Below are 144,179 nucleotides of genomic sequence, written 5' to 3' on the forward strand. Positions count from 1 at the left end.
GTTCAGGAACTGCTGTTTCCCAGTTGAAAGCTTTCAATTTGCAATCAATTATCACAGGAAACACACACATACATAGTAAGACATTATAGCAGAATACTGCTTTTTAATTTTAAAAAAAATAAGATTTCTGCATTTTCCTAGAAGAGAGGTGGAGAGAAGCAGTTTTAAAAGAATTGTTTTTAAAAGTTCATAGTGGACAGGAATCTAGGTAAGCCCTGTGATCCTTTGTACCAAAAAAAGATGAAACAAGAGAAAGGGGGGGGGGAGAGAGAAAAATTCTCCTCATCTGGAAGAGCCTTCTGTTCTGCTCTGTTGAATGCTTGGTATGGTCAAAGCAAACCACAGCAGCCATCCATTCCAGGCTAGGCTATTTATTATATAGACATATTTAGCCATTTTCATGGCATTGCCAAAACAGTTCAGTCTTTCTGTGTTCATGTCAGAAGCACCACAGTACAATTAAAAATATATATCTAATAATTTCCAGCTAATAAGAAGCAATATCCAGAGCACGTGGAACAGTTAGCGTCAAAACTTCCATAGTACATGTTGGGCAGGGGGCACAGAGTAGACTGGAACGGGTGTGAAAAAACTGTGTTACTGAAAAATCCAAATTTTCTTAGGTTTACTTTGGCTCCCTTTAAACCCCCTGCCCATTAGTTTAGTGGCATGCTTTAATTTATATTAAATAAATATAAAATATTCAATCATTTATTTAACAAATGCAATCCTGCTTGTATATACAGTACACTGGTACCAGCCCAACAGCACTCAAATGTCCGCAAAGCAGAGGAGAGTGGAAGCTGAGCCTGCAAGAGGTGTGCCACCAAGCATGCATACTGTAGTGGCATGTTCACAACGCATAGTTTAGGGAGGGACTCCCCACTATTTGCCAAAGGGAACATTGCTTTTCTCAAGGTTAAATAATGAAGAAAACCACCACTCATCATAACATTCAATTAATTTCACAGCTTTTGATTTGTTTCTTGTCTTACACTGTTGATGTATATGCCTTTCCCTGCCATTATTCCTTTTTCCCCCCTCATGTACATGTAAATATTCTGGTTCATACCCCAGGGAGTACACATATGCCAGATTGGGAATCACTTGCTTAGGAGACTGAGGGCAACACTGCACACATGGCTTTGACATTTCTCAAACACTGTCTGTCCCCTGACACCTTCTGCCTATGTGCGTCTTTCCACTGCCTAAGGTCAGGTCTGGTTGCCTCAGGGCCTTTTTCAATTTTGCCCCTTTGTTATGTAACCTGACTCCCAAACATGCCCATCAGGTCTAATGCTAGTGAGGTTCTTCAGAATGGTCATGATGTATGTAGTTTTTAAGCAGTTTTTTCTTAATCAGGCCGTACGTTTGGCTAAATCAGTCATGATTTTATTGTACATTTATGACCTCATTTTGTATACGCCACTTCAAGAGCCTTTGGGAGCTATAAATGGAGGTGTAGAGTCTTCAATGAATAAAGAATGTTATGTTTCAATTGTACTTACACAATTTAATTGTAAGCCATTTAAAATCCCATTTATGAGAGAAAGGTTGGGTAGAAATCAAATAAATGAATGGGGTGTTTTTTTAAAAAAAAAATTACAGTTATACTGTAAAAGGAATAAAGTTACTTCTTGTTAAATGCAGTCATAATATAAAATGCTTTCATTGTTGGGGAAAGGAACCAAGTACAAGTGACAAGTTCTTTATCACCAGCTAGTTTTATTGAGTTACTACAGTCTCCGTGCAAAAGAATCTATGGACAGACCTTTGTGATCAGAAATGGCAACACTGGAGAAACCAGTGAAAGAACATTTTAGTGACTAAAATGACTTTAGCAACACACGTGCTGCTTATATACAAAAATATATACTTCAGTAGAACTTTATTTCATAAAATTGCTAAACTGGAATGCATAGAGAATCATTGTTCTGTTCACTTATGTTTGATTGAAGACCAATAGTTCTTGGTTCCCTCTAGTGAAAACATAGCCATACTAGGAGAGTTGTATTATCAGACATTCCTAGCATTACGAGTACAGTGGTACCTCGACTTACGGACTTAATCCATTTTGGAACGGCGTTTGAGACCTCAGAAGGCAAAAAGGCAGGGAGAAAGGGCTGGAAATTTGAATTTCCCACCCTTTCTCCCTGCCTTTTTGCCTTCAGAGGTCTCAAAAGACTTCCTCCGATGTTGGGGGGAAAGTCCTTTCAGACGTCCGAAGGCGACGAATGGCTGCGTTCGCAAAAAATGGCAGTGACTTGCGAACGAAGCACAACCTCGTTCATAAGTCGAGGCTCCGTTTGCAAGTTGATGCCAATTTTTGTGAATGGAGCCATTTGTAAATCGAAAAGTTTGTATGTAGGGCCATTCGTAAGTCTAGGGTTGACTGTATTATCTCAAGCTTTACATAGTAAGATTACAGGGTCTTTTTGAATTTCTTGGCTATTTGCATCTCACTGATTACATTTTTCTCCATGTATAAACCAATGCATAACCATCTCCTTACCCCACCCAATGGCCTGTGGTCTGAAGCAGGATCATGCATATTTTCTGGCAGAATCACAGACCACTAATGCTATGCGCTAACTTTGGCTAATGCTAATTGAATTCCGGACCACAAATGGTTATCCCATTTTTAAAAAAAAAAATGTTAATCTTTACGGTGCCATAAATCTCTTTAGATTCCCAACCCCCGAATGTGGAACATTGTTGCAAAACAAACAAAAATGCAGAGCATGTTGTCTATTCTGGTTCAGGTGCCATCACACCTATGAAAATATATGGACAACTGTATGCACATAAAATATTGCCTGGACTCTGTTCAATGGAGAATTTTTAAAATTATTTTCTTATTCCGTTTATTTGCACAATTCTCTCCAAATGTCCCTCTCTCTTACCGAACTGAAAAATTGGTATTTCAATAATGGAATTTGCTAGTAAAATCATGCCAATGGGAATATAAGATCAGCATTTTTGAAGAGTGATGCCTATTACAGAAATAATGTACTTTCTCCTAAGTTCCCTTGATCTCTGTTGGTAAATTGCCTGGCAGATAGCTCACATCAAAAGTTGGCCGTTCTTTGTGCCTTGTGTAAATAATATCTCTCAGTTCTGATCTCAAGAATCTTCTTTCCCTTTTATCTGAAGAATCAACTGTTTAAAGCAGAACTGGTGTCCTCTTTCCTTTTCCGACCTTGAAACAGCAGGAAGTTGTTTGGAAAAGCCAAAAAAATGTATACACTCTGAACAAAGATTTTTTTAAAAAAAATACATTTTCTACAAGGAAATCCTGTACATATGTACATCTGTGTGAGGGACATCTAATTCGAGCGATTCTTCCACAAAGCTTTTGTGCATCTTCTCTTCTTGTGGTCATCTCTGATGTTACAGGTACCAATATAAACATGAATTGCAGAAGGGTCCCAATTCATTAAGGATGTATCTACCATACCTAACTCAGCCACTCTTTAACAACAGCTACTATCATTGGAATCAATTAATGGGCAAATGGGCATCTCTATCAATGGGATTCTATCTGTTTCTACAGGAAACAATTACTTTTTTGTACATCCCTAAAGGTTGTATGGGGACGTGGTGGCGCTGTGAGTTAAACTGCAGAAGCCTCTGTGCTCAAGGTCAGAAGACCAGCCATCGTAAGATCGAATCCACACGACAGAGTGCGTTCCCGTCGCTTGTCCCAGCTCCTGCCAATCTAGCAGTTTGAAAGCATGTAAATGTGAGTAGATGAATAGGTACCACCATGGTGGGAAGGTAACAGCGTTCCATGTCTAGTCGCACTGGCCACGTGACCACGGAAACTGTCTACGGACCAATGCTGGCTCTACGGCTTGGAGACAGGGATGAGCACCGCACCCTAGAGTCAGACACGACTGTAATAAATGTCAAGTTAGTCCTTTACCTTTATCAAAAGGCTGTATAAAATAGACCTCGAACTGAAGCCTATTCAATTTATGCATTACAATAAAACCCACTTAGCACTCAGGACATTTTACATAAAATGGAGCACTAACTGAAACAATGCTAAACAGGGGCATTTTAACATTATGCATAACAGGAGTGCCCACATAAGAGTGGGTAGACTGGGCCGCAGGCCTCCAGGAGTGCCTGCTTCTTTTAGGTGAACTGGGACCCAGGTATCCCAGAGACCTGGTCTGCCTTCTTTGGGAAGACTGGGTTCCCATCAAGCACCACAAAATGGTCACTCGAGTGTAGACTGTAGCAAATCAGTACAGTCTTGCACAGTACTAAACAGGACAACACTGTGCAAGTTATTATGGTACATTTATAGTCCACCTCACAACAAACCTATGGCTGAAATCCTGTTGCTTTGTTTAACAACTAGCATAACATTAACTTGTTCCTAGCCAGCAATTTAAAAAAATTCCCTCCTGGGAGTCTCCAGCATGTACCAAACCAGTGTGCCTATGCATCGCTCAAGAATCACAAGTGTGATTCTTTAATTGCTGGCAAGGAACAAGTGAATGTTACATCCTTTGTTACTGAACTTACCCGATTTCAGAAGCAAAGTAAGGTTGGGCCTACTTATGACCTGGATGGGAAATTATCAAGGACTCTCAGGATTCTCCAGGTAGAGCTAAGAAAGAATCCCACCTGAAATTATGAAGTGCTGCTTCCAGTCAGACCTGACCATTCTGGACAGATGGACAAAGGGTGTTAAGCACCTTCTTATGGTATCTCTCCCTGGGACACAGGAAGAAAGGGCTTTGAGAGGCTGTGGCAGCAGAACGGCTAAAATGTAAAATATGAAAATATGCTCTATTCAAATATTGCCCATGCCATAAACTCTTTAGGATTATAAAGGTCCAGAGATCAGAAAAATCACTTTTTTCAAACCCATCACCCAGAATAAACTAACTAGCATAGCCACTGGCCATATTCAGTGAGATATTCTGGGGACTGTAGTTCAAAAAAAGTAACTTTTTCTCAAATAAATCAGTGTGGAGAGTCACATGGATGTTTTATAGCAGAGTGTAGATTCAGTGTTTAGTCACTAATTCTAGACAAGTTTTATTAAAAAGAGCACAGTGTTCCCATGTGCAGAGCAAGACTGGTATAGATCAGTGGTGTGAAATACAGTGGTGCCTAGCTTTACGATTGCGCCGCATTACGACGAAACCGCATTATGATAATCTTTTTGCAATCACAATTGCAATCGCAAAACGATGGTCTGAATAGGGTTTTTTCGCTTTGCGATGATCGGTTCCCTGCTTTGGGAACCGATTCTTTGCAAAACGATGATTTTTGGACATCTGATCGGCAGTTTCAAAATGGCTGCCGGGTGAATAAAATGACTCCCTGCTGTTTTCTGGGGCGGATTCCTCACAAGACAGCCACCAAAAATGGCCACCCTATGGAGGATCTTCGCTGGACGGTGAGTTTCCAGCCCATTGGAACGCATTGAAGGGGTTTCAATGCGTTTCAATGGGTTTTTTATTTTCGCATTACAACGGTTTCGTTCTACAGCGATTTCGCTGGAACGGATTAACGTCGTAATGCGAGGCACCACTGTACCTGGATATGGAGTAAAACCAGGAATTAAAATTCTCACCGTGCCTCCTAGCCACGCCAAGATCAGTCAAAGTATGTGTGGCGCATGGTGTCATATACCCTATCACTTGGCTGGCCTTGATCTGGTTGCACAGTCTCAGAAGGAGGATCCAGCAAACCACTTCTTATTAATTTGTACCTAGAAAACCCCAAGAGGGTCATCATTGTGATAGCACATTATTAAATATTCCAGTATATGTGTGCACGGGAATGAACCAATTATTTGAATAACAAAACAAAAAGAAAAAAGAAAAAACAACAACCATGGCAAAAAGATGTTGTCTATTTCATTTTATTTTCTTACAAAAATAAATCATTTAAGAACAAAAGTACAAAAGAATTCTTGAATGTACAAACTAGAAAACAGCATGACATTTGTCACTTTTAACATATTCTTGTCTGCTTTCACTGAAAGCACGTTATCTAGACACACTTGGCCTATAAAAAGATTTTGCCGTTTCTATTGCATTATTAAGGCTCAGGTTTATTTGCGGCCGCAAAAGCTATTTGTTCTTAAAGCCAATAAGCAGCACCTATAAAACTCCAATGTCTCAGTAGCAGAAATGCTACTTTTTGTCATAAGGTACTTCTGACAAATTGTGCTGCTCCTTATGGTTAGCTGCTTCATTGGTGCGTCAAGGATACACCTCTATGTGAATGCCGTCAAAGAAAAAAAAAGAGCCAGTCCCCTTATGACAATCACTCTAAAAGTTTTTTTTCAAGTTCATTGAACCCCAAAGTATGCAAATGTCAGTGATGTGAATTATCCACACTGCGTTCTTTAGGATAAGTCAACCAGTTAAGATCTAATAGCAACCCAGAATATCTTCCACAACAGCAGCCCGAGGAAAGTGACACGGGTAGCCCATCCCACAAATCTCTGAAACCTTTCAATTGACCCAAGCATCTCAGTCCATGCAGAACACTGAGAATACAATTTAGGCCTACATATTAAACCTTGATTAGTATGGTTAATTATATTGATAGATGGAGGGGGGAATATTTGGTCCTTCGGTCAGCTACAACTCTCAGCATAGCCAATGGTAAGGGACTAGTGAGTATAAAAGGGTCTCAAATTTGGAGGTAAAAACTTCCCACTTATGACTTAGTGGTTGAAATCCAGTTTTAAGCCACAACTAGAGTAGACCAATTAAATCAATGGACATTTTGTGAGTCAACATCTATGTAAGTTCCATTGGTTCAATAAGTCTACTCTAACAGCAACGTATTACATAAGCCACTGTTTCCTCTTCAAAAATGCACTGAAACTAAACAAGTAGGCCACATTGTGTCCAATAATAGTTGATTGAGTTATGATGAGCATCTAAAAGGCAGTTTCTAAGTTTGTTTGTTAAACTCTTTTGCCCCATTCTGTCATGATCATAAAAGGAAACCCGACAGAATCTGTGTAGATGGAGGTAGACTCAGATGACAATGGCTCCCGTTAGGTTTTAAGGGATAAAAGAGGCCAGTTATAATTGCAACAACCTGCTATGGTATGGAGACTTCCTTCTCTGTTTCCTACAAGGAGCTGTTGGGCTAGCTCACCCATCACTATTGTCATAAAGCTTTTTTTAATTCCTCCAAGTGCATGGTTTCCATTTACTCTAGAGCTGGGCATGAACTGGAAAACCAGTGATTCGTAATAGTTCATGGTTCAACATGAACCCCCAGAGAAACAAACCAGTTCGTGGTTTGTTTTTCTGGTTTGTGCCAGGGAGGCTACCTGCTGCTGCTGCCACTTCCGCCTCCATGGCATGGCTCCTGGCAGGGAAGCCAGGCCTGCTACCTCTGAGGATGGCACCTGTAGCGGTGGCAGTAGGAGCAGCTAGGCAGAGGCAACAGGGGCAGTGGGAAAGGAGCAGGCAGGCATCCCTTTTTGCCAAAGCAAATGGAACACCCCAGGGAAAAAAGTTGACTGTTTCATTTTGCTTCAGCAAAAGAGGATCTCTGAACTGGATTGTGAAATGAACCACAAACCAAGCTAGTTCATCAGAATTTTGGTTCATGGTTCATTTCTTTCCCATCTCTAATTTAGTCCTATGGGAAATGTAGAGTGGTGCCTTGCTTGACGATGTTAATTCGTTCCAGCGAAATCGCTGCAGAGCGATAACATCGTCAAACAAAATAAAAAAGCGCAATGAAATGCATTAAAACCCGGTTAATGCATTCCAATGGGCTGAAAACTCACCGTCCAGCGAAGATCCTCCATAGGGGCAGCCATCTTCCATGCCTGTGCAGCGAGGAATCCATCCCTAAGCACAGCGGGGGGGGGGCATTTTCTTCAGCCGGCGGCAATTTTGAAACCCGATGATCAGCTGGTTTTGATCATCGTAAAGCGAAAATCGGTTCCCGAAGCAGGGAACCGATCATCGCTAAGCGAAATTCCCCCATTGACCATCGTTTTGCAATCGCAATTGCAAAAACCTCATCGTAAAGCGATTTCCTCATTAAGCGAGGCAATCGTTGAGCGGGGCACGACAGTACATTGCTGCAGATAGGATTGGGACACTAATTGAAGGTGTGCCTGGGGACAGATGCAATGCATCTCTTGAGTTATCTGCAGGCACATGCTCACACTCTTGGACCTCTGCAGTGTATAGCTCCGTCTTCCTCCACTCACCTCAATGACAGCCATCATGACAGCCTGTTTTTTAAACTGAACATTAGTTACTAATGAACTAATGGATACTACAGTTGTAATATTTAGTTGATTAATCTGTTAGACGGATTAAAATCATTCTAAAGAACTGAAACGGCACCCCTGGCTAACTGGGCAGCCAATCTATTAAACAATTTCTTAAACCTATGTCTAAAAAACAACAGATGGCCACATAGAGATATCAGGATAGGACCTTGGGGCAGAGATCTAAGGCTCCACATAGCAGAGAAGGCCACCAAATGCAGCAGAGCGTGCTTACTCTATTTTGAAATGAGAAAAGGACTACACCTGACCATCTAAAAACATACCCCACCGTGTGACCTTTATGTCCAAAGTCTAAAAGAGAAGGAGACATTTCTTTTAAAATGAGAGACAAATAAACAGGATGATGATGAAGAAGAAGATGGTGTCTGCTGGATTGTCCGCTGTGCGTCTTCCAAAACCTTTGTATTTTCTTTTTTTAACCTTTTAATTTATCCTCAGAGGCAAACCTGTACAGAATTCCTCCAACTGATATGATTAACTGACTATTTTCAAAAGAAAAGGGTGGCCATTGTACTAGATATGGCAGTGATCCATTACACAAGGACCACCACCCTAATGTTTGGTATGGTATATTTTGGTACAATGAACAGAAGTATTGATTGTCTTCTAGGAGGTTTGGTCTTACATTTTAGACTCATGAGGTTTAACCAGAGCTTGAAAGAAAAATACTTTTTTAGACTATGACTCCCAGAATATCCTGGTTAATGAGTCTGGGAGTTGTATGCCCCCTAAAAAGTAACTTTTCCAGGCTTTGGGTTTAACAGTGCTGCGGTGATTGTACTTGCCCACATAAATATCTGAACAGGTGACCCCTGCCTTCCTGCAGAAAGGAAGAAATTCCCATCAAGGCCTACATTTTTTTTACACAGTATGCATAACCCTAGTAGGAAAAACACACCTAAGGGTGCCTATTGCTTTCCAGAAACCTATGGCTAGCCTCACAGTATCTCACATTTTGGATTTCATTTTGCTTCTTAAAACAAAGTCACATTTTAAAAATGTTACTTATTGCACATTTGTCCTGGTCATGCATGCCTCTTCTCTAATGTTTGGTTTCATACTCTTTAGATTAGAAGGAGTTTTAGTGCAATTCCCTCTCGTTCCTCAGCTTGCGTGTAAGCAACAGCAGTCCACATTTAGATACAAACTGCTATCATATCTTACGCAGTTGACCCCAAACCTATATGCACAGTTACTAGGGAGTAAATCCTATTGAACCTCATAGGAGTTACTTCTGAGTAAACCTGCATAGAATTCATTAGTCATGTTAGCTTTCAGTCAGCCACTTTCACGTATGTTGTCTTCTCAGGGTCAGACGCTAGAGAAGTGGATCCCATCTTGAAGTGGACCAGCTGACGACCTTGGAAGGCAACAAGGAAGAAATATCAATTTTTTTTTAAAAAAAAAGCAGAGAAGCAGAGTTTTTTCCTCTTAAAAATAAGCTCCAAGGTCTTCCAGATAAGCCCCCTTCCTTTAGAATACAGTGGTGCCTCGCTTAACGGGCGCCCCGTTTAACAACGAATCCGCATAGTGACAGATTTTTTGCGATCGTTTTTGCGATTGCATTGCCATGTTTCTAATGGGAAAAAATCGCTTTGCGATGATCGGTAAGCTGTTTCACTTACCAATTTTCGCATAACAATGATTTCCCAACAGCTGATCGGCAGTTCCAAAATGGCCACCGGGTTAAAAAAAATGGCCGCCTGCTGTGTTTTTGCCCGGATTCCTCACTTACCGGGCAGCGAAAATGGAGGATTTTCGCATAAAGGTGAGTTTTTTGCCCATAGGAACGTATTAAATGGGTTTTAATGCATTCCTATGGGCTTTTTTATTTCGCATAGCAACGAATCCGTATAGCAATGATTTTGGCTGCACAGATTATTGTCGTTATGCGGGGCACCACTGTATATGCACCAAATCAAGACCATAACAGCACACAAAAAGTTGCTCTCAGTGACTGCTTCTCAGACTTGAAATTTCATTCCCCTAAAGACTAACTGCAGTACAAAAACAGGTCATCTGTCAGAGGTGACATGAAATGTGTATCTGGATTTAATTTGGAGGGCTCCAGGTAGGAAGGGAAAGAATCTAGATTATTCCACCTAGGATATTGGGAATAACATAGTCTTATTCATCTCAATCCCTTTTGGATAGGCAAGGAAATAAATTGTTTAACAGTGCCATCCATTAATATTCACATTTGAGTTTCAGAATACTGCAGGTGGAGGCAAAAGTTAAAACTACTCCTCATTAGCCTTTACTATGTACCCACCAGTTAGAATATTCAACTTATTTTATAATGTATTCTCGAATTTTATAACGCTGCAACGAATTACATGTTTAGGGCAAAAGCCTGCTGAGAATCACAGAGAGTCACATAGTATGGGTTGGAAATTGCCCTATTCAAAGCAACAGTGCTTCCTTTTCTGCAAGTGGGTTGAGACCAGCCCCTTGTGTAAATATCAGAGAAAAAGGAACTATGTGCAACCTTTATTATGCATACAGTACAAACAAACAAACAGTACGTTGGCCTTAATAAATTACCAATATTCATTATAGTCCAGTCTTGCTTATACCAGATGTGGCTGCTGGTTACAATTGCTTACATCAGAAAGTAGGTATATTGGGAAGATACAGGGGCCAATTTTCTTCCCAGTATCCATCAGCCCTATACCAGCCCGTGGAAACATTTTTTTAAAATGCTGAGTTCTGGAATGTTATGCTTTTGTTTTCAATTTTGAGGGGTGGAGGTGGGCTGGGAGGTCCTGCCCTCAATTTCAAACTAAAATCACCACTCCTTGGGGCTTTCAGAAGAAGAAGACAAAATTTCAATTTTCTATATAGAGAGGCCTGCCTGGATGATTTAGTGCCAAACAAAACCTATCCCAGGTAGCCGGCTCAAGATTGACTCAGCCTTCCATTCTTCCAAGGTCAGTAAAATGAGTACCCAGCTTGCTGGGGGGGGGGCAATGTATAGCCTGCATAATTAACTTGTAAACCGCCCAGAGAGTGCTTTAAGTGCTATGGGGCCGTATATACGTAAGCAGCACACTTTGCTTTTTATCCTCTCAGCCATCTTAAGCTCCTGAATAACTATCGTTGCCTGGTTGTGCTTTACATCTGTCATTCCAAAATCTTTTGCCTCTCTGATGGTAATTACTGTATTTTTGCTGCCATGTTGTTGTTTCAGTCTTCATTTCAAAATTTTTAAATAATGTTTCGTGACTTTGCTTTCACATACCTGTAATTTTGGGGTGATCCATTTTCATGACCTTGTTTTCATTGTGAGCCTCACTGAGGGTCAGGTTAGACAATTCAGACAGCACCCCATTAATAGTGAAGAGAAGAAATATATCTCTCTTCTCATGAGTTTCCTCACTGCCCTATCTCACAGGTCAGCTTGCTTTGCTTTATGATTAGTCATGGGGTTGTAAACACAGGCCTTCATTTTAATAATACAGAATAAAGCATAGCTTACTCCTCAGAAAGTTATCCTTTCCAGTCCTGTTTTTTCCCCCTCTTCCTTATTTCTGTTAGCATCTTTCCCTGACAAAGAGACCAAGAGATGCTTTTTCAGTTGACCTAACAAAGGTAGAATTGATGTGGGTTTTTCAGGTTCTTTGGCTTTGTTCTGAAGGTTGTTCTTCCTAACGTTTCGCCAGTCTCTGTGGCCGGCATCTTCAGAGGACAGCACTCTGAAGATGCCGGCCACAGAGTGCTGTCCTCTGAAGATGCCGGCCACAGAGACTGGCGAAACGTTAGGAAGAACAACCTTCAGAACACGGCCAAAGAGCCCGAAAAACCCACAACAACCATTAGATCCCGGCTGTGAAAGCCTTCGCAAATACAAAGGTAGAACTACTAACATGAATTTTGGAATGTGCCTTATAGCTAACACCTTACCCTTGCATTTTACCCTGTGTGGTTTATTACCTGTCCATGTTGTTTGGTTGGTGAGAACGAAAGCTTTGCACTGTGAATGACTCTCACAAACCTCAATGGCCTCTCTCACATCAAACACGGAAAGAAGGCATCCCTTATGATGGTAAGAAGGCCAACACCTGTAATTCTCATTGAGGATAGCAGCTTCTGGAACTCTTCTGTAATCTGGAAGAAAGCAAAGGAAAACCATTGTTTCAAACACACAGTGTTGTTAGGTTTTTAGAGGGCTTTTTGTTTATACAAATGGGGCTTCAACGCATTCTCAGGAAGCATTTGCTCCACTTCCCCCAATATATTACCTCTGTGCATGTGCTCTTAATCTTGCATGAAATATCTGCCCCAGCGAATATTTTGTTCTGCTCACTTTGGTCGAGAAGTATGCTGTGAAGGGAAGGGTTTGCCAAGAAACTCCCCATGCCCTCAGACTTCATCCTTCTTTTCCTTCCTGTACTCTGTAAAACCTGATATTTGCGGGGGTCTTTCTAGACAGAATTTTCTACCGAGAGAGCAGCCATCCACCCGAATGAACAGAGAGGCCTTGACTGTCGCTGCCCTAGACAGTGAACTGAAGTGGTTGTTTTCCTCCCCACTTGGGTGGGGTTTCAATTGAGAAAACTTTTTAAAAACCCCTTCCTCTGATTTATACAGAAGGCCTGTTGCTTCATGGGGCCCAGAGAGGAAGACATGGAAGGGAGGGAGAGCATGGAGTTTGGATCTTGCCCAATGCCTCTGCACTGCCTGTGGATTAACTGCCCCTGGCTGCCTTTCAATGACCTCACTTTTTATCAACTCCCGTCTCTCTCCCTTATGCTGCTCAGGGTTTTATGCTGTTTCCCAGCTGCTTGTGGTCCCCTCTAATGAATGCATCAAACAAATTAAACTAATCATTTATAAATATTTCCACTTAGCTGCTGGGCTCACAAACTGGCAGAACCCCTCCACCCAAAACAAAAAACCCACATGCTTCTAATTGTACCGATTAAGGAAAATAGAGCTGAATTTCCAGTTTCACAGCCTATACTTCTTTGGAGTCATTTCAGTTCAAGAGTTTTTTTGCCTGCAGCTATGAAATTTCAGCCTGTTGATATTTTGGAAATGCTTTTGTTCCGGATGCTTCCAGCTCCAAAGCCATAGTGCTGGGTTTTGGCCACAATTACATACAGCCTTACCTGTGAGTAGGCCCCAGTGCAGATTGTGTTACTACTATCAAGAAAGCATACTGGAGCTACATACGATCTACTGTATGCAACAGATTAGTTTACATGAAAATTATTCCTTACACTGCTCAGTATGCATGCCACATGCCATCTCCTTGGAAAGTATGTGAAATATTTAGTAAACGTATACCGTATTCATTTATATTCGTCAGAATCCTTAATTTCTTCCCCTCTGACAACAAGAAAATAAAATGCAAATAAAATGCAAAATGTGCTGAGCAGTCCACCCAGTCATAATTCTACAGTGAAAATAAACCAAATTTGCACCAAAGCACATGAATTCCACAACCTGTTTTAGGGTACTTGTTCTCAACCTTTGGTTCTCTAGACATTTTCACCTACAAGCTGCAGAAGCCCCACCTGCTTATGGCCAATAGTAAGGGATTCTGAAGGACCAAAGATGGAGAATCACTATGTTAGGGTACAATCCTATATCCTTTTCAAGTCTAATTTCAAGCCTCATTAAAGTTAATGGGAGAAACCTCTGAGCGGACATTCATAGGACTCGGATGTAAATTAAGGGCACCCATTTACTTTGCAAATTTATTTCCTTCTACTTTTTTCTGGAGGGAAGGGCAGGGGCAAGAAGCCATGGAAAGAACAGAAATTTGATGCAAACAATTTGCAATTATATTCAAGCAACACACACACACACACACACACACACATCAGTACTTCACAAGGCATTGCCCACATAATTTGGTCCCAACACCAGATGTCAGAAAGATGAGAAGAGTCATTTAAGGGGAATTAACTGGAACCACAACAGTACTGAAGCTGCAATTTGGAACAAGAATGACTGCAACTGGAGGCCAGGGTTATACCAGTGCAATGACATCTCACTCTTCCCACCCTCAAAGACAGGTGTCATCTTCCCAGTCCCCTGGCCTTTTATAGCGAACCCTGGCTCAAAGCCTCAAGTGTGTAAAATGAGTCCTGTAATATGCAGCTCCATCCCCATCCACAGCACTCTCCAGCTGTTGATGCTTCAAAGTGTAGCTCAAAACTGGAAGAAGTTTATACCATGCCTATTACTTTGAGGAGTTCCCTTATCTCGGGAGGAGATGACTAGGGCACCCGCCCTGTTCCAAATAACATACAATGGACCCTTCTGTTCTTAGGTTTCAAGCCATGATCCTTATAATTTACAATCACACAGTCTTCAGCTGACTATGGAAAGGGGTACAGAATACAAGAAAAGCAGTCCGTGTCTCCGTTGGCCAGTTTAGAAGGGGAGAGGTGGAATTCAGCCTATCTCACACAAAGCAGGAATGAGAAAATGCACTCCATGGGACCAAAATCCATCCAGTTCACGAATCTCAGCAGGAAGTCTAGGGTCAGCCACTGTTTCATAACTTAATGTCTCACAGGGTTGTTAAAGGATAAGAAAGGCAAGCTGTCAACACCATTCAGGCCTTGTATTATTATGTATAATAAAGTATGGATTTGTTTGGCCAAAATTACTCAGGCATCCAGCATCTACAGTCATTATGGTGAGTGGACATGTTGGCTGTGAAATTCTGAGAGCCCCAAAAGATCAAAGTTTCCCACCTCTGCTAAAATATTGGAGTCATACTAGTACAGTACAAACCTAAACAAGCCTTCTCCTGTCTATTTCTCACACAACTGTCAGAGCATCTCTCTCTGAGAACTTCTGCTCATTCCACCCAGTCCTCCCAGGCCTTGTTGTTATGGGTGCCCATCCTAAGAGAGGCAAGGGGGGTTTCCACTAGGAATTAGGCCTTCTTGGTGGAGAATTGGGCCCCGTCACTGTGGAATGGTCTCCCTTTGTAGATTCGGCAGGCCTCCTCCCTCCAGAATTTCAAAAAGTTAGCAGAAACAGAATTGTTTAAAAAAGACTAAGCACATTCTTCCCCCTTAGGTAATGATTTGACCCATGGCTCAGTGTTTTTGTTTTCCTTCTCTTAGAAGATAGTCACCATCATTTAATCACTAGTTTGGATTGTCGTTAATTTTTTTCCTTTATCTGTTTCTGAGGTGGGGATGGGTATTAAGGGGTTGATTTCTGTTTGTTCAACTGCCCAGAGTAGCAGATTTTCACTAAATGGAGTGGTATAAGAATGCAATCAATCAGTCACAGTCAGTCAGTCAGTCAGTCAGTCAGTCAGTCAGTCAGTCAGTCAGTCAGTCAACAAACAAACAAACAAACAAACAAACAAACAAACAAACTGTTACCCCCTTAACCTACAACCTGAGAGCACTGGCAAACTTTTGTAATCTCCTTTTAAACCTATCCAAATTGATGACCATCACTTTTGCCATAGTGAAATGTATAGTTTTATTGTATTTATAGTATTTTGTTGCACATATTACATTGTCTCCTAGAATAAGGTGATACTGAACTGTGTTAAATTTTACAAATCATGGCCTCATTCATTATAATGAAACCAGCAACATTTTTTTTACAAATAATCAGCCTTAGTGCTACCTCACAGAATTGAGATGGTATTAGTTCTGTCTTTCTGTTTGCAAGAAACCACTGGCCTCTCCCTCCTGTTCAGAAATGTCACAATCAGACTGACCATGAGTCTCCACACAGGCCCTGTGAGTTCAGTGGTCTAAATAAAGCTCTTGTAACATTACCGAACATGTCCTGTTCTTGTGTAAAGGTTCTGGCAAAGTAAAGTAAATCTTTCCACTCTTGGCAGCTAGCGTAGGCATGCAGCACAGGTCCATCTGTGAAACTGCTAGAGGCCGGAAGCCACAGAGGTCTCCAAAGGTCTCTGGGCTGGTATAAATACGGTGTCATAACATATTTAGTAAATGGTAATGCAAGCCACACATAACAACATTAAAAGAGAAAAAAAAAGGGGGGGAAAGAAAACAACCAATTGGATCCCAAGACCAGATATTACTAAACAGAACTGCAGAAAGACAACTGGACAGGAGTGCCAGTCCTAAAAATGTCTGACTTGGCTATGGTGTCACATGCTTTAGCCGTATCTCATCTGGACTACTATAGCCGCCTAGAGTGGTCTTATAGGCCAGATGGGTGGGGTATAAATCAAATAAATAAATAAATAAATAAATAAATAAATAAATAAATAAATAAATAAATAAATAAATATAACACAATCTACATGAGGCTGACTTTGAACACTACCCAGAAACTTCAGCTGGTTCAAAACATTACAGTCAGGCTGTTGACTGGGGCTACTTGCAAAGATCATATAATTCCCACATGACAATAGTTTCACTGATTACCAGATCCAATGCAAAGTGCTGGCTATGGCCTCTAAAGCTTCATATGACTTGGGCCCTGGGTATTTGGTGAAGACACAAGAGAGGGCATTTTTGGTGGCTGTGGAATTCCAGAGATGCTAGGCCACCCCCCCCCCTCCAAAATGTACTCTTCAATTCTGACTTGTGGCAATGCTTTTCAGGATATTCTAGGTAGAGAATACTTAGAAGTGGTTTACCATAGCCTTCTTCTGTAACTGTGAAGCTTGTCACGTGAGTTTAAGAACCTCATGCTGCAGTGGTTAAACTTCTGCACTGCAGCCAAAACTGTGCTCACGGCCTGGGGTTCAAATCCCAGGTAGCCGGCTCAAGTTGACTCAGCCTTTGATCCTTCCGAGGTCGGTAAAATGAGTAGCCTGTATAATTTACCTTGTAAACCGCCCAGAGAGTGCTTGAAGCACTATGGGGCGGTATATAAGCAGCATGCTTTTTTTTCTTTGCTTAAAGTCACACAAGAAGGCTCTTCTGAGATGCCCGGGAGGCAACTGAAGTCCTAAACTCTGGCTCCACAGCCAGATACCTACTGTAACTCGCTGTGCCCTTCTATTAAAACCTTGTTTCTCAAACAATGGAAACAAAATGCCCTAGTGAAAAATGGATTTTAGAGGCAGGTAGTGTGCAATGCACCTTATTTTATGACTTGGTTTTAACTGGTTCTTAATTATATTTAATAAGTGGCATTTTAATTAAATCTTAGACAGAGATGAGGGCTTTGTATTCATAGACAAATACAGAGCCCACCAGAACAGGTGGTCAGTCCAATTAACACCCACCCCCAGAACCTGTCAGGCCAGTTACTGCTCGTGACCAGCATCATCATCAGCGCCCCAATGACAGCCGTAGCCTGGTTGCTGCAGCCCCGCCTCTCTGCTTGCCCAGCCACTCCCGGAAGGGGGCGGGAGGACGAGTCTCCCTGCTCAGCCACAGAGTGACCGAGGGAGGAGGGAGGCTGGGTGGCATCAGCCAGGCTACGGCTGCCATTGGGGCGCTGATGATGATGTTGGACAGACGCGCTAAGCTATCCAGCAGTTCAATACATGTTTAATATTTTAATACTGCAATTTTACTGTGATTGTAGCTATAGATGTGTTTAAGTCATTTATAAGCTGCCTTTTGGGGAGAAGGGCAGGATAGAGAGAAAATCAATAGATGATTCGTTAAAATATCCGTGCAGGGATTCCTCTCTTACTAAGGTATTCTGACAACACTTTCTTAGTCTGGACTCACTCATGGAAATATTTTAGAATGTTGGCAATATCCATCCTAATGTAAACTTGAGCATTACTTATTCCACCACATGTGTAAATTTTCCTGATACCACTGTCATCCTGAAAGGTGCCTGCTTCCAGACCACCCTATGCAGGAAGCTAGCTCAGCACACATACTTCTCTGCCAATAGTCATCAGCTTGACCATATAAAGAAACCCATTGTGAACAGAGCCAAGCAATATGCTATAACTGGTCTGCAGCAGTGAAATGAACCATTAGAGACTATGACAGGCTTTCCTTTATCTGCATTGCAATTCATATCTAGTGATTAACCAGATTTCAGGAAACCGGTTCAATACTTTGGGCTCAGCTACTCCAGCAGAACATTTAACATAATGAAGAGTAAAAATAATCATATGTAATTCCTAATGAGTTGCATCAAAAGAAACAGATAAACAGTTCATGATTATGATCACATTTTTCTGGAATTCACAGACATAGGAACCATTTGTAAGCCACCCAGAGACCTTTGGGTAGTGTGGGCAGCATATAAGTTAAATAAATAAATAAATAAAATTTGTGGTTTTCTGGACTGCAAAACCCTCCACAGACAGCATGGAAACAAATAGTTCTCATCTCTGCGGATGCAACTGGAAGGACGCCTATGCTTGTATATGAACAATCACCTTTCCCTAAATGCCTACTTATTAAGGAAAAGATTCAAGGTTTGATCCAGAGTTGAGGAACAGGGCTCACAACAGATGTGAAAGGATCCCTTAGTAACAATATAATATGAGGTCCCAGTGGTGCAATCTATTGTGCCTCAAGTGCTTAATGCATGTCAGTTATTGTTGTGTGTCTCATATCATGTATTCAGTTTCCCCAGGAAGTTGAGGCAAGCTTTCTGTGCTTCTCGATAAAATTATCTCTTCAGGCTTCTGGAAGGGAGCATTTCTCCAGCTGAGAGGGGTGGCAGATGTGAGAGCATCTGAGAGGAAAAGTGACTGGCTGCTTGAGATGCGAAGGCAAAAAGTGCTGAGAGTTCGCAGCTGAACTGAGCAGAGGTTTTGGGGTGTAGCCTTGTGATGGGGAAGGGGGTGAGGCACCGTCTGTGGGATCTTCTGTCATTTGTGATCATCTGTCTCCCATTATGCTTTGCTAAATTACCATAATCAATACTGCCAAAATTTATTTCTTAATAAATATAAGAAATAAATATGGGCAGTATTTATTTCTAAACTGCTTTCCAGTGCTAAAAAGGAAAGCCAAAGGACTCTGCAGCTAATTTGAAACAAGTCAATAAAAATGTTCAGACCTTTTAAGCAAAGTTGAACAGATACATAGACGATAAATCTTCAGAACTTAATGGCCAAAATCCCACTGGTGATTTACACTTGCATATGGAAATGACATGTTGCAGCAGTAAACTGTGATTCATTGATGAATTCTATTTACACTTCTGGGTGAATGTCCAAGAATGCAACCAGCACTAATGAGTGGCAATTTGCCACCATGACTTAATGTTTCTCTTACACAAGCATAAATTGCCAACAGGATTCTGGCTATTAAAGTGAGAAGTTGAAGTTTTATCACCTCCTCCTTTTCTGATTTGTTTCATTTTTAAATCTCCTGTTTCTCTTGTTCTTATACGGCCTAACCCTGTTTTACTGACAATAATTATGTACCATCAAGTTAATTCCAACTTAGGGTGAACCTCGAAAATATTAAGTACATTTCTTGGCATAAAGCACTGGTCCCTCCTTCTTGTGGTACTCTGGGACTGTGCAGCTTGTGCAACACCACATAAATGGAATGATACCTAACACCATCAGCTCTGGGAACACCCTTCAGTGATTTCAGATCAAATTTGAACACCCTTTTAAAAGGCCAATAAAAAGAAAGTCAGGTGGCTGCTTTAAGCTGAATTCCTGTTGCACAGCTCCTCATGTGAAATGGGGATGACATCAATAGCTGATTAAACGTTATTTCAGGGGGCACCAGACTCATACACAATGTAACAAGCTGGGATGTACCCTCCAAATGCCCAAAATAAACCTTTAATCAGAGGTTATTTACCATTGCTGATGACATCATCGCCACTGTACATGCAGAGCTCCACAACAAGATTTCAGCAAACAGGCCTACTCTAGTTGGGACTACCAATAGGATTCTAGCCAAATACAGCTACCCTGTTTCCCCTAAAATACGACGTAACCCGAAAATAAGCCCTAGTATGATTTTTCAGGATGCTTGTAATATAAACCATACCACCAAAATAAGTCCCAGTTAAGTGAAACCATGCCCTCCACCACTGTGCAGCAACCAGAAGATATGACTGTATCTGAATAAATGTTGATGGTTGCACATGAAAAAAATAAAACATCCCCTGAAAATAAGCCCTAATGCATTTTTGGAGCAAAAATTAATATAAGACCCACTCTTATTTTTGGGGAAACAGGGTAGAATTCTAACTCAAAAAGAAAGTAAGCCCCTCCCCACAATGGCATTGCCCTTCAATGACTTGTTTGCCTTCTGTTCATCAAAGTGAACCGACATAACCAGTTAAGTAATCTGACTCAATCCACTCTATCACATTTTAAGATACAATTCAGAATTATGCATCGAAGCTGAGACATAAAAAAAAGAAGTACAGTGGTGCCCCGCATAGCGACGATAATCCGTTCCAAAAAAATCATCGCTATCCGGATTCGTCGCTATGCGGGGCAAAAAAGCCAATAGGAACGCATTAAAACACATTTAATGCGTTCCTATGGGCAAAAAACTCACCATTGTCCAGAAATCCTCCATGCGACCACCATTTTCGCTGCCCAGTAAGTGAGGAAAGGGTGCGAAAACACTGTGGGCAGCCATTTTCTTTACCCGGCAGCCATTTTGGAATCGCCGATCAGCTGTTAGAAAAAACATCGCTATGCAAATGATCATCGCAAAGTGATGTTTTACCATCTAAAATATCATTATGCGATCGCTTTTGCGATCGCAAAAAAATGAGTCACTATGCGGATTCGTCGTTAAACAAATTGCTCGTTATGCGGGCTATAACTGTACTGTAGTATGAGACACTGTAGGACCAATTTAATGTTATGCATGTGAGAGAGTGTACCTGTACCTTGCATTAGACAGATCTTTGGTCTATCTAGCACAATACTGTCAAATTTCAATAGCAGCAATGCTTCTGGTGGGTTTCAGGTAGAATTCTCTCCTTTCTATAGCTGGAGATCTTTGGTATTGTTGGCACATTCCCAATCAAATACTAACTAGCCCTAATCCTGCTTAGCTTCCAAAATCAGAAAAGATGAGGTATGCTCAGAATGGCATAATGCCTGTGTGTCTATGGAATATATTTATTACAACAATTTAAATGGAATGAAACCAAAACATCTAAATAATTCTACTGCTTAAACTTATGCTGGAACCTAAAGATAGTAATAATTTGGTAGGCTAGATCCATCCAGTAAAATAGTACTTGTACTTCCAGCACATCTGGACATTCCCTCCCTCCTACTCCACCTTTATTATTGTTGCTTATTATTACTCAAGGCCACCCACTGAGTTTTATGACTGCGCTAAGGCCTGAACTTGGGTTAAAGTCCAGTACTTTGTCAACTGGACCACACTAGCTGACAACTAGCAGCACACCCAGTAGACAAGAATGTTCTGATATTTCCACTATACTCTGTGTTACTTGCTTGGCTGGAAGAAAACTGGAAAAAGGAGAATAGGCCAGCCAATGCTAGAAACACATATATACGCCCTGAAACAGACCGGATGGAAGACAAGGCCCATGGGATCTATAAAGCCGTCAGCACATGCAGAAAGCCTTGACATCCATGCACACACAGAGAGCACAGATCAATGCAACTATCAAACCGAGAGAAAGGAGCTGCATGTTTTCTTGGCTTCTTATGAGTTACACTCATCTGAAACAAGCGCTTTGGTGCAAACATATAAATATAAAAAGCCTATGACAATAGTACCTCATTGGCTCCTTGTCTATTCACACTAGCCACTTATTTATACCGAAGAATTGAATTAAGACACTTGGAGAGTATATAAGCAAATAAAGTGGGGGAGGAGAGGGACAGGGATTCAGAACCAACTAATCAGCGTCCAGAATGACCCACAAACTAATAATGTTATTATAAGGGTCACCAAAGTCAGATTTGACTTGATAGAATATGTTATTATGATTAGGCAGCTTTTCAATAAGTTTTCTCCCATCACAGATTCAGTGGTCCTCCATCTAAAATACAATACTGATCTAGCTTATTGGGCTGCCATAAGAATCACTGAGAGGAAAGGAAGGGGAAAGAGAGAGAGAGAGAGAGAGAGAGAGAGAGAGAGGAGAAAGACTGATGCCTTTGGACGCTTGTCACTACATAAACCACATTTTACAATCTCTCTAGAATTGTATGTGTATCCAAAAACATACCTTTCCTTCTTTGAGTACAAAAATATTGAATTTATTAATTTAACAACATCACTACAGTTAAAAATATAGTAATAATGTTATGTATCCATCCCACATATTGGCTATCTCAGCTCACTCTTTCCTTGATAGAAGGACTATCCGCTCTGAGAAAAATCACAGATTTTCAAGATGTTATTATCTGTTGTTGTAACTGTTGCTATTTTTTCCACACTAACTCCTTTTTGACAATGTTTCCATTTGATGAGTCGTGCTTTATTCATTGGTCTTGAAGTAAAATCTTGGGAGAATCCCTGGATTACGGACAGATTCTGGTCCAAGTTTTTTGTTGTTGTTGTTGGGGGTTTTTTTGCCTTTTTTTCTTGGCAAAACCTGAGATCTGCTTAAACCATGGAATTTGAAGACTCCCTGAAGTAATTCACATCATTAAAAGGTCAAAGTTCTGCTCAATTTCCAGACTAATGGAGTTTAAAGCCTATATATAATTTGCCTAATAAGATAATGGCAGCAATAAATTTACACATTCACATAGAGACATGTGCACCTAAACAGAAAGTTTGGTATGGCATGTGTTAAAGACTACCATTGCAACATTGCAATAGGTATTGCACTGTTTTGCCCGAAATGTTATAACATCTGAATCCAAATAATCTTGTTTGAAACTATGCTATTAAAGATCAAAAGTCCATTAACAAAGCAATGCTTTTGCCGTCTATATTTTCTGACAATCCTGGGCAGATCTTCCAATAGCTAATGCCTGCTTGGCATCAGTGTCACACAACAATGGCCCAAATCCTGTTGCTTAGCACAGTAAATTGCACTAGAGTAGGCCCATTGAATCAATAGAGATTTTGTGAGTCAACTGTTCAATAAGCTCTAATGATTAAAATGTGTCTACTTTTAACTGCAACTTACCATGCTAACATAAATCACAGTTAAAGCAGGTCCATTTATATCAACAGAATTTACAAAGGATTAAACTCACCAAATCCACACCTCAGTGTACACACAAATCCTGATCTCTAGCCGCTCTTAGAGATGATGGGAACTGTGGTTAATGCCTCCATTACCACCACCTCACAGTGACATCCAGTGGGGCTGCTTTTTCTTCCATCACAAAATCAGCAGTTCCTGAAATGGGACCACTATGGCTGAAACAGGCCTTTGCCTCTCCCAGTTCACCACCACCATGACCCAGACTGATACTGTTGTCCCACCACTGCTATTCGCAACATATATGCCACAGTTTCACTAAGCTGCCACCAACCATTCCCTATAAGAAGTCACACAGACCAGGGATGGATTTTTAACAAATAAAAGAACAAGGTTTATTAAATAACACACAGGGAAAAATAAAAGGATCAAGTGAATAAGATACAGTAACGTGGCTTAATCTCAATCATACATACACACAGTTTGGTTCACACAGAACACTTAACTTGAAGCACAGACCCTGAACCTATCAGTTCTGGCTAACCATACAGACACCTGAACCTATCAGGTTGGTACTGACTGACACACAGTAGTACCCTGTCTGACACACAGACTCCCACTCAAGCTTCTTATCTCAGCTCTTCTCCAGCTTCTCCCAGCTTCTCCTCACACGATCCACATATATATACAGTACAGCCCCTCCTCCTGATGTCCCGCCTTCCACTCCCCATAGGATGGAACTTTCCCTCCAAACCCATGACAGACAGGTAACATCAGTGCTGTATGTAACACCTCCCCTCTTTATAAGTTGTTTTGTAGGGGGAAAGCTAAGGTGCTTTTCACCAAAAAACAACCTGGATCCAAAACAAACAAAAACAGTCATATAATAACATACAATACCATACTTACTTATACTTACACTCTATTAGGCATTTAAACATTTACCATTAACAATACATCAAGTTACCTTTATTCATACAAACCAACATGTTTAATAAACAGACACATTTGACTTTTTGTCATCAAAATATATACATAGTCCATGTTTCTTTCGCCGTCTTCATTCTTCAGGTCTTCTTGACAAGGCGTCAGCAACACAGTTCACTGACCCTCTGACCACCTTCACTTCAAAGTCATAGTCTTGCAGGTTTAAAGCCCACCTCATAAGTTTACTATTGTGGGTTTTCATTGTCTTTAACCATTGCAATGGTGATTGGTCAGTGCACAGAATAAAATGTCTTCCCCAGATGTAAGGCTTGGCCTTCTGGATCGCGTAGACTATGGCCAGGCACTCCTTTTCCACGGTTGCCAAATGTCTCTCACCTTTCTGGAGTTTCCTACTCAGGTAGGACACTGGATGCTGGTCACCATTCTCATCCTCCTGGCAAAGAACTGCTCCTACCCCGCTGTTAGACGCATCGGTGTAGATGATGAACTCCCGGTCGAAGTCTGGAGCACGCAGCACTGGATAGTTGATGAGCGCCTCCTTCAACCTCCGGAACGCCTCCTCACAGTCGCTGGTCCACGGGATGCGGTCATCAGTCTTCTTCCTCGTCAGATCGGTCAGCGGAGCCGCAATCTCGCTAAACCTCGGGATGAACTTTCTGTAGTAGCCCACCAACCCAAGAAATGATTTGACTTTTTTCTTGGTGTTGGGTCTAGGCCAATCACGAACGGCTTCTATTTTGGCCTCTAGGGGTTTTATCACTCCTCCCCCTACCATGTGACCCAAGTATTTTATTTCTGGGCTACCCAGCTGACACTTGCTCTCTTTACAGGGCCTAGGCCAAAGCACTTCCTCCCCTGGGCCAAAGTGCCTCTCCCTGGTTTCCCGGTCATCCCAAGCTTTCTTTCTGACCTTTTGAGCTTGCAGGGTCTCTGCTGCTAGCTCTAGGTTTCTCTTTAGGTTAATCCTTAAAGAGTCTATGTATGTCACAACGTCTTGTGGGTCATCCTGGGTGATCTGCTCCCAATTTTGTTTGATCAGATCAAGGGGCCCTTTCACCCTTCTCCCAAATAAAAGTTCAAACGGACTGAACCCGGTACTGGCTTGTGACACTGATCGATAAGCAAACAAAAGGGATTGCAGCTTCTGGTCCCAATTGTTTGGATTCTCTGCCAAGTAAGCCCTAATCATGCGCATTAGAGTCCCATTGAACTTCTCAGTTAACCCATTACTTTCAGGGTGATAGGCAGTGGTTTCCTTGTGCTTAATTCCACAGATTTGCCATAAGCGTTTCATGAGCTTCGATGTGAACGATGCGCCCAAATCTGTGATTATTTCTGAGGCAAATCCCATCCTGGACATATACCCCACCAAGGCATCTGCCACTGTGTTAGTTTCAATGTTAGACAAGGGTATGGCTTCAGGGTACCTCGTGGCATGGTCCACAATGGTGAGAATGAACCTGTTCCCCCTCTTTGTGGCCTTGGGCAAAGGTCCCACAATATCCACCCCTATGCATTTGAACGGAGTGTCAATCACAGGCAAAGGGCACAACTTTGCTTTGGTCCTGTCGCGGCTATTCCCCTGCCTTTGACACACATCACATTGTTTACAGAATTCTTTGATCTGCTTCCCTATTTCAGGCCAGTAAAAATTCTGTGTGATTCTCTGCTGTGTTTTGTTCACCCCTAAGTGTGCAGCAAACAGAGTGCCCCCTTTGTAAGATCATGGGGCGATACTTTTCAGGTACCACTAGCTGACTTCTGATTCCATCTCCCCCTTTTGAGATATTCCTCAGGGTCTCTCTATACAAAATCCCCTTTTTCTCTAGAAATCTCACTGGGGTTTCAGGTGTTAGCTGGGCGTCAGTCACCTGTTCAAAACACTTTTGGAGAGTGGCGTCTGCCTTTTGCTCTTGCCCAAATCGGCTGTCTGTGGTTAAGGTTTCCACCACAGCTTCTGAACTCCCCTCTGCTTCCGTCTCTGGCTCATCAGTACCCCCCTGAACTGTCCCCGTGGTGGCTTGTGAACGTGTAATCACTAGCACCCGTTTCACATGTTCAGCCAGGTCATTTCCCACGAGCACGGCTGCTGGCAGAGTCGATGAAATCGCTAGCCGCCAAACTCCCCTCCAGCCTTGAAAGTTCACAGGTACCTCCGCTACTGGCAGTGAGATCACCTGCCCCTCAATCCCTGCCACCTTCATGCTTTCATTTGGGATTATATATTCCCTAGGAATAATATCTGGATGGCACAGGGTCACCTGGGAACAAGTGTCCCTCAGCCCCCGATACTGATGGTCAAGTATTCCTACGTCCACCCCTGCTGTTTCAAACAACTGAGAATCTGTTCTCACGAGCAAGCAGCGGTTGACCTCCACAAGAGGACCATTTTCCTCAGCCTGATCAGCAGATGTAACTGTTCCAGATTGAGTAGCCATGGCAACAGGCTCCCTCAGTGACAAGGAGCTTTGCTCTTTCTGGACACAGAACACAGCTTTTGGCTTGGTTCCACTCGAATCCTGAGGCACAATTCCTTTTAGCTGCTTTAATTTCTCACACTCTGAGATTAGATGGCCCTTTCCCTGACAGAAATAACATTTTCTGCTATATTTTGAGTCTTTCTCATCTTGTTTTGGTTTTCCCTCCAAAATCTGAGGTCTTGGTTTCATGTCTGAGGGCTTCCCTTCACCATGGGCCCCTCCCCCTTGCTGGCTTTTCCCTGGTCCCTGAGAGTACTTGCTGTAGGTTTCTTTGGGTTTTCCTACAGATTTCTCCTCACCTAAGGGCTTTCTTATCTGGTAAATAAAATCTGCGATCTCGGCTGCTTCTGCCACAGATTTCGGTTTCCTTTCCCTCACCTGGAATTTCAGTTCCCCATGCAGGACTGAATAGAACTGTTCCAGCGCTATCAAGTCTTTGAGCTGCTGGAAGGTCTCTGTCCCCTCCTGAGATAGCCATTTCTCTAGCAGCCTCACCAATTGGGCCCCCACTTGGGTAAAAGTCTGCTCTGGTTTCTTTGTGAGGGACCTGAATCTTTGCCTCAGCTGTTCCGCATTTATCCCATGTCTGGCAAACACCAGTTTTTTAAACTCTGCAAAATCTTTCATCAGCTCCTCTGGCATCTCTGCATAGACTTCTGCAAGGCTGCCACTGATTAAAGATCGCATGATGGTCATCTTCTCAGTTTCCCTTACTGAGAAGTCCACAAACGCTCTTTCCACTAGGGAAAAGAACACCTCAGGACAATCTCCCTTGTGGTACACAGGGAATTTCTTCAGGTCAGCTTTAGACAATTGGCCTCCCTCAGAATCCCTATTGTTATTATTGTTCTGATTCATCAGTTCTAGTTTTCTTAACTCATACGCCATCCTTTCTTTTTCCAGAGCAATTTTCTCTCTCTCCAATCTTTCTTCCCTCTCCATTCTCTCTCTTTCTCTCTCTAATTCAAATTGCCGTTGTTTCTCTCTTTCCTTTTCCTCCATTGCCCTCACCCTCAGTTCATGCTGTTGGGCTATGAGCATTTTCCTGAGTTCTGGGTTCTGCTCTCCCGTGCTCTCATCTTGCACTGAGCCAAATTCCTCCTCAGAACCTTGGTCCACCTGTGGGTCTTTCACTTCACCCATTTCTGCCATTTGGCTTCGAGTCAAGGGCATAATCCCCCCCCCAGAACAGGCTGCTTTCAAAAGTCAAGCCTCAAAATAAAGCGACCACTTTTTTTTTTCTTTTGCCTCAGAACCAGCTTTCTATAGATTGCTGCTGTTCTTCAGCACTAACTTGCAACAGTTGCGAGCCAGAGTCTACCCCCCTCTGCTAGGCCTCGCAGCAGGCAGGCTAGATCACTGCTACTACACAGTTTTGCCTCAGCCTTTTTCCCGCCAAAACAGGCTGCCTCAGAGCTCCCTAATCTAGTCCCCAATCTGAGGTTACACGTTCTTCTACTAGCGCACCTCCCCGTGAGGTACACCTAGAAGATTACCTACGTGCTCTCAGATTGTCCCTGACTAGACCCCCCTTGCTCTGGGCACACTTACCAAGGCTTTGCTGGACCACTGGACAACTGGACCAGTCGTATCCCACACGCTGGACACCAATCAATGTGACAAACCCAGACCTACTGGGATATGCCACAGTTTCACTAAGCTGCCACCAACCATTCCCTATAAGAAGTCACACAGACCAGGGATGGATTTTTAACAAATAAAAGAACAAGGTTTATTAAATAACACACAGGGAAAAATAAAAGGATCAAGTGAATAAGATACAGTAACGTGGCTTAATCTCAATCATACATACACACAGTTTGGTTCACACAGAACACTTAACTTGAAGCACAGACCCTGAACCTATCAGTTCTGGCTAACCATACAGACACCTGAACCTATCAGGTTGGTACTGACTGACACACAGTAGTACCCTGTCTGACACACAGACTCCCACTCAAGCTTCTTATCTCAGCTCTTCTCCAGCTTCTCCCAGCTTCTCCTCACACGATCCACATATATATACAGTACAGCCCCTCCTCCTGATGTCCCGCCTTCCACTCCCCATAGGATGGAACTTTCCCTCCAAACCCATGACAGACAGGTAACATCAGTGCTGTATGTAACAAATGCCTCCATTACCACCACTTCACAGTGACATCCAGTGGGGCTGCTTTTTCTTCCATCACAAAATCAGCAGTTCCTGAAATGGGACCACTATGGCTGAAACAGGCCTTTGCCTCTCCCAGTTCACCACCACCATGACCCAGACTGATACCGTTGTCCCACCACTGCTATTCGCAACATGGTTGTGAATCTAAATCAGTGGTTCCCAACCTTGGGTCCCCAGATGTTCTTGGACTACAACTCCCAGAAGAGAACTGCTGGGTAGCTCAGTAGTTTAAGTATCTGGCTGTGGAAACAAAGGTTGGGAGTTTGATTGCCCAGTGTGCCTCTCTGAAAGCGGCTGGACTCAACAAGGTCCCTTTCAGTTCTGCAGTTGTATGATGAAGATGAAAAATCCTGGCCAGCACTGTTAGTGGTGAAGGCTTCTGGGAGTTTTAGTTGAAGAATGCCTGGGGACCCAGGGTTGGGAATAACGGTTACTCCTATTTCCACAGCTTTCTGTGGCCTTTCTTTCCTCTTTTTAAGGGCTATCCCCGGTAGCAAAATGACCCCCAATTCCTCCCATAAAATGTTGCACAAGATTCCTTATCAGAACCTCCTGTTCTATTTCAGACTCACGTTTCAAGCTTATTTAGTTTTAGTAGCCCAGAGGCCATACACGATGTCAAGTTTTAGAGTTTAAAAATACATTAAGACAAAAACTTGCCACATCTATAACACAGTTTTTGTAAAGACTGCTCAAGACTAGCTTTAGTCTTGAGGTATCTGAGAAGGTTGAATATTTTGATAGCCATTTTTTTGAGGAATAGCTCTCTTGCTGTGGCATATTTCGGACAGTAAAAGAAGGCATAGGATGGCGTATGAGGGTCTAACAATTTCATAATCGTACATTGACTAGTGCAACCCTTTGAAACCAGTGAAGCGTAAGAACCTCAAGTTGACAACAGAAGCCAAAACATTAAAAAAAATCTGGCAGACCAACATATTTCAGGCACAAGTAGTACAAGCGAAGCACAACTTTGCAAAAGAAATCACCAAAAAGGCAGTGGAGGCGGTGGAATGCTCAACTCCAGAGAATCTTTCATTCTTGATGGGGAAAAAGATGTAAAAAAAAATTGCTAAAGACTCCTTACATCTCTAATGAGCAGTTCCAGAGGAACAGTTTTCTGCCGATGCCCACCTCACCTTCTGGGCAGTGAGGACAGACAGTTGGAGGCCTTACATGGTGGTGTGGCCTGTAGGGAGAGCCTCAGGAAGAGGCCTTCTCCATATCCTGACACTTGATCCTTTAAAATGGACTTGCTACTTAACTTTCTGCTTTGTAACTGAGTCGTGACTTCTCTCCTGCTTACTGGAAAACCTTCTTTCCAAAAGCTGCCTCTGCTAGCTGAACCAGAAGGGCTGGCATACCTAACTCACTCTGTCCCACTCCAGACCCAGTCATCACATTAATAAACTCCTAGACAACAAAATAATATAATGTAAGTAAAACAGGCTGCGGTTTCCTCCTTTTAACTTGTCTGAGTCACTCTCAATCTGACTTTAATCAGTCCTAATGATCATTTAGTGCAGCCGCAGCTGCCTGTTATTTTGTCCAAAAAAGAAAAGAAAAAACACCTACTAATTGTAGCTGCCAGTTGGGAAAGTGCCCAGACTCTTTTTCTGGTTATCACCTGCCTATATACTCTGGCTCTGAGACACAGGTTGAATTATCTCTACCCTTACACTGTATTTTCCATTCGCATTTCATTTTCGGCAGTGGTTCCCAACCTTAGATCCCCAGAGGTTCTTGGACTACAACCCCCAGAATTCCTGGTCCACACAGCCATTGGTGAAAGCTTCTGAGAATTTTCGTCCAAGAACCTCTGGAGATACAAAGTCAGGAACCACTGGTCTAGGGGTTGAGGTGACACATTGCTTCTTTCTCTAACATCTTGTTGCCACCTCCCAACATCCACTGCATAAGGTGACTGCCTCACTCTGCCTAATGATATAGCCAGCAGAACACAATGCAAAATGCCTCTTTTGGGGGAGGCAGAGGGCTGTCTATATGGCTACTACTTGGCATTCAGAAATCAAGCTCAACTAATTTGTTTGATTCAACTTTGGGGACGGTTGTCTGACATGCCACTAACTGATTTCAAGGATTTGATGGCCACCTCATTTCACCAGTGTTAGCTGTTGCATTATGGCTATTTTTTAAAACACTTAAACTATTTTGTAAAGTGACTTTTAAGAAGTCATATGTAAACGAAGTACATAAGAAGAGAAGAAGGGGTATGAGATTCGTCTGTACAAATGCTGTTGCCCATAATTATATTTTGTTTTAATCTTTGGCTCAAGGAAAAGGCTTCAGGAGTTAACCTCGAGGCAAAATCTGGAGCTGGAGTCCTGAAGGCAGCATGTGTCGTTCTGCCAACTCCTGCGACGTTGCTGGAACCAGTTGTATTGGCTCTTGCCTTTCCATTGGACCATTTCAGCAACGTGGAGAGGGGGGATCTGCTGCTTGGGTAACAGCCTATCTTCCATATTACTTTACCCAGGCTTCATGCTCTGGAGAGGACACTCCTCGATTCAGAGCATGTTACCATAGTCTCTCGAGACTGAAGGATGCCTATGATGAAAGGCTCAATGCCGGCTGGATAGCTCAGTGGTTTAGGCATCTGCCTGCAGGGCCAGAGATTGGGAGTTTGATTCCCCACTGTGCCTCTTGCAAGCAGAGCCAGCCTGTGTGACCTTGGGCAAGCTGCACAGTCCTAGAAGAAGGGAATGGCAAACCACTCCTTAGTATTCCCTACCTGGGAAACCCTGAAAAGACAGAATTGACTTGACAGCACATGATTTTTATTCTGCTAAAAATGTAGCCGAAAATAGAAAGTACAACACCATCACCCCAATCTCTGTAGTAGGATCATCCCACTAGGGCAGACCTGGGCAAAGTGCGGCCCGAGGGCCACATACAGCCAACGAGCCGCTCCTGTTCGGCCCACAGACAGTTTTGAACATCAAAGCCATTTATAGTTTTTTGCCTAAAAAATCAGTTGCTTACCTTTAACATACCGCATAATTTGTGAAGATTAACAAGTTTGAAATGAAAACAACCATAAATCACTGTTTCATTTTATTTTTAAGTAAAGTTGGTTCAGCCCCCGAATACAGTTCAGATTTTTCATGTGGCCCCCCCTATAGAAATTAATTGCCCACCCCTGCACTAGGGGGCATAATCCTCTGATGTTATCAGAGAGTCTGTAATGATTTTTTTTTTTTTAAATGTAAATGTTTACAGTAAAAATACTGCAAATATTTACCTGTAGGGCACCCTTGCCAAAATGTCAAAAGGCCAATGAGAACAGTTGGGACTCGCCTTATGTGGTGGTTCAGGATTCCTCTGCTGTTCCAGGAAGCAGCAATCTCACCCTGCTAACTTTGGCAACTATTAGGGCATGGTATTAACTTGCACACTTGTTTTAATAAGTTAAATGCCAACAGAGGTTGAAGCCTTAAATACCCAAAGATGGAACCACATTAATAACAACAGCAATGAGGTAGAAAACACTTTATGAGCAATCCATAACTGGAACGATTGGCATACATCCAACGTAATGATAGTGGCAACATCAGGATTTCCTTGCATGCACAAATATTGCTGCCCTGTTTAGCACAGGCAATCCGTTCCAGAGTTTCCGAAACCTCTGGAGCAAGTCTGCAGGATTATTAGGACGAGAGAAAGGTGGCAGGAGGGAAGGAAGATGCTATCTCTCCCATTTGTGGGCGCAATGCTGGTGGGCATGAAAATCAGGGTGATGAGCTTTCCAACAAAACGCCCATGTTTATACGGAGAGGACTTCATAATGTAAATGTGAAATGACGACATCATCCAAGGAATGGAGCAGTAAATATGGCTGCCACAGCCTTCCACAATTCTGCCTCCCAGTTTCCTACCTCAGTCCGAAGGGAATGGGAAAAGCATCTGTTTTGCAGGAATGCTAGTGTCTGCCCTACTGCCATAAGGACACATATGGCTCTCTAAGCAGATTCATGTAACTACCAGGCACCCATCATACCATCTCCAAATCCATGGGGGAGGCAAGGCACATTATAGAAGCACACTAAAAATCTAATTAGAGTGACCATTAGTCATTTTGCTCCCATACGCAGAAGTGTCCAGAGAGAGACCAGGGAATCCAAGGTGGGCCTTTACAAGTAGTCATGACAACTACAAAGGTGACCAACAGCTCCTTTGGGGGGGAGGACCACAGTCAGTTGCAGCTCATAGACTATGCATACTTAAGATTTCAGGTCCATGCCATTCATGGCATCTCCAGTTACAGCAGGAAAATAATCCTGGTGGAAAGCCTGCATAGCATCTGCCCATCAGCCTCAATACAAAGTTAGAAGGACCAATATTCTCAGCTTCCTGGTATATATATATGTATTTATTTATATATTTATTTATTTATTTATTGCATTTATTGCATTTATTGCATTTATTGCATTTATTGCATTACATTTCTATATCACAAGCACTTATTAATAATCAGTACAGCTGGCACTTAGAAGTCACTAGATGTGCTTCAGAACAAAATAATACATCTGAGATTCATGCCGAAAGAGTTGGAGTGCTAGTAACCCACAGAAATATTTTTGTCAATTTGAATGACACAGGATTCAGATAATAAACTTCAATAACGGGATAATTTATGACTACATAAAAGCACACTTAACCCTTTAAAGTTGCACAGAGACACACACCTGCACATCTGCATGCCCCAGCCTCCAACCCCACCTATGTGCTTTGTTTGTCTGTCACTAACGCTAAGTCCAAAGTCAACTATAATTTATGGCACTATAAAAAGTTTTACAACCAAAGCACAGTGAAAGCTTAAGACCCCTCCGAGTCATTTTGTAACATGACCAAGGTTTATCTTGTTAACATTTATTTATGGGAAGGCTCAGATTGACATGAACTTCCACAGAACTGCTTTTCTACTGACGGTTGGTACCATTTTCTTTGTACATGAAAAGTGGCTCACCACCTCTCTCTTCTAGAAACTGCTTAGGCTTGATTTTAAGGCTCTTCTGTTGTGAGGCTGGGAATACCCTAAGGGGCACTCCTCAGGGTGTACCATCCGCCTGCTCAGCTGAAGATACTGAGGGACAGATGCCCACCCTGGAGGAGACCCTAAAGCAGAGGCCATCAACCCCCAGTCCGCAGCCTGGTACATGGCCTGAGCCGGACCGCGAAGACAGACCTCCCGACCCCCCACATGCACTCCCCTCCCCACAGCTGCTTTGCACACGTGCCAGCACTGGCATGAGAGCTCCACCACCCCTTCACACATGCACCCGAGTGCCCGCATGCAGGGGTGGGTGGGTGCACAGGCACCCCTGCACATGTGCAAAGGGGTGGGGGAGCACTCACACCGGTGCTGGTGGGCAGGCGCTCCCCCACCACTTCACGCATGTGCTCGAGAGCACACGCGCACCTGCGGGGGGGGCGCCTTCCTTGGAGGCTCTGCTGGTCCGTGGTCCCAAAAAGGTTGGGGACCTCTGCCCTAAAGGGACTATGTTTGGATGAGCAGGGGCAGAAAGACCAAAAGAAGAAGGAGCCGCCAGAGGGTATCATTCTGGCGGGAAAGGAGAAAAGAACAAAAGGAGGGGAGAAGGAGGGAAAGAGCAGTTGGAGATAGAAGGGAGAGATGCTTGTTGGGTGGAGGAAGAGGAAAAAGGTAAAGGTAAAGGTTCCCCTTGACAATTTTTGTCCAGTCGTGTTCGACTCTAGGGGGTGGTGCTCATCCCCGTTTCCAAGCCATAGAGCCAGCGTTTGTCCGAAGACAATCTTCCGTGGTCACATGGCCAGTGCGACTTAGACACGGAACGCTGTTACCTTCCCACCGAGGTGGTCCCTATTTATCTACTTGCATTTGCATGCTTTCGAACCACTAGGTTGGCGGGAGCTGGGACAAGCGACGGGTGCTCACTCCGTCACGTGGACTCAATCTTACGACTGCTTGGTCTTCTGACCCTGCAGCACAGGCTTCTGCAGTTTAGCTCGCAGCACCACCACGTCCCTAGCGGAGGAAGAGGAAGCCACACACAAAAAGGACTGGGCTGATATAATGCATGAGGACCCCTGGACAGGGGAGTGGAACAAGGTTTAAAGTTCCTAGGGAATATGCAGAAAAGGGGTGGAGGAGAAAGACATATAGAAAGCCACCTTACTGGGGTGAGACCAAAGAAAGCAAACAGAGGAAAAAGTTCCGAAAGTGGCAGCAATGAGAAGGTCAGAGACAGTAGAACAAGCCATGTCTGGAGCGTCCTGGAGAACCCCGTGGAACAAATCCTTTCAGACCAAGGCTAAGACCAAACCTGGGCAAGGGAGTGTGGGAGCCACAGATGGACTGGGTTTCTACCCTCCACAAGAAGGCCAGGTATCGATATAACCGAAGAATCGGGCGTTTCACATAGGTGGCGATTCAGAGATTTAAGTTCTACCCCCCTGCAACTGGAGAGGGATTTGTTATAGTTTGAAGAAAAGGGCAAAGGAGAATGGAATTACACCAGATCACACCTGTGCAAAGTTGGACCCTTTCAAAAATTCACTTCCCTATCATCACCATTGCATCTTATTGCATAGGTGGTTGTACAATATCCTATCACAGATACTTTATATGCTGCATTTTCTCAGAACACATGGAACAGTCCATCCATAATGGTCTACCCATTCTTTCCAACAGAAAAGGAAGATCTATATGTGTATTATTTTATACGGGAAAACTCCTTCTCACCAATGAAAAAAAGAGGGCAATTCGGGTGGACAAGAAAAGATAGACATTCTGGAAAGGGCTGAAGTGAGTTTTCAGAAACCTAAGTGAAGCAAGCCAAACCCACATATATACAGTACACTTTAAATTCTGTATTTACAATTATCCAGCTGTTTACTTGATACTTATGGTTCCACCTTAAAAAGTAGGAAAGGAAAAAAAGAAGTCTTCACCTATTTAAGGCTGCAATTTGATACTCATTTAGATGGAAATAAGCCCCTCTTAACTGGGATTTGCTTCTCAATGGGCATGTACAGGATTGCATATAGGGTTGCGCTGTTATACACTCTTACCCATGTATAAGTCCCATTTATCTGATTTTATTGACTGTACTTCACCCTAGCAACTGTTGATATACGGCAACTTGTAAATATTTGATAAATAAACCCAACAGAACTTCCTTCTGAATAAGCATTTGTAGAATTATACATACTTACCTTTTTATATATTATGTTATATTTTACCCTGTTGCCCTAAAAATAAGACCTAACCTGAAAATAAATCCTAGTATGATTTTTCTGGATGCTCATAATATAAGCCCTACTGCAAAAAATAAGCCCCAGTTAAGTGAAACCCTGCCCTCCACCCTTGTGCAGCATTGTGCAGCAACCAGAAGAAGATGACATGAGTGTATTCGAATAAATGTAGATTGTTGTACATGAAAAAAATAAAAAATAAAACATCCCCTAAAAATAAGCCTTAATGCGTTTTTGGAGCAAAAATTAATATAAGACACCGTCTTATTTTTGGGGAAACATGGTACTGGATCTATGTTATCTCACACATATAGGCATGCTTCAGTCTCGAGAAACTATGGTAACATGCTCTGAATCGAGGAGTGTCCTCTCCAGAGCATGAAGCCTGGGTAAAGTAATATGGAGAATAAGCTGTTACCCAGGCAGCAGATCCCCCCTCTCCACATTGCTGAAATGGTCCAATGGAAAGGCAAGAGCCAATACGACTGGTTCCAGCAATGTCGCAGGAGTTGGCAGAACGACACGAGCTGCCTTCGGGACTCCAGCTCCGGATTTTGCCTCTAGGTTAACTCCTGAAGTCTTTTCCATGAGTGGATAGAGCCACAAGGCAGTGGAGGTTTGAAATCGGAGTTTTCCTTCTCCTAGATGGGCTGCCTTCCATGGCTGACGAGCCCCACCTACCCGGCTATGTTATCTATGAATTTTATATTGCATAGTATCAGAGCGAAGAGGTATCTGAATGAAGGAATGGGGGGAAATTGTTCTCTCTTAATATTCACATGAACTTAACTAATTTGCATTACCCAACCCAACCAGGAACCTAAAATGTGCCCTGCACTTTTCCTGGAATGTTGCAACATAGTTCTCCAATCATGACATATGTACACAATGGTTGGGAAAAACGTGCACTAATACATGCACAGTGCAGGAAATCACAGACCAAAATGTCTGAATATATGAGGGAACAGTTTGCAAAAAATAAAAAGTACACCAGGCAAAATGCAGACATTCACAAGAAAAGCAGCCCGCCTTGACACATATACTGTACTAAAATACATATTAAGGTACATGATAGAGGCTACACATTTTCATATAGACTTTCTGGGCTGAAAAGGAAAGAAAAACTAGGAATTGACCAGAAGTTTATGTGGTTTTTTTTCCCTAAAGAAGTTTTGTCCTTTTGCAAATGTTGAAGTTGCTTGGAGTTTGCTGATACTTCCACTGAAATGTGAATGTTGCCATTTCAGCTGCTTAGCAATCTGCTTTCAGAGAACTGAACTTGCTATTTCCAGGCAGAATGATCAGAATGAAGTAAACAGAGCAATGGACAGGTAGCTCCCTCTCCTACCCATGCATATTCATGTTTACAGATAATGTTCCCATTCAGACTATGGGGTGGGTTATAATTTATATAGATATAACTAGCTCAGAGAGCTTTATTTAGTGCCCAGCTTCATTTGGCTCTTTGACGACAGCTATACCAGTTATTGGCTGGATAGCTGAGTGAGGTGGGTATTTGGCTATGGAGCCAGAGGCTGGGGAGGTCATTTCCCCATTGTGTATCCCAGAATAGCAAGCCTGCGCGGCCATGGGCAAGCTTGCACAGCCCCAGAATGCCCCAAGAAGAAGGGAATGATAGAGATAGGCACAAACCACCAGTTCAGTGCTTCATGATGGTTTGCCCTTTGGCTTCCCAGCCCCAGATGAGCAGGGAAGTCAGGGTGGGCACCCACCTGAGGAATTGGGGCTGGGAACCACCGAAAACCTGTTCATCCAAAACAGGGGTCACCAACTCCCGGTCCGCGACCCAGCAGTGCTCACCGGCCTAGGCAGGACCGGGCCGCAGACAGAGATCTCCTTCCACCCTGTGAGCACCCCCCAGTAGTGTCGCCGTGCGCATGCACATGAGTGCGGTCAGCCCCTGCAGGCACACTGTGTGCATGCGCATGAGCGGGGCACCCACAAGTGCCGTCACACGCATGCGCACAAGCACGCCACACACCCACAAGCATGCCACGCCCCCTGCTCATGTGCCATGTCCCCCCCAACCAGTCCGTGGTTGGGAAAAGGTTGGGGACCACTGGCCCAAAGGATGATCCTGCACAAACTGAAGTCTGCCTATGCATGCTATTTCAACCAAATAGAAATGTAGTCCTATTCTTACTTGGTAGTCCTGTAAATCAGCTGCTCACATGATAGCATCATATTTAGACAAGGAAAAAAAATTGAATCAATAATAGCTGAGCAGGCCAGCTCACTGGAGTCCACAAATCTCAGGGCTGGAGAAAACAGCAAAAGTAAAAAGTGTGTTGCTTATATACCGCCCGTTTATAGTTTAATTATGCAGGCTACCCATTGCTGCCTCCCCCTGCAAGCTGGATACCTAGTTTACCAGCCTTGGAAAGGTGAAAGAACTGAGTGAAGCTCAAGCCAGCTCCTTGGGAGCAGAAAGTGGGCTGTTCATAAGCAGAATGTTGGCTGCAGTACTGCAGTTTAACCACTGCACCAAGAAGCTCCACGGGCATGCACACACTATGATCTGTCAGAGAAATCTAGCGCTTCAAACCCAAATGCCACCTGCCACCTTGTAAACTCCAGTTTAGAATATTATTTTTTAATAAAATGTTAGTTGATACAGTACTTTTGAAAAAAAAGAGAGATATGATTACTGTTATTTGGTATTGTTGTTGTTTTTGTTGCTGTTAATGTTCGTATTATAGATTGCATTTCTGAAGAATAAGAAAACAACTTCTAACAGTGTTTTGAAAGTAACAAGTCAACACTCGAATGCTGTCATGTTCTCAAGGCTAGATAGAGACACCCTGCGCTTTTTGTAGTGCTGTCTTTACAACCAGGGAAGCTTCAACGGTTCCACCAGCGGATATTTTTCCCGGGGCGTCTGGATTTGACCCTGTTCCTACACCTTATTTAGCTATTTGTAATAGATCTGAATATGCACACTCTGCTCCTTTTTTTTCAAATTATTTATTATATGAATTTGCAACAGGAAAGGGACTATACCAGATTTGGGTGTGTGGGTAGTGTTCTGGAGGTACATGCCACTCTTGTATAAATGCAAAACTCTTTCAAGGCAAGCAGCTGTTTCATCTATTCCCCACTGAAGTTCTCCTGCAAGGAAGAAAGGGAAAGTATGTCTTAGAGACAAAAAAAAAACCCTGACTTTTAGGAAAAATTGGCAATATCTACGGGAGGTTCTAATGAAATAGCCAAGCCTCCTCCCACCCTAAATTATACTGCTGAAATACAAATTCATTTGCAGCTACAGTGGAGAACCCTATAGATTTTTTCTGGATTACTATCCATTCTGATCAATGGCTGTGCTGGATGGTATTCATGAATTCCAAAATATCTAATAGCCTCTAATACCCCATTTCCAGCTTTGAGTAACCAGGACTGACACCAAGAATAAGTAGGAATGGGTTGCTGTATAGAAGGAATATGAGCTATGTTCAGTTCTGACACACTAAACAAATTACTGGGCTCAGATGTCATCCATTTTAAGTGTGTTTCTTTTACAGCAGGCTCTGGTTCATGGAACTTAAAGTTCTAGTAAAATACGAGGAAGGAAATGTTCCAGAGCTGGGAGCAGCTTCTCTATGAAGAATGACTAAAGTATTTGGGGGAGGAGGCTTCTGGGGGCATGATTGATGTTTTATAAAATAACATATTATTGGAAAACAGTTGTTGGAAGGAAGTAGTTCTTCCCTCGCTCAGTATGAAAAATTCGAAGTCGACATGCAAGAAAGAAAGACAGTAGATTCGAGAATGGATCCATTCCTTAATTCAAAATACAATTACATTTATGGAATTAGCTGCCACAAAACAAGGTAAGGGCCACTGATTAAATGAAATCATGGAGGCGAGGTCTATCAACATCTGACTGCCATAATGACCATATGAAATATCAGAAGACATAAGGGACGGAGGAAGCTGTCTTGTCCTGGTCCATTTAGCCCACTGGTTCTTAACCTTTGTTACTCAGATGTTTTTGGACTGCAACCCCAGAAGCCTTCACCATCAGCTCTGCTGGCTGAGGCTTCTGGGAGTTGCAGTTCAAAAACACCTGAGTAACAAAGGTTAAGAACCACTGATTAGCCCAAGTGCTGTAAATCTGACTGGTAGTGACTCTCTAAGGGGAACTTTTCCTAGCCATATTTGAAGATCCCCAGTATTTCTTCTTTTTCTCCCATATAAGTACGAACCAGATCTGACCCTGCTTAGCGTCTGAATTCAGGTATGGAGGTACCGTATTTTTCAGTGTATAAGACGCCCCCATGTATAAGACACCCACACCCACTTTTCCAACCCAAAATTAAGAAATCAGTATTTTAAACATAAAACAGAATACATTTTTATTTAGTAATTAGGTGACATTTACATACCACTACTGTCATATTATGCATCACACTTCGCTTTGAGCATATCATTTTATTCAACCTCTGGGCTCAGAACACTCCCGACATTACCAGTCCCTGTTGCATCTGAGCACTGCCTACATGCTCCACCTCCAACAAGGTGTATTCTAATTGGTTTTTTCAGCATCAGCTGACGTTAGTTGCATAAGACTCATGATTGGAGGAAGCTAAGTCTCGTGACTGTAGGAAGCTAAGCCTCATGAAGGAAACCTGTTTGCAGAGGCAAGCTATGGGCAGTTTCACAATTGCACGGTTCTTTCCTCGGCTTACTTCCATGTATAAGACAACACTCAATTTTTTGTCTAAAGGTTTTAGACAAAAGTATCATCTTACACACGGAAAAATATGGGGTGTTCCAAAGCAGGGGATTAGCCACAGTGGGATACAGGATGTTGAAATAAAATGGAGTGGCCCTGAGTTATACATACAGAGCCATTTTAATTCTTCTTTAGAGACGGTCCCATTCCCCAGCTGCCAAATTTATTTTGCTATGGTTGCAAAATAAATATTTATTTCCCCTGCACAAAGCCTGACGGTCTTCTTTTTGGCTAATTACACAACCAGAAGCACTATTTTCACCACAGACAGGGCATATATGTTTGCAGCTTGGCTGCAAGGCTAACAATATTTCTGGGTGGCTTCCAGGAAGGGTCTTGGCCTTGAAGAGAAGCTACACATTCCCAACACGTTTTGTTTTCACAGAGAAAGTGTCAGTTTTTCCCACTGCAGCAAATGCGCGGGCAGCCAGGAATGTAGCCCACAACAGGTTCACTGGGGATTTGGGGCCTTGACCAAGAGAAGTTATTCCATGATTAATGAAACAGACCTTTGGGCTAATTCAGTATCAACTGTGTTTGTCCTTACCTGTAGCATTAACGATTGCATCCAGCAATGGTCTCAGAGATGAAGGAGCACTGTGAGGCAGGAGATACGTGAAGAAAAACCTAAAGAGATGTGAAACTTGTTAGATTTATTAGAGTTTTCTAACCGCTAAACAACATAAATGAATAATAAAATTCCAGTAATTTACAAGTCTCTGAGCTATGCAGGAAATAGAATCATATTCTATAATTAAATATATAGCTGCAGCTATATTCATACAGCTGCTTGGAGCAGCTTAGACAGAGCGAATTTGCACAAGGCCACCTTGTAACTACCTGTAAATATTTTATTAATGTAGAGATTTGCTATAAAAACCCCACGGATTTGGTGTGTTTGCAAAGCTGTCTGTCTCTGCTTGGATAAGATTTTTAGTAGTTGTCTTTTTTTTTTAAGGACTGTACATTCAAAACTTCTTTCACATTTTGAATCTGAAAAACAACCAACCAGATCTTTTTTCAGGAGAAGTCATAAACATTTCTAAGCTACCCAAGGAGAAATGAAACTTGGGTATACTGACTGTAGAAAGAGAGAGAGGAGGTAAGAAAACACCCAGATTTTGGAAGGAATGCAGCTGAAACTCTGAAACAAGAAACTCTAAATTTTACAATGTGAATGAATTATAAAGCAAAGAATCCCCATTACTTCCTTTACAGAGTGTACTGTGACATGCAAATGCAAAATCTTTGATAATTTTTAAGTCCTCTATTCGAGCTCATGAATTTAAAGTGTTTGAGTATAAATAAGAAAACCTTAAAATGTAGAAGTAGAGTCTTGCATATTAAAAAAAAGTCAGCAGCCTTTTGTATGGAGAACAGGTAAGAAAAATTAATGATCGGGAACTTTAAATGAAGGTGGCATGGTTCTATAAGGGACATGTCATTCCATTGCCTCTTTGAATTTCTCTGTGCTGATCTCATACTGTTATTTTAGTCTATCAACTTTCCTTCCAGAGTTCCTTTAACAAGGTGGACAACTCAATCTCAGTATAAACAGAAGCACAAGACATAAATATTAGGTCACGAACAGATTGGTAACATAAATAGGACACTTCAAGAGATATTGCCTGTTCTGTGTCTGTCTTGAAAAGTAATGAAAAATATTTTCCTTATGTACATAGATCACTCTGTCATATAAAAAAACAGTCATATAAAAAAGGTAGTTAATCACACCTGAGGGAATATATAAAAACTCTTGCTACGTATGCATGAATTGTATAAATGAAGTCATGAAAAATGAATAATATGAGATTCTTTGTCAACATTCATGTGGTTTTCTAACACGAACAGGCATCTAGACCAGTGGTCCCCAACCTTGGACCTCCAGATGTTCTTGAACTTCAACTCCCAGAAATCATGGCCAGCAGAGGTGGTGGTGAAGGCTTCTGGGAGTTGTAGTCCAAGAGCATCTGGAGGCCCAAGGTTGGGGACCACTGATCTAGACCACAAAGTAGGAGGCCCTGTGGGCTGGACAGACCCACAGTTCTCCACCTTTGGTCCTTCAGATCTCTTCAGCTAGTAGAAGCCCCAGCCAAAATCATTAGCAGTCAGAGATTTGGAGAGTTGGTAGTCCTACAATATCTGCAGAGTCGAGTCTGGCAACCAGTGATCTCATCTGACTTGCCGTTCAATCCAGTAAATTCAGAGCATGACTGACCGGTCTTTGTCTGAATATGTCTACTGAGCAAAGCCTCCAGCTCTTCAGCTCACAGGGTCACACAATGTCAACCTCATGGATTTAGTTCTATGTACATTCTAGAACAGTCTGAGGGAAGATAATATCCCATCCACAGGAATGAAGGTTAAAAACAATCTCTGGTAGTCTTTCAATGATTTTAATCACCCTCATGAGGTAAGATGGGGAGGTAACTAAGAACATGACCTTGTTTGTTGCAGTGGCTGTGGAATGCTCTTCCAAGGAAGTCTTATCTAGATCCTACTCTATCTGCTCTTTTGGCTATGTTTTTCTTCACTCAAGCTTCTTCTTGTCATCCTTCCAACTAGGTTCAACCTGGAACTGACTTTCTGTTGATTACGGAGTGTGCCGCTGCTGATGATACAGTTTTTGAAACTTTTTGTTAAAATGTTTTAATTATCACTTGCTCTGAAAGTCTTTGGACTTACAGAGTATGAATACTTATAAATAAAACTAGCCCATCCAGCCATTTGTCATATCAATCATCTCCTAAAATAACACTGTCTTTTTAAAAAGAAAGACAGGAATAATATTTTAAAGAGTGAGGCAGGTAGCTTGAGGACACCATTACTGACTCGCAAGATATGTGGATTTTTTTTCCTGCTGGAGTGAAAGCTTTAACTGACAAGAAAATCAGATTTCCATACCGTTGGCCTCTAACTCTGTCACATTTTCTAATCATTCTCTTTCTCCCCTTCACAGATCTTCTGACCAGTATTGGAACTGATGTTAACAGTGCTTTGTCCTTGTTGCTGCTACTGTTAGTGAAGAATGAACAATATGTGTGTATGCATATATGCCTCTTAAAAATGTGGACATAATAAAAAACTTGGACGTAATACCTTTGGAACAAAGTGAGAAGTAAAACAATATTACAAGTCTGTTCCCGCAGAAGACTTGCTAGTACATGCATTTGTATCACCTCTACGAAGGCTGGTGTCACACCACAGTGTGATGAACACCCTGCCCAACCACTCTGGAGATGTTGACTTCCACAGAATCTCAGAAATCATCTTGCTTAACTCCTTCTAACTGCATAATCTGCAGTGCAGCATGCAGAGAGAGCATCCTTGACAGATGACTGCCTGGTTTCCTTTTAAATATCTCCAGGGAAGAGAAACCTACAATTTCCCAAACCTGGTTGCTCCCCTGTTGGACTGCTTGAACCATTAAGACATTTCTCCCATCTAAGTATATATTTTCCATCTTTGATATAACTCTGTAGTCAAATGCGACTGTGGCAATGAATTGCCAACCACTTACGTACCTGTATGCATTGTAAAGATTCCTCTTCTCATTTATACTTTGGCATTTGCCTTCAACAGAACAAGGAAGAGTGAAGTTTCTTGCCGGGAACTCCATAAAACAGTCTCTGTTGCTACTGCAAGACGTTTCCTCTATGCTAGCATCATCTAGATCTGTCACTTTGAGTTCTCCATCCACAATCACAAACTGTCGAGGTCGGAAGTCCAAAAGTGTCACTGAGCCAAGGGGAGAGTGGGCCAGGTAATGCAGAAGCCGAACTAAGCTGTAACATATCTAAAATAACAAAAGACAGAATGGTCACCCATGGCTTGCTTAATAGAGCAAACTTAATAGTATCTGTTTGCTGTTGCAGAGCAGGGAAAACAGCAAGGGACCCTCAGCCAGCTTCATTATTAGAGACAGATTCATTGGGCAGGAGTGCCAAATATGTGTATAAGAAGTTCTCTCCAGAACTGCCTGTGACTTTTGACATAAAAATTTGGTCCTATGAGGTCCTGTAAGCCTAAAACCTTGGATACATATGTAAATATCTTGTAGGCAGTGTCACGTACCATGTGCAATTTTGTAAGATGTATTTCAAAGCACAGCTATTGTGTCTGCCTTGATAGCTTTCAAAGACCCCAAGATGCACTTTCATTCAGAATGAAATTATATCATTCTTTACAGAGCTGCTCCCCTGCATGGTGAAAGATATGTTTGCCATAATATGTGACTTTCTTCACCTTGGTATTTTGCATTTAGAGTACTTTCTTTTGCAATGGCTCCTTGGAAAGTAAACATGGGCTTAATTCGCAAGTCTTGTTGCAGAGGCTGAGATCTCTGAGGAAATCCAGTTGTGAGAGGGATAATTCTAGGATAATTGTAGGAAATGCACATTTCCTTTAACATCTGGTTTTCACTGAGTTCAAGGAGGTTTAATGCTACAATGAACAAAGAGAAACTCCATCTGATATACCTCTTTGAGGTATTTCTTTCCACAGCTAAAAAATGATTGCACAAGCACAGAAAGTTCTAGCATGCCTTTATGCCAGACATATGTTAGTTGTGGAAGCCACTAAGCAGCACCACACACACTGAGGCAGACATTAGCACACAGGGCAGTGCTAGGACTTGTACACCCCAACAGTAACCAAAAAGCAGTTCTGATTTTGGCCAAGGCCCCTTCATACAAAAGGCATTGAAGTTCCCTACGTTTCCACTCTCAATACTTTCACTCTGAGCATACTGTATTGGGAGCTAAGACCTTAGAATTCTCATTCTGCCAGTACTACTCTGGCCTTAAGCTCTAAGGACTAGATTGTTTAAGATACTGCCTTCTTCCATATAGACTGTCCCAGTCTTGGATGCTCTACTGTCAAGTGATAATCCTCTGGTTGCCATCCACTGTGTTTGAAGTGATGTTTATTACCCGCTAAGAATCAAGGTGAAACAAAGAATTTTTTTCATTATACTAGCATAACTTAACTGGATTTGGGCCACTGATAAATGATGGAACACCTAATATACTGAGTTATCTCCCCATATGAAATCAGTGGATTTCAAACATGAGGCATTTCCCCTGCCCATCGAAACTTTCCTTAACTCAGATATTTTCCTGATCATTTGCTTGGCCAGTTACCTGTGAAATGAGAGAGATTTCATAAAGCCTTCACCACCTGCTGTGCTGACTGGGGTTTCTGGGAGTTGCAGTTCAAAAGCATCTGAGTAACAAAGGTTAAGAACCACTGTCATAAACTATTTTATTATTTTATCATTATTTTGTTGTTTCATTAACTGCTCTTATCATATCTTGTTGGCTTCCGACTACAGGTATACTGTAAAATGCCTGGTGTTCTTTTGTAAACGTAAAGCAGCACTCAACATTCTAAAATAAAATAAACAAGTGCTTACACGAAATCTGTCCTCCCAAGAAGTCTGTAAAAGTTGTATCATCTCCAGTGGTGACCCCAGTTCCGTGATGGCAGTCAGCGTATCTGAAATGTCATTGCTGTCTTGGTAACAATATCCATAAAGCTGCAAAGTCAACCAATGGAATGGAGTCATGTCAACTCATAATTACAGGCATGCTCCCCAAATTAACACCACCCGATCAAGGTTCTAACCTCAGTTTTTCTTGCTTATTTAGTTGTTTAATATTCTGACTTTCTCCCAATACACTTTCCCCCCATGGTGGCTCAAAAATATAACACAGTGGCAGTTATCTTGTTCCACAGCTCTATTCATGTAGTGGCAGTGACATCACCAACAGTAGCAAATCACTGCTAATTAAAAGGTTATTTTTTTGATCTGAAACTGAGTGCTACTTCATTTCATTCTGCACAAGTCATGAGCAATTGAAGTCAAGGGAAGAACTCTTCAATTAATAGCAATCTGCCATTGCCCATGACATCACTCCTGCTATACGAGTGGAACTATGGAACATGATACTGACCAATGAAACATATAACACCTATAAAAACAGCACATTTCAAAATGCATAGTAATCTACTGAACTCAATCATATGATGATACAGCAATACTCTATCAACTTAGGTTAAAAGTGGAGGTAAATACATTTAAATGAGTCAACATGCTAAATTCTCTCAGCATCTAGAACACATCAGGAAGACTAAAACAGAAAAAAATAGAACTTAAACTGTTTACATGCTAGGGAAAGACTCATAAAAGGGATAAAGAATAAGCACCACAAGTTTATTGTCCAGGCTTAAGGTAGGATCTGTTTACAATCTATTCAGACTGACTGAAGGAGGGGAAGGAATATCCTTCAGAACAAAACTGAGTTTTAGAGAGTTTTCTCCAGACTGAAGCAAGGGAGAAAATCGGAAGATTCCCTCCTCACATTTTCTACAATATTGATGACTTTCACTGTGTGTCGACTACTTGATAAACTTCTCATATTTAAAAGCTTGAACAGTAAATGCAAATGCCATGAGCCTCCTGTAATGAAAGATCTTCTGCTTGTAGATGTGAACCCAGTATATAAGTGCAGACCCCTGTTATGGACAGATGGCTTACAGTTATTTATTTATTTATTTATTTATTTATTTATTTATTTATTTATTTATTTATTTATTTATTTATTTATTTATTTATTTATTTATTTATTTATTTATTTATTTATTTATTTATTATCCTGCCTATCTAGTCAATTAAGACCACTCTAGGCGGTCCTGAATATCTCCTTGCACAAGAGCTATAAAAGTTAATCCAGTCACATTACATTCACTCAACATTCAACTTCATCTCCAGTTTGATCCCCAGTTCAAGGTAAGGAGATCCACCAAGTATGTACAATGATCCATTTGAACACTGAACATTACATTACTTGGTGGAAAGAGAAGACATGGCTGCCTATTCTCTCACCTCCTTCCTCCGCATCTATGTTGTTTTATCACACTCCTGCCCATCACAATTATCTGGTAATGTTACTGGCAGCTTGCAGTGTCCTAGTGCAGAACTGCAGCTTTTTATTAACTCCGAAAGTACATATAGGGATAACGTTGAAGAAAAATAAAATACCTTCCCTTTTTTTACAGAAGCCCCTAGACCTGGCTTCCATACATACATACAAGGAAAAGAAGCAGGAGAAAGAGCCTGAAAGCAACAATATAGACTTAGAAAATACAAAATAGGAAAACCCATCCAGACTCTTTATCTGCCTATTTCTTCCCTGCTGGTTCAGATCAACTGCAACCTTTGTTGGTGCTAAATTCTAACACACCCAAACACACCATGTAACATACTTGGAAACCAGATTAATTATTTTGGGGGGGGGAGGGATGGATAACAGCATCAAAGGAGAAAACAGGAAAAAGCAGCCACTGCTGCCTTATGTTCTCTTGCACATTTGGACATTGTCTGCAAGAGAACTGCAAAACCCAGTTTTGACTTTTCAAGTCCTTTCCTTGGGAAACTGGAGGGCTACAAAAAATTTTTAAAAAAAAAAATGGCATGAAACAATTGAAATAATTGTTTCTTTTCTAAAATAGGTCCCTTTGCCCATCTAAATGCTACATTAAACAACGAATGTCTAACAAGCCAGAATTTTAAGAGGTAGTGAAATCTCAAACTACAGCAGGAGCAGCAAACCATTTGGCATAAAAATGTATTTGTGGCCGTTCTTTACACCTGATTTCCTGGAGCGGAGAACTCCGACAGGTTAATTGTTACAACGTGAAGCTGAAGGTGGACTCTCTGCACCTTGGGGGGGGGGGGAACCCAAAGGTAGAAAGATTCTGGTTTAGAGCAGCAGGTATGTTTGATTTTAGAACTCTTCAAATAAAAATTAAAAAGCCCTGTCCCACATTCATTTTCTATCCAGATAATCTCACTAACTTCAGAACAATTTTGACTTGCAAAGAGAATTCAGAATTGAGGAACATTTCAGTTGTGGTCATCTGAAAAACCTAGTGATGTCTGTACTGCTTGATAGACATATGTTCCTGTCTTTCTAGATTTCTCTGGTGGAAAACGGGGGTCGAATGAGGGCAAAACTACAAATCAGAGCGACTCTTTCAGACATCCCTTAAAATCAAAGGTTAGTCTGAACACAAAAGCTGACATTTCCAAACAAAGACTAAAAAGACCTTATTAAGCTGTCATCAATGGGTAAGGATGTGCAAACAAGAAGAGCCCTCCTGGCTTGGTGTACCTTCCAAGGCTGGATTTGTAGAAAATTGTGTGCCAAGATAAAGGCTTAGAAAAAGTGCTACTTTTTATTGCCCAGAAAGTGGGAGAGGGGGCAAAAAGAAAAACATATTCCAAAGGAAAAGAAAAGCAAGTAAGACAGTTTCTACTCAAAATGATCAGCAACAGTATATAGTATACCACCATCAGAGCTGCAAAAAAACAGCTGTATTAGGAACAACATACACATCACACTGATGTTTAACTGACACTTAGGTTTTTGGTAAAAACTTGTATCTCTTATATAATACTGGTCAAGGGCTGTGTCTCGTATTTTCGAATAATCATCTAAGAACTGCAGAGTTGGAAGGGCCCCTATGGATCATCACCTCCAGTCCCTGTGAAGAAGGCACAGTGGGGAATTGAACTCCCACCTCTGGCTCCACAGCCAGATGCCCAAGTAACTCTCATGTATGTAATGTTCCAGCATCCCACTACCTGTAATCCAAAGTGGGAAAGGCACAGGAGATAGTCTGTATTATTAATGAACTTTGTCAATTCTCTCTTGCTGCCCCTTATGCCTGGGATTTCCCCATACAATGTACCCTCTCTCCTTCTTTGCCCAAACTTTACCTCAAAACCTAATCTACCCTGAAGCTTATAGCCTGATCCTTTAGCTGTCTTCCACAATTTTCTTCCACAACTGAAACCAAGTATTAAGAATGAATAACCACATTAATCCTTGTTTGTCCTTTAAAAACCTCTTTACCATTTTCAATTCTTTGTTACACATATACACTTCAAAAACGTAGAACAGGGGCCATGCTGGCTAAGTGATTCTTATATCCAAGAGAAGGAAGGAAGGAAGGAACTCCTTGAGGTCCAAAAACAATTGTTCCTGGCCGTTACTGCTTGCTACCAAGCCCTCTAAACCTAGAGATGGCAAACGTTTGTTTTCTGGATGACAACATCCAGAATCCCAGAACTGGCATGGCTGGGAGATATAATTCAAAAAATTTAAACATTTCCCAAGGCCATACAAGCAGCAGGGCATTCATTCATTCATTTCAAAAACTTGTATACCACCCGATCAGTGCTGGGCACTAATCTGGGCAGTCTACATCAAAGAGACAATGAAATATAATATAACAAACAAGACATTATTAATTCATCCAACAGAAACAAATAAAATGTAGAAGTTGGACAAAAACAATGCAGCTGTGCATAAGTTGAGTAAACCCAAACAACTGGTCGGCAGTGGAATAGGCTGCCCCAGAGTATGGTGGAATCTCCTTCTTTGGAGGTTTTTAAGCAGAGGCTGGATGGCCATCTGTCGGGAGTGCTTTGATGGATGTTCCTGCATGGCAGGGGGTTGGACTCAATGGCCCCTGTGGTCTCTTCCAACTCTGTGATTCTATGAACTGCAAATTGGTGGCAAATCCTGAATACCATTTAGCTGAGAATGCCCCTAAAGGCTTCTTGAAACAGCCTAGTTCTTAACATCCTCTTAGGCAAGGAGAGAAGGGGGCAGGCACAGCTCCACCGGGAGCCCATTCCACAGGGATGCTGCCACAACCAAGAAGGCCCAGTTTCTGGTGGATGTCTTTCTGGCCTCTCCCGGAGTGGCAGCCCAGCATTGCCTGTGTGGATCAGGTGGTACAGACTCACGTTCTTAGGGAAAGGTGCTTGAACAAGTCATGAGCTCCCAAACCGTGGGACATAACCCAACACATATGCTCCAGGTGATTTCCACTGGCCCTTCTCCTTGAAGACACAGTGAACACCCAACCAGCCAGGCCACTCCAACCCACTGAGCTATACCAGCACCTCTAAAAGATGTATATATAGAATAATGATCATATGCCATCGAGTCAATTCTTACTTATGATGACCTTTTTCAGGGTTTCCTAGGGAGAGAATATCCAGAAGTTGTTCACCTTTCCCTTTTTCTGGTGGCATCCTGGGACTGTGCAGCTTGACCGAGGCTACATAGGTGGGTTTTTCTGGGATGCATAGTGGGGAATTAAACTCCCAACCTCTGGCTCTGCAGCTAGATACCTAAATCACCACAGCCTGTATAAATGCAAGAAGCCGTGCCTGGAAATATAGGGATTTGAAGATGCCAATAAAAAAATTCTTTACTGTGTTACATCACATTTTCCAGCATGGAGCCAAGCTGCCTCAATTTAAGGGAGCTAAGTCATGCAATATGTAAGGCTGCTATTTAAAGAGCATGTGGATGCAGAAGAGAGGATTGCTCTGGCTCTAGAAGTGAGCATGTGGATAAAGCAAGGGGCCCTCAAATTCCAAAGGGGTGCTGCCCCTACTCCAGAATCCTAGAGACACAGCGCCACAATCCTATGTCCAGATATACCTCTCCATAATAGAATCAAGCTTGCTGTAACTCACAATAAGAATATCGATAAAATTATGGTAACTAAAGCAAATCTAACAATAAAACAAAAAGCAGTAAAAACAGGACAGTTAAATAACCTCATTAAAGCCATGTACAACAGCAGTAGACAAAAAGCATAACAAAACAATACGTGTATGTTTACGCCTTTCTCCTTCCTGTAATTCTGAAGTAGCTGTTAGAAAAAGAATTGTTATTCTTACATCTAAGATGTAAATGTTCTAGTCTTTCAGCAATATAATACTGTACTGCAACAAGGTTTGAACAGTCCTTGAACGTGGCCACAAGTAGCACCCATGTTCCACACTCAGCCAGAAAAAAAGAACAAGGGAAGTGCCCCAAAGAAAAGTTTGAACGATGCTTCTGAAAATATTGTGTTTTTTGTAGACATGAGCTGGTTCGGCGGTTCATGCCAGTTCCATTCATCGTCCCCACAGGTGTTCTGTGGTCCAGCACTCAGCCCCTCTGGGTGGGCGGCCACTCAGAGGCAATGCCTAGAGGAGGTGGAGCAGGTAAGCTGGCCTCTGAATGGGTGCCCGCCAGAGGGGCTGAGTGCTGGACCACAGGACCAGTAAACGAACCAGCACGAACCTCCAAGTCGACAGTCGATGCCCATGTCTCTCTGCAGTACCATCCTAAATAGTATATATTCTAGCCGTAATTATAGGATATTGTGTATTAGTTTTACCAGGAAGATTAGGCTGACTCCCCCTTGCCCTTCCACTGGCAACTGACTGACTGTTAAGGAAGGCGCTTTTAATGAATAGGAGCTACTCTTTCTTTATTGACCTGCTTTTCAATTGCTTTTAATTCATTTGTTTTTTAATATTATAATTAATCATGCTTTTATGTGTATCTTTTAAAAAAATATGAGTCACCTTGAGTCCCAGTAAGGGCCTACAAAGTGTGTGGGGCAGCAGAGCAATGCAATGCATGCCCTGCCTCACAGGGGTAACTTACCTTAGCATAAAGCCTAAAGATAAAGAGAAATAAGATTATACATTCTACAAACTAAAAAAAAAAATTACATGTCGTTATTTATATTAAAAATGTTCTACCCTTCTTCCCATACAATGAGGAGAGGCTCACCATGCGAAACAGTCCAAGTTGAGCTATCAGAGGGCTTTGTCTCAGTTTGGAGACAAAGCAGAATATAAATCAAATAAATTTCATAGCAGCTTTCGGTTCTCCCAAAGAATCATGGGAATTAAAGTTTCGTGAGTGCAAGAAATGCTAAGTTAGAGATGCCCATTTTCCTTCACAAATCTACAGTTTGTGTGTTCCCACATAGGGGACAGATGGAATGACTATATAATCAAGTCTGTTCTTTAGGAAAAACATTGCTTTTAAAACTGAGAAGTTTTGTCAACACAAAACAGTCCTCAATAGTTTTGAAATAATCTGGGAAGATTTCATTTAAATCATGATTTAAATTTTAAAAGTTGGATTTTTTTTGACATTTTAAATTTAAAAAACATTTTTAAAATTTAAATCATGGGTTTAAATCAATTAAATTTTTAAAAAAATGATTGATCCACCCTGTTGGAAATCAGTAGCAGCTAGGCCTAGAGCATGGCTTTGTGGATAGGATTTCTCAAAGAGTTTGCAAATCAAATCATTAGCTCTTGTTAAAGAAGCAACAATCAAGAACAGAGCAGTTAGGAGTGATTTACATGACACATATAATGGGTCTGACAAATTAGCCTGGATTTATTTCTTCAGAAGTGCCACTTTGGCAGTGAGCAAAAGGAGGAGGGGGGATTAAAGCAAGCTTGTCAGATATATTTGGTCCTGAGGGGAGGGGGGGAAATCCCCTCCTGATAAGAGATACACAAGTCATTCCAGACCTCACCCGGATACACAACCTCCAGAAAACCCAATGCTTTTTGCCCCATCCAGCAATGACGTTCGACCACTTCACAGCAGAGACACACACCTCATGTAATAATGACATGAATAGTTATGGCTAGTTTACAATTGTATCAGCTCCAGGCTTCCAGCAGCAGCAGAGGTCTTGCTAACAGATCCTTTCTTCGCCCTTAAAAGCTCAGGATAACATCTGGGCCTTTGGGGGAAGCGTTCTTGCAATAAAGAAGCACTTTGTGTAATTCATCTTTCCTCACCAAGCCACATCTGTCCGCTCCTCCAGCCCACCTCTTCTCTTTCACCCCACTTCCCCCCCCCAGGCTCTGGGGGAAAGAGCAGCAGATGGCCACCTCCCATGAACTGCCAGAAGATGGCACTGCTTTGACCTCTCCACCCTCCATCAAGAACCCACTTTGAGATGCATCACAATACAGGTCTGCCTACTTAGAGGAAGAAAGTCAGACCCTAAGTCAGAAACAGCAATGAAATCATCGCAAGGCAATATAGGACAGCAAGAGCGTATGTTTAATAGCTGTAATTATAATTGCATGCCATCAGGTCAATTCTTACTTATGACAACCCTTTGCAAGGTTTTCTAGGTAGAGAATGCGTAGAAGTGGTTTACCGTTTTCTTCTTCTGGGGGTGCCCCGGGACTGCGCAGCTTGACTACGACTACCCAGATATTCAGGAGGCACAGTGGGGAACCAAATCCCCAACCTCTGGCTTTGTAGACAGATACTTAAACCACTGAGCTTTACTTCACTGTTATTTAAGAAGTGGAATAACATTCTGTACTTTATTGGTCAAGGTTCTGCCAAGCAATTACACTAACAGAAAGGAAATGGAGTAATTCACAGGGGCAAACTGCCACTAATTAGTGAGTCCCCATTTAGATTTCTGACTTATATGCCGAGGTACCCAGCTAGTCCACGATGAGAAATCCAAAGAGTGACTCATTAATTACTAGCAATGTGTCACTGTGGTTTACAGCATTTCCCAGGATTTTAGCCATTATCTTTGCTTCCTGAGTTTCCCCAAAACATGTCCGAATAAAGCTCATAAGTTTGTTAAAGCTCATAAGATTTTTCTGTTTTATCCTCATTACAACTCTATGAGATTTATCACAATTTTCTTTGAAACATCTGAAGTGGAGTCACCCTTGAGGATAAGTTACATCCTGAAATATGTTGGATAAGCATGAGACTTATGCACCACTTTGAGGTGTTCTCCGTTTTCTTCTTCTTTTGCAGTTATTTCAGGAACAGCTCATAAACCAGGATGGGAGGCCTCGTTCCAAAATTTCAGCGGGATGCATCTCATTTGCCCTTGTCACAAACCACCCTCAACCCATTTCCTAGAACTGTGGAAAAAATATTACACATTATTGACCAATACTGGCTGCCAACTCTAGATATTCAGATGGAAAGGCCTGGGAATTTTATCAGGGGAGGGAATTTATTTGTAATTTTTTCTCAACATGAGAGAAAACAATATAAATAAATTGTGGGCCCAAATGGTCACAAAATGTAAAAAGGAAAAGCTTTCAACAATTAAAGTTAATCCATATGAAAAATAAGCACAACAGCAGTCTGACTCATTGGTGATTTGTCATCACACTGTTCTTAACTAACAGTTTGTGGAATAGAAAACTGATTGAATAAAAAATCTTGAGCAGTTTGAGTATACACGTTCTTGTTGTACGCACAGTCACTGGCTGGAGACCTGTCTGGTGGACCCAATGGCTGGGAGTTCAATTCCCCAGCATGCTTCTCAGAAAATAACCAGCCTATGTGGCATTGGGCAAGTTACAAGGTCTCAGGGCACCACCAGAAGAAGGGAATAGTAAACCCACTTCTGAACACTTTGCACCTAGAAAAACTTCAGAAGGGTTGCAATAAGTCAGAATTGACATGACAGCACAGCAGAAGTACCGGTAACATGTCCAAACAACAACTTTTAAGTCAGGAGTGGAACATCACAGCCTACTCAAATATTGTACCGATGGTTTCTGAATACTGTATAGCTATTTCTGATGTCAATTTTGTGTCCATCGGATGCCATGGCAAAGTATAGTTTCCACAAGCCAAGAATAGCTTAAAAATAATGACAGTACCTGTACTATGTTACTTTTTGGGTACCAATGTAATAACAGCACTATTACTGTTGAAAAATAATGTAATGAATTACCTGTTTTGTTTGGGATAAAATGTACTCCAAAGAAAAGTTTTCTATTGCCTGAAGAGGAAGTACAAAGGGATTCTGTTCTCTGCAACTACTGAGTAATACTCTCGGTGTGGCTTCAATTAATTCTTTAATCTATTTTGCCACCTAAAATTGTGCTAAAACAGATTAATCTAGTATCTACACACAGTTGACTCATCAAGCATGTCTTCTCCATCTCAGGGTTGAGTTTAACAGAAGACCTGTTAGCTTAAAACATCTACAGTACACAATTTTTTTGGATTTCCATGGTTCTTCTCCACTCACTAGCCTTTTTTTTACATCACCCGATTGATAAAAGAGCTCTAGAGGAAAAATTTCCCACACTGTCATGAAACTATATTTGGGCTTAGTACGTGGCCTACCGATGAATTTTGATTTTTTGAAAAGGAATGCCAGTAAGTATTTTTGTGTGCTTGAATTGTTACTGCTAAAACATCACCAGGGGGTAATTTTATATGGCTTTTGGTCATTTTGCATTATTTTTATTTTTAAACCATTTTTTTAAATTAAAAAGTGACTAAAATGTAAGACACTTCTAATAGGTTACTCTTAAAATAATAAGTAAAGAATAGTGTATTACATACTAAGTAATGACTAAAGCTCAACGTGATTTGTTTTAATAATGTTCCAAGCTTAAGGAGCCAGAAAGCAGAAGAGGAAAATCAGCCGAGGTAAGAGAGAAGGAGAGGAGAGAGAGCAAAGTTTTGTAGGCTATTTCTAAAAGCCACAATACCCAAAGAGAACTCACACTCATTGTTGGGATGCTGTGTATTGTATTTATTTACTTAATTTCATTTCTATGCTGCCCTTTGCCCTCTCTCACAGGCTTACAGGACAGTTTAAAACAACGGCACATAAAATTACAATAGAATGACAAACATTGAAGTAGCACCACATTTTATTACAATTTTTTAAAAAAATCTTTGCATCTATTTACTACTGGTGATTCAATAATTTCTAGTTGATCTATCATGGGTCTTTTAATCAATTAAATGTAAACAAACTTGCAGCTTTCCAAAACCTCATCCAAGTGCATTTTTTGAGATACTGAATGATGTACAAGGTAACTTTGCTTTTTAAACTTTGAAATTAGTGTTTAAAACTTCTCATTCAATGCTTCCACCCAATCTTAGAAGAAAATAATGTTTTATTCCTCTCTGCTATGTCAGAGCCAAACCTAATAGGTTCAAGATAAACAAATGTGCCCTTAATTCACAGGCCTGTTGATTGCTATACTAATCAAGTAAAGCTTTTTCACCTATGTATTAAGCCATTTGAAGCCTCCAACTTTAATTCATATACATTATATGTTTATTTGTCTAGTGGTAACTCCCAACCATTAGTTCAATAAAATATCTACATCTGTGTGCTTGCAATCAGAGGTAAATCCCACTTGAATAAGCCTTCCTCCTGTGTATAGAATTTACTTGGCAATGTGGCTAGCAAGCATTTTTTTTCCACAGTTAGTAGGTGGGGAAATCTAATTTTTATTGCAGCTCTTGTACATGGGAAGGTTTAATATTTCTCTCCTTTACTGCAGCATTGTCTCTAATTCATTGTCTGCTACAGGCCATAGAAAGAAATGTCCCCGTTTACCTCAACAGCCACTTTTATTCTAAGCCGTTTATTCTAAATTGCGTATGTGTACAGCTGTATTCTGAAATATTTTTAACATTGTCTAAATAAGGTGAGATATCTTGGCATAATATTTTATATACACATCTAAATCTAAACACTGTGCTATAAAATTGTGGTCCATACATCCTTTTGTCACTGTAGGATTTTCTTTAGCACTGGTTTATACTACTATTTCTTCACCAATTGCTTAATAAAAGTTGGGCACTCTAATGGTTTAAAAAAAGACAGCATGCTTCCTCTCAGGCTTAGGATTTGAACAAATTGCATTAGTCTATCATAGACTTTTCCACGTGTGACTTGAAACCCATATTTTGAAAGTTTACAGGATTATCAATATCATTTCTTAGAACCTAATTATTCATTCAGTTCTTAAATATTTTATAAGCCTCTGTAAACACATTTGGATTTTCTTCCTTGTGTCATTGTTTCTTAGTTTAGCTGGGGCTATTAGACTGCAGATCATTTCAATTTTATTGAGATGTTTAGGCTGAACATTTAAGTATGCATAAAAAGTAGCTACAGAGGTATTCAACTTTACACAGTTGGGAATAGCCTTTACTCTAAAATTACTCTAGAAAGAATCTTCCAGATATAGGGAGCAACTATGACAAGGCCCTTTGTTTTGGAACTGCACACTATATCACAGTACATGAGGTAATGGGAGTGGGGCCACTGTGAAAAATCAGTTGACTGAAGCAGGAACGCCTTCTTATTGCAAGACAGCAAGATTTTAGTTTTATCAGTCTCCACAACATTTTGTACATTTAGACTTATATTGAACCCTTTCTGCAGTGGTACCTCGACTTGCGAACTTCATCCGTATTGGAATTAAGTTCATACGTCGAGAAGTTTGCAAATCGAGTCAAACTTTCCCATTGGAATGCATTGAAAACCATTTAATCAGTATCTGCTGTTTTCCGTTCGTAGGTAGAGGCATTAGTTCCCATAGGAACTAATGCAAACCCAGTTAATCCGTACTCTACCACTAGGGGGCATTTTTTCTTCTTCTTTTTACCTAAGGTGAACTTGGGTCAAAAAAAGGGCAGGGAAGGTTTTTTTCTTTTTTTCGGTTCATAAGTCGAGGCTCCATTCGCAGGTCGAAGCTACTTTTTGCGAACGGAGCGGTTTGTAACTCAAATCGTTCACAAGTAGGGACATTCTCAAGTCAAGGTACCACTGTATAAATGACACAAAATTGTAAAGTACAACTATCGTTGCCTAGTTGCGTGGACTAGTAGGAGCACTGGATGGGTTGTTTGTGTCACTGTGTGCATATCTGTGCTTACATTCTGCATAGAATAATTTTATGGAAAATGTGAAAAGCACTATAGAAATAAATCCCTTTGTGTCTCAGTCTTTAGCTCAATGTAAGATTTTTTTGTGGAGGCTGGAGAATCCTTGACAGATTCACACACATCCATGCCCAGACAGACTGTCTCAACCAAAATCATAGCAACTAACGAATAGTCATGTGACGTATTTGCACATAAATGGGTTGTGCGTCAATGAACGTTCAATTTTAGAGGTGCCACATGAGTCCTCGTTATTTTGCTGCAACAGACAAAAGGTGCAACCAGACGGACATTTAACCTGCTGCATGGACCACTGAGTTGGATGGGTTGGTTTGCTCCTTTTTCCAGCGATCACACAATGTGAACCAAACCATCCCTAGAGGTTCCTACCCACGTCCTTCTAGGCCCCTGTTTAAGGGCTTCTGCTTTTTTTGCTGCAGGTAGCATCACTTCATTTTGGCTCATCTTCAGCATGTGCAATTGCTGGAAACAAACCAAAGTGAGCTTTGTGGCTGTCAAATTGTCTGCTACTGTCAATTTGCCATATTGTGAAATGGCTTTAAAAAAGAGTTACTCCAGGATATTGGCACATTAAACACTTCCTCTGCACCTCACTGGGAGCTCAGAGGAAGTGGATTTTGCTGCAGGCAGGTTCTTGAACTGACCTTTTTTTCTTCAAATAAAAGAAAATAAAAAATGCCCCTCATTGCCCCTTCCTGTCTCCTTCCACTTCTGGGAGGAAGCATTCTAATTTTTAAAAGTTTTTTTTATAAGTGATGCAGTGCATCTGCACTGCCCTAACAGAATCTAAAAAATAGTTTGCCAATATCTGAAACAGCTCTCTTTTTAAGCCACTTCACTATATGGCAAACTGACAGCAGAAGAATATGGACCAAATAGGGCCATTTGAAGTGCATGTGCCATTTGGACACAAGGATCACACCAGATGACATGCTGGACCTTGACTCAACCTCCAGCAACCCTTTTTTAGCAGAACCACTGAACACAGAAAGCCATTTCAGAACTATGACAAAATCAAAAGCCATTAGAGATTTTTTAAAAAGAACTAATATATTTGCCTTTCGCCTACCTTTCTCTGTGCTCTCCATATGCAGTCAAGTCTCTTCCAGCACCAAAATCAGCACCAAACATGGGCTGAACATTTGGATAAATGAGTTTCACATAAGATCTGACAGAACAAGGAAAAGGCTGTGTGGATCCCAAGATTACACAACAGCAGGTGTTACCTTTTATTAGACCACCGAAAATTAAACAAAATGCAAGCTTTTGTGGATAAAGTTTCACTTCTTCAGGCTTAGCACAACTCCTCCATGGTTAGTCCAAAAAGAATGAAGACAAAACTCCAGAACTCAATGGTACGTGTCTGTGAGAGGTGATGTATGTCCTCTTGAGGCTACTGTCTTGAGCAGCTCTGTAGTCCGGTTGGAATTTTCAGACCACTGGTGTTAAGGGCAAAAGGTTGCCAATTACTCTGTGATTGACAGGTTACTACATCCTCAAACCCCATGTACCATCAAGTACCTACAAAAGGTACATTTCTCATGTGGCACTGTGCTGCTTATCAGGACACTCTCTGCCCCAATAACATAGAAGGGAGAAGAAAGAATGGGGTAGGTCCTTGTAATAGCCAGTTCTCATACACTATTAACATGAGCCACAATTTTGAGCACAGGAGAACCCCTCCACATCATAATCCACTATGTTCAAGGGAGCTATTTCCCCGTAAGTGTGCAAAGGATGCAGCTTTAAATCAGACTTTCAACAGGAAAGATGACACTTTGCGCAAAGATTGTAATCATTCTGCAGATTGGTATTTCTTCTATTAAAAATTGATGAATACAAAACATTCGATAAGCCCTGCAAGATTTGTCAAGGAAAAAGCTCACACTGAGAAATCTGTGTGCGAGGAGAAAAGAAGGAATTGTTTCTCAGTGTCTTTTTGTGTAAAAGTTTGCAAGATTCACATTTGTGCTCCAAACAGCTACGAAATTACGCACAGTGCCTTTTCATTCTCTGACACACATGTGGTGAGGAGACAACTGGCACAGAAAGCCAGTTGAGAGATAATTAGAGAAGTGGGTTATCATGGGCTTGCTTCCACATGTAAATCATACTGGGCAGGATCCAGCCACTGTTAAGCCGTTTAAGGGTTTTTTAAAAAATTCAAAAGACAATTAAGCTTGTGTTTAAATAACAATGTGATTTTTTGTAGACTTACTTAGAATGCAGTCTTTTGTGTTTGGAGGGATTTATACTCAGATTAGGAATACAGCCATTTAAAAGTGCTGTACTGTTACAGCATTGTGTGCGCGCGTGTGTTGACAGATTAGAATGATTGTCATTTATCGTATTTATTGAAAACCTTTCTATTAAATCTACCCAAAGGGACTTACAACATGAAACACCTCATCAAGGGAGGGGGGGGGGGGGACTTAAAATAAAAATGATCACAGTCTAAAGTCACTGCTGCAATAAAAACAGCAGCAAAATTCCAGATGCATTACATACATCTAGACAGGACAAGACTGCCAAATTTCGTCTCGAAGGACACATGAGTAGAATCCCGTTTTTTATCAACATGCAGGGAAGAGCACCACCAATAAAATCTTCACAGCTGATGAAAAGTCAGAAGGTAGAGGGCTGGGTAGATTTCCATATGGGAAGAATTCCATCAGGTGAGCAGTACCAAAGGAAATATATATATATATTTTTTCAAGTCCCTTGTCAGCTACAATCATCTCTTTCCTTTTAGTTAGCTCCAAAGGGATGCGAAAAATCACTTAAGACAGCTCTTTATGACCGTCTGAGCCTTTGTGCCGACACACAAGGCTTATAATTATGCTTGATTACAGTGAATCAAACATCGCCATTGTGTCTTTACAATCATAGCCATTGTTTGAAATTAACAGCTAAGCTACTGAAGTTTCTAAGGAAAGGATTTCTCTGTCTTCTTCCTCAGACCACCTTGGGGCGAGAGGGAATCCATCTACTAGCATGCCTCTTGCTCTCTAGTCTGTAGTTGTGTGAAAACTCAAATGAATTGCCTGCCCCACCACCACCACCAAGGAAAGCAAGCAATGACCGGGTGGCTGAAAGAAACAGACAAGCCTTGAGCCAGGCTATTCCACAGAGTGCTACGGCAAAGCAATTCCACAGGCTGCTAAATCTGCCGATACAATAAGTCAGTGACCCAGATCCCTCCCTTTCTCAAATGCCTCTCATTACTGAATCAACGTTAATGAGTGATTCGTCCTCACTTCTCATCCATTGCTTGCCTTCACTCCAGATCAGGCAGTTTTTCCATTCTGATCTGCACCTGCCCATCTACAACGGGTGTCATAAAAAAGCCAACATTTGATAAGGTATGAATAAGATGAGAGATTGACACGCAACACCCTGTAGGGCAAAACACAGTACTGTACTTTATTAGCCTGATGCTTGGTTGATTTAGTATGTTTGGAGTCCTGAAAATGGATGTGTCTAAGTACGGTGCAAATAGAAGGAAGGAAGGAAGGAAGGAAGGAAGGAAGGAAGGAAGGAAGGAAGGAAGGAAGGAAGGAAGGAAGGAAGGAAGGAAGGAAGGAAGGAAGGAAGGAAGGAAGGAAGGAAGGAAGGATTGCCCACTTATGAACACAATATCACCCAATTTTAAAAGTGTATCCAGGAATTATAAATAGTACAATCCATCTATCATGTTTGCTTCCAAATAAAACAGTTGTGCTGAATAACACATGAATTTGTTCTTTCTATTCACCTCCGGCCAAATGCTTTTTAAAGAGTACTTTATATTTAGAACATTAACAACCTGGCATTGCCAACAAGAGCAGACTGCCACAGCATTTAGCTCCCAGTCTACAACACCGACTAAAAACAAATTATTTGGGGCATATTCGCAGTGCTCAGTGTTCGTCTTACACCCTTCTCATCTTGGCTGACAGTCTTATTTCTAGCTAGTATCTAATACATCTTCAATGATAATTATTGCTGACATTATAGTACCCTTAAATGTCTACACAATGCACTTTTAAGGGTAATGTAACATCAGCAATCACTGTCATTGTTATAGACTGAACTACTGAATATTTTGATTTTACTCAGGAGTTTCTTTTGTTACCAGTTTTATTCCCATCATCAATTATTGTTACTATTATTATTTGTTTTCTGTGCTCTTGTTTATATGTTTATATGCTACAGTTTCAGCTGTCTTCCGCAAACCATCCAGAATCTTTGGCTACAAATAGCTGCAGGCATTGAGCTATACAAAAATACAACATAAATAAAAATACGCCTAATAAGTGTAACCACTTGGGATTTTAAAGGTTGCAAATCTGATCTCTGGATAATCAGGATGGCCTCTGTAAATGAGGAAATTATTTTGTCAAATAAATATTCATTAACATGCATACATGGAGCATTTTGAAAGACAAAATGGAGAATACATAGAACATTTAAAAACACAAGCACAATCTAAACTGATGGTGACAAGAGACAGGATAAGAACTGGAAAGGGTTCAGACTGTAAAAGAAAGGTTGTTATCTCACAACTATAATTCAAGCTGTCAACTGGAAGAGATTTCTGAGGAAAATCTCTTCTCTCTAGGGTTCCAAGGAAAGATTTGAGACATGTTCATTTAGATGTCATATCACCTAATATCAAGGTCAACATGCCAAAATCAGTATGCTAGATATAGTACTTGGAATAAGGATAATATTGTGATATTGTTTGACAAACAATGTCTTCTTAAAACTCTGACACTCTGATCAATAGAGCAAATGAAGATCAATACAACTCTGACACTCCGCTCTTTGGCCAGACAAAGACTTTCAACCAGCTTCATGCCAAATCTCTGGTTAGTTCTAGGAGAGAACAGCATGATGACCCACAAGAGGATTTCTCAGCTCATAAACAGCAGCTTCTAATCACTAGAGCACTATGGGAACTATAGTTGCTGTGGTTTGGTGTGTTTTTTAATGTTAACTTTTCCAAGGTCTGAAAGGCAGACATTGTTAAGGTCAAGCAAGAAGGGATTCTACGTTTGTGCCTGCAGTTACTATGTCTGCTCTTAAACAGAACTTAAACAACAGCAGAATAATGAGGATCGCACTTGAAATTGGGACATTTCCCCCCCTGATCCTGGTTAAATTTACACAGACAGACACAAACACACACAGCAGCTTTTAATACCAATGATCACTTTCCTTCTACAGCACTTGAGGAGGAGGTAGTATTTTCACCAGGACTCCAGTAGAGTGGGAGAAAGGTTAAACTTCTCTCGGTGGAGGGATCCCCAAAGACTGCTGTTTAAATATTCAAAATCATATATATTCAAAAGATCCTTTCATTTCGATATACAGTGGTGCCTCGCTTAACGAGATATCTGTTCCAGCGAAATCGTTGTAGAGCGAAATCCTCGTTAAGCGAAATTAAAAATCCCATTGAAACGCATTGAAAACCCATTCAATGCGTTCCAATGGGCTGAAAAACTCACCGTCCAGCGAAGATCCTCCATGGGGTGGACATTTTCAGTGCCTGTAAAACGAGGAATCCATCCAAAAACACAGCGGGTGGCCATTTTGAAGCCACCATCAGCTGTTTTAAAAACGTCGTAATGCAAAGAATTGGTTCCCAAAGCAGGGAACTGATCGTCACAAAGCAGATTTTGTCTATTAAAACATTGTCATTGTATAGCGGTTTCGTCATTTAACGAGGCAATCATTAAGCGAGGCACCACTGTATGGCCCTCAACATATTATCACTTTTTTTGTCTGTCCTGAGAATAAGCATCATGAAATGTTTAATTCACAGGATCTGCAAAGCAAGAAAGCCATATTAGATGTCTGAATGTCTTTCAAGGATCTTAGATCTAAAGGTATCAAAATATGGATACACCCTTTTCCTGGTCACTCAGACGAATTGACTAGGCAGCCCATCATTTCATACCAAGGTGCCAATGAAATCCAGCCATTAATCTGAACAGAAAGACTTGACCCGAGTCCAAATTTAAAAGGCTGGTTTTAAAAAAGAGAGGAAAAAATAGGTAGCTGGTTCGAACTCAACTCCTATGAAGTTCTTACAGCTTTAGGATGGCCACAATGAAATAATTATTCCAAAACATCACTGTTCTGATTTACGTCAAGTGAAGACAGTGACAGGCTGATAGGATTCAATGACAGGAGTCCCACAGAAAGGTGAGAAAACCTATTAGTTCCGGTTGGGGCCACATTCATTTTTTAAACACAGTTCTTTTGTCCCTAAATAAGCAATTTCTGACATGGAATTCTCTGACGTTTCCACCAGCCCAACAGCGAATATGTAAGAAGAAATGTGGAAGTTCTCAATCCATGAATCAATGTAGGGAAATCTAGCCCGCCACCAAAAATAGGAACAGCTACCTAATGAATTCAAGATGGGATATAAAATTGTCACTTTGTAAAGCAAAAAGAAAAAAAAGTCTGGTGGCATCTTAAAGACTAACAAATTTTATTTTGCATAAGCTTTCGTGGACTCCAGAAGTTTTATGCCAGATAAATAAAACTGCACAGGGTTCTATTGTTTTCACAGCTAAGGTTGCTCCCCCTCCCATAATGTTCACTTATTTAAATTGCTATTTTCCTCCCTATTCTACAGCCAGTGATGCAGCTTTCGTCTTCAGACTCATGCATAGGATGTCTAGGATCAGGAGTGCCTAAAAGGGAATTAAAGGGTAAATAATATGCATTGCCTGATCCTGTACGCATTCTCAAATTCCAAGCCATGAATTCTTATTTCTGACAGAAGATTATGGGCTGCTCCAGCATAAGGGACTATTTGTGGATAAATAGGCTAATTCACTAGCGCTTCGGAGGCCCTTGGCAACCCATCACTCACTGCAGATGGATGTGCTGCTGAGCGGGAGAGAAGAGCGGGAGAATGGGTGGTCTCCAGTGGATTCTCTGCACTCAAGGAAGCAGCAACAGGAAAAAGAGCTTCTGTTCTTGAAAGCTCTCTACACTTTTTCTGGACACTAAGAGCTTTGCTTGAGGAAATTCCCCTAAACAGGTTGGGTTTATTTAGAAAATCTGTCCCTCCTGTCAAAATTAAATCAGAGGCCAGAGGAGTCTGTTGAAGCAAGGGGAGAGAATGCCAAAAGATGGAGTTTCAACCGTTCCCAGAAATTTATATAAAGAGATCAGTGAAACTGACAGATATTGCAAGTCAGAGAGAGAGAGAGAGAGAGAGAGAGAGAGAGAGGTTTTTTAATTCTCAAAGTCAAGCAGTGAAGGAAGAAATCAAAATTAAGTGTCTAGAACAGACATGAAAGTCACATGGCGTTTGCAAAGCTAACACGTGGATTTTTTGGCCACAAGATGTGACAGCACTCAGAACATTTAATATGCCGGAGCAGGAAGGCCATTCACGGACATTTTAAGGAGAACAGTCTCTTCATGGTCATTAGTTAGGAAGATCAATAAAATTATTTGTTTGTGTGTTCCTGTTTTAAGATTTTAACCCCATAGTTTAAGGTTTGCAAATCAGGCTATAAGATCTGCAAATGAAAAAAATGTCTAGGATTCCATTAAATAAATAAAACAATTAATGGGCAACAATGGCAATCAGCATTAGGGCTAAAAATAAAAACAGCATACAGCCATCCTGAGGTGTTAAAAGGCTCTAGAAAAGGAAAATAAAATATATCAAAAGACTTTGGAAAGTAAAAAATCAGGGTTTAAATCTAGTTAGTTCCAACTACAATAGAATTACTGAATCAAAGGAAACTAGGTCAACATATATGAGTTCCATTAAGTTAATTGACTCTACCCTTGTTGGGATAAAAAACTGGATTTACGGCAGATATATTAAAGGTATTTCCATGTTAAAAGTTCTTGGAAAATGAAAATAGTATTTTTGATTGATGCTGGAAAGCTAACTGTTGAGACACCAGGTGAAGAATGAACCTCACCATAGCCAGGGCACGACCACAGAAAGGGCCCTCTCTTGCAATCCTATGCAATTCACCTGAGCTCCCAGAATAATACTGTATTTGGCAACGATGGAATTATAACTCAGTGCAGAAAGACTGATGTGGCTGGAAAAAATTCAAAATACGTCTTCCTGCTTTGGAGGACTGTTCTCATACTGGGACTACTGAAAAATGTTTAAAAAAAGAAAGTGTAAAAGCAGGCTTTCAGTTGAACATCAGGAAAACAAAAAACATGACTACAGAAGAATTATGTGACTATAATATCAACAATGAAAAAATTAAAAATGTTAAATACTTTCAATATTTTGTTTTTATCAGCAGCCAAGAAATCAGAAGACTCAGTCTTTATTTATTTTATTTATTTATTATTTGATTTCTACCCCACTCCTTTAGACAGAGTCTACTCGACTTAAAGATTCTGAAGTGTAAGAATGTACCACTAAAGCCCAAGGTCAATATCATCTATACTATGGTATTTCCAGAGCTATGTACATATGTGAAACCTGGTCAGTGAAGAATTCTGATAGCGAAAGATCAACTCAGTCAAAATGTGCTGCTGGACAGAGTGCTTTACAGATATCATGGACTGCCAGAAAGAAAAATAGGTGGGTTCTAGATTAAACCAAGTTTAAACTCTCTCTAAAAATGATTTAACTGAGACTATCATACTTTGTGCACAGCATGAGAAGACAAGACTCACTTGAAAAGACAATAATGTTAAGAAAAATGGAACATAGTAGGAAAAAAACTAGTATGAAATGGCTTGACTCAGTACAGGATTCCATGGCCTTTAGTTTGCAAAATGCAAGCAAGACTTTTTAATGATATATTGGAGGTCATTAATTGAGTTGCCATAAACTGGAAATGACAAACTATAACAACAACAAGGTCTTGCTGAGAATGGGGAACACACAAAGGGCCTTAATGTCTTCATGCTTTACTTTGGGTTCCTCGGCATTCAACTGATTCCCATTCAAACACAATTCTGGACTAGGCAGAGCTTAGGGGTGATCTGATAGAGTTTTTCTCGTGTCCTTGAAAATGACATTCAAGATTTTTGAATGAAACTCACTTTAAACATTTTTAAAGGGGCCTGATTCAGCAGCATTCCAAAACAGATGGAAGCTGTCCCAAATAGAATATATTCAGAATTCTAGAATCTTTGTGTTCTCTTGCACTCATCATTCTCCGGATTGAATGCCGCTCTATTTTAAAACAAGAAGTTCTAGAATGCAACAGAATCTGCTGTATAAAGTACAACAAACATAGATCTTAATGATTTCATAGATCTCTAGGTGATTTACAGCAGATCAACAAAGACGTTCAATTCTCAGTTGTTTAACAGCAAAAACAACAGGATTCCCATCCTGCACAAAATTACACCATGGAAATTAAAAACTTGGGCTAACCAAGCACTTTGTATGGAAGAATAGTGAGATCCAACCTAATTCTGGTTCTCAAAACAAATTCCTGGGTTCAGAATTCTTTAATCAGAAGTCTAGTTTGCCGTAAGGTCTGGTTGGTGGATCTTGGGGCTCTCGTAAAACAGAAAGTAGCTCTCCCAAGCCTGAAATGTCCCACCTCAATTCTGGAGCCTTGGAACTGTTATTGAAGAGCAGAATAGAATCAAAATCTAATGTCTATATAGATTAAAACTGGAGCTCCATACGCCCTCAAGGCAAACTGAAATTTAGAAACATTCAGGTTCTAAAATGTACTGAGTTCACACGGATAAAACTGAGAGCTATACTTTGGTCTTGCTGGACCAAAAATCCACTTAAAAAATGAAGTTGAAACGGACTCAGAAACGATACAAAAGTACATCCAGCTGATAATGTCAGCTTCATTTTATTCAGATTCTTTGCAATGAATGCCTTGGCAATCCCTTAATGCTTCCCTCCACTTTACCACTTCTCCCAGCAGAATCTGCAGAGTGAGGGATTGCACTGCTGATCCCTTTTTTCCTCAGTTTTGCCATCCATTTTCCATTCTGTCATCAGATTATTCAATATGGCAAATATGCCAGCAATCCCTTGGGAGCAGCCTCATTGTGCCCACACTCAGTTATTAAGCATAAATAAGACATGGAGCGGGAGGGGGGGGGAGAGATTTCTCCCTTGACAAAAGAAGTGGTCATTTGGCGGACAGGCTGTCAAATGAAATCAAGACGCCTGAATAACCTAGACAAAATTAAATCAAATTGTTTGTGTGTTGCTAAATCAGAATCACAGATACATAATTCCGTAGCCCACTGCAACAAAACCAACAAAGAGGCTTGTGGAACCTTAAGGTTTAAAGATTTATTCAGCATACATGGGCTGCTCCCCCATCATGGAAAAAATATGATTCTGATCATTTAAATAAAACATTCTCATAATTGGGGTGGCATGTAGTCCATGAAGTTGCAATTCCACATGTTAGAACAGGAAGGCTCTAAAAGGACGCAGGGAGAAAGCTATTGATCCGACACCCCAAAAAGGATAAATGACATCGCCATGACTGCCTCCAGAAAATATCAACAAGTGGAACAGAGTTTCACAGCACTTTCTCTTATTTCCATGGGCCTCTCCCTTTTTCTCTCCTCCCACTACACACTGTCTCACTACTCCGTTCTCTGCTGAAGAACTGGCTTGTCTGCCGAAAGAAACTAAGACACGTGTGGCTTTTAACAGATGTTGGGCTTTCATTGTCAAGCAAGGTCCAAGAAATTATTTTCCCTCAAACTTTAAAGATCAGTTACCTACTTCAAGAAGCAGTTCTGAAAGGGATGCTCCAGACAGCCTGGCCTAATCACATAGGATCTCAGCAAAGGGGATAAAGGGAGGGGAAGGGAGAAGTGGCCATCTCCTTTTTGGGACCGAGTTTAACTGCAGACTTTGTGATTTAACTTGGGGAAAGTTATTTTTCTTCTCTATCACATAGTTTTTGTTTCACTTTTGAGCAGTGAAGAATTCCGAAGAATTCAAACATTTACACAAAACTGCTGTGATGCTGTGATCAATCCCAGAAAAGGTAAAATCCCATATCTCTTTTTCCGCCTGACCTACCTCTCACAGGGTTGTTCTACGTTAACGAAGGGCAGAATACCAAGAACTATAAATACATTTTAGCAGCTCACTGGTACAAAGAGAGGACATAAATGCTAAGTAGTAAATAAACATCCAAGACTCTATGGAGGCTGCCAGAGGTGGGAACCTTTAAATCCTCCTTCTAGGGAGCAAGAGCATGTGAAAAGGCTGTTTTTAAAACATACACAGAAAAGGAAGTTTTGGGTGGGAAGTGAAGCTTTGGTTATCAAGCTCCACCGAACAAGACCACTTTGATTAGCCCCAAAGGGTGACAAGGGCTAGTTAAAACCACGCTCTCTTGTCTTCGTTGTTCTCAGAAATGTGCTCTGCCACCTCTCTTCCCCCTCCCTCTCTCTTCCCTTCCGGATCTAATCAATGGGGTGTGGCTCTTTTGGCTGCAGAGACAGAGATACTCAAACCAGGGGAAGAAACCTTGGCGTCACAATTTCATCCCGATTCTTAGGTCATCAAACCTCAAGGCACCATCCCGTTTGCCTGAAATCAACTGGAATCGGGTCCCAGCAGGACGGAAGGGTGTCTCATGCTGGTGGCACTTAAAGAGTGATCAAGGTTCATACTGCCATGCAGTTCTACAGCGAACCTACCTCTGAAATCAGTCCAATGGGTGAAATAGGTATAAGACCTATTCTTATAGGCAGAAGACCTAGTCTGACTTCCTTATTCACTGAGAAGTGAAGTCTGTAATTTATCATCCAGGAGGACACCATTCAAATCACAACCTTATAACCAATTAGCTGGAGTTACGCCCATTTAACTAAGTGGAGCTCCTTCTGAGCACTGCTTAGTAAGGGAGGTGACAACCGACAATTCTCCAAGCAATTCAACCTTCCCCAGTTTGTGATTCATCTCAGATCCACAAATCTTTCACCCTGTATCTCGAAGGAGCCTCGGTTGCAAAACCTCTTAATCAGATGAGACTGCTTCTCCCCCACCCACCCCTTCTTTACACTAATCACTGTCTGCACTGCAGAAAGTGCGAGGTTACAGCTATACTGTTTATATAACGGATCTTATTCTACATTTGGCATATGTATGATAAGCCATCTACATAAACACAGCACTCCCACGCTGTAAAGTCATCCTGCAGGGCAGCAGAATCCTATACAAATCAACTACGCCACTCTATCCTATACAAATCCACTTAACTTCAACAGGGCTTACTTCCAAATTAAGCTGCAGCCTGAACACCTTCCAATCTCAAAATCAGTTTCACTGGCACAAATGGGTTTGACTTTGAGGCTTTCTAGCTGGTTGCCTTTTCCGAACAGTCTTTGCCTTGTCAAGAATGCTGTAGTTCCTTTCCTCCCTTCATGGATCTAATTCTGCCTATACTTTGAGCTCTGGAGGAAAGGAGACTATAGAGCCACATGTAACAGAAAAGTGAGGGCAAGAGGGGAAGGAAGAATGGACCCCCCCCAAAAAAAAAACTAGCACATGTCAGGTCCAATTCGCCAACATTATCTATTTGCTGAAGCTTAAAGCACTGATCCATTCACAGTGTTCTTCCTCAGTTTTCTCCCCCCCCCCCATGAACAAGAAGTACCCTATGGAGTCAGACGAAGTTTGACTACAACTTCCAGAATCCCCCAGCCCAAAGTTACTCATTGGATTACAACATCCAGACACCTCTCCCCGCACAACCTATCATTTAGATGGGGTTCTAGAGTGGTAGTCCAAAACTTTCCTAAACTCTGGGAGAATGAAGCTGGGAAGGCTATCTTAGCTCGACAAAGGGCCACATCGATTCCACGGAACGTGCAAATGCTAGAGAACAGCTCTTCTGACACCTCCCCAGATCTCCCAATTCCCTTCGTCCTGATTCACAGATTCAGGATGAAGGTGGTGTGTGTGTGTGTGTGTATTATTCTGGTCTCCCTCCTGTGGAGATGCAAATGTACCCGTGTATACAAGCCCTCCTCTCCACAAGATCACAGCACTTCTGTGTTTCCTTTGCTCCCCTCGCACCTCACTGTGTCCATATTCTGAGAGATTTCTACTCCAACCCCACGGGTGGAAGAGCAAAAGATGTCAAATCCAGGTTAATAATGACAACGTACCACCTCTGTCTCCCCTCTCACTTGCACCTCATTCATAGATAGAAAGTAAAGGACGGGCAAAATTATAGAGACACAGGGCTGGGGGCAAATTCTCCATTCCCTCTTTGCATCTTTTCTCGGCCCACTTTTATTCTTTAGCCCCAAGTTTTTAACTCTAACAACCTTAATCTCCGAGCAACAAGCTTTCGGCCATAAAACGAGGAACTCTGTGTAATGCCAAAACTTGCACGCCCTGATACTGACAGAATTAAGCGGTCACTTCACCGGTTGTATAGATCTTCATTTACTCAAGTATTTCTGTTGTCTACTAACATTTTTTCACCTTTTCCTAAAGTCTCCTTTTAAATCTCCTCTTACTTGCAAGCGAGGTCTCCTTCAGAGGAGCAAAACACTACCAATTTAAGCGTCACAGCCCTTATTCATCACAATGAAAATCTCCTAATACAGTATTCTGATTTTTATTCAGCTTTCTCTCTACTGTACTGGAATGTTTGCAGTTAAGAAGAAATCTACCAGAATCGGTTGCTATAAATATCCCCAACGCTTGGACTAGCCAGAATCCCAAACCTGTCTACTCAGAAGTAAATGTCTCAGAACTCCGTTTGATTTATTCCCAGGCGGTTAGGTTTGGAAAGCTTCGGGTACACTTATTTATACATCCCGTGCTGTGACACACCTTTCAATGAGATGTGAAATTAGGAACCTAAAGGGAAATCGGATCTATCCTAATCTACAACTCCAAGAATCGTATGTTAAGGATCTACTTTTAGGGATCCCAAACCCTAACACTGACACCCGATCCTATTAATTATGTCTACTGGCAGTCTTACAGGCATCCTTTTATTGCCCTTTCCTCACTTGCAAATGAAGTATGCGAACCTCGACGACCAAAATAGATTCAGATGGAAGTCTAAATCTCGATCCGGATTGACTCCGGCCTTGGATCGTGTCTTTTTTTCTTTTAAACCGCTGCCACCGACGAGAAAGAAAATGCTTCCTTCTCCGTGGACGGCAATGCCCGCTGGTCCCCCTGCCTCCGTCTGGAAGGCGCAAGCGATGCCAACCAGAAGTCGGACACGTGGCCAGGCGGAAACTTTTGACACATTCTCGCCGACTACTCTTAGGCTATCTCGACACGCCAGGGGGGGATTAACGCTCCCCTCCGCCGCTCTCCCAAACCCATCAACAATTAAAATACCATTATTGGAGCGGTGAAAGAAATCCCGCCAGCTCCTGATCCGACAATAACTGGGCCCTTCCTTTCCCTTCCAAACCCGATGCCTGTGGCATTTCATCAAGCCAGTAAAGGTTACAACTGCCTGGCCCAGAAAGAAACCAGAGGTAGCTGCGGTTCCACCTAACCCAAATGAGTTTATTCCATCTGTCTTTCCCAAAAGGCATGGTTAGGATAGTAGATCGCTATCGCCCGCCCACCCTCCCGTTATCAGCTCCTTCGGAATCAGTCACTTCGGGGGGGGGTTGCCCTCTTTACCTGGAGGATGTTGGGGTGCCGTAACCTCTGCAGAAGCACCATCTCCTTGACGATCTTGTAGGAGGCCAGCCGATAGCAGTCTTCCAGGGAACGGTAGAGCTTCACGCAATTGTCGATGTCGTGACCCCCGAAATCGACGGACTTGAGGGCCACCGCCAGGCTCCGGTTGAGCACGGCTTTGTAGACGGCCTTGGTGTAGCCGGAGCCCAGGTAATGCACGTTGGTCACGTTGCGGATGTCTCGGCATCCCAGCCGGAGCGGGCTGAGCGAAAGGTCCAGCGTGGCTCGGGGATGCCAGGACGCCTCGGGGGGGAGGACCCCATCCACCAGGGGCTGCGCCCGGGCTTTGGATGATAAGGGGCGATCCCTGGGACTGAGCTCGGTGGACGAGGAGGAGAAGGCGATGGAGGAGGAGGAGGAGGAGGAGAGCCGAGGCGGAGCGAGATCCATCAGCCGCCTCTCCAGGGGTCTCATCAGCAGCCGAGCCCCGGCCGAGGCGGCCGGCACCGCCGATGCTTCCCGAGGCGGCGGCGGCGGCAGCTGCTGGTACCGCAGCACCTCTTCGTAGCGCTCTCGGATCTGACGGGTTAAGTCCTCGCGGCGGCCGCCGGCGCTCCGGGCCGCCTCCCCCGTCGGGTCTCGAGGCGAGCCGGCCAGCGAGTGCGTGACGCCCGCGTTTTGCTGCTGTTGCTGCTGCTGGGGATCAAAGGCCGGGATGAATAAGACGTTGAGCAAAGTGCCCAGCAAGAAGGAGAGGCAGAAGCCGGCTGCCACGGCCAGCTTTCGGCGCTTCATCGCCCGGCGTGCTCGGCACCACCACCACCACCAGCAGCAGCAATAGCAGCAACAGCAGCCAGCCTTTCGAGTTCCTGCCTTTCCGTCCGACTCCCAGCTTTTGCCGCCGCCGCCGCCGCTGCTCCTGCAAGCGATCAGCTTGGCTGCGATCTCCCTTGTAACATTCCAGATCAGGAGCAGCAACGATGGCCAAAAAAAAAAAAAAAAAAAAAAAAAAAAAACCACCCCACACCTCCCCTCCCGGAGGGGAAAAAAAAAGCAACCACCACCCGCCTCTTCAGGCAGCCCTGCCGCCGCTCTGCTTCTCCACGAGTCGCGCCACTCCCCGCATGACACTTGCCTCCAGCCCTCCTGCCTCGCGATGCCCTCCCTACAGCGCGGGTTACGAGCGGCACCCCTGCGAGGGAGGAAGGGAGCGTTTACGTGCAAAAAGGGGGAGGACAAAACAAAACAAAAAATAGAATCTCTGAACGTTCTATACACATTGTGACGCCACCTGATTGACGTCTCGGCCTCTCCAGTGGAAGGGGGGGAGAACGTCGGGAGGGTGGCTGGGAAACGTAGTCTCCTTTCCTGCAGCGGCCCTCAGAAGCCAAAGAAAGAGGACTACGTCTCCCAGAGGCCCCCCGCGCTCCTCGCTCCGGCTCCGGAGAGGGGAGGCAGCCGCTTCTTTTTTGATAACGGTGTCGCGTCTGCAGAAGGCATAACGGAGGGGGGATTGGGACGGTATGAAAGGACCCGTTCTTGGAGGCTTGGGTGGGGGGAGCGGCGTTTGTGTTGCTGGTGGAGGGGGACGCGGAGGCGAGGACGCCTGTTGGCGGAGGAAAAAGGAATTACGAAGGCGTCGGGTCCTGGAGGGCAAGGGGCGAGGAGGCGAAGCAAGTTTTGCTTCTCTCGCCTTCCGCTGCCCAGTCTCGGGACTTTGACTCTAGTTGTGCCATTCAGAAAATAGGTGTGTATGGGGTGTGTGTGTATGTGCGCGCGCGCTCATACTGGAGTAGAGGATGTTCCGATTGTTTCCATTCAACTGTGTGATTCCCATTTTGGGGATGCTCCAAAAAGCGATTGTTGATGGCGGGGGACAATGACCGCTTGGTTTCCAAAAACCCTAACAGCTGCATGAATGTCTCTTGTCTCCTATTCACACAGGGCTCTTGATAGTCCTGGCATTGTCCGGTGCCTCATTAGTCACAAGTCTCTCCGAGAGACGCGTAAAACGCCCACGTGTAAATTCCGAAGTGAGGAAAGGCATGCCGTGGGCAGAAGGGTGGACGGATGAGTGAAAGGTTGCTTTTTTCACGATTGATCCTTCAGAAATAAGCTTCAAACCCAACGGGGAAAAAACAGCAATCATGATAGTCCAGGGTCCCCCCCCTCCCATTATGTGATGATGATGTTGAGGATCGCAACGACGAATGCTTCTGATGGTTGTTATCTGTCAAAATTAATCCCGTAATAAATGAGAGCTCTATTATTATTATTAATTTGATTTGTACCCCGCCTATCTGGACCAATGGACCACTACGTGACTGGTTGTTGTGTTTGTTGCAACAGACGAACTGGGCTGCCCCCTGAAAATTCTTTGTCAAATCATTTTAAGTCAATAAATGGGGGCTTGTGCACACACCAGAGCGTATGCTTGCTCGAGTCCTTACGTTGAGCATAAGTGTTCGTATTTTGCATGTGTATCGTTTTAAATGCTTAGAATTAAGTGTTTCCATTAACAGCTTATCTCAAACTGGTCCCATCCTAGAAGATTGCTATCCTCCACACTGTTATCTGACAGCAACCTTCATGGAACTTCCTGGAGCTTATCTCCAACTGAACTAGGAGTCGTGCTACATGGAAATGTGGGGAGTTAACTGAGAATGACTAATGCTGAACTTAAATAGGGGTTTATTCTGAGTACTGTAGTTATAGGACTGGGCTGGATGTGTAATTTGTTAACCAAGCATATATTAATGGTGCACGTGATAATTATAGATTCTGATCCAAATGGGCATATGGCCCCTCTCTTTTACCCCTCTTTAGTGTGTAATTACTTATTTGAAAAGGTGACAAACCAACCCTGTTGCTTTGGGGAGGGAGGCTCCTGTATGGTTACTGAAGGGAGCCCCTGGATTCTGCCTCCAAATTCTAACTTCATAACACCATTGACCTGAATTAAGTTAGGGGTCGCAGCTTGATGTATTGGGGCCATTTAATGAAAGTTGCTCCTCCCTGCCGCCACCACCCATTTTCTAATCCCCAATAACAGCTGGATCCTCTGGAAAATATTGTTTCCTACACTGTATGTCCGTCAGTACCTTAAGGACGCATCACAGGGTACAGCTGCCTTTCCCTTTGGTATGTGGGTAGATGAAACTCAGATGTGATGTATATGTAGCATTGTAATAAGAAAATGAATTGTAATTGTATTCCAATTTATTAGCCAATTTAACAAAGGACAAAAGTGGTACTCAGGAGGATCTGATAAGTTAATGATAGTGTGCTGACCAAAAGGGCTCCCTTGACAGGACCTTATTGAAGGATGAGTGTGCACCAATATCTGAGGCTAAATTTTAAACTGACATTTCAAACACATTGATACATGTTTTAATTTTTATTTTTGTTTAAACTTGCTTTTCATATCAGCAACAACAAATATTCCTCAAGCTGAATGTTTCATAGACATGTGTCCTTGAAGCTCCATGCTTTAGAAAGACATTGTTGCACTGTTGATCAACGAAAATCCCCATAAAATCTTTGTCCTGTACTTCCAGGATTCAGATTGCTGTTTTCTCCAGAACCTTGACTTCTTAAATCCATCATACACCACTTAAATCTGTGACTGTAGCCTATGTTTCTGCTGTCTATCCAAAGCAGATCAATGCTTCTCCAACTACTGTATTTTGAACCACAAAACCAAAGAGCAGAAACCCTCTCCTTATGATTCCCCATCCACTGGGCTAAACTGATTAGCTCAAGGGAGTTGTTGTTTAGTCGTTAAGTTGTGTCCGACTCTTCGTGACTGCATGAACCAAACACACCAGGCCCTTCTGTCTTCCACTGCCTTCCAGAGTTGGGTCAAATTCATGTTGGTAGCTTCGATGACACTGTCCAACCATCTCGTCCTCTGTCATCCCCTTCTCCTCTTGCCTTCACATTTTCCCAACATCAGGGTCTTTTCCAGGGAGTCTTCTCTTCTCATGAGATGGCCAAAGTATTGGAGCCTCAGCCTCAGGATCTGTCCTTCCAGACAGTGATTTCCTTCAGAACGGATAGGTTTGATCGCCTTGCAGTCCAGGGGACTCTCAAGAGTCTCCTCCAGCACCACAATTCAAAGCATCAATTTTTCAACGGTCAGCCTTCTTTATGGTCCAGCTCTCACTTCCATACATCGTTATTGAAAAACGTGGACTATGTGGAACTTTGTCAGCAAGGTGATGTCTCTGCTTTTTAAGATGTTGTCTAGGTTTGTCATTGCTTTCTATCCAAGAAGCAGGCATCTTTTAATTTTGTGGCTGCTGTCACCATCTGCAATGATTATGGAGCCCAGGAAAGTAAAATCTGTCACTTCTCCATATCTTCCCCTTCTATTTGCCAGGAAGTGATGGGACCAGTGGCCATCATCTTAGTTTTTTTTTATGTTGAGTTTCACACCATTTTTTGCGCTCTCCTCTTTCACTCTCATTACGAAGTTCTTTAATTCAAGCGAGTAGACATTGTCTAGAGGGGCGGGATAAAAATCGAATATATAAATAAAATAAATAAATAAAGTTACATATGTTTATTACACAGGATTTCTCCCATGCATATCCTGAAACACACTCTCTTGTGAGCAAAGCCCCTTGAACACAAGGGACTTCACTTTGCAGCCAGTGTGGTTAGAGTGGCAGGCTGCAAAAAACTGAGGTTCATACCTGGCCATGAAACCTACTGGGTTTGTCAACCTGACCTACCTCAAAAAGTTGTTGTTGGGGATAAAACAGAGACATGCAAAGCCTTATACACCTTGAACTCCCTAAAGAAAGGTTGGGATACAGAACTAACAAATAAATGTGAGCCAGTGTGGTGCAGTGGATAGTGTTGGGGTAGGATACAAACAACCTGGGTTCAAGTCCATGCAGGGCCATAGCAACTCATGGGGTGTGGCGACAGTACATCATTCCCTTGAACAGCTCATAAACCTTGAAAACCTTGCCAGAGTCATCATAAGTCACAAGCGTCTTGACAGCATGTAGCAACAGCTATAATAAAGAAGTCATAACCTTTCTGATGACATTGTTAGTATATACTGGCTGCTGAAGACCAGGGTCAGGAGAAATTGCATTTCTGTACTACAACCCCCAGAATCCCCTAGCCAGCACTGATTCTGAAATTCTGAGGCAGGAGATGTACCATCTTTGTCTCTGGAGTGCCAATGTGAGTTTCCCAGTCTGAATACGGTGAAGCTGTAAGAAATGTTAATACTAAGAAAAAAACTGAGGATTTCTCCCCCCGTCAAGCCTCATCAAAGCTATCATAAAATGGCGGGTTGATTCAGCTTCCCCCCCCCCCCGGACCCCCAGCTCTACCAGAAAGAAAGAAAGAGTCCTTCGCTGCAAGGGCTGTCTTGTGACTAGGAAGCGAAGGCTGGGGAGGTGCCCGGCGAGAGCGGGGGGGGGGGGGTTCGTTAGCTATGCGGGGGGGGGGGCCTCCGGCCTCAGCCGACCACGCCGGGCTCGGCATGGGGTCGCCCCGGCCTGGGCAGGCGAGGTGAATTGCAAGGCCCGAGGCGAATGGCCCCCTTATCCATCAGGGGCCCCGCGTGACGACGCTGTTAGCAACTAATTAACAAATACAATTAACCCCGAGATGGCACAAAGGGCGAGGCCCATCAACAAGGCAGACAGAGAAGGGAGAGAAGCCCTCGAGGCAGCCGCGGCCCCTCGCACAAAAGGAAGCGGCTTTGAACACGGTGCGCGGTTTGTGCTGCCAGCCGTAAGGTTTTGGAGGGGGAGGGAGAGCATCAGAATCCGTGCCAACTAATTTATCAAATCATTTGATTGAAATCATTTAATTCCTTATCAAATAAACGAGACTCATTTTCTGCAACAGCGTCTTTCCATTCTCCAGAAACTCTTGCATCTAAAAAGAAGGTGTACAGAACATTTATCTTTCCGAACTACTCCCCAGTGTCTTCCAGTCAGCACGGTGGTCAGTAACTCTCAAAACCAGGAAGAAAGGATATGTATCAGCTGGAAGATTCTGGGAGTTGTAGTCCAAAACGAAACTTTTCCCAAAACTCTCTCTGTGCAGTACTGTAGCAGCATTACAAGTAGCCACAGATTTCAAAGCGGATATGTGCAAAATTATAGGGCAAGATGTCCAAGGAAAACATGCTGTTCCTGGAAATGGCTGGTAGTTGTAGAAAAGGAGGATTGACAACTTTGTTCTTTCCTTATTCCAGTTTTCTATGCCAGCCTTCCTGATTTGTCCACAGTACTTAGCCAGATTTGTTACTACAATTGCTCTGTGAAGGAGTTCTGGCTGAGAGAGGTGAGCTGTATACTCAAACTGAGATATTCTGATTTGGTAAGATTTGAACTCTTTACCAAAGACCAACCTGCATTCCTCTTATGCCATGAGGCTTTTTTGCTTTCTTTACTGAGGTAAACCAAACACATTTTTTTAATGCAAGCAATCATACAGCGTCAAAATGGTATAAAGGTTGTCTTGTGATGAGAAGTTAGATGCCCAGAGGAGAGATAAGAAATTGAGGTTTGTTCTTGACTCAGAGCTTGGTAATTGGAGCCAAAAAGATGGCACATCCCTCCATTCCACCTGTACAAATAGACTGGGAGCTGAATTTTAGTTCAGCTACACTGAGGAAACTGTTTTACTACACAGTTTCAGCTACACAGGAAACTGTCTTATATTAAATCATTGGTCCATTTAGGCTGGCATTGCCAACACTGGCTTGCTTGCTGTTTTCGGCCCTTTCCATCCATCTTTCACTATCTTCCTTTCCCCTTCTATCATCCTTGCCTGTCTTTTCGTGTCTGTCCTAATGCTGTCTTGCTTCCTCTTTATCTCCCATTCTGTTACCTCTAACCCTCCTGTGTTATCTTTGTTGTTGCATTCCTATGTTGTTGCACTGTCAAGTCACCTAATTCATAAAACTGAGTTTTGGACACATGTAAAATTAGCTGTTGTAAAAGTAGGATGCCATAAACAAGTCATTATAAGTTGGGGGTCCACTGTATCATTTAGCATACAAGTACCCCTATCTGCCTCTTCGTCCTCCTAAAATGATAATGATGTGCCATCAAATCAATTCTGACTTATGGCTACCCTTTTCAGAGTTTTCCAGGTTAGAGAATACTCAGAAGTAGTTTACCATTCCCTTCTTCTGGGGCCACCCTGGGACTGTGCAACTTGCCGAAGGTCACCCAGGTTGGGTCTACTTACAGGAGACACAGCAGGGAATCGAATTCCCAACCTGTGGTTTCACAGCCAAATACATTGAGCTATCCAGCCAGCTCTTATTTCTCCTAACCTTACTATTATTACTGCTACTACAACCACTATTTCTAGTTAGTTATGAATTTTGGTTAAATGTGCAGGGATTCACAGATCAGGAGAGCTTCAAGTTCTCCAGATTAGTCCTCTTCCCTTCTCACTAACTGGCACTTACAGTCTCAATAATTCACTCAGACATTAATAGAGAAAATAAAAGGCGTCATTACTCACAAACAGATCAAACAGCAAACTAACAAACATTACTGCTTTCAACAACAGACCTCAACAGACTACTGACAGCCAGCAAACAACAGAGAGGTAAAAAGACACAGAGCAGAGAGGTGGAGCTCTCTTTGAACTCAGAGGCAGAAGAAAACCAACATTTAGGACAGGGCTTGAAAGTGATGCAGAAGCCAGTGTAAGTAAAACAGGAGTGGTAATATCCTGCTGGTCCTAGTTTGTTTGTTTGTTTGTTTGTTTGTTTGTTTGTTTGTTTGTTTATATCCCGCCCATTTGGTATATAGTTAAAAATTCTTGCTGCCATACTTTGCACCAGCTGTAAGAGTATTATTCATGTCAGTTACTTCCAAGTAGAAACATGTTTTAAAGTCTTCTGTTTTCTTTTCTTTTTTTTTCTTTTTTTTTACATCTGCAGCACTGACTTCTGAGTCAGTGTGTTTACAATTAAGGTTTCAGAAAGATATTAAGTTGAATTTGTCTTCCTTTAGATACTCATATATCTATATTTGTTTTTCAGGAAAGAGAAGAAATGAATAAAAGACACAAATATGTTGAATATACTGGTATATACCATCACAAAACAGACATGCAACTGTAGATAGATAAAATGGAAATAAAGTTCCAGTGAACAGACTGAGACTTGACTGCCTCAATAAATATTCTTGGGAATGACTGTCCATGGACTCATAGAAATAATTGTTGGAGTCCTTCCGCCATGCACAGCTTGGAAAAGTTACTTTTTCAGACTACCGCTCCCCAAACTCTCCAGCCAGCAGGTAGTCACACACCTTTCAGTCTTCTATAAAGAGCAGGTGAGGGAGTTCCCTCAGTCCTACAGTTCAGTACTGAATAATAAAAATGTGGAAATGGGTCATTAATAGATCTCTTGTCTTGAAAGGGGAGCTACTCACATACTTGAAAACAGACAGGGTATTTCCACATTAGCTGCTCCCCCAAAACTTTTACATGAGTCAGACAGCTGAAATCTCATAGCAGCTTGCTTCAGAAACAGTGTCAGATTTATCACCCCGTATAACCAGAAAAAAGGTGTGTGGTGGGTTTTGTTTGTTTGTTTGTTTTTTGCACTGTCTCTCCCAGAATCCTACAACCATCATGCCTAAAACAAGGTACAGTATTTTTCGCACCATAAGACACACTTTTTTCCCACAAAACAGGGGGGTGGAAAGTCTGTGCGTCTTATGGAGCGAAGAAAACAAATTATATTTTCCTGTTTTCTTCTCCTAAAAAATTGGTGCGTCTTATGGAAAGGTGCGTCTTATGGAGCGAAAAATATGGTAACTCCTCCCATCTCTGCCCATAACAGCGTGAGCTCCAACTGTATTCCTAAGAAAAGTAGAAGTTGGAAATATTGAACAAAATAATATTCAAACTCTTTTGATTTCCCCACATTTACATATGTTATAATTTAGTATTTGATAATATCTTGAGATCCAGCTGCAACTTATTTTTGTAGTTCTGTTTTGTTGCCTTCAAATTAAATACACACATGGACTTCTATTCATTGCTGCCAAGTAGGTGCACAACAGAATAGACAAGCTAAGTGGCTGCTTCAGTGCCACCTCAAAACCCTTTTTGTATACCTTGGCATTTTAATCGGGGTTTTTTTTTTGTCTGTTCCATTTTATTTGCTGTCTCAGATGCGTATATAAAAGTGTATTTTTTTTTCCAATGATGTGGTTTTAGTGTTTTTACAGTAGGTATTATCTAATCAAATATGTAAAGCAGCCCGGTGTTAGCGAAACTAAAGAAGGGTTGGGAATTTTCAGGAGTATGTACCTGCATACATTTACAGTGGTGCCTCGCTTGATGATGTTAATTTGTTCCAGTGAAATCGCTGTAGAACGAAAACGTTGTAAAGCAAAATTAAAAAGCCCACTGAAATGCATTGAAAACCGTTCAATGGGTTCCAATGGGCTGAATACCTGAGCATCCAGCGAAGATCCTCCATAGGGCAGCCATTTTTGGGTGCCTGTCTTGCGAAAAATGCCTCCTAAATACAGCAGGAAGCCATTTTGAGCAGCCGGTGGCCATTTTGAAACCCCGATGATCAGCTGGTTTGATCGTCGTAATGTGAAGAATCGGTTCCCGAAGCAGGGAACCGATTGTCGCAAAACGAAAAAAACCCAATAAAAATTGTTTTGCGATCGCAATTGGGAATCTAACATCGTTGTGAAGCAGATTCGTTGTTATATGGGGTAATCATTAAGCGGGGCACGACTGTATATCCCATTTTTCCTTCAAGATTCTCCACATGGTATACATGGTTCTATCCAACGTTGCGGCATAATAATAATAATAATAATAATAATAATAATAATAATAATAATAATAATAATAATAATAATAATAATAATAATAATAATAATAATAATAATAATAATAATAATAATAATAATAATAATAATAATAATAATAATGGTGGTGGTGGTGGTAGTGGTGGTGGTGGTAGTAGTAGTAGTAGTAGTATCCCCACAATAACCCTGTCATATAGTTTAGGCTAAAAAGAGTATGAGTGGGCCAAAGTCTGAACCTTATCCCAGTCATTGGACCACATATTGTATCAGTCTAATATGGAGAGATGTGGCTATATCCATGTGCGCCCACATGTGTGTGTGTGTGTGTGTGTGTGTGTGTGTGTGTGTGTGTTGGAGGGAAGAGGAAGACTAGAACCTTATCACAGCTTGTTTTTGGTAGGATTTACATTTAATCCAAAACTCCCAAGTCATACTGAAATTTAAGAGACACACTGAAAATGCCAAAGTGAATCTGAATCTGAACTCCCATAAAAAATATGTTCCTGATTTAAATGTAATATTCTTTTAATTGGACGGCATGTAAACCATGAAGCAGTAATTAAAAGAGGGTGGGAATCCAGGAGATATCTTGCAGAGAGAAGCTGAAAAGAGAACAGGCAGTTCCATCCAAGACCCTCGGGGTTTTCTCCCTCTCAGCCTTTTATAACTTTAATAACTTCAAGTCCCCCAATAGTTCAAATTTTTTAGGAAGCACTCATATGCTATAGACTCAATATGCTACGTATTAATTGGACAAACATAATGGTTTTAAATTACACATAAATATAACACTATAAAGAGATTGCAGGTCTTCCCATTCCTCAGGTTTGCAACACTGCATAAAATAGACAGTGGTTTTGCATATAATATTTTCAACCAGATAGTTAACTGTTGCTCACCCTGAAAGTTTTAGCACTTAGAATAAAACTGGTTGGGATTTCTGACAGATTGCTTTCTTCTGTAGTCTGCCTGTTTTGAACCTCTAGTTATTTCTACTGAAATATGAAAACATTTTGCTAATTTCTTCAAAAGAGAACTGAAACAACACTCTCCCTCATTTATACCAAAGATAAATACAGCTATTCTTAACATAGGAAAGGACCATGGTGTTGCCTCTATTAAAGATGAAGGAACCTCTTTAGAAAAAGGTGGAAACGCCTACTCAAGAGTTAGTTTGCTGAATATGGCTAGGATTCCAGTCAGATTTTTAAGACTTAAATACACAAAGCCCGGGGTTTAGGTGGATCCATCCATCTATTTTTCTCACACATTTGAATATTTTAAATCTCAAGTTCCTTTCATCTCAAATGTGAAGAAATCTACAAGATTAACTCAAATGAAGTTTTCACCTATTCCTGCTCTTAGAGAATTAGAAGTTTGAGAGAAACAGCTGTCAACTCCACATCAATGCCTCAGAATGAGCGTTCAGTGTGAAATATTGAAAAATCAGTTGTACAACTGAAGCCTGAAACCAAATGTTAAGGATGAATTGGTGCCTTGTATGGGTAATGGGTAAGAAGCTCAGAACGAGGACAGTAAATGAGCAAAATTTCCCACTATGCCTATCAGGAGAAGAGCCAGTTTCTGTGACCTAGGTAAGTCACACAGTCTCTGAGAGTACCCAGGAGCAGGGAGTGATAAACCACTTCTAAGAATGATAAATGACTTCTGTGTCATCTCTACTGGAGTTTTATTTACAACTTTGCATGGTGTATGTAGTGACTGGGTGGAACATTTCTATGCTGGGGTGATTGTCTGTTTATCCAGCACTAACAAATAATTCCTTCCAGCTTTTGAATTCAAAGAGTATTATTTCCCTCTTTCATCAATTGGTGGCAGTTTGCTGCTGTTGATCTGTTCGGATGGTTGCTAGTATATGTACAGTAAAGAAAGCAATATATACAAGTCTGTAATTTCAAGCAACTGTAAGTAATATTTTTTCATACAAATGTCTTGACGTTGTTGAGAATTAAGTGCCAGTTACTGAGAAAAGGGTTAGATGTCTCTGTGGATCTCTATACTTCTACTGTGTCGCAAAAGAGAATTTTACTACAAATTCAAAACTCTGCAACACTGGAGAAGTTACACATTCTTTGGAGGTTTCAGTTATTTTTAATAAATGCATTAGATATTCAGCTGATCCCGATAAATCTGCCTGCAAATAAAAATCCTGAATTCTTACTTGATTTCTGTGGGAAGTTCTCACTTATATCCCTGCAATCCTGACCATAACTGAACAGACTTTAAATAATATTTTCAAAATATTATAACCTATCACTGTGAACTAGAAAGCGTTATGCAGACAAAGAGATGGGGTGTGTTTTTTTTGTATGTATTTCTTTCTCCCTTTCCAGTTATTGCTCCCACTGCTTTAGTAATTTTCTTTCTCTCAGTCTGTCAACATTCTGTGCCATTAACTTCATATAGACTATTTGGGGCCTCCCCTCACATTATTTTATTTTCCTAAAGATTTGTATACTTCTGCAGTCATCCTGGTTTCCTCAAGCCTCCTTTGAATACGTACTTCCTTTGAGTGTGAATATTGTTGTTTTGGCTACATGCTAGCTTTTCCCCAAGTTCAAAAAATAGAATAAAAATATTGATGGCAATGATGAGTAATATTGGATCAAGCTTTAGTTGCAAGGTCTTAAGGAATATCAATCCATTAAAAACAGAATGTATACCCTATCTCCATCAAACGAAACAATTTTAAAAAACAACCCAATATGTTATTCATTATCTATAACATTTCTACCTAAAGTTTTGCTGCTAAACATTCTGATGGGAGTTTTGATGGAACTGCATTATTTAACAAGAATGATTAAAGGTAAAGGTAAAGGTAAAGGTAAAGGTAAAGGTTCCCCTTGACAATTTTTTGTCCAGTCGTGTTCGACTCTAGGGGGCGGTGCTCATCCCCGTTTCCAAGCCATAGAGCCAGCGTTTGTCCAAAGACAAGTTTCCGTGGTCACATGGCCAGTGCGACTTAGACACGGAACGCTGTTACCTTCCCACCGAGGTGGTCCCTATTTATCTACTTGCATTTGCATGCTTTCGAACCGCTAGGTTGGCGGGAGCTGGGACAAGCGACGGGCGCTCACTCCGTTGCTTGGATTCGATCTTACGACTGCTTGGTCTTCTGACCTTGCAGCACAGGCTTCTGTGGTTTAGCCCACAGCGCCACCACGTCCCAGTCAAGAATGAAGTTGCTCCAAATGTGATGTGGTTTGTGTCTCTTCATGAAAATAATTTATAATCTACCATACAGGCTAATCCCGCACTTACTTACTCCAAGGTCAGTCTCACCGTGTTTACTGGCACTAGTTAAATATGCATTTAGTTCTTACAGGTTGATGGACACTAGAAGATCATGGTGATGATTAATTGGGAATCTAACATTTTATACTGCAACTCCCAGAATCCACCAGAAAGCATTCATTTGTGATTACTTATGCTACTACTACCAGGAGTATGATTTCCAAGTAATGGTGATTACTCAATAGATCACACAGCTTTAAGCCATATTTTTGTACTATGAGTGTGCATCAATGAATGTTGTTCATTCGTGTGATGAGAAGGATCTTTGTCTAAGACTCCAGAAAGCTGCTTGTAGTCACAGTAGACAACAGTGTACTAGATAGCCAAAGGGCAAAGGGCAAAATAGGAATGGAAAAACCTGTCATTTTTGCTTTTTCTTGTGTTTCTAACTGTTAATGACTAAAGTTCTTTGTACTGCAGATCTGAAGATTTATGAGTTTGGATAAATTCTTCCAAAGCAAACCAAAATGAAATTCTCCCTCATTTGCACAAAATAAATTCAGTAAGCACAGCAGTCCCCAAGCATAGGGGACTATGTTGTTGCTGCTTACCATATGGTGTTGCTGCTTACCATATATGTGTTAGAGATGAAGATCATCTCAGAAAAGAGAAGTGGCAACTTTAAGGCAACATGGAGATTGCTAAATAGGGCAAGATTCAAACCCAGTATTCTAAGCACTCAAGGCTCAAGGCTCTGAAAAACAAATCTGAACATTCTGATTTCTTCCTTATTTAATTAAAAAAAAACACATTCCAAATCTCTTTCCACCCTAGCGATTTGCAAATGTTGCCAAATGCTAATAAAAAAATTGAATGGAATGAAATTTCCATCTATCCCTATGGCTATATCAACAGACCTGGTCTAAGGCATTTTCCTATGTTTCAGGAGAGAAAATGGAAAAAAAAAGATTTTTTTTGCTGGTAAAAAGTGGAGCGAGGGGACAAAGGACAAAATATTTTAGCATCTTTTTCTTTGTCTTGAGTTTTGCAAAAGCTCACCCTAATACCAATTTGTTGGTCTTTAAGATGCCACAATATTTTGTGCTTTTCCCCTCCCTTTTCTTTCACCACCAACAAACTAGAATATATATATTTTCAGCATAGATAATATCCATGTTACAGTGCTGGAAAATCCAAACATTTTTGTGACATACTGTACATACTGCACAACAACACCTTTATAATCTTATTAAACCTGTTCCTTGAGGCAAGTCAAAGCAACATATGGTGTTCTGCTTCTGATGTTTGGAAGTCACTGGTGTGAACAAAGACCAGTCTATCATCCTCTTCGAGGTAGAGTAGCCTTTTTCACGGTTATAATTCCCCATGATTGCTGGCATTGTTTCCAGACACCTAACAGCTATTTACAATCCTTCACATCTTCATCACAGAGCCCATTTAGAAGTGGATTAGCGGCCTTCACACATAAGCAAAGGAAAACCTCCCATCAAGCTTACAATGGGGGACTCTCCCCCTCTGAGATTGCTGATCAGATAATGGAGCCCAGCCTGCCTTGTTGAAAGGGCCTTGTTTAGCCAGGGACTTTGCATCACAATTTTACCTGAGGTGGTTCTGGAGTTTGGGAATGTCAATAGACCAGAGGAAAGTCAGAAAAGGCCAGAATGGGAGGCTGGAGAGTGTTTTAAAGACCACATGCTGGTAGGAAAATTGAGCTGTTAATTGAGTTTGCCATAATTAAGAGCTGCTTTATTGGAGAAGTATCCTCCAGAGCCCCATCCTTTCTAGTCAGGTGAGAACATGGAGGGGTGCAGTCCAACACTACAGATATAAATCCTTGTTTGTCTTATTCTCATGTGGGCGAATAAGAACCTGTAAAATGTTTCTCTTCCCTTTTGAGACAGCAGGATCATAACCTGAGCAAGATCTTGTTTTCTCAATGAGTGCGTTCATGTTTGCAAGAATAATTTTTATAGGAATTGTGGAACTGCATAAAACTGCAATACCTACTACCCTGCTGCAGAGACTTTTAAGTAGAAGCACCAAATGAGATATCTGAATTGTTCTGATCAATCTGAAGGTTATTCTGGGCTTGTTGTATGGATATGCTTTACTCCAGAGAGACGTTTTGTGCGAATTGGGGAAAACTTGACCCGAAAAGAGAGACAGAAAAACTCCTTGTGTTGTTCCTGCACAGGAGCAATGTCTTTTGCAGACGCTACCAGTTTCTCAACAGACTGTGTCAATCTGTTGAGACAGCCTAACTTGGTGAGAATGAATCATTTATGAGCATTTTTCACATCTACAACATCTGGAGGACACTAGGTTAGGAAAGACCAGATCAAAGGAAAGATCTGTCTAATCAGCTATTGGCATCCAGCAGTCACTGACCTACCACCTCTGGAAATCAAACAGCAATAAAGTACAGTGACAAGATCGGCTTCTGTTTTTGTCTCACCAGTATTGGTTGATAGGGTGGCTGTGCACATACCATCAAAAAGTAAGTGCCTCAAGTAAAAAAGAACAAGAGGACACAAATTTATCTAAACTGTTCATATCTTAACGGAGCATTTTTTTAAAACTACAAACCGTAATTTTAGTAGATATACAACTGTCCATAGCAGAGAAGACTATAACTAGGTGACCATGTGCTTGCTCAGTCTGCTCTTCAGCTGCTAATTGCTGATGGGAAACTCCACAATCTCCATTCCTACATTTGTTTTTAAACTGGTCCTGGGCTAGACAGGCCTTGAAAGAGAGGACACATTCAAACATTCAGGTTCAATCTGCAGACTGCGGATGCTATGTTGGCTAAGTTGGAAAGGATATCTTACTTTTTATATTTGGATTTGATTTACGGAAAAACATGGGGAGACAGAAAGGATTTTAGATCCACAGGTTCAACCACCTAATTATCCTCAGTTTTAGTCAAATCTTGGTGCTCACCCCTGTAACTTACCCCTAGCTCAGGGTATAGTAGGCATCCTTCAGTCTCGAGAGACTATGGTAATGGAGGACTTGGAACAGCATTTTATCCATACCTTACAATGGAATAAGTTTACCGACAATGCCATTAAATGCCATCACCCCTTGCGCTTCACTGAGCACAATATCCAGGCTAATGTATTAGATTGACTCTCTCACTGCAATGCTTTTGGGCAAACCATTTCATACTTTAATTATATACTTTTAGAAATCGATGTGTTCCCATTTTTTTCAGTTGTGTGCCTATGGACAGAAGGTTTACTTGGAGTCTTCCCAAGTCTTAAAGTTTTCAGAAAAAGGAGAGGGGTAAAGAAGAAAAAGCAAGAGGGAGAATGTAGGTGCTATTCAGTCTGCAATTTGGACATTGCTGATTTTTAAAGAAGTGAAAGGTCAGTAGCCAGTATTAGCACCAGGTTCGTTCCCAGCGGAAGAAACACACATGGCCTCTTTTACACATAAACACTAATTAAACTTGACCAAAGTAAGACCCCAGCTTTCTCTCAGCGCCTCTATTTTCATGTTAGAAGACACCCGCTACTAGTAGATGTTATCGTAACTCTAGTTTAGACATCAAAGATGTGTCTTCCTGATGAACTCTTTCAAACCCTAGAGTGAAACATAAGTGAAATCATAAGACGTGCTGGGAAACATTTACAGCTAGGTTTTAATTTATATAGAGATATATAGATATGTCCACCTTCTAATTACTGTATACAGCTTTAGTGTGGGGAACATTAAAATGAATACATACATACAGTGGGGTCTTGACTTAAGTTCTCTAATCCGTATTGGAAGGCGGTTCTCAAGTCAAAAAGTTCTCAGGTCAAATCTGCATTTCCCATAGGAATGCATTGAGAACCATTTGATCCGTATGTGCTCTTTTCCGTCCATAGAAACTAATGTGAAGCTGCTATTCCACCTTCAACCACTAAAGGGGGATATTTTGTTTCTTTTTTTTTCTTAGGTCAAGAAAGGTTCAGGGAAGGCAGGGAAAATACAGTCCAGGCAGGACAGTACCAGGCAGTCTGAAGACTGTCTCCCAATCCACTCTCTAAACGCTGGGAGGAGTGAGGAAGCAGACAGGCACCCTTTTCACTGGCCAATAGTTAACGGAAAGTTCAAATTTTGCACTTTCCCTGCCTCCCACGTGTTTTTTTTCAGTTCTTAACTCAAATCTAAGTATGTAAGTCAAGTCAATATTTTCCTGTGAGAGCGGTTCTTAAGTCAAAATGTTCTTAACTCAAGCCGTTCTTAAGTCAAGACCCCACTGTATTCCCTGTTGTGATATTGCATAGTTGGTACATTCTGAAGAGAAGAATCACATGACTGTGAAATAAGACTAAATGTATTGATTAGCAAGAATACTGGGTGTACTTTTTTTAAGTGATTAAATTATGGCCAGTTACAGTCTCTGATTTTTCTCTGTTTTTGAGAGGCTCTGCATATTAGTCAAAAAACATATTTTGCAAATTTGGTAGAGATGACTTAGAGTTTAATGTGGCAACTGCTAGATTTTTTTGGCATTGGCATTGTAAGCAGGTCCTATTATAGTGGCCATGTGACCTACTTTATAGGGAACAGTCCTCTCTTCAAAGAGGTCCTCCTACTCAAGAACTGCCCAGTTTCAGGGGGGAAAACGGGGAGGAGGGACCTTATAAAGTTGCCCCTTCCTTGCCTAGTGAGAGGTGCCATATGTCTTTTGCCTCTTGCTTACTGACAAACCCAAAGTGGGGAAACAGCACCTGATGCGTGAAGACAAAAAGAGGACCACAATTTGCCCAAATCAGTTACTTTTAGTATCATTTAAGCTTAGACTGGACTGGATCTTTTTCTTTCCCTTTCTTGCCTGCTTAGTCAGACAGTAGGCCACACCATAATATGGCAGGACTGGGGAACCAAATTCCAAACACTGTGGCCTGGTAATATAATAGGCACCAACGAATCTCTTTCTTGACGAGTGAATTCACGTATGTTGGAACTACCTCTACCCCTCCTCTTCTGCTTGCATCTGGGCACTGAAGACTCAGTACATCAAGAAAGGGGCCATCTTATAGGAACGCGGGAAGCACAGAACATTTCGTGCATAGAAAATGTGCACAGTCTGGGTGCACAGAAGGACAGGCAACTGTGGTAAGGCATGTGTGCAACACTCACAGGAACATGAATGTGGTTTATTCATAGTGTGAAACAGAAGGTTGGGCATGTGTCTCCTTTTAGAGGATAGTCCTCTATTTCGAGGCATTATCTACTACAGATGTGGGCTAAGTGTAGCCATCTAGTTGTTGTTGGGTTGTGACTCCCACGCTTTCTTACCCCTGCTCTATTGGAAGGGCTGTTCACTGGTTTAAAGATCAAGGACCAATAGAAAGGAGAACAATTACTGCAAAGTTGCCATCAACAGTTTTGCACCTGAAAAACCAACAGAGCAGATAGGCCACCAGATCTCCATCCTCCCCTCTCTTCCATGAGATGCACTGTGTTTCTATTTAAATTCAATCCATCGTTCTTATATTTGCATTTTAGTGAGGAGGAGGAGACAATCTGGAGTGGGTAGGTAATGGGGTAGGTAATGTGGTGAGGCTGGATAGAGACCCCTTTCTTAGGTTATGTTAAGTTCCTTATGAAACAGGATGAAACATTGCTCCAGTATTACTGTTGGCTGATAATTATCATGCACTATTTTTCAAGCAGAGGCTTGACTCTGGCAGAACTCACATAAAACATTACTTATTTATCACAAAAATAAACTGCTCTACATTTCAGGGGGGAAAAGAAATTCTGCGTGGTATCCAGACAAAACAAAGTACTGAGAAAACAATATTTAAATGATTTAAAATATCAGAATACTTACATAAGAAAAATTCTGGCTGATAATTCATTCAGGGAAAGCTTATTTGAATCAAACACCTTAAGCCAGGACTGTGCACTGTGCATTGGACTGTGATTTCCATCTGCATATTATGAGGAAAGCTCAGAACTGAAATCAACCAACATTTGTAGGGCTACAGGTTGCCTATTCATGTTTTAAACAAATATTAAAAACAAAGAAAAGCAACCTGACACTAGCAAGTAGTGGACATCAACAGAGGGACAAGTTTCATTTTTGGACTACATCTCCCAGAATACTCTGACTGTCCTGACACACCATCATCCATTTAATGTCCTGAATCCTGCAGAGAGCAAAACTAACACATGAAATGAATGGGCAAGACATCAAAATAGTACACAAACCTGTGTCCCTATTTTTTATGATGTTTTTCTTCTTTTCTTTCAAGTTGTCACCCTACCTTCAAAGTCTAATGCTCCATTCTCTACAGTTCTACATCAACTGCATAAATAAATGACATTTGTCCGATTGTATCAGTAGTCATTGTATTTTGAACCAAACACAATGTCCAAGAGTTATTTTCCAATACATTAAAATGGACCACCTGTTTTGTTATTGGTTTCCTTTTTCTATATTAGATGCCCATCTGAAAAATCAGTGTTCTTCATTAGATGAATCCCCAACATACTTCACAAAATCCATCACTCATTTCAATCTGGAAGATGACCCATCTGGAACACTTTGATGTTTAAGTGGTAAATTTTCAGAAGACAGAAAACACAAGTCATGTTTCCTATTATGAACCCTGTTCTGGAGCTGGGGCTGATTAATGCTTTAGCTTTACCTTCTGCTCAAAGGACAGAGAAGGCTGCTTTTGTTGTTTTGTCGTTAAGTCGTGTCCCACTCTTCGTGACCCCATGGACAAGAGCAGGCCAGGCCCTCCTGTCTTCCACTGCCTCCCGGAGTTGGGTCAAATTCATGTTGGTAGCTTCGATGCTAATTCAAAATCAGGAGTGCATTTATAGCAGCTTTCTTGAGTGACTTAATTACACTAGTGGGGGGGGGGGAAGAGAGCATCAAGGCTTTATAAACAAAGCTACTGGCTGGTGCTAACAGAGAGTAGCAAACATGTTTCCTAATACATCAGGAATCTGTGTTTGTCCCTACGTGGGCTAGATTTAGGAGAGGAAAAACAACAATTGTCTCTGTGTTATCAAAATTCAAAGCCAAGAATTTTCTTGTCTTCTGTCCTTCCCAAAGTAAATTAGACAAAAGTTAATGGTCAAAAGCCTTTTGTTTTGCTTAATAAATTGCACCATAGTAGCTCCATTAAATCAATGGGGATTTGGTGACTCAACTCTACTGTAAGTTCCATTGATTCAAATAGGCCTACTCTAACTGCATATCACAATGCTAAAGTAAGTCGCAGTTAGAATAGGCTCATTTGAATCAATGAAACTTATGGAGAAGTTGACTCCCCAAACCCCCATTGACTCAATGGTTCTACCCTAGTGTGATTTGCTAGCCTGAAGCAACAGGATTTGGGCCATTGTTTGAGGCCCTGGTCAAACAAGGGAAGTGTTTTCTAGGTCTTCCAGTACCTTCCATACCTCTGTTGTACTGAACTGTGGTCACATGGTTTATATCCCAGGATGAGCGTCCCAAGAACTTTTAGCAGTACTGTGTGATAAGTGGGACGAGAGCATAGAAGGTCTTGTCGGAGTGCCATCCCCAACTAAGACATCCCAAGAGGTACAGACCACTCCGCCGCCAACTCCTCCAAGATAGATACACAGGAGATAGAAACCCGGGAGCTGGAAACGAATCTACAGGGTCTGACTGTGGCAACGCAAACCGAATAGGGATTGGCGGGAAAAGAGAAGGGGAGGTCCGTAATGGAGGCGGGAATGGGGATTATAAATAGGGACCACGACAACATACCAGGAGGTTGGGAACTCATCTGGGTGGAAGACCCATGGGCGGGGAAATGCGAAAACGTAAAGGTACCCTGGGAAGAAGCAGATTACCGCCGTAGACGGGGACTACCCTAGAGGCCATTGTACTGGGGTGAATCCGAGGTGTGGGAGTGGAGGAGATGACTGAGAGAGGAGAAAGAGGTGGTGGCGAGGGAAGCCAAGGCACGTCGGGCATGGCGAGTGGAGGAGGCATGGAGGATGATGCACCTCTGGGACAGTGAGAACACTTTACGGGATAGGGAGACCTGATATGGAGAGAAGACAGAGACGATGAGACACTACCGCTATTGAGGGAAGAAGGAACTGAGGTCGAAGTTCCCAGTTATGACCCCTTTGTTCCAGGACCTTGGGAAGTTAAATCCCTGAACCCTTTTGACTCTGAGCTATTGTTGCCCTTGTGAGGCCCATTGGCATCGCAAGAAAAGTTACAAAATGACCCATTGAGAGATGTTATGAAATTGACGAGAGAATTAAACACAAGTTTGAATGTTGGATTAAAGATGACTCCTGGTTTATTTGAGCAAAAGTTGGAGGCTAATAGCGAACCCTCACATACTGATTTATTTCCTCCTAATTTAATTGTTTTGTCTGGCTACACCTTGGTACCAGATTATTTTCTCTCTTACTTCAAGGGGCAATTTAGCCTCTAGATTTTTATATATATATTAATACATCAGTATATCAGAAACAAGTCTCCCTCTAAGGTGCATGACTTGACTCTGTCCCCCCTCCACACAGCTTTCCTCCTCCCCCATGCACCCACAGCTATCGTTTCCAGCTCCTTTCATTCTTGTAGCATTGGAACTCCATGGGGGGCAGGACTCAAACACAGGAGGTGGAAATTATCTGATCAATGTTCCCTATCAGAAGGTGTTTCTGTTTAGGAAAGTATCCCTGTGTTGCATTGGCTGCTCCTGCAGAAATGCATTGCACACAATAGACTTGGAATATCAATGCAGCAGTACTGGTGGTCACCCCGCCCTCCGGTGACATTGGTACATCAATTTTTGAATGGATATTCCCACAGGAAAGAAAAAATTATTACTTGCCAATAATGTAATGGTGACACACACACCCCAGTGACATACTTTTACCAACGTATTGATGTATTGGACACAGTTTTAAAAATACTGTGCACGGTGTAATAATGGTGGGCACCTTCCTGGCTTCGATTCTGAAAAGAAGCAGGACAGGTCGTACACACAGGCAATCCTGGTACAACAAAGGTACAAAATAACACAACCCTCCTGGCCATGGGGAAATATTCCCCCAGTTACACAACTAGGCAGGAAAATGTCCCTGCATTGTGTGACCAGGAAAAAAAACAACCAATAAATCTGGTGGATAACTACATAACATTTCCCTCACGTGACCAGGGACTTATTCCCTGAAAAAAATGATTTGCAATATATGGAAGATACAGTAACAAGTGATGGCTGGTAGTTTTTCTTTGCCCAGCGCTAGCCTTTTATCTTAACATTCCCATTAGAAAAACCTGAAATGATCAATGGTGGACACACATTCTTCACTTGCTCCCATTCCATTAATTTTTAAAAAATTTGATCCTAACATTTTCAATCACTTTCACTATGTTAAAAGCCATGAGAATCAAATGTGGAGGGAAAGAACATGAGACACATCTAAACATGATGAACTTTGTACAGTATATAACTTGCTGCTTGGAAATGGCTTCCCAAACCATCTTCATCTAACAGGACTGAAAGCACACTTTGAAAAAGTTACTTTTAAAAAACAGTGTCCACAATTCGAAACCAGCATCACAAGGAAAAGGACACTGATCTGAATAAAGCTTGCATATACTCATGGTTGTTGTGGGTTTTTCGGGCTCTTTGGCCGTGTTCTGAGGGTTGTTCTTCCTAACATTTTGGCAGTCTCTGTGGCCGGCATCTTCAGAGGACAGCACTCTGTGTTCTGCTGTCCTCTGAAGATGTCGGCCACAGAGACTGGCGAAACGTTAGGAAGAACAACCCTCAGAACACGGCCCAAGAGCCCGAAAAACCCACAACAACCATTAGATCCCGGCCATGAAAACCTTTGCAAATACCTTGCATATACTCATTTATATGTATAGAAGAAACGTATTGAGAAGAATTATTAGAATCTGAATAGAAATATAACACAACAGGTCTTATAGCCACCCAGTGTATCTTCTTTCATTCTCTGAAACCTTCTCTCCCTGTCCCAGAATATTGACTTCTTTCATTGGAAGGCAGACTATTTTCAAATTCAAATTCCATTCCACCTTCTTTTCATTTCCAGATCTTTCAGGAAAGATTTCAGGTTTTCCAAAAACTCCTTTGCCTCAAAATGTGTCTGTTAAAGAACAATAGATGTTTAAGAACAATCTCCCTAAAAACCACCAAACAGTGGCATTTTAATCCAGAGGTGTCGGTGACATTATGGGAAACTACCAGTGTGACTGAAGCTTGAGGAAGGATTTCAGGGAGGTGCTGATCTGGCCAGTGCAGGAAATGCGTGATGCTTGTTACAGTTCTCTGACCCAAACCTGAGGATACTAAATGTGGACGACTCTTTATGAGATCACTCAATCTGGAGAGAATTATAAAGCATCTAAACATAGGTTAATCATTTGGACAAAGCGGCATAGGTTATAAAAGAATAAATCTTGCCTATGTAACCTTTTGTAGCCCTTGAAGTTAATAAAATAGAGGCCAGATGAGAACCAAGGGATGTTATTTATTTAAACATTGAGAAAGCTTGGGATAGATCTGCTTCACAAGAGATTGTTAAGGAAATTTGGTCACTCGCAGAGAGTGAGAGGTAAAGAGCTGTCATAGAATCAAATCTACTTATAATTACTGTGGAATAAATGACCAGTTCTTGGGACTGAAAAAGATTAATTGCCCCGTCTCCAGAGATCATTGTGCATAAATTCAAAGAAAAGCTGGATTGTGAAGTGGCAAAATCTTTGAGCTTGGATGCATTACTTTTTTGGACTACAATTCCCAGAATCCCTAGCCAGCAGAGTCCAAAAATTTATCATTTCCAAAACTTGCCATCTGTATGGAATTCCTTAGGTGTGCTACTCATTGCAAGGGATGGAACAGATAATTCCATTGTTCTTTATGCCTTTTTGTTACTTTAAAAACAATTAGGGCAGGGAGAGATATGGTGGGGGGGCAGCAGCTATAGCATTATGTAAGACTGAAGCACAAGACATCATTGGTTTCCCTTAAGCCATCCCTATATTTAAATACTTCTATATTTAAATACTTCTAGAACTGACACCAAAGAAAGATGTTCTTCTCATTCTAGGGGACTGGAATGCTAAAGTAGGGAGCCAAGAGATAAAAGGAACAACAGGGAAGTTTGGCCTTGGAGTTCAGAACGAAGCAGGACAAAGGCTAATAGAGTTTTGTCAAGAGAATAAGCTGGTCATCACAAACACTCTTTTCCAACAACACAAGAGGCGACTCTATACATGGAAATCACCAGATGGGCAATATCGAAATCAGATTGATTATATTCTCTGCAGCCAAAGATGGAGAAGCTCTATACAGTCAGCAAAAACAAGACCTGGAGCTGACTGCGGTTCTGATCATCAGCTTCTCATAGCAAAATTCAAGCTTAGACTGAAGAGATTAGGAAAAACCACTGGGCCACTCAGGTATAATCTAAACCAAATCCCTTATGAATACACAGTGGAAGTAAAGAACAGATTTAAGGAACTAGATTTGGTGGACAGAGTGCCTGAAGAACTTTGGATAGAGGCTCGTAACATTGTCCAGGAGGCAGCAACGAAAACCATCCCAAAGAAAAGGAAATGCAAGAAAGCAAAGTGGCTGCCCAAAGAGGCCTTAGAAATAGCAGAGAGGAGAAGGGAAGCAAAATGCAAGGGAGATAGGGAAAGTTACAGAAAATTGAATGCAGACTTCCAAAGAATAGCAAGGAGAGACAAGAGGGCCTTCTTAAATGAACAATGCAAAGAAATAGAGGAAGATAACAGAAAAGGAAAGACCAGAGATCTGTTCAGGAAAATTGGACATATTAGAGGAACATTTTGTGCAAAGATGAACATGATAAAAGACAAAAATGGGAGGGACCTAACAGAAGCAGAAGACATCAAGAAGAGGTGGCAAGAATACACAGAGGAATTATATCAGAAAGATTTGGATATCCCGGACAACCCAGACAATGTAGTTGCTGACCTTGAGCCAGACATCCTGGAGAGCGAAGTCAAGTGGGCCTTAGAAAGCCTGGCTAACAACAAGGCCAGTGGAGGTGATGGCATTCCAGTTGAACTATTTAAAATCTTGAAAGATGATACTGTTAAGGTGCTACATTCAATATGCCAGCAAGTTTGGAAAACTCAACAGTGGCCAGAGGATTGGAAAAGATCAGTCTACATTCCAATCCCAAAGAAAGGGAGTGCCAAAGAATGCTCCAACTACCGTACAATTGCACTCATTTCACACGCTAGCAAGGTTATGCTCAAAATCCTACAAGGTAGGCTTCAGCAGTATGTGGACCGAGAACTCCCAGAAGTACAAGCTGGATTCCGAAGAGGCAGAGGAACTCGAGACCAAATTGCTAACTTGCGCTGGATTATGGAGAAAGCCAGAGAGTTCCAGAAAAATATCTACTTCTGCTTCATTGACTATGCGAAAGCCTTTGACTGTGTGGACCACAGCAAACTATGGCAAGTTCTTACAGAAATGGGAGTGCCTGACCACCTTATCCATCTCCTGAGAAACCTATATGTGGGACAGGAAGCAACAGTTAGAACTGGTCATGGAACAACTGAGTGGTTCAAAATTGGGAAAGGAGTACGGCAAGGCTGTATATTGTCCCCCAGCTTATTTAACTTATATGCAGAATACATCATGCGGAAGGCTGGACTGGAAGAAACCCAAGCCGGAATTAAGATTGCCGGAAGAAATATCAACAACCTCCGATATGCAGATGATACCACTCTGATGGCAGAAAGTGAGGAGGAATTAAAGAACCTTGTAATGAGAGTGAAAGAGGAGAGTGCAAAAAACGGTCTGAAACTCAACATCAAAAAAACTAAGATCATGGCCACTGGTCCCATCCTGGGAAATAGAAGGGGAAGATATGGAGGCAGTGTCAAATTTTATCTTCCTGGGCTCAATGATCACTGCAGATGGAGACAGCAGCCCTGAAATTAAAAGGCGCCTTCTTCTTGGGAGGAAAGCGATGACAAATCTTGACAGCATCTTGAAAAGCAGAGACATCACCTTGCCAACAAAAGTCCGAATAGTCAAAGCTATGGTTTTTCCTGTAGTGTTGTATGGAAGTGAGAGCTGGACCATAAAGAAAGCTGACCGCTGAAGAATTGATGCCTTTGAATTGTGGTGCTGGAGGAGGCTCTTGAGAATCCCCTGGACTGCAAGGAGAACAAACCTATCAGTTCTAAAGGAAATCAACCCTGAATGCTCACTTGAAGCTGAGGCTCCAGTACTTTGGCCATCTCATGAGAAGAAAAGAGTCCTTGGAAAAAACCTTGATGTTAGGAAGGTGTGATGGCAAGAGGAGAAGGGGACGACCGAGGATGAGATGGCTGGACAGTGTCTGCGAAGCAACCAACATGAACCTGACACAAATCCGGGAGGCAGTAGAAGACAGGAGGGCCTGGCGTGCTCTGGTCCATGGGGTCACGAAGAGTCGGACACGACTAAACGACTAAACACACACACATATTTAAATACAGTAGCTGCAGGGGACGTGGTGGTGCTGTGGGCTAAACCGCAGAAGCCTGTGCTGCAGGGTCAGAGGATCAAGCAGTCGTAAGATCGAATCCACGCGACAGAGTGAGCTCCCATAGCTTGTACCAGCTCCCGCCAACCTAGCGTTTTGAAAGCATGCAAATGCGAGTAGATAAATAGGGACCACTTCGGTGGGAAGGTAACAGCGTTCTGTGTCTAAGTCGCACTGGCCATGTGACCACGGAAGATTGTCTTCAGACAAAACGCTGGCTCTATGACTTGGAAATGGGGATGAGCACTGCCCCCTAGAGTCGAACACGACTGGACAAAAAAATTGTCAAGGGGAACCTTTACCTTTACCTTTAGTTTGGATAGCTATGGTATCACACCCTCTGTGTTAAAAATGCTGTGCTAAATGCCAGGTCAATACATGGGAAATCCACAGCCACCCAGGACTTGATTCTGCATGAGCATGCCAACCTGGCTTGCATTACAGATGAGGCCGAGGGTGTTGGATGACACTCAACTTTGTCCACCAGGGTTTTCTGTGTAGCAGAACTGGAACTGGAATTGCAACTGTCTGTCACAATTCCATCCCTCTCACTAGATGTCACATACCCTAGTTTTCTGAATTTGAATACATGTATCTGAAAGTGGAAGCCTGGGACAGAATAGGGATTCTGTTGGTGTACTGCATACCCAGCTGCTCAACAGTTTCAGGGTTTTGCTTTGTCCCCCAGGCTATCTAGGTTTCTATATGAAACCTCTTGGAGTGGTTGTCCAAAGTTGTCGGGGTTCAGTGGCACCAGTATGTGGATGCTCTCCAAACTCTCTCCTCTCCACCTAAATCCAAGGAGGTTGTTTCAGTTCTAGATCAGTTTCTGGTGTCAATAATGGACTTGAATAAGGATGAATAAAATGAACCTTAATCCAGACATGACAGAGGCGTGCCTGGTCAGCTAAAAGGCAGATTAGGGAATAGCGATCCAGCGTGCATTCCCCTTGAAAACAGATGTGTAGTTTGAGGGTGATACCAGATTCTTCCCTGAGCCTGGATGCCCAGGTTTTGGCAATGGCCAGGAGTACGTTTGCACAGTTAAAACTAGTATGCCAGTTACACCCCTACCTAGAGAAATCTGATCTGGGCATGGTGACACAAGCTTTAGTTACATCCCCATTGGATCACTGTAATGTGTCGTACGTGGGGCTGTCTTTAGAAAGCATTCGGATACTTCAGCAGGTCCAAAACACTGCAGCCAGGCTGTTAATTGGGCCTGGTTACAGAGATCACATAAGCCTCCATTATAACAGCTCCAGTGGCTGCTGATCCATTTCTGGGCACAATTCAAGTGCTTGTTTTAACCTATAAAGCCCTAAATAGCATGGGTCCAAGCTATTTCAAAGGCCACATCTCCCTTTATAAGCCTGCTTGGGTTTTAAGATCATCACAGCAGGCTTTCTCTCTGTCTTACTACCCTCTCAAGTGTGCTTGGTTGGTACACAGGACAGGGCCTTCTCGGTCGCTGGTCCCAGATTCTGGAATTCCTTCTCATGAGGGCTACTCTTTGCTGTCCTTCTAAAAGTACCTTTCTCTTCAGGCACATTTTCCCTTAGTTACTGGCTATCTATGAGCGGTTTTTCAAAATGGGATTATTTCTATTTTTATTGATTTTACATTTAGTAATGCTTTTATCTAATAGTCTGTATTATGTTTAACCCTTTTAAACTATTCAAATAACTTACTGTTTTCAGCTTTTAATATTGCTTGTTTTTAATTATTTAAACTGCCCTGGGTCTTTTTTTTAAGAGAAAGGTGAGGTAAAATTATTTTAAATTTTAAAAAATTAAATAAGACCGCTAGCATCTTGCTCAAAATTCTCCTTTTAAAATATACAAAAATCTAATGGGAAAGTGTTGCTGTTACACACAAACAAAGGAATGTTAGAATCAGTTGTCCAAAATCCCGTTTAAGTTATGCCTGCCGCCAGGTGATGATGTCACCAACAGAGGGAGTCTCTCAGTAACTGAAGTCCATCTTTCCCACAGCTTGTCTGATTCACACATAATGTTTCATGGTGTGGAAGCCTTGGGATGGACATTTCTGGAAATCTCTCCACTCTTCCAAAGGCATATCTGACACAGTAGAATTTTGGCCATGAGGTTATTTTTGAATAATCCTGCTCAGTGTTCTGGAGTGCCCTGTATTAATCATAATCATTGTTGTCGTTGTTGTCATCGCCATCATCTTAGAACTGCAGAGTTGGAAGCGACTCTATGGATTATCAGATCCAGCCCCTGTCAAGGAGGCACAGTGGGGTATCGAACTCCCAACCACTGGCTCTGCAAGCAGAGACCTAAACCAATGAAATACCTCTGTGACATCAACACACCTCTGTCCCTTCAACAGCACTGACATTCTTTTCCATACTATACTGTGTGTAATGAACCTTAAAGGACCTTAGCACCCCGTGAACTAGAGGATGAATTAGAGATCATGTGTTTGGGGGGGAAGCAGACCACTTTGACACCTTCCGTGTGGAACTCATGGATTTCTGAGTGAACAAAGGCTCAGCTTGCTTGCTTGCTTGCTTGCTTGCTTTATTTATTTTAAAATACATGTCTAACAAAAAAAAACCGTTCAAACCCATCCAATTCAAGGGAGAAATGTACATCAGTTCTATTCCTTTGCCATCACACAATCCACCAAGAAGGACTTGGTGGATTGTACAGTATTTTGTTGGTCAGCTTAGTATTTGGGGCATGTTTGGTTCATTTTTGCACAGCAGAACTACAGAGTAGTTTGGTTACATACATTTGATTACACACATTTATGACATCATCAATATTAAACTCTCCAGTCTGGTGTACTTTTAACTGTACACACACAGTTCATACCCTAATGTTAAGCTTTTCAAGACTTGCTAGTTACAAGGAAGATAATCTCTGTACATGCACAGAGAATTTCAATCCAATAACAATTTAAACAGTTCAACCTTTTTCTTAGTACATATGAAGTACAGACTGCCCATAAACCTCTGTAAGACCAGAAACTTTACATCTTGGAATACTGCATCTTCCAGGAAAATCTGTATTTTCCCCTTTCCAGACTTCTTGTGATTTTCTTGAATTTGCCTGGCTCTGGTAAAATCACTCCCTTGGGTTGGCAGCAGTGTGTGAAGCTAATTAACCCCTAGGGCCAGCAGCTGTTAGCTGATTTATTGAGAGCCTCACCCTGCAAATACTGCAGAGAACCCCAATGAAAGAACAGCATTGTATTCCATTATCTTCATTTCTTTGCACTTCATGAACTACTGCATGTCCCGCCTCCCCCCATTAATCATGTGAAGTTGAGATGAGGATAGTTAAAGTAACAAAATATTTTTGTGTTCCCTTAGTTTCCCTAAATAATATCTTCCATTTCTCTCCTTCTTCCTAAATTGCTCAGGTGGTAGAGCCTATCGGAAAACTGTCAGCGAAAGGTAATAAATTGTATTTAGGAATTTATTATTTGGAGCAAGGCCTGCCCTTCTGTTTACTGTAGGGGACACAGCCAAGGTACATAAGAATATATACAGTCTCAGGTCTTTTTCATAGGGATGTAAAGAATAATACATTTCAATTCAGCCCATCTCAGCTGGATGAGGAAGAACCTCATGGGGAATGGGGGAAGAGCCATCGGAGCTGTTTCTGCTCATCAAGGTCCCTGTAATTGTGCAAACTGTAGCTACACAAAGCTGTATCTGAGAAGGACCATTTGAGATGCAAAGCACATCGAAACATCAAGCACACAATGACTAACTGAGGGTTTTAAAAGAGGGAAACAATCCACTGGATGCCTCTGATCCTTAAATGCTCATGGGGGAAAAAAGTGGTTTGCGCAATTTGCAATACTTGTATTAAATTCGTGTTTGTGAAATGTTACTTAATTTATGGGAGAAAGTCCTTCCCGTTCTCTTCTCTTGTGAACAGCACCAGAAGATGCCTTGCTCTTTTGTGGAGTGAGGGGAATAATTTTGTGGTTCCTTTTCCTGGACCTTGCATTGCATGCAAGGATGAGACAAGTGAGGGTCTGCATCTCTAATCTTTCTGATACCACCAGTCCCCTTCCTCTATCCTGACTTATTTGCAGTAGAAATAAAGATGTCTGTGTCTGACTGGCAAAAGGGTGATGAATATTACATGCTGCATATTGAAAAAATGTGATCAGATAGCAAATCATTCTCACCAGAGCTGGCCTTACTATGAGTCAGAATGAGGCAGGCACCTCAGGTGACAGTTCTTAAGAGGTAGCAGGAAAGCCATGGAGGGGAGAGAGCTATGTCTGTCATCTAGCTTGGCCTGAGTAACCAAGGTGAACCTGCTCACACTGTCATCATTGATGAAAGAATCAATTGCCAGCCCAGTTGGCTTTTGTATATGGTTTGAGAGTTGGTGCCATTTTGTTCTTTCTTCAGATGGCAACATGTATAACTTCATTCTTGTTTCACAGAAAGAGAACCACTACTGCTGTGCAATCAGTGGTGAAAGGCTTAACCTGTCACATTTGGAAATGGACGGTGTGATAGGACAGAAGGCCACGTGAGTATTCAGCCTATCCTTGGGAGAGCTCCAGGAGTGAAGGCGTGTACCCCAGCTTCGTCTCTAATGTCTCCTTGTGCACTGGTGCCATTTTCTTTGTGATGAAGCTTGCCGCATTAAGCATCAAGGTCCAAGGGAGCCTTTACAAATATTTTCTTGAACGCAAGCAGATTCCTTCCTGCAATCAGCAGAGACATGGTAAATTTCTCAATCTCAATGTTGTCATATTTCTTGTCTCCACTTTCTCCTGGAGTTGCAAAATTTTGATTTATCTTTCCATGCTGAAATTCATATATACTTTTTATGCATTTTCTTAGCATGCATATTTATTTACCAATTTTTATCTAATAGATGCTGTGATGTTCCACCCAGTGTTCCCTGTTTGCTTCCCCCAAACCAAGGTTCACTCTGGTGACGTTTTCTCTTTCATCCGCTGCGACCAGTGGATATTCCTTTATCCACACTTGCACAATACTTGAATCAGACACTTGCTGTCAACATAACTTATTTATTTAGGTTGGATTTGAATCACAGATGTTCTTTTTAATCATTGTATATAATTACTCATTAAAACAACTTCTTATCTTGGGTTACACGTTCAATTCTTTGTTCACTTTAACCAACTTATTAATAATATCAGTTCTCTCTAGTTCTCTATCTATCTATCTTGACTATTCAATTTCTCTCTTCCACATTCTCCTTCTCTCTTCCTAACTCCCTGTAACTACCTAGCGGACTCCGCCCCTCCTGTCTTCTTATAGGCTCCTGCACTTGAGCTTCAGCTATGATTGACAGGAGTGACATGGGCACAGATGCATTTTTTCCATATTGACTAAAGTGGTCCTGACCCGACCAGATAGGCGGGATATAAATATAATTAATTAATTAATTAATTAATTAATTAATTAATTAATTAATTAATTAATTAATTAATTAATTAATTAATTAATTAATTAATTAATTAATTAAAGGTAAAGCAAAAGCAAAATGTGCTGCTTATTTACCTCCCCAACGTGCTTAAAACACTCTCTGAGCAATTTACAAGTTAATTATGCAGGCTACACATTGCCCCCACCTCCCAGCAAGCCGGGTACTCATTTTACCTACCCAGGATTGAACCCTGGGTTGTGAGCGCAGCTTTGGCTGCAGCAGTTTAACAACTGTGTCATGAGGCTCCTAAAGTGTGTTGATTGTGGAATTCCTCCCTCCAACTGTATGTATTTTTAGCAATTTATATTTTTTAAATGTGTACTTTGTATAGTGCTCACATTATTTCTACAAAATAGCCCACAAGACTCACAAAGGTGCAGATCCCTGAAGCACCTGTCTCTCCTCGAAACAATGTTTCTATTATTTTTAAAAATATGCCTGCAAAAATATGTCTTACTGCTGTGGCAGGTAACTCCTACATTCATCTTCTAGCCATTATCTCAAAGCCTGGCAGGGACGCAGATAAAATTGACAAAGCTGGTCCATTTCACTAGGTTGATAAGCTGTTAAATCAATTTAGCACTACGCCTCTTCAGGGAAAAAAGAAAATAAAAAAGAGTGTTCAGCCAGTACACTAAAGGAGTATGAATACTATATTGTGCTGCAGTGCTAAGGTTGCCTTGTCTGCTGAATTTGTGAGAGAAATGGGGGAAATGCTGGCAATATCGGTGCAATATCAGTAATCAGAAACACTGAAAAAGAAGGGCTCTGAATCAAGATGGGTTATTCTGAATGAATGGGAAGGAAAGATGAAGGATGAAAATGTAGACACAAGGAATGGTGGAGGAGGGTCAAATAAATAATGAACTGAAAGGCAATTTAGACAGGATTAGAGTTGCTAAATCAGCAGCACCCCATTTCCGGATGTGCAGTGAAATAGTTTTCAGTAGTCAAGTGATACAGCATGCCCTGTGGCTGCAGTGACAGTCACTTGTCTTCCTTCCTTCCTTCCCTCCTTCATTTCTGTAGCCATCCTTCAGTCTCAAGACACTATGGTAACATGCTCTGAATAGAGGATTTGGATCAGCATCTAGTGTAGCTGAGGCCAATTCAAGAGTGGCAATCCCTCCCAGATTGAAAACAAATACAATCTGTCCCCTATCCAGCTCCCTGATTTGACTGGTTTCGGGAATGCCTCTTTGCCTCGGCCTGCTGGACAAGGGTCTCTTCAAATTGGGAGAGGTCATGATGCACCACCTGCCTCCAGGCTGAATGCTCAGGTGTCAAGGTTTCCCATCTGTTGAGGTCCATTCCTAAGGCTTTCAGATCCCGCTTGCAGATGTCCTTGTATCGCAGCTGTGGTCTCCCTCTGGGGCATTTTCCCTGCACTAATTCTCCCTACAGGAGATCTTTTGAAATCCAACCATCAGCCATTCTCACAACATGCCCAAGCCAATGCAGATGTCGCTGTTTTAGTAATGTATACATGCTAAAAATTCCAGCTCATTCTAGGACTACTCTATTGGGAACTTTGTCCTCGTGGCGCAGTGGTTAAATCGCTGCACTGCAGCTAAAACTGTGCTCACGACCTGGGGTTCAAATCCCAGGTAGCCGGCTCAAGGTTGACTCAGCCTTCTATCCTTCCGAGGTTGGTAAAATGAGTACCCAGCTCGCTGGGGGGGCAATGTGTAGCCTGCATAATTAAATTGTAAACCGCCCAGAGAGTGCTTGAAGCGCTATGGGGCGGTATATAAGCAGCACGCTTTGCTTTTGCTTTTTGTCCTACCAAGTGATACCAAAAATGCATTGGAGACAACGCATATGGAACATGTTTAATTTCCTCTCCTTACATGCACTAAAGGGCCCAGGACTCATTGCAGTACAGGAGTGTACTCAGGGCACAAGCTCTATAGACCTGGATCTTGGTATATACCTTCCTCTATTCCTTCATTTATTACTTTAATTTATTCCAACTCTCACCTTGCTCCAGATAGAAGGATGAGTTTAAGCACATCAGCAGAGGTTCTCAAAATTAAGCCCCTGAATATCTTTGTTCTACAACTTTTAAAAGTCCTGACCAATGGTTGTACTATTTAGGGCTTCTGGGAGCTGTAGTCGAAGAAAATTTGGAAGCTTGAGCGCCACTGTTATAACTGCTATAAAACTTTATACCATGAAGCACTGCAGGCTGAAGTAGAGGATGTTGAGATTAAAAGGACAGGGGTGGGAGGAATTATTTAGAAACTAATACATATTCACTTGTAAAACATAGCATATCCACCATCTAAGTTATCTTTGTTCATGTCATGTCATCTTACTTAAAAAAATAGTTGTTTTTCCCAGCATCTCTCACATCTTTAATGGCTGCCCTAAGTTCATCCTTAAAAACAGACTGTCGGTTAAAAACATAATCATAAATCTAAGTGGGAAAACAAGAGTTTGAATGTTCATGGCCATTCCTGCCTTCACTTTCTTGCTCTTTGTGAGTGTAAGATGAGTGGGAGGAAGAGACAACAAGCATTGATAAGGTTAGAGAACAAATCCATCTTTGAGCAGCAGACAATATTAAGTTCTGGGAAGATACACAAGTACTAGTAGGAATGTGCAGGGAAACATGGTCATAAAAATAAAGCTGTAACTGAGAGGGTGGGAAAATGAGCTCTTGCTACCCCATAGGCAGAATGAGGCAGGGCCCCCCAAGTGCCTGATTTCAAATTCATGTGGATGATTTCAGCATTCATCATGCCTGAACAGGATTTCAAGTTGGGTTTCTTCAATGTTCTAACACTGGCTCCCTAAGTTTTAAACTGTACATTTTATCTGTGTATCTCTACGTATAAATTAACAAAAAGAACAACAACATACTGTCAAGCCAATTCCAATTTATGCTGACTCTTTCTAGAGTTTTCTAGGCATAGTGTACTTAAAAGTGTTTTAATATTGCCTTTTCTCAGGCCACTGTGGGACTGCACAGCTTGCCCAAGGCTATTCAGATTGGCTTTTCTTCTTCTGTGGGGAATCAAACTCCCAACCTCTGGCTCCACAGTCAGGTATCCAACTCACTGAGCTATCCAGCCAAATATAAATTAGAATGCACACATTTGATTTAAAAAAAAAAAAAAACTGTCAACTTTTATCTTTTTTTTTTAATGCATTTTCTTGGGAATGGGGGACTAAGTGGTTTCCTCACTCTACTGTATCCAAGAGTGACCACTGAGGTACGTTCCAAAAGTCCAAATGTCAGCCTTCCTGGATACCATATTTTTAAAACCAGGAATTTCTGCTCCCAACTCCACATGCATAGAGCAGAGCTATACCTATTCATTACAGATAAAATGACAATCAGTGCTTTCTTGGTGTTATTTATTTTCTTTTTACTTCCTGTGTTCTAAGATGGATCATTTTAATAGAAAATAAAATATGAGGCTCAGCCCTGACAATCTTTGTGCTCACCTATTATTGCATATTTCTCTTTATCTCATACATGTTTGCAGTAGTGTAAAGAACACAAAGCACGTATCTTGTCATCTGAAGTAACCTCTATGAGTTCACTATATAATTAATATTCAACCCTCTCTTTATATAAAACAAGCCAACTTTCAATAGCTCCTTTCTCCTTTCTCGTTAGTCCTTCAGTTTTGGAATTGATCACACATAATTTCTTTCAAGAAAACTTATGTCAATTACACATATCCTTCAATGACAAGATGTCAGGCTGAACTATGAAATTTGGTGTTGGCATTCCCAGTTAGCTATTTATTTAATTTACTCATTTGATTGATATGCACTCCATTAGTGCAAGGACTACCCTGGGTGGCTTACAAAAGAAAACCCTCAAAACCCACAACAAGAAAAAAATGCATTCAAAAACAGCGATTAAATCATAAATGTAAATAACCTTATAAAACCAAAAATTAGTTTAAAAAAATAAAAGCACCCAGGAGATTCAATTATTAAAGGCATCTTTACCAGTATTTTTTAAAATAAGCTACTAACTGGTTATTCATGGCTAACTAACCACCCATACTCAGCAAGAAACAGTAAGACGTTTTGGGCAGGCTAATGTTTCAACTGTGCCGAAATTTTGAATCTACTATAAATCAGTTATGAAAAATAGAAAATACTAGAATACAATCACTTGTCAAGCTTGGAAATATTATTCCTTCCAGAGTACAGTACTTTTTCCATCAAAAATTACAATTCCAGAAATGTTATAGCTCCTCAGACAGCAAGTGACTCTGAGTGCTATACATTATACAGTTTCTGCAGTTTGATTCCATTTTAATTGCAGTGGCTCCATCTTTATGAATCCTAGGATTCATAATTTGGTGAGAAACTTAGAATTCTCTGCTAGAGAGTTCTAAGTATCAAAACACTCTAGAGTCTAGAATTTGAATGATCTCACCAAACTTCAGATCCAAGGATTCTGGAGGCCAGAATGATGGCAACTAATGGAGAATCCAATGGCTATAAACTGTGTTAGGTTTCCCAAGCTCTGGCAATTTATTACTGGTATCACAGAGATTCTCCATAAAAAAAGAGGACCATTCTGGGGAAAGAGGTTAACATGAACTTGGGCTAAAGGAATTGGTTTTAAGCTCTGAACCTCTTTTTCCACACAAGCTGAGGACATTCTTCACTCTGCGCACCCTGCTGGGCACACAATCTTCTCACATGATATCTGCGTAGACCGCTGAGCTACTGCTCCAATTCAACAGAAATTAAACTTTCCATCATCTGGTTTTTATATTTGGAAAATGTCAACTATACTTCCTATCATTGTTGCTTCAATGGCAGAGACCTTCTGTGAATTTCAAAACACATAACTCAGCTCTCGAGTATTCCTTTTGTAAATATTGATAATGGTTTCAAGTTCTTTATTAAATAACTTTTTAAGGAGGTTGAGGACAAGGCGCTATTTTTTCATGCGCCTGTGAAGATAAGAATCATAACAGATCTTTCTGTACCACAAAACACATGGACTTCAGTACTTCATTGTGAAGGGGAGTTTCCCCCATATTATAAACTGTCTCACCCAAAAAAGCAATCTGAAGAGGTAAAGCCAGCCAAGATACTCCGAAAGGCTGCATGAGCTTTGAAAGCATATTAAAATTCCCATAACACACTGCATAACACACTGCATTCATTGTGTGCATTGCTGCAATGAACCTTCCTGTTAGAAATTTAGAGCTCAATCCAAATGCAAGGGTTCAGGGGAGAGGCAACTGAAATGTTCAGGAAGGGCATGGGGTACTGTCCTCATGAGACTGTACACCTCAGATTGCATGCCAGGACTCACAAATCTGAATTAGGGCTGCTGAGTTGACAGCACTCTGAGATTCCATTGTCAAAACCTGAGATGAGGAAGTGGTTTCTTGTGATGTCACTGAAGAGGGGCAAGCAAGAGGGCAGAACTTCTTTTAGGCCAGCTGATAACGGGAAGAAGCTCAAGGCACCCCACTCCTTGTCTCACTCCAAATGGCATGGCAAATCTATGTGCATGTAAAGGTAAAGGTTCCCCTTTCTCATTTTAGTCAGTTGTGTTCGACTCTAGGGGGCGGTGCTCATCCCCATTTCCAAGCCGTAGAGCCAGCGTTTGTCCAAAGACAGTTTCCGTTGTCACGTGGCCAGCTGTTTACCTTCCCACCAAGGTGGTACCTATTTATCTACTCGCATTTACATGCTTTCGAAATGCTAGGTTGGGGAGGAGCTGGGGCAAAGCAACGGGAGCTCACTCTGTCGCGTGGATTCAATCTTAGAACTGCTGGTCTTCTGACCCTGCAGCACACAAAGGCTTCTGCGGCTTAGCCCACAGCACCACCCGCAGTCATTTCCTTCATTTCTGGATTTTGGGTGTACTGATGTAGCATGGGTACAATACAAAATTTAACACCTTTGGAGGGAACAAGTCAGATTTAGAACAGATGGGAATAGATAGAGATTGTTGCACAGCCTTCAAAGTTAACTCACATGTAAGCATGGAAATGATCTCTTTCTCCAGTGACATTTGCTCTGAGATTTGTTCGCTTCCCCTGGAGCCCTGGAGGAATGTACCAATTATCTGAAATGTCAGTGGATGTCCTGAGACCAGGCAGATATAATGTGAATGCTGTCACATTCCCTCTGGATGTGGAAAAGTAATTATGTCAAAAGGAAGCTAGGCAACCCAACCTATCTTTGATGTGCTCTCTTTCTGTATACATAAAGATGTTGGTGCGAAAGGTGCTTTCAAGTATATTTTGTGGTGGAGCAGGCTATACCATTTCCTTTGCTTAACTGTTTGAACTGGCACTGAGCAAGGGTCGATTAATGCATTTCTGTTTGCACAAGTAACTTTTCAAGTTGGTGGTCGACCCATGAACAGGTGGTGCTGGAAACATGTACAAGATTTCTTTTCTCCTTCCATAAATACATGATTTCTTAGCCACAAAAGACCGAGTGAAATCTAGTAAAAGTTCAGCATCAGCCCCACACCTGCTTACTTTCTCAAAACATTCTGTGAACCTAAGATAACATATGAAGCAGTTCAGAGTGCTACAAATTGCATCATTTGATTTCCAGGCTAGCATCCAGGAGTGCTGGATTCATATAAGGATTCAGAATAAAGATGGGATATTTGTATTTGTCTCCCGGGGAAGACAAATACAAATGCTGTCACCACAGGTGGCCGAGCCAATTGGATCCTGCCCCCAGAACTGGGCCCGTACACTTAGTGCTTGTGGCACAGTGTGTGTGACCATCGTAATTCATGCTGTGCCAATTGCAGAAGTAACCCGACCAGGGCTTCCCCATCACCCTGTGCCACTGATCCATCTGGTGAGGAGGCAGGATTATGAGCCGCTCAGCTCCTGAGGGTCAGCAGCACAGGAAGGCGAAGCAGTCCTGGCCGGGCTACTTGGCACAGCGCGAACAACAACGGTCACACTGCAAGTGGTAAGTGAATGACACGATTCTGGAAGGGTGGAGGGGCCAATTGGCCTTGCCACCTATGGTGGCGATATTTGTATTCATCTCCCTGGGATGAATTTCCTGTTTCTAATTCAGAATTTTTCCCAGTGCGAGAATCAGACTCAGTGAGTTCCCTGGAAATTATTCCACTGTAAAATTAAATGGGCATCTTTGAACAGAGTTTATTATCTAAGGCCACAAATATAAACCACCAAGAGCTTTCTAAAGGAGCATCAGAAAGTGACACTTTTTTGGCTGACAGTCCCAAGCAATGACTGAAACAATGACATCACAATAATTACAATCATTAAACCACAAAAATAAATACTGTAAAGGAAGGAAGGAAGGAAGGAAGGAAGGAAGGAAGGAAGGAAGGAAGGAAGGAAGGAAGGAAGGAATTGAAATATTTCCTCTTTGAGCGAAATGTTTAGCATTCCCCAGACATCATGTCCAATATGAAAAAGTAAGTTTTTCTGTCATTGGCTGTGGTCATACCAGTGAAGTGTCTCCCTGTAATTACATGACTTTTAATTGTGTTCCTGTAGTGCTTTGAGGTCATGTAGCATTTATTCCAGGATGTGGATCCCAATGTGTTTTTGGGTTACAGTGTGATTTATTTCTGTTTGACAGAACTTAACCAGTGCAACGACACAAATGCTGTGGAATTTTTTTTAATAACTATAAACATTTTAAAAGGACATGCATGGTGACAATATTTTTTAAAAAACTTCCAGTAAGATTGTTCACACACATAGCAAGACAACATTTTTTAAAAAGATATTCAACAAAAAAAGTAGAAGCCTCTGGCTGAATGAGGAATTATCAGCAGTTAGCAGGCTTGCTGGGTAAATGATTCGCTAATAGCTGTGTGTCATGTGACCACAGATTTAAATTGCAAAATCAAACGGGGAGAATTGGAAAACATTTTGTTGGCGTGACCACAGCCTCTGTTAGAATCTTAAAGTACAGTAGTGCCTCGCTTAATGACGATAATCCATTCCAGGAAAATCGCCGTTAAGCAAAAATATCGTAAAATGAAATTAAAAACCCAACTTAAACGCAGTGAAATCCATTCAATGCATTCCAATGGGGTAAAAACTCACTGTCTAGCGTAGATCCTCCATACGGTGGCCATTTTCGCTGCCTGTATAGCGAGAAATGCGTCCCTAAACACAGCAGGGAGCCATTTTAAGCCCCCGGTGGCCATTTTGAAACCACCGATCAGCTGGTAAAAAACATCGTTTTGCGAAGAATCGGTTCCCGAAGCAGGGAACCAATCATCGCAAAGTGAAAAAAACCTATTTAGACCATTGTTTTGCGATTGCAATTGCGATCACAAATGATTGTCATACAGTGATTTCATCGTAATGCGGGGCAATCGTTAAGCGAGGCACCACTGTACTGTATTATACAATAGTATACAGCTGTGGTTTTCAACCTGGGGTACGCATGCTCTCAGAGGTACAAACCAGAATGTTAAGAGATATGTGGGGAAAAATTGAATACTGTTGCAAAAAAAAGCACATAACGTCAACAGTGTAAGACAAGATATACTTTCAGAGCTTCAGTGGATTAAAATCCACTTCTTCAAATCTACTCAGTAGGTGATAAGTACCTCCAACTCTTGACAGAGGAGAGTGTACCATGGAGCTCAACCCACTTCTTTGGATTCCTGGATATAGCCATGACTGGAGAGTTGGGATAAAGCATAGAGATATGAAAAGGTAGAGTGGCAAATCTCTTATTATTATTATTATTATTATTATTATTATTATTATTATTATTATTATTATTATTATTATTATTATTATTATTATTATTATTATTATTATTATTATTATTATTATTATTATTATTATTAATTGTATTTATACCCCCACTATCTAGTCATTTCGACCACTCTAGGCGGCTATTATCTAAAACTGGAACTTCATTTTCTGCAATATTCAACTTTTATAAAATCTATATCAGTCAGAAAGAGTTATTATCCTACAAACATTTTAATAATATGAAGTGTACTGTTTATAGAAATGGGCTGCCAAGGGGTATGCAAGCGAAAGAAAAAGTTTGGTAACTACTGGTAATAGATCCGTAGTGCTATGCAGTCACCAAAGTGCAAGTTCTACAAAGAGAATGCAGAAGCCGTTGAAAACTACCAAGCCACCGGAAAGGCTGAGCAAGGTCAGTTGGAAGGGCACAAGAGTTGTAAATATCATTTTTAAGGTTCTTTTTCCCTCTGGCAATTTCCAGCTGTGTACGTGAAATAAAAGGAGTATTGGAGGAAACCAACCTGCACACAAGGTACATTTGCCAATATGGAAGAGGGGCTTATTAAAAGAGAAACGGAAGAAAGTAAAAGAGCCTTGCATGTAAAGATGGGGGTTTTGTATTCATATAAAAATACAAAGCGTCCCAGCAAAGACAGCCACCCTGATTATCTCCCACCCCCAGACTCCGCCGGATTACTTAACACACAGCGCGCGTGGCCAGCATCATCATCACCATGCCAGTCACTGCAATAGCTCAGCTGCTGTAGGCCCACCTCCTTGCCCAGCTACTGCCATAACAGATGCGGTGACAATGACATCAGCCACGTGCAACCCGGTAAGTGGTCCAGCAGGGGGTGGGAGATAATCAGGGTGGCCATCTGTGCTGGGGGGTTTCATATTTGTATACAAATACAAAGCCCCCATTTCTACTTGCAAGGGAAAAGCCTTGGCTGCCCATTCGTTTCTACATTGACTTCAAAGTGGTAATGATGATGTATAAAGCCCTAAAACGGTTTGGGACCTCGATACTTGGCAGATCGTCTTCTCCCACTTAATTCTACCCGAATCACCCGACATAGCCAGCAGGGATGGATGAGGGGCCTAACACTGAGAGAGACCCGGAAAGAAAGAACAAGAAACCAGGCCTTCTCAGCAGTGGCCCCTCAGCTCTGGAACAACCTCCCAACAGAAATTTGTCTGGTACCCTCGCAGGGTGTTTTTAAAAGCCATTTAAAAACTTGGATTTTCAGGCAGGCCTTCCCTCCAGTCAATTAACTGATCTGTACTTTTTTCTTTTTAATCACTCCATCTTGGCAAGGATTTATATAATTGTTAAAAATTTGAAGTTTTAAATGTTTTTAGGACGTTGTTTCTGTTATGTTATCATGTATGTAAGCCGCCCTGAGTAGACTTTGTCTAGGGTGGCGGGGTAAAAATCTAATAAAAGTAAAGTAAAAGTAAAGTAAAGCCTGGGGTCTTAAGACCCAAATACAAGCATCTCAAAGAGTGCAAGAATATATATATACTTTATAGAGCTATTTCCATAATAAAGCTGGATATAGAGCTGGTGGCAGCAGAACAGCAAGTTCAAATTTTCCATCAGCATCTGACCCAGAGTTGAATGTGTGTTTAAATGTTGTTACTTCAAGGTGACAAAGACATGCTCTGGACAATGGTGACTTTTGAAAAGACAAAGACATATTGTGTATACATGATTACTCATCTTTCACATGTTACATTTGATGCAGGGTATGGAATGCTGACCATGGAGTTTTCTTGGCAAAGATACTGGAGTGGCTTGCCAATTCCTGCTCCAGGTGGATCACGTTTAGTCAGAACTCTCCACTATGACCTATCCGTGTTGGGTGTCCCTGCACGGCGTAGCCCATAGCTTCTCTGAATTACTCAAAGCCCTTTGCCACAACAAGGCATATGGAACAACTGATTGGTTCAAAACTGGGAAAGGAGTACCACAAGGCTGTGTATTGTCTCCCTGCTTATTTAACTTATATGCAGAATACATCATGCGAAAGGCAGGACTGGAGGAATCCCAAACTGGAATTAAGATTGCCAGAAGAAATATCAACAACCTCAGATATGGAGATGATACCGTTCTGATGGCAGAAAGTGAGGAGGAATTAAAGAACCACAGCGGTGGCATCAGACCCGGAACCAGAAGTGCAGACCTGGAACCGGAAGTGACTGACCCAGAACCGAAAATGGGGGCAGAAGGGGGAATTCCGGCACGGAGGTGCCTCAAGGCCCCTCTGCTGTCAGCACCAGTTGCTCCGGATCTGCCTGCCGGAGCGCCAGCACCGACTGCAGCCGTCTCCTGAGGTTTGGCTGCACGGGGGGGGGGCAGCAGGAGTAGCAATCTGGCGACCTATGGCTGACATGCCAGCAGAAAGGGCTCTGCATGCCAGCTGTGGCACGCGCACCATAGGTTTGCCATCACTGGCATAGTCAAAGCTATGGTTTTTCCAGTAGTGATGTATGGAAGTGAGAGCTGGACCATAAAGAACGCTGACCGCTGAAGTATTGAATTTTGAATTGTTGTGCTAGAGGAGACTCTTGAGAGTCTCCTGAACTGCAAGGAGATCAAACCTATCCATTCTAAAGGAAATCAAGCCTGAGTGCTCACTGGAAGGACAGATCCTGAAGCTGAGGTTCCAATACTTTGGCCATCTCATGAGAAGAGAAGACTCCCTGGAAAAGACCCTGATGTTGGGAAAGTGTGAAGGCAAGAGGAGAAGGGGACGACATAGAACAAGATGGTTGGACAGTGTCATCAAAGCTACCAACATGACTTTGCCAAAACTCCGGGAGGCAGTGGGCGACAGGAGGGCCTGGTGTGCTGTAGTCCATGGGGTCACGAAGAGTCGGACATGACTTAACGACTAAACAACAACATGGAATGCTGACATAGCTATTATCTTGGAATAGAGTGTTACTTCCATTGTTGGTATGAAGACTTTGATTCTAGGTGAACATTTGCCATGTCCTTGCAAGGTTGTTCATGCTGTCAACTTGGTCCTTATACATTAGCGTAGGCGAAAGAAACATTTTCCAAAGGTTTGTGATTTGTGTTTGTGAGCCAAACTTCTGAAGTGCTGATTCTAGGTTTTTATGTTCTGAAGCTAATAAAGAAAAATACAGTACTGGAAATAAAGATCAATATATTTTCTGATTTTAATAACACAAGACCAACACTCTAAGGGAGTGATTCCCACCGCTTCTAATTATATTTCTGGCTTTGGGCTAAAATATATCTTTGAGCTTCCACCTAATCTGCAATTTTCCTCAAAAATGATCACACTGGCTGAGAGATTCTGAGACCTGTAATCCGAAAAAGTATATTTTTTCCAGGTCTGAACTGGATTGTTTGATCAAGCTACCCACATCTATTGATGTCAATCGGGATCCATCTAAGAGACCCACTAAAATCAATGGGACTTTTATTATTACTAAATTGCCCATTTATTTAAGTGTGTCTACCCTAAGCATGACTGAAGCTGGATGGATTCAACTCCTGGTAGTTAATATATCAAGCTGAATTAATTTGTGAGGCTGTGTAATCAAATATTTGTGCAGCTTGTGGAATTTGAGTAATATATTCCGTTCTGACTACGCACAGAAAATCACCCATGTAATTTTTCCATCGTGTGGAATTCTGGAGAGCTGATCTGCAATAAGCTCAGGAAGGTTTCTGCCAGTGCTGACTTTTTAGCAGTCAATTTAAAAAGTTCTCCACAATGCTATGGTACAAAAATTATTGCTTTTTTTGACTACGTCTTCACAGAGAGTATCCCTTTGTAGTGGGGAGAATAAAATATCTTGGAGGAGTTTATGAGAGAGATCATCTTGGAAACTTGGTTTCTTCTCTCTTCTAATTAACTTAAAAATGTTCCGGAAAAGGCTTCCCTTTAAATCAATGCAAGAGTGGGAGAGGCAGCATTCAAAATAAGAGTGGTAGTAGGAAGTATTTTCATCTGGTTCAGAAAATATTAACCCGCATAAGTTTTGACCTCTGCCTCCTGCATTAAATCCAAAGAGTGAATGTTTACATTTTCCTCTTCCACAAACTGCATAGTGCCAATGGCAGTTATTTTCTTTCAAGACATCATATAGACTTATTGGAATATATGGCCAAATTTTGAAAGAAACAGGCCACAGACCAGTTTGTGCCTATTAAATAAATGATCTATATTTAAACTTGAAAATACTGACATTCAGGATTAAACCAGGGTTACATCAAGCCTGAAAACTCAACAGAATGTTAATTACTTTTTGAATTAAACTTTAAAAATAAAAAAGCTATAACAATACATAACTAACAGTATAATAGACATTATAACATAATGTGGTCCTCTCTGCCTAGGACCACTGGGAGATGTAATCAGTTTTCTTCCCTGTACAGAGTAATCTAAATGCCTTCCAGAATGGCATTGATTCTTGCAATGGTACATAACTTTTCCCCTTTATTAGTACAAAATATATCAATTCTTACCAAATATCTATAATAAATATTCTCATTTAACAAACTTTTCTTAACTTTTAAGATTACATGTCAATTTATCATTAATGGCTATGTTCCCAATTTCTTTATAAAATTAATTTAATTGAAAATTATATTTTACTTTCCAACAGAGCATTTACTACTTGATGGGTTTTGACTTGAGGATTTGATGATGGAAAATCAAGAAAAGGCTTCCAGAGTTCCTCTCATCTCCATAGCCGCCACCATCTTGTGCCCTTCTTGATGCCATATGAATTTTGTTGTTGTTTAGTCGTTAAGTCGTGTCCGACTCTCCGTGACCCCATGGACCAGAGCACGCCAGGCCCTCCTGTCTTTCACTGCCTCCTGGAGTTGGGTCAAATTCATGTTGGTAGCTTCAGTGACATAGTCCAACCATCTCGTCCTCTGTCATCCCCTTCTCCTCTTGCCTTCACACTTTCCCAACATCAGGGTCTTTTCCAGGGAGTCTTCTCTTCTCATGAGATGGCCAAAGTATTGGAACCTCAGCTTCAGGATCTGTCCTTCCAATGAGCACTCAGGGTTGATTTCCTTCAAAATGGATATGTCAAAACAGAGGATACAAGAAATGTTTTTTGGAGTCTCCTCAGCTTGTTGTTTTGGAAGCAGGGATGTGACATTTATAATTTTTTGTCTCCAGTGCCCAGATTTCTCCTGTAATGAATTCTAGTGTTCCAGTCCACAGGCCCACACTTAGAGACACCTCTCACCTGGATCAACATTATTGCTGCATCGGCATGCAGTAGTTGATATTGTGTGACAGCCCAATTCAAAAACTAGAGGGACCCCAAGCAAAAATTCATATCTTTGAAACTGAACATTGAATTAGCACCCAATTTGACACCGATATAGCAAACTGTCTGCTCTTGCTCTCCACCAAATTTGGGGAAATTTGCGCATGGGGGTTTTGAGATATGAATTTTTAAAAGTAAAACTGTTTTAACCTCTGTGCAGCTATTGGCAACCTACTCCGCCTACATAATGAAACCTGATCAAATACATTGAAAATCTGCTTACCTTGTAAGAGGTCAGAAAGAATCCAGGCATCTATCTTCATCATGTCAAAGAGAAGCCATTACTTCTCAGGAAAAAGTGATTTCAGACACCTGAAAGATCTGGGTACTTTTGGCTGGGGAATTCCTGCAGACTTCCAGGGACTGTAGCCAATGAATTCCAAAAATTCCATGCCTATTCACTACTTAAAGCCCTCTTATTTTCAGAGAGGTAACTGTAACAGACCATTGAATTTATAACATACGTATGTTTAATGTACAACAAAACCAAAACCAAAGTAAAAACCAAAGGTTGGAAATGTTCCCTTTTTTTGAGCCTTAGCTTCCAAAATCTGGACTGGAAGCTGCAGCCCTAAAGAGGGAAAGTTTCTAAACTCTGATAAAAACAGAAGTGACCCTAGAAACGGTCCCCAAAAGTCTGCAGAGCCAGAGATTGAGAGTCCAATTCCCCACTGTGCCTCCTGCAACAAGAGCCAGCCTGTGTAGCCTTGGGCAAGCTACAAAGTCTCAGGATGACACCAGAAGAAAGGAAGGACAAACCACTTCTGAGTGCCTAAAAAACCCTAGAAGGGGTTGCCATAAGTCCAGAATTGATGGACAGCACATTAGTAGTAGTAACAGTAGTAGTAGCAGTAGTAGTACTGTATGTTGCCTAACCTTAGCATCCATCTGTGGTCCTTAAGTGGAGATGGGCAGGAACTGCTACACGGTTGATCCACAATTTGGCACCCCGCTCCTTCTGGTGGTTCATGCCCATCTCCATCCTTAAGCTGTGGCTTATTCAGCAAAAAATTGTGTTGAGGATATCCTGGACACCACAACACAATTTAGATAAAGATCTGAACATATGATGCAACAGCTGGCACTGCAATTCATCCGATGTATTTTTTAGACATAGGATCTGTCCATGTCCAGTTATTGGTTAATGTCAGAGGAAAATATATTAATCATATAAATGTTATGATGGGCATTCTGGACATTCTGTACCCTTGCTGTAGCCAGAAAACATATTTTTAGTTATTTATTTATAATATTTTTACCCCGCCTTTCTCCTTTATCATTAAAAAGGACCCAAGGCAGCTTACATCATTGAAAGACAATATTTAAAGCTGAAGACAATGAGTTTGCAACACTGGTTTACATAATTAAAAGCCAATATTTAAAGCTAAGAACAATGAATATATTGCAATACTGGAAAAATATATGCCCACCTCCTGACATTCATTGGATCAAGGACCTTGCAACTTTACCATCATATAAATGCATTACATATAGATCATTCTCTATAGGGTGGGCATATGGCCTCTGGCGTCCTGTAGCACATTTGAAGGGGGCCACAGACTGGAAACAATTGTTCACATACCACTTTATAAGGTTCATTATGTGAGTTACACAATGCTGATTCGGCCTCTATTTCTGTCATATTGTGTTTATGACCATGGCCAAAAACAAGTTGAGAATGGCTGATATAGATGATAATTTAATGTGAATATATTTTAAAATATACATTGTCACATTGCATAAGAATAAAGGAGACAGGGGTGACTGCAATAACTACCATGGCATCTCTCTTCTTAGCGTTGTAGGGAAGCTGCTTACCCCTGTTGTGCTGAAGAGACTCCGGGTGCTTGCAGACAGAGTCTATCCAGAATCACAGTGTGGATTTTGAGCTAATAGATCCACCAATGACATGGTATTCTCCCTCAGACAGATGCAGGAGAAATGCCGGGAACAACAACAGCAGGTCTTTGTGGACTTCATAGACCCCACAAAAGCCTTTGATTTGGTTAGCAGGGATGGCCTTTTTAAAATACTTCACAAGATTGGATGTCCACCTTGGCTCCTTAACATCATCAGGTACTTTCATGAGGAAATTAAGGTCACTGTAGTTTTTGATGGCTCAACATCAGATCCCTTTGACATCCAAAGCGGAGTGAAACAGGGCTGTGTCTTCGCGCTGACCCTGTTTGGGATCTTTTTTGCTGTCATGCTGAAGCATGCTTTTGGAACTGGAACAGGAGGTGTCTATCTCCGGACCAGATCAGATGGAAAGCTCTTTAATCTCTCTAGACTGAGAGCAAAGACCAAAGTCCAGCTGAAATGCATGCAGGACTTCCTCTTTGCTGATGATGCAGCCATTGTTGCCCACTCTGCTGAAGACCTCCAACAACTCATGAATCATTTTGGCAAGGCCTGCCAAGACTTTGGATTAACAATCAGGCTGAAGAAAACACAAGTCATGGGCCAGGGCGTGCACTCACCTCCCTCTATTACCATCTCCACACAAGAATTGGAGGTTGTTCATGACTTTGTGTACCTTGGCTCAACAATTTCTGACACTTTCTCCCTAGATGTTGAGCTGGACAAATGCATTGGCAAAGCAGCTACCATGTTCTCTAAACTCACTAAGGGAGTATGACTTAATAAGAAGCTGACGGCATATACCAAGATCCAAGTCTATAGAGCCTGTGTCCTGAGCATACTCCTGTACTGCAGTGAGTCTTGGACCCTTTGTGAATGGCAGGAGAGGAAGTTGAACATGTTCCATACGTATTGTGTCTGATGCATTTTTGGTATCACCTCGCAGGACAAAGTTCCAAATAGAGTAGTCCTGGAATGAGCTGGAATTTTTAGCATGTATACATTGCTGAACAGTGATGTCTGCATTGGCTCGGGCATGTCATGAGAATGGCTGATGGTTGGATTACAAAAGATCTCCTGTAGGGAGAATTAGTGCAAGGAAATCACCCCAGAGGGAGACCACAGCTGCGATACAAGAATATCTGCAAGTGGGATCTGAAGGCCTTAGGAATGGACCTCGACAGATGGGAATCCTTGACATCTGAGCGTTAAGCCTGGAGGCAGGTGTTGCATCATGGCCTCTTCCAATTTGAAGAGACCGTTGTTCAGCAGGCTGAGGCAAAGAGGCAGTCCTGAAACCAGCTAAATCAGGGAGTTGGACAGGGAACAGATTGTATTTGCCTTCAGTGTGGAAGGGATTGTCACTCTCGAATTGGCCTTCTCAGCCACACCAAGCCCTCTATTCAGAGCACGTTACCATAGTCTCTAGAGACTAAAGGATGCCTAATTTAATTTTTAAATATCTGGGAACCTTTTACAGAAGTACATGTATAGATCTTGTTTTTGTCTATTATGGTTCCTTTTCATTTGTTTTCTGCGTTTACTATGTGTGTGAGTTTTTTCTTGCATTTTTTCATCATTCACAACAACAATAGATGTTTATTGTCTTCTCACCATGCACATCTGGAGCAATTCTGAGCAGATCTAAAGGCCATTTAATAAACAGAAAAGTGACACTAGCTATCCATGTATGATTTTTACATTGCAAACTTATTCTGAAGTCTTGAAAGCATAAAAAGTTATGGGAAACAGTGGGGCAGCTCCTTTCTCATCTCTTCCAGGAAGCATTCATGCTTAAAATCCTCAATCCCCAAGATTTGGGCCGCTTTCAAAGATTATTCAGAGCCCAAGGCTAGGGATGAATGAATCTTTCTCTATCTGGCCTTTATCAGCTTTGCATGTATTTTATCACGACTCATTTCCCTCCAATTTCTGCAATCATCTGGAAACTGTCTTTTCAAAATGTACAAAAATTTGCATTGATCTACAGTGTGTAACTTTCCAACGAACTTTTGTATGCACCTTTCTCAACAATATATATGGGTATTTCTATACAACTTTTGAGTCAAGAATTGCTTCTCCTTAGATTGTTAATGGTATATTTAACAACCACAACCACCATGTTTCTTCAGGTCAATTCTGACTTATGGTGATCCTTTCCAGGATTTCCAAGGTACTGAGAATTCAGAAGTGGCTCACTGGTCCTTTCTTTGGATGGCACTCTGAGACTGTGTAACTTGCCTAGGGCTACACAGGCTGGTTCCTCTCCTTTGACTCACAGTGGGAAACCAGATTTCCAACTCATGGCTCCACAGCCAGATACTCAATTCCCTGAGCTATTTTTATTTTTGTCCCACCTCTCCTTTCATAAGTTCCAGGCAGCATATGTGGTTCTCCTCTTTCCCAGTTGAAACAGTTCTGTGAGGTAAACTATACTGCAAGACCACGACTGGCCCATGGTCTCCGTTTCAGGACGGAGTGAGGATTTGAACCAAGCCTATGAAGTCCTAGCACAGCATTCTAATCATAACACTGCAGTTCCCCATTTTGCTTCACAAAATTCAGTGCAACATGCAATTCAAAGAATAAGTGATGTTCTACTGTATATGCCGGCGTATAAGACAACAGGGCGTTTAAGATGACCCCCCAACATTTCCATTCAAAATATAGAGTTTGTTATATACTCGCTGTATAAGACTACCCCCTCTTCCGCACACCTTACACACACCAAATAAAAGGTGCTATTCATTGTCACCATTGTATGGCCACAGTGTGACCGCAGTGCCTCCAGCCCGCCCCTGCATCTCCCTGTGAATGGCACTAGTGTGCAAGTGCGCATGTGTGAGCTCTGTGTAGACAAGGGCTGGGCCGGAGCGCCGCTGCTTCCCACCGAGCAGAACGGGCCAGTCATGTCAAAAAGGCTGGCACCCCTGTCTCGCTGCTGATGCTCGCAACGGCCACGGTGGATACTGCGCGATACAGGATGGTATGTAGAATGAGGTGGGCAGGCATCGGGAGGCTACTATGGGCACCAGGTGAGCATCGGAAGGCCACTATGGGCAGCTGTGTCCATCCCAACTGAAGTGCACCTGGTGTATAAGATGACCCCCCCTTTGGAGGCATGGTTTTCAGGGTAAAAAAGTAGTCCTATACGCCAGCAAATACAGTAATCTGAATTACACCCAAGGAGTAGTTAAATTTACTTTAAAATGAAAATGAAACTAGAGTGGTCTGGTAGTCCAGATAGGCGGGGTATAAATCAAATTAATAATAATAATAATAATAATAATAATAATAATAATAATAATAATAATAATAATAATAATAATAATAATAATAATAATAATAATAATAATAATAATAATAATAATAATAATAATAAATTCTTTAGCACCCTGCACATGGCTCCCTGGATCATTGCTTTTTGAAATGAGGGTAGCTAAGGGAATGGAATTTTTAACCATAGGTATCAGGACTTGACTGATCCTTAGATTGCTAGACATTACCGAAATCTACAATTAGGTTTGTAAGGGAAAATAAAATAGCAGAAGCAAGATTCCATGTTCATGTTGCTCTGTGGTCTGTACACCAAACACCAAACTCTACTACATGCCGTTGCTCAGAGGGTCAGATGACACTCCCAGTTGTGCAATCCTTGTGCTTTTCAACACCATCTCGAGCTTACAAAATAAGTCATTTTTATTCCAATGATACAGAACCACAGAGATAATAAGTAGCTTGCAGCCATATAAGTGAGTCAGAAACAAGACAGAATTTCAATAATGTTGTCCTCCCTTGGGCTCCCAAGTTGTGAAGAACATCATGGGATCATCATCATGCCATGTGAGCAGTGGAGTAAGAACACAGCAACTATTGTAATATGGTATTAATATTTATTCTGTCCTACGTTAACATAGTTGCCCTGGTTCAGCAGTGTGGTGTGTGCACAGAAATACAGGAAATATACTGTACTAGAAAACCTTTTTATCCAGGAAAAAAGAATGCAGGCAAGAAAGAAATTAAGGTTGGATTAATGGATTGGGAGGGGCAAGGATCAATATCCTGTATTAATCTGGTAATAATGGCCACTTACCTAATGATCTGAGGCTCACTGAAATGGAAGAGGGCTGGAGGAGATCTCATGTCTGACATGAGAAACATACTTCTCTATGGAAGCAGCCTGTACTGGCTACAGGATTCGACAAACAGTAATCCAAATAAGCAACATTTCCAAACATTTGATAGGTGGTAGCTGAAAGGGGGAGCCGGGTGACTCTTACCTCTTTAGAATTCCTTAAAATGTGAGGTGTTTTAAAAACCCATAGAACAGAAGATCTGTTAAAACATGGGCTGCAGACTGGGAAAGGAGAAACAGATCTAAGCAGTTGTTACCAGTGGGGTCGTGAGTAGTTTCAAAGAAGCTAGAAAACAAAACAAAAAAATCTTTAAAAAATGGTTGTCATTGTTGAAGAGGTAGCCGTGCTAGTCTGTGCAAGCATTATAGGTAAAAACATAATAAAAATAGAAAGAACAAGACAAGACAAAAATGTGGGGGCACCTTAAAGACTGTTATATTTTAATGTGAGCTTTTGTGGACTTTTTTCGTTGTCGTTTAGTCGTGCCCGACTCTTCGTGACCCCATGGACCAGAGCACACCAGGCCCTCCTGTCTTCCACTGACTCCCGGAGTGGTGTCAAATTCATGTTGGTTGCTTCGATGACACTGTCCAAACATCTCGTCCTCTGTCGTCCTCTTCTCCTCTTGCCTTCACACTTTCCCAACATCAAGGTCTTTTCCAAGGTGTCTTCTCTTCTCATGAGATGGCCAAAGTATTGGAGCCTCAGCTTCAGGATCTCTCTTTCCAGTGAACACTCAGGGTTGTTTTCCTTCAAAATGGATAGGTTTGTTCTCTGTGCAGTCCAGGGGACTCTCAAGAGCCTCCTCCAGCACCACAGTTCAAGAGCATCAATTCTTCGGTGGTCAGCCTTCTTTATGGTCAAGCTCACACTTCCATATATGGCTACTGGAAAAACCATAGCTTTGACTATGCGGACCTTTGTCGGCAAGGTGGTGTCTCTGCTTTTTAAGATGTTGTCTAGGTTTGTCATCACTTTCCTCCCAAGAAGCAGGTGTCTTTTAATTTCTTGGCTGCTGTCTCCATCTGCAGTGATCATGGACCCCAAGAAAGTAAAATCTGTCACTTCTCCATATCTTCCCCTTCTATTTGCCAGGAGGTGATGGGACCAGTGGCCATGATCTTAGTTTTTTTGATGTTGAGTTTCAGACCCTTTTTTGCACTCTCCTCTTTCACCTTCATTAAGAGGTTCTTTAATTCCTCCTCACTTGCTGCCATCAGAGTGGTATCATCTGCATATCGGAGGTTGTTGATATTTCTTCTGGCAATCTTAATTCCGGTTTGGGATTCCTCCAACCCAGCCTTTCGCATGATGTAGTCTTCATATAAGTTAAATAAGCAGGGAGACAATATACAGCCTTGTCATTCTCCTTTCCCAATTTTGAACCAATCAGTTGTTCCATATCCAGTTCTAACTGTTGCTTCCTGTCCCACGTATAGGTTTCTCAGGAGATAGATAAGGTGATCAGGCACTGCCATTTCTTTAAGGACTTGCCATAGTTTGCTGTGGTCCACACAGTCAAAGGCTTTTGCATAGTCAATGAAGCAGAATACACACAACATACATACTGTATAATACATATACTGTATACAGTATATATAGTATATATACAGTACTGTGCCTCTAGTGGACTTGGACTTCAAATAGAGGACATTTTCAAACAGAAGAGTGTTTTCTGGAAGCAAGTGCACCTTTAAATTGATTTCCTCCTGGATACCATTTGCAGGGGTTCTTATACAGAGGCCGTGTATCTTCATATAGGATTAGCCCCCAGAGAACTTTCTCTTGGAGAAACGTCTTGCCTTTTTTGCTGCTGGCAGGAAGAATGAAACAGTTCTTTGTTATGGGTCTGTAAGACCTCAGTATCACTTTTGCCAATGAATAAAGGGGGTGTGGGAGTTGAGGCAAAGGTCTCTCCACTCCACATGCTTACTCCATGGGGAAATAAGGAAGCGAAGAACATCTGCTTACTCTTAGAGATATCCACCGATTAAAGCTGAGTTAGTTTACGCAGTTGTGTTTTCTCTCTAAAGAGGACTCTTGCTTCCTTTACTCCCTTGAATGCTATAGTTATTTATGTTGCAACACAGTTTGGTGGGGTTTTTAAAGGAACCCCAGACTGCAAAACCTCAAAAATGTCTCAAAATGTCCTGCTGGATCTGGCCTATTTCAGACAATTAGAAGACAAGGGTGCGATACAACTTTCAAGCGGGCTTTGGGAGAGTAAAAGGCCTGTCCACCGGATGGGTAGCAAGGGTGGTACCTGCTATGGAAGTTCGAGGGACCACACAAGAGGAACACAATAAGAAAACCAGCTTTTGAATTGTTTTGCTTTTGTTTTTGTTTTGCCTTTTATAAGCAAGATGGTCAGCTCGCTATTCTGAATTACATATAAACATTTAAAAGTTTAAGCTAATGGTGATTTCAGCCAATTCTGTTAGTTAATCTTTGTGCACTCTCAATTTCATTTATTCAGCAGGAAAAAGTCTTCGAATGAATGAATGAATGAATGGACAGTTCTCCACTAGAGCTCAACATATAATACAGCTTTGAGATTACTATGGTAGTTGCATTTATTGGATCTACACTGGGAAGCTGTTTTGAAGCTTCAGCTAGTGCAAAAGGCAGCAGCTCTTCTCCAGCCAAAAGGACAGGATCGCCAGCATAGCCAACGGTGAGGACTGCTGGGAGTTAACAGTCCCAGGGCTTCACCTTACCTACTCCTGTTATAGGGATGATTATGTTGATCACTTAAAAGAAAACCTATTGCTACACAAACCAGACTCTTGATTTCCTTTCAGTAGGCACAAAGTCCTAACAAAATCTTTGTGCTTTAAGCAGAAACCATGTTGTGTCTTCGCAGTAAGCCGAACAGCATCCACTCGTCAAGCAGGCCTTTTATCTCTCATTCTTTCCCTGCTACAGGCTCCCATACTCCCTGCCCCATCTGCTCTGGACATCGTGGGACATACAGTGGGAAGGAACAGGGGAGGTCTCTTATACAAGTAGCCATCCAGCCACACAAGCTTTGAGGTGATATTCTGTCACTAGCCCATTTTATGTTACATGAACTCATGGAGCAGGGAAGTGACACTGTGTGGGATTAACTTCTATTGTTCAAAAGCCCTGCACGCACAGCAGTTATTCTTAGAGGATCTCTCCTCTGCACATTCCAGGGATGTACAACATAAGGCTTTCAGGATTTCTCTGGACTCAGTCCTGTCCAGTGTAGCTCATAGTGGTGGGTGACAGGAATTGCAGTCCATCTGGAGGGCTATATTCTGCTCCATATTGAAAGGAAATTTGACTGTTTCAGCCTTACTCCCAAGTATACTCATGTACCTGGAAGTAAATCCCATTGAGTTTAACAGGACTTGTTGGTAAGTAGCTAGATATGTTTTGCTCTGTTAGGGTTTTTTTTTTCCTTTAATGAGAAATCCACTTTTCCAGAAAATTAGATCCATTTTGTGCCCAGTATCCAAAGCCATTCACCATGCTGGCTGAATAGTTCTAAGAGCTGTAAGCCAAAAAAAAAATATTCTTTATAAGCTCTGCCCAGTATCATAGTCTGCACTTTTCCTTCCCTGATGCAGAATCACATTGACAACATACATACGTATTCAGCCTTCAGAAGTACAATTAGCAAGCCCAGCTAACAAGGCCCAAAAGCTTTAGTCAATTTGTGACAGCTGTTTTCTCATTAGGAAGGATCTAAGAAACACACATCAGCCCTTCCTCCAACTTTTTATTTTTCTGATCCTTTTCTTTTCTTTCATAGCTGCTAAGCTTAGCTTCTCTGTCTCATTTCTTGCCTGCTGCAGAGCCCTTTCCCTAAGCTTCAGCTCGTCACTCCTTTCAGTTCGTGGAATTACCTAAGGGCAATGGAAGGGAATTGCTGCTCACCCTATAAATGTCTTAAGCCACTGAAGCTGGTAGTATATAGCTTTATTTGAATTAAATTGGCTCTTTAAGCCAGTCTCTTAAAACTGGATGACTTCATATAACTCATTAGCTTTAAGAGGTGGTTTCACATAGCATTTTTTTTCTTCTTCTAAAAGAATCTGTCACATTATTGGGCAATTTGTTGGTTCATTGAGAACAACGTGTAATTAGAAAAAGGAAATATTTGCCAATCAGTCATGCTCACTGTGAGAGTCCCAGAGTACCGGATCCAGTCTTGTGCATTCTATTGATTGAGAGACTGGTTGACTGAAACTCTATATAGACCCTTTTTAATGGGAGGTTCAATGATTCCAGTATAGGTTTTTACACACATACACACACCAGTCTAGCACAAGGAAATGTAAAAAGATCAGACAATGAAAAACCACAGAGTGAAAGGAAACTCCACTGATCTTTAAAATGGTATGATAAAAGAAACATTTAAATGTCTTTCATCTGGTGCTAAAAAGGGGAAAGTGCTGCTGAATCACAGCAAAGACTATCTCATGCAGCATTCTGTTTCCAAGTGGCCAGCCAGATGTGTACAGGAGGTCCACAACCACAGCATAAGTACAATAGTTTTCTCTCACTGCTGTTCCCCCCCCCCCAAAAAAAACCCATGGTATTCAAAGTTATGTTGTCTCTGAACTTCAAAGGAGCACACGGCCATCATGATTAGTAGCCTTTGAAATCCTTCTTCTCTATGAATTTTAACCTCCTTTAATGCACTGTAAAGGCTGAACCCTTAGAAACATCAGCTATTTATCAGACGTTGCTAGCACATTCCATTCCAGGTTATAATTCCTCCAGCACTTAAGTGTCTGAGCAATTAGACTTAGAAATAAAAGCCCCTGTTTACCTCCACATGACCCATCAGAAAGCAAAAACAAGCTAATTTATTATTAGTTCATGATAGAATAAATAGTTGTCTTTTATTTTTGTTTCTAATAACATGTCAGAATTTAGTTTGACCCTAATTTAGAAGCCACTCTGCATAAGGGTAGGACCAGTCCTGTAACAGAGACTGGTATAATTTATTTGTTCCGTAGAACAGTTTTCCAGCAAAACTAGCTGTCTATCCCTATTATAGTTACTATACTGTATGTCAGTTCCAATTTGGTGGCACATAACTAAGGGATATTCAAAATAAAATAAGCATCCCAGTTGTGGCAAATCAATAAAGCAGCAAATGGAACAACTATTAAAACAGAGCAGTCATTCTCAAGTAGAAATCACTGAGATTCAGAAATATTTTGAGTACTTCTCACACCTCTACTGTACAAACCAGCAGTATTTGGATCTTGTGCTGCAACTCTCATCACCCTAACAGCATAGCCAATGTTGAGGAAGGATGGGAATATAAGTCCAGTAACTTCTGGAGACCCACAGGTTCCCCCTCCGTGGTCACACATTCCAGTACCAACATTTGTCCTTGTGACTTTTAGAAGCTACAGTTCTGGAATCAGCCCTTGAAGCAGCTTCAGTGGTAGTCATCAATATATATAAACCCACCTTTTCTAATTTATTGGTACAGTGGACCCTCTACTTACAGAATTAATCTGTATTGGAATGGTGGCTGCAGGTTGAAAAGTCTGTAGATTGAGTCTCCATTGACCTACAATGCATTGAAAACCGATTAATGCCATAACCGGCCATTTTTGTTCCATTTTTGTTCCATTTTGGTTTTTTTCTGGTATGTATGTCAATTCTCAGGCTGCAAGTCGAACCTAAATTTTGCGGCCAGAGAAGTCTGTAACTCAAAAAGTGTGTAACTCAAAAAGTCTGTAAGTCGAGAGTCAACTGTACATGTGGAGTACTCCACATTATAAAGAAAAGGTCCAGGTGAACTCTATATATTTAAAAAAACTTTTCATTCAGTAGACTCACAATTTTTAAACATTGTGGACTAAAATGTCTAGGTCTAGGTCTCCTCCAAAACTAGGGAACCTGAAGCTTAAGCTTCATCAGGTTCATAGTACAGTCATTCACAGCCATTTTTTTGGCCACGACTATAAACACAATATGAAATAAATTTAGGCTGAATCAGGATTATATAAGTCACATAACAAACCTTATAAGGTGGTGTGTGGAGAATTATTTCCAGTCTGTTGCCCCCTTTTAATGTGCCAGGGGCCCCCAGGGGACCATATGACCCCCACACTGAGAATGGTTGTTATAGTAGATCTACCCCTGATGAGTGCCAAAATTCAGATGTCTCCTTTATTCTTATGAGCAGGATTGTTCCAATCTTAGACTTGTTGACGCAATGTGAAAACGATAAAAATACATATCTACACGTGTTTGAGAAGCAGTATGCGTGTTGTGCTAGACTAGCTTAGGATAAGTAGGTTTCCAAGTACAGCTTGATTATTTATTTATTTATTTATTTATTTATTTATTTATTTATTTATTTATTTATTTATTTATTTATTTATTTATTTATTTATTTATTTATACCCTGCCCATCTGGCCTATAAGACCACTCTAGGTGGCTTCCTAGATGCCACTTTCTTTCCAACCATTCCTATCACCTTCCTTAGTTTCAGATTCGCTCTTTTCAGAAAATGGCAATGCTTTTATTGAAACCCAGTAGGACTCCATGTCAGTTGAAGCATAATTGTTGTTCTAAAAAAAGTAGTTTAGGGGGCATTTCAGTCAAAAGGCCTCTCCCATCTAGACAAGTGCATGCCTTTTCACTAAATCAATGGTTTCAAATCTTTGGCTCACCTCATTTTTGGGACTTCAAATCTCAGAAGTGCCTTCCAACATGGTTATTGCTCAGGGATTGTGGGAGTTAAAAGACAAGCCTTCAGGGGAGCACCGTAAGAGCTAGATGATGGAAGAAAAGGCATAATCTAGGCCCTAATCTGAAGAATGTAGACACTAACGTTCAAAGATGGCTGACACTTTAGTTGTTCCAATCTACAGCAGCGCTGGTTACACATCTTGGTACAATTCAATGCTCTCATACTAATAAAGACACATCAGTTCCTTATATGCAGTTTGGGTGAATTCGTTTTTTTAAAAATTAGAAAATTTCCCCTTGAATTATCCATGCTTTTTTCATCGCTTACAAGACCAATTAGCCATTCTTCTTTCTTCTTCTCTAAATCATGTGTCAATCTTATATATATGAATTCTAACCATGCTGCTTCTCAAGTTTCAACCACTGAGTCCTAATTTACCTTTTCTAATTTATTGGTTCATGTGGAGTCCTCCACATTATAAAGAAAAAGTCCAGGTGAACTCCAGAAGATCAAGATGATGATGATTTTGCTATGGATGTTTACAGTAGGGGAAAAATAGCCTTAATCCACTATTTCTTTTCTTTTCTTTTTTTAAGCCTCTCCCCTGAAGAACTATGCATTTGCCTTATTGTTTTTAGCTGGTAATCTCTGCTGTACTCTGTTGTTACCCCGCAACCCACATTGCTAGAATGTTTACTTCCTGGATTGAATTCTAGTTTAGCTACTACACTAATCCTTAAATAAATCTTTTTCAGCTTAACTCCCTTCCCTTAACCCTATCGGCCAATGTTTACACTAATTTAAATGGGCAGGATATTAGATTAACGTTAATTGATGGAGTCAACATACTAATCCAGTTTCTACAGGTTTGCACCTTTGAAGAACATATTAAGTACAGCCACATAAATTACCTTTTCTCCTGGACACAGTGGGAGAGAATATATTTAGAAAGAGGCCTGCTATTAAGTTTTGGAAACCAAAGATGCTTGTATTGTGTGCCTCTTAAGTCGGGTGTAATATAAGACAGCTCATATTGTTAAGCTGAATTGAGTTTCCCTCACACACTCTGCAGCCTGGAATTTCAGAAGGTTATAGGAAATTAGCCTAAGCAACAATTTTATGCTAACAAATGACATATTCCAGAAACACAACATCATATAAATGTTGCGTCCTGGACACAGTGATCAGAATCTTAAAGAAGCAGAATGCCGTGGTTTCCCTCCACCTAAATGAAAAGGAATTTGAAGAGGTTTATCACCCCCCAAAGTGGCTTTTAAAGACTCAGTCAAAGCTTGGAATAACAGAGCATAATTGTAGATATACATTTGTACTTTTGAAATAATTCAGAACGGCTGGGATAGCATTGAAAACAGAGTTTGTGGAAGTTCTCTTTTCTGGAATATGTCTTCCATAATCTCCTGCTGGAAGTTGTAGTCTAAAAATATAATTTTTCCAAAACTCAGGTTAAAACTCTGCAATGGCTGGTGAAAATGGAGGAGGAATGGGATAAAAACCTCGTGCTCCATATCCTTTGCAACCAGTCAGCAGAAGAAGACAGGGGAAATCGTTAAAAATATAGATCTGCTATTTAACAGCATTCTGAATTCTGTTTGTCTTGGCAAATAATGTTTTATTTTTATCTATATAATGTTTTTTCAGATACACAGTTCTACCTTGCTGCTGTAGGAGTCATAGGATTCTGGGGTATACAAGTGTAGGACAGTAGTCTTGTAAACAGCAGAAAACAATGGAGATAATTATAATGCTTTTACAAAAATTCTACTGAGCAGCACTCTGCAAAGAACTGATCAGCAAAGTACCAAAAGAATATTTGTTATGTCCAGTGGCCACTGAATGCTGGGTGACAATCACTGGGCATCAGAACCAGCTGTGGCCAATGTTCTGAGCCATAGGCTCCTCACACCCATCATTATGGAGTGATGCTCCCCCATCCTGTGTGGAACATGGGCTGCCCTTTCCCCCAGAAAATTGGGGAAAGAGGAAATGAAATGAGGCATTCTTGAAATCAATAATGCTTGCAGGGATACATTTTATACCAGAAAATGTTATTGCATTTGTGTTACCTTGGAACAAATTCGTGACCAAATATATTGCAAAGTTAAATGTGCTACAGAGCAGATATTCTATTCTTAGAATTCTTAGAATAAGAGGCTTAGACCTTAGAAAAGTTGCTTTTCTGGACTACAGATCTGGGAGCCACCTCTCCCCAAAATATCCCAGAAGGAATTCTGGGATTTGTAGTCCCCAAAAGTAAGATTTTCAAGCTCTGGTGAGGCTGTATATCGTTGGCCTTGATTTCCTTACAAGGTGAGACTGGCACTCACCAGAACCATTGTATACTACTGTAATAAAGTTAACAGCTTATAGTTAATGCAACCACAAGACTACACAATGCTTTGTTGTGAAATCCACAGCAATCCAGGACCCAGGCTGTAGCCTTTCCCCTACAGGGTAGGTGTTTATGGATACAGTAGCACCAGAAGTTTTTCTGGAGCCCACAAACCTAATTTAGCTCTGGCCATGTGAAATTACTGACTCAACACTCCTGCAGCAACACATATGGCAAAAACTCATAAGGAGACAGCTGGAATGCTGAACAGTTTAACCACAAAGGAATGTTGAGATCTGATTTACCTTTAACTGTTAATCTGACGGTCATCAGTTGTGACATATAATAGAAGCCAAACAACCTGATGAATAATGCTATAGTGTTACTAGGAACGTTCTCATGCACTTTCCCTTTCACGCAGGGAGTCCCAAATTTTAATTAAGAAGAATCCACCTGGATAATTTCTAATTGTTTTACATCCCAGGCTAACGATCATCATAATTTTTATGACAAAAGTATGCCTTATCAGACAGCTGGCACTGGTGTTTCATCCACTTTGTGGCAATTTTTTGGACACAACCCCAGGGACAGCCCAAGTCTTTTTTTGATTCCTGAGGTAAAAGATCAATGGTGCTCTCTTCCTTACCTACCTCCAGAAGCTGAGTGGACCAGCAACCAAATCTAATCTCAGAAATGACAATGGGGTAGCAATCTTCCTTCGTGACTGATGGAGAAAGTGTCCATCTTCCTGAAAGCTTCTTACCATGGCATAACTGCAGCCAACTGGATGGGAAAGGGAGCTATAGAAAGGAGAGGCTGATCGTTTCACTATCAGATAGGGATTAGGAAGCAAAGTAGTTGCTTAGGTTTAGTCGAGAGAGGGCTGATCAAGCCAAACAAACCTCTGTATTTTCCTTAGGCTGAGGAATGATCTTAGAGAAAAGTCTAAACTGTTCTTAAAAAACTACAAATCACCTATCTAGAAGGAACTAAATTTTTTTTAATGAGCAGTTGTATTGTTGGAGTCTTGTTTAAATGTGATGTGGATATACTGAATTAGTGACCCAGTTGTATAACACACAGGGATATTCACAAGTCAGGTCAAAAGATAAAATAAAATCCTATAAAAAGCAAGTGTCATCAGCTCTGCATTATGCTACAAACAGTACAATATATTAAGCATATGCACTCTCTCTTTGGAGATGTGTGGAAATACAAATCAGATGTACAGTATTTGTGCATTTCTGGGATGACCACAGGGTGGAGCAAAAAAGTGGACAGGGTACACCAGTGGGTAAAGCTGTAGCGGAAGGGCACCAGTACACTATCCCCATTCTCCCTGTCCTTCCTCCTTTTCTTCCAATGAGTTTTGCAGGGCTGGGAGTGTAGCGCATAGTCATGGCAGGACTTCTTTTCCTGCCTCAAGTGGCAAGGCTGGTTTGAAGTATGAAATAAGCTAATGGCACTTACAGTCCTGCTTTCCTCCACCCCCTGTATCTTTAAAGCATGTGTGAACTGTTGAAACTGCTTACGTAAATCAAGGTGTACACATGGGAAGCTTGTGAGCATCTGAGCTGCTGGGAGAAACTAAAACTACTCCAAATTTTCCTTCTTTGGTTTTTCTGAGGAGATACTGTAATCATTTCTCTCTTAGTTACTAAGACATTGACGGCAAGGTGGTGTAAACTCACAAAACATTAACCAACACAGATGGAACTCTCTTTTTTGTTCACAGCACTTCTCTCTAGTATAAGTTGTCAGGAAGGTGGTCCATGCTGGTTGTCTCATGAATAATAATGTTCTTTCATCTTTTAAACAGAATGATTTAAAATAGCTAAGCTACAAACAACTTGCCATGGCCGTAGACCACCACTCTCTCCTGGAAAAAAACGGGCAAAGTGAGATAAAAGGGGAGCTACTCTCTTCACAGCTTAACCTGCTCAAAGTCTATAGCATGACTCCAGTTTTAATTACAAGATATAATAATGAGTTTCACCCATAAATAGCTCACCTAATTAAATCTCTAACTACAGCTTCAATTCACCCTTGCTGTTACAACCTAAGGGGAAAGGAAAATATGTGAAAGAACTAACACTGTAATAATAGCATCTATTGCTTAGCCTTCTTAATCACAAAGAGATAACAGAGCAAGTCATTAAACTGAGTGGAGAATGGATCGTTGAGAGTGTGTGCAGCAGTATTTTTTTTTATCCATTCATTCAGTTTTGCCCTCTGTTTCCAGGATACCTAAGGTAGTTCAAAATAGAAATGCATAAGTAAAACATTTCGTCCAATGACTAGAATGCACTGGATACCATTCTCCCACCCTAATTATACCGAATCTTGTCGGTTTTTGAGAATTTATTTATTTATTTATTTATTTATTTATTTATTTATTTATTTATTTTTTAATTTATTTATTTATTATACTAAGCAGCTTTGGGTTGATCAATACTTTCAGAGTAGGCCACCAAGGAATAGTGGGGGCTATACTGTACTGGGGAGGGGCCATGTTGCTCAGTAATGTAGCATATGGTTTGCATTCTAAAGGTGGTAGTTTCAACCCCCACCATCTAGAGATATCGGGTATCTGGGCACCAGCTAAAGACTGAGGGAACTGGTATACTTTCCTGGGCCTCCAGGCAAGGAGACAAATTTCAAGATGAGTGATAGTAAAGGAGAAAGTTGTATTGTTGTGTTTATCCTCCTGTGACTTCACCAAAGACGTACTTTTTGGTCTGGCATTTTGGCCCTGAAATCTCAGAGAATCAGAAAATTATTGACCTGCCAACCCCACCAGTTTCAAGTGGTAGGGCCAAGAATGAATTGTGTCTGATACCTAAGAGAACTGATGCCAATCAGAGCTGGCAGCGCTGGGCAAGATGACTCAGTGTAAGACAGCTTCCTGTGTTCCCTGATCATGTCAGCTGTATACAAGTTCGGCCATTGTCAATGGGCCTCATCTGTGATCCCTCCCCAAGTGCAGAATGTCTCCCCTAGAGAGTTTTGCCCCTTATTTAATTTGTGACTTTATGGGTACCAATTAAGTCATTTTTATTCTCTCAGACCTCTTAATTATGAGCTTGGTCTCTGTCATACCACACTGAGCCACTATGATATAATGTATAGAATGCAAGATTAGGACTCAGGAGGCCTGTGTTCAAATCTCCACATGGCCATGGAAACTCCCTGAGAGCTGTCAATGGTAAACCACTCCTCGAACAGTTCAAATATCTCAAAAACTCATTAGACTTACCATAAAAGGTTTTTAGCATTTAAATATTGTCTTTTTTAACCATGTAAGCCGTCTTGGGTCCTTCTAAGGGAAAAGGCAAGGTAAAAATCCTCCCCAAAGACATTGTGCATGCTTGGCGGAAACACACAAGTGGTTCCACCTTCTCAACATGCTTTTGGGTGTGAGGCATAAATAATGGATTGAACTAGACCTCTCCTTATAAGTATTATCATTCTGTTATTGAGAAGGAAAAGAGAACCTCATGTCAGACAGGGCTTTTCTGTAGCATTCCAGCCTGACTGTAAAAATCCCATCACAGGGATCTGTGGTGATCTGGAAATTACTTTCACAATACGCCAAGATAAAAGCCACTTGAAGTAGCCTAGAGCAGCCATTTTGTCTGCACTGACTCTAGACTAACAGTAAGGTAAAGGTAAAGATTCCCCTTGACATTTAGTCCAGTCATGTCAGACTCTAGGGGGTGGTGGTAATCCCTGTTTCCAAGCCGTAGAGCCAGCGTTTGTCCGAAGACTGCTGGTCTTCCAGCCTTGCAGCACAGAGACTCCTGCGGTTTAACCCGCAGCACCACGTCCGGACTAACAGTAGTGACATCCATTTTTCTAGATCCCTGCAAAAACCTCTAACTCATTTTTCTTCCGCAGATGCATGAACTTAGCCCACCAAGACTTGGCTCTGGCCTGAAAAATATCTCTTCATTTGTCATGCTTAGTTTTTTGACATTATTTAGCATTCACTCATTCAATCAAGATGCTAATATAATTAACCATCCTGTCTGTAAAGTAATATTTTTGTTGGGAAGGGGGGGATGGGACTCCGCTGTAAAGATCCTTTTTGGTGCTTATTTGCCTCATTGCCTTCTAATTTTTTCACTGGTTTCTAGTTTTCTCCAGAAATGAAGTGGGTGGGAAGACTTTTTGAGTCCCAGAGACCCCACTGTATGTGAGAGAGAAGAACAAGAAGTTTGTTACTAGTTTGGTATAAACACCCAGCCTTGTGTATTGACCTAAGGTAAACAGTCAGTAGCCTGTATAAACAGTTAGCAGTTAGGCCTTGGCTAAATAAAGGCAAAAAATGTGTTTAAGCAGCAAGCAGGCAAACATTAATGCAGATATTTTCATGTTGGAATCCATTTTCCCCCTTCTTCTTTCCCAGAAGGATTCTTTAAATCATTTCTCAAAGTTCAAAATGTTGGGTTTCAGCCAATTTTCCAAATGAATGAGGTGATAGGAAATGTCACAAATAGAAAACCAGGCTGGAAGTTTGAGGTTGTAAGAGTGGTGGGTTTTTTAAAATTTAATTATGCTGTTTCCAAATGAAGTGGGATCCACTAATGCTTTTCAAAATATCCCAAAACTTCTAATACATTCTTCTAGTACAGAAAGAATCTGTCTGTCTGGAAAGAGAAAACAACCCCAGAGGGCAGAGAAAGCTTTTAATGTAATAGGCTTTCACTGAGTAGGACTTCATTTCTTGAATGTATGAAGTGGATAAAAAAAACACACACACACACATACGCACACACCCCTCTGATAGGGACATGCTAATAGGCACTCTCGTTTAATAAACTTTCTTTACCCTCCTCTCTCCCCTCCAGGCATCTCTATAATCTAAAATTTGGCTCCGGAGAGTTTTTAGCTCTCCAGATCCAGTTTTGGGGATCCACCGAAGACTTCAGAAGATGGAATATAGTCCTACACCATGATATTGTTGAGTAATAGTTATTTATTACAGTCTTCAGGGACACAGAATAGCAAGTGGCTCTAAAGAAACATAACAGTACAGCCAAACAAGTCATACATCCACAAAGAACTACAGTGGTTGCCCAAGAGTGATGCAGATTAATGTGTTATGAGGAGCCACAACTGTTCTGACTAGCTTCTGACTAAAGAATGGATTCTTCTTGATGCTGAAAGCCAGTACTGTATGGCCGACGTGCACTGAAGCCTTCAGGGATTTGCACTCTCCCATATCTGCAACCGGGGGAGGGGGCAATTGCGTCAGGGAAATGAGATGACTGGATCCTGGCCATGGTTTGAAAGTGCAGGCCCACAAATCTAGTGATCCAATCCTGCCCATCATCCCAGAAGGGAGATCTTCTTGTGGATTACCTTGTTAGACAATTGCAGTCAGAAATGTCTGGCTATATATTGCAAATCATCCAGAGATCCACCAGTAGGTGCAGATCTGCATGTAACCAGTGTGTTATGAGCTATTATCAGTTGAGCTGTGTTTGTGAATGTGATTAATTGCCACAGGCAGAACTTTCATATCATCAGATGCCAACATCATCATGATAGTTCTGAGTGCCAGTAATTCACATATGTGAATGAGAATCATTAAAATCCTGTTTGAATAGTCTCACTACATTCAATATGCACATGTCAGAGGAAGTTAAATTGTACCTGCTAGCCAAAACCCATGACTTCAAGTGAGATATATGAACAGAATCCTATGCACACAAAAGATTAAAAGCTCTGTACACAGAATCAGAAAGCCTGTCTCTGGCAGATTGAAGCTGATGTTCACGCTTGTGTAAATTCCCATAGGCTTCACACCTTTTGCCAAACATGCATATGCTTGCATGTCCCTCAACACACTTGGATGTGTGAATGCTGCTTAAATGTTGAGTGATAATATAGTGCATGTGTGTCTTTAAGTAGAGATGGGGATATTTCAGCCCATCAGCTGTTGCACAACCATCAGCCTCACCTAATATTCCTGTTGGTTATGGATTGTGGGAGCTGACTTCATATCTGGAGGGACAAATATTTCCTGCCCTGTTAGGGTTTCCCTTTTAAATATTTGTATATGAAGCAGTTACCATATAATCAGTTTATTCATTTCTTCATTTTCCTTACACTTTTTTTAAAAAAATAATTTATTAATGAATTAGATAGCTGCCTCAAAATAAACTCAAAGCATTTCTACCCATCCCCAGATAACAATGAAGTACATCAGACAAAGATATAAATATGAATGGTCTCTTTACAGTACAACCCCACCACACACACACAACTAGAGATCCTTCTCAACATCTCAGCATTTCTTATTCAAGCAGTTTTCTTGATTATGGCAATGAAGCCATGAACAAGCCATTCTTGTCTATGGTACTTAACTATGGGGCAGTTTTCTTGGAAATTTTCTTGCCAAGTTTGATGTGGAGGTCTTGAATCAACTCTGAGTTTCCCCTGCTCTGTAGCCTGAAGCATCCAGTGCTACTGCAGTATGTCAAGACATCCAATAAATAGATTTCCCAAGATGTACCACAGAGATGAAATTCATGTGATTTCTATTAGTTCTCTTAAACTTCGTGGCTGGACATTTCATCCAGCATGTGCAAGACCATCTCTATCTTGTAACAAGGGTCAACACACGGAACTGTGAGATCAATCAGCTATTAAGAAAACATGAGTACAAATTCCATCAGAGTCCCTTGTGTCTCTCTGAAGTGACTGGCTTAAAGATGCTTTATGTGTTTTCATTGCAAATAATTTTCAGTTTAACATAAGTGGGGTAGTTCTGAAACTTTGCTCTGGATCGATTTTTGAACCAGTGTATTGGTTGAAATGTTATCAATTCTAATCTCTTAAATAGAGCTACAGATACAGTAATGCTCTCAGCGAACTGTTGCAGAAATGAAAAACATTCATTTTCTCACCTCTAAGCCAGCAAATGATATCAGTTTCTCATCTTGTTTCACTAGTTGTGAAACTCAAGATCGTTTCCCAATGGTCATGTAATAGAACAACAAGGATTTCCTACACTGAGCTGCTATTGTGGATTAAAGCGTGAACCAGACACTTCTAACTTCAGATTGCAGCCCTCCCATGAATGTTACAAGGACTCTTTTTATTTGTCCGCTTAGTAAACATAATTATTAGAGAGTATAACTCACTAAATTCAGTTGTTGACAAATATATAGGTACTTTGAAATTTGATTGAATGAACAGTGGGGTCACAGCCATGCATAATAAAAGACAGAATCAAGATGGCCTTGGAGCACCTCTCTAAGGACACAAATACTCAACAAAAATTCAGAGTTGATTTTGAGAATGTTCATTCTACAATGTTATGTATTTTCAGTTCTGCTGTGTGGCATGGAATCACAGACTTTGAAACAACCTACTGTGAAAAAGATAGATGCATTTGGAATTTAGATTTATTACAACAAGAATTTATTTGATCAGGAGAGTGACCTGTCAAGAGACTGAGAAAAGAAGGCTGCTCTTCTGGAAAATCTGACTTTGTAGTTTGTGCCTAGGACAACCTGGCTAAAAGAAGTGGCCCACTGGTAATTGGAAGGCAGTAATAGCTACAGTGTATCCCTGCAGGCTGGAATGAACTCTCTCACTAGTACTAAGTTAATTAGCAAAAGAGTTTCCGCTGAGTGAGGGGAGGGGTAAGAAATTACCCTCTTTTTCATGAAAGTTTGGAGAAACTTGACAAATGATTTGCAGATCTTCTGGAAGAGCCTGGAACCTGAAACTTCAGGTACAAAATGGGGCAGAAGTTACTTTGCTTAGCTTAGTTCTCTCTTAGGAGAATACTATGCTCATTTCCTGCCTACTACAAGACACACACTTTGTTTATCCTCTGAAACTCTTCCAGGATGTAAGTTTTAGCATATGGTAGCTAACTTCCTTCATTTCTGCCATTGTTCTTGCAGGGCAGTGTGGCTGAGTAGTTAGTGTCAGCCTCTCTGACCCGGAAAACTTAACATGATCAATGAATGTATTCGCGAAGGCTTTTACAGCCGGGATCTAATGGTTGTTGTGGGTTTTTCGGGCTTTTTGGCCGTGTTCTGAAAGTGTTCTGAAACCACTTTCAGAACACGGCCAAGAAGCCCGAAAAACCCACAACAACCATATGATCAATGAATATTCATAAAAATGAATAAAGACCAAGAAAATCATAAAATATTACAGGCAGAAGCTAGAATATTTTGGTTATACAAACAGAAATAAAGAAAAGGCAATTGTTGCAGCTGAAGTAAAATAAAGGAAAAAAGAAGTAAGCAAAGCAAAGAACTTTTTAGATTGAAAAACCCTAGAGGCTGGTTTGGATGTAACACATTTAGAGCTGTTGTACCTGAAGTGGTAATAGCCAAAATAGCACCAAATATCTAGTAGGAGAAAAACAACAAGACAGTAGGGATTGCTACTGCATTGAAGTATATAAGCTTGTAACAGCAGAAAAGACATTTTTCTGTTTTCAGTCCTAGCTGTAATATCAATGTGAATTAGGCCTCACAGTTAGGTACAGTCAGACAACTGCTTCAGGCAATAGATATTTTAAGTAGCAGTGTGCACTGCTCAGATGTTTCTTCTGAACACCCTGGCTATTCTCACACACTTTTTGAAGGACACCATTTATCTTGCACCACTGAAACTGCTGTCTTTTCATCAGGCATGGTGAAATACCCTATCTCGTTGCAGCATTGAAGTAAGGTTCAGAAGTTGGCCCAATCAGGTTCTACATATGGACTGGAGGAGGGCCATATTGTCCACCCTTCTCGTCTAATTGGTGGCAGAACACCTTTGGCCATCCTTCTATGGGCAATTCTATGGAATTACTGTACTGAATAGCTTAGTGGCTTAGGTTACTCTGGCTGCGGAGCCAGAAGTTGGGAATTTGATTCCCCACTGTGCCTCCTTGAGAGGGGCTGGATTCAACGATCCATAGGGTCCCTTCCAGCTCTGCAGTTCAAAGGTTGTTGTTGTTGTTGTTGTTGTTGTTGTTGTTGTTGTTGTTGTTGTTGTTGTTGTTGTTGTTGTTGTTGTTGTTGTTGTTGTTGTTAACAATACTGGTTTAACTTAATATGGCTACTTACGTATTTAATGTGATACACTTTCAATAGGCACTATATCTTTATTATTTTCATTTACATGCCATTCTTCTGATCAAAAACTCCAGAATGGCATAGAACACAATTAAAATAATGAAACGTTAAAATATGTAACTATCATAGTAATGCGAAAAGCAGAAAATGCATCACCACAAAGTGGTGGAGATATAGATAAAATCTGCAGCATCCAAAAACTGCTCCACCTTACATTCCCCTCCTGAATCCCTGATAAAACATCATATTTTGCAGGCGGGAGGTTCCAGAGCATAGGGACAACAACATGGGAAGCTCTTTTCCAGATGCATTTGAGTTGGCACCTTTACAAGGCCAATCCTGTACAATCTCATATGGGAAGACACTATGAACACTGTATGCCATTGGAAACATGCACATGCCAACAGATTAGTGTAAATAGCAGTCAGTTCAAACCCATGTTTCCATGGGCTTGAAGGGACTGTAGTATATCCAGACTTAATTGACCACAACAAATCTTATCCATGATCTAGCAAGGGAAAATGTTGGGTTTGTAAGTCATGTTTAAGTGTCAGCCAGATTTGTGCCCCTTATGTTTAATCACAATGAAATAAAGAAATGTAATAAATAAGCTCCCCCCATTAGTATTCATTTTGACAAATACAGCACCTAACTTTCTATGTGATTCAGCTCAGTGGATTAGGCATCTGACTGAGGAATCAGAGTTTGGGAGCTCAGTTCTCTACTGTGCCTCCTAAGAGAAGAGGCAGCCTGTGTTGTCATGATCAAGACGC

The 144,179-nt window shown here is 41.4% G+C and overlaps 1 protein-coding gene and 2 long non-coding RNA genes across 5 annotated transcripts; 2 read left to right on the forward strand and 1 right to left on the reverse strand.

Moving 5' to 3' along the window:
* Positions 1-5,871: 5,871 nt before the first annotated feature.
* PKDCC (protein kinase domain containing, cytoplasmic) lies at positions 5,872-74,319 on the reverse strand. Of its 2 annotated transcripts, XM_020803710.3 has the most exons (7): positions 73,122-74,310; positions 46,333-46,455; positions 44,444-44,715; positions 41,467-41,546; positions 39,188-39,295; positions 12,236-12,409; positions 5,872-9,662 (listed from the first exon to the last, which is right to left on the reverse strand). In XM_020803710.3, exons 1-7 carry the CDS (start codon positions 73,914-73,916, stop codon positions 9,577-9,579), a joined length of 1,638 nt encoding a protein of 545 aa, XP_020659369.3. In that variant the 5' UTR covers positions 73,917-74,310; the 3' UTR covers positions 5,872-9,576. The 2 variants fall into 2 exon arrangements, with proteins under 2 accessions (XP_020659369.3, XP_072845767.2); XM_072989666.2 differs by lacking the exon at positions 5,872-9,662 and having other exon boundaries at positions 10,647-12,409; positions 73,122-74,319.
* Positions 74,320-74,746: 427 nt separating this feature from the next.
* Positions 74,747-77,816, forward strand: LOC144585768 (uncharacterized). Its single transcript, XR_013540313.1, has 2 exons — positions 74,747-74,868; positions 75,066-77,816. It is a non-coding gene; the product is annotated as an uncharacterized LOC144585768 (long non-coding RNA).
* Positions 77,817-78,588: 772 nt separating this feature from the next.
* LOC144585767 (uncharacterized) lies at positions 78,589-94,153 on the forward strand. 2 transcript variants are annotated; one of them, XR_013540312.1, is made up of 3 exons: positions 78,589-78,855; positions 80,679-80,817; positions 81,157-94,153. It is a non-coding gene; the product is annotated as an uncharacterized LOC144585767 (long non-coding RNA). The 2 variants fall into 2 exon arrangements; XR_013540311.1 differs by lacking the exon at positions 78,589-78,855 and adding an exon at positions 78,873-79,436.
* Positions 94,154-144,179: the final 50,026 nt, after the last annotated feature.

This window comes from Pogona vitticeps, chromosome 1 (genome assembly GCF_051106095.1).
Source record: "Pogona vitticeps strain Pit_001003342236 chromosome 1, PviZW2.1, whole genome shotgun sequence".
Lineage (NCBI taxonomy): Eukaryota > Metazoa > Chordata > Lepidosauria > Squamata > Agamidae > Pogona > Pogona vitticeps.

Coding starts and splice junctions, on each gene's coding strand:
- PKDCC (XM_072989666.2), bottom strand. CDS start 73,916: ATGAAGCGCCGAAAGCTGGCCGTGGCAGCCGGCTTCTGCCTCTCCTTC. Junction 46,456..73,121: donor GGCACCCCAACATCCTCCAG/GTAAAGAGGGCA, acceptor TTGACTTTGCAG/CTTTATGGATATTGTTACCA. Junction 41,547..44,443: donor AATCTTTACAATGCATACAG/GTACGTAAGTGG, acceptor ACATCTCTTTAG/GTTTTTCTTCACGTATCTCC.